Here is a 144,179-nt window from a genome sequence, read left to right as displayed (position 1 = left end):
TAAATATAACAGGCTGACATATCCTTAGAATGCATCTAAGGTTCATGCACCACATGCTAAGATATGCTCTCTTTCTGATTGCCCAACCTGTCCTTCTCTTATTCTTGTCCTGCTCTGTTGTGTCTCCCGCCCAGTTTATTGGGAAAAAAGATATCTTGATTATGATAATGCTTGTCAGGAACACGTTTACGTACACAGGCACTTAGAATTTGATCTTTTTTCCTTTTGCGTTCACTGTTCTTTTTATCTGCAGAATGAAAATCCATATGTTGATAATGGAGGAATAGAACATAGGGAAAGAAACGTCTATAGAAACGATGTTGCTTTTACAAATGCTTAACATTTTTTCTGTATCCTCTTCAGAAGAAATCCATTGTATAAGCACTACACTCAATGAAGCAAATGTAAGGCTGTGGTTCATTTATACATGTCTGTTTTTGCCTCTCTATTCATCTTCCTGCAGACACGATTACATGCAAGCAAACCATTTGCACATTTGGATAGTGTGTTAAATTAATGTAGTCAAATAGAAACAATTACACAATTCACAGATCGAGACAGTGCTCTAACGCTGATATAATACAAAACAACGTTATGTCAGTGGAAAACAATGAGTTACGGTTTCCTGCAGGATTATCCTCAGCTGGTATAAAGAATAGAGAGTGTTAAGTCATCTTGGCAACATGATCAGCGTCACAGCTTGTGATGTCAGCAAGGATATTATTGGCAACATGGAGTTTCTTGTAGGCAGCGAGGGAGCTAAAATACCATAATTATGCTGCAGTAAAAACTGTTTTCACCGCTAGAGAGATGTGCTAGATGCAATATATCATTATGTCCTTCATTAGTATAATAGGAGAATAATTTATTTCTCTCTGTATAGATCTCTTTCTTGGCTTGTCAATGGGGATGTAGGAACACATTATTTATATGCTACATGTACGTTCAGGTATAGACACATCCTCAGGCTTTGATTAGCCCTAGTTCCATTATACATTCATATTGTTAACTGTACAGGGCAATATTGAGATTCAAAGCAGGTTTTCATTTTGGCATCTTGATCATCATCTTAACTGCCATCTATTAGAGTGAGTTTACACACACCAACACAAACCTACCTACACAAAGACCCGTACACTCTATAGCTGCCCTGCTGAAGTTAAAAACAAACAGTGTATCACAGTACAAATAAGCTCGTATTTGGTACATGCGGTAATAGCAGAAACAGTATTTGAGCCTGCAATTAGCCAAATCTAACTAACCTAATCCAGCAACAATTTTGGAAGTAATGTAAATCATGTGAGTCAGAAATGTGAAGAATGGCACATGTGAAACCAACATTGCATAACGTTCTCCTGGCATCCACCAAATCTAGATTTGTCCGTCAGAATGCCGGATGGTGAAGTGGGATTCGTCACTACAGAGAGCGCTCCTATTATAACAGCTGCTTTTCTGATTGAATATTTAGCGCCATTTGGCTTTTCCTCTTTGTACAGTGCAGGGCTAGTTTGTAGATGAGCATTTTTTTAAACAACATTTAGTTTAGTTTTTCACCTAATTCTATATAAGTATCCTACCATAATATTATCTGGTCAAAACATTAAACCCTACCTGTATTATTGATGTTACCTCAAAATGTAGGGCTTGATATAGAACTGGATGTAAAATGTACTGCAGCATGTAAAAATGCGCTTTGCCACATTTGTCCTTACAGCTCCTTGGAGAGGCGGACTGGAGGTGTAGAGGTGTAGCACACTTTCTGGAGATGCAGCCTAGTTACCATAACCATGGTTATAACCCCTATCATAAAGTGAACCAGTCCCAAAACAGGGCTAGAATTCCTAGGGGAATCGGACCTCCTGGGACAACGAGCCCCATACTGAACAGCCCTGGGGTTCTTCGGTTGCCAGAGTATTAGTGATATGTGAGCATAGAGTACATAGATCTCAGCAAACCCTGGTAGCCATTTACTGCTTTAGAATGCTGGCGCTTGTGGAACTACAAGCACCAGCATGCCATGGCAGCCAGGGAATACTGGAGCATGTAGTTCCATAATATCACTCCTTAGTGTTCACTATCAGTACAACTATATACAGTAAGCAAACATCCATATTTATACAATGCTCCCTGTTAGCACCTTGGATGTCCCTATAATATTTTACACTCTACCATAACTGAAACTATCACTCCTGGTAAGAGGAGAGGGGTGTAGGTTGAACACCTGCTAGTGAACTGTATAACTTAAGGAGAGTAGCTGGAGCATTTAGTTGAGATACCAATTGAGTAGCAACAGCAGGAGGGAACAAGGGAAAATTTACAAAACAAATATTAGAAGCCATTTGAAAAATATATAGTCTTCAATGTTGTGGAATGTATCAAAAAATATTTTGACTTTAATTTGCCTTTTATATTTAGGTGACACCTTATGCAGATATGCGCTTGACAAAGAGGAGTTAATTTTTGTTTCTGTGACTCAATCTTCCTACAATGCAGTCTGCCACAGTACATTAACTCAGTTCATAGTTTACATTAGAGAAAAGTTCTGCTTACTCATCTTCCATATGATTGTTCTGTGTGCTATTCTAGTCTCTTACGTCAATGTAAAGAGTAATCAGTGACTCACAAAGTCCGGACAATTATTTCAGACCTCCCCAACATCATTATTTATCAGACCTTTTAATGTACTTTTGGAAACATCTTGTGAAACATTTTGTCCAGTAATTGGTAATTCATTGTATTCTGACTAGTTGCCAATGTCATATTATACCCAATTACCAGACAAAAATGACTGATTGATTGACTATCACACTTCTCTTAAGGTTAAACATTGGTAAGTACATTGCTTTTTCTGCACCATACAGAGCAGAAACATGTAAGTGTTGTTTTTGTTTCTTTGCTTTTTAGCACCTATTAAGAAAATTGTAAATTAGACAAGTTAGAAGTAGTTAAAATCCTTGTTTTACCTCAATCCCAACACTTCTTTATATAATTCCACTTCCATTATGTCTTCCCATTGTGACTAAATACAAACAAAGGAATGTATGTAATACTCTTGTCATTCTAACATATTAGGAGTCCAGGGGGTATATTTACTAATCTGCAGGCTTGGAAAGGTGGAGACTTTGCCTATAGCAACCAATCAGATTCTAGATATCATTTACTTAGTACATTCTACAAAATGACAGCAAGAATCTGATTGGTTGCTTTATGCAACATCTCCACTTTTTCAAACCCGCAGTTTAGTAAATATACCCCCATATGTGCACAGACATGACGTGTGCCAGCTATGAAACCACTTCTAGGCCTCTAAGTAGTTTATTCATTATTCTTTTCGAAACAATATTTGATATACATTTTGTTTTTGTAACTGGAATTTTATTACTCACATAGACAAATTGAATTGGAGGTCCATTTTTCATCAATTAACTCCTTTTTAATATATTGTGCTGTGGATGATATCCTAGAAACATAACTCAACTTGAAGAGTTGTGTACTATCGTCACATAAATATGTCCTCACAGTGTTGTATTGGGGTCCTTTGTAGCTGACTAAACAGGCATTGTGTGTTCATTGTCATTCAGTGGTACCTATTATGATGACTTTAAAGTTGTTTACACATCTGTGTAAAAAACCATGCAATTTCTAGCATGTTGTAATATAAATAAAAGCATGCAAGTTGGTATGGAAAAGAAACTTCCTGGTTTTGGTGCTCGCAGTGCAGCTGAGTTTTTAGGTGAAGCCTGTTCTATTTACTTGCAGTGAAATTGTTGGGGTCAGTGGTATGTGTTAGAGTCATATTGTTTTTTCTAGATCTGCATTTTGACAGGTCTGTATGAAGGTAACTTTTTTCGTGGCATATATGACATATTAAGTGTAAACATCCCATGCTCCTGAAAAATATCAACAGATTTTGGAAAGTCTGCTAGACTTATGCTCCGTGCCTGTAAATGGTCATTTGAAATGAGCGTCACAGTCCCCAGCCCACTGGAAAGCCAGCACCAACAACTAATTTAGGATGCCCAAGTCATTAAAACATGAAGTATCATAGCAGGAGGGGAACTCTGTATTATGGCTTATTTTCTCAGGTTTATTGTCACCACAGAAATAACTTTTTTTAGAATGTTTTGTGAATCCCAGAAGCAGTTTTCCTGCAGTTATATCACAGCTCTACATGCAATGATTGTGCCAATAAACTACACTTCCCACAATCCATTGCAACTTTACAAGTAACAAAGCAGCACTCAACATTTTGTCTTAACCCTGTGATTTTATCACCAAGCTGACTTCAGTATGGTTCTATCAGCTAGTGTTTGCATCCTGAGACCTAACACCTTCAGAAAAGGTAACACAAAATGGATATTGAAGTGGGAGAAGGTAAGCCAGACAGTCCCAATGCATAGCAGATACTATTATCTCTAGCACCCTAACAAAACAAAACAATAGTACTTCACAGGAGGCCATGCATTGTTGAATCTTTTACAATAAAGCTCACATGTACCATGTTGTATTGGCAAATATATATTTGGACTTCATATATTAACTGTAAGCTACTTATTTGAAAGTATAATTATTAATTAAGAAGTGATCATCAGAAAATAAGCCTTTGGGCATTACTAATTTTGGTGCTGTATAGACATGTTGAAAAACTTAAATAAATAGAAAGTATTACAGAGTCAGTGTAAACGTTTAAACGCTCATAAAAATTAACTTGATTAAAGAAAATCACAGTAGAACGTTTTTGCCTATGGAAAGGATAACAGGGCTATTGTAGTCTATAGCAAAACGTTGCAGCATATTTGTAGGTCTGAAACTATAGATTCATTGAAGTAGCAGAAATGCTTGTAAATAACATCTTTCTGACTGTGACACTAGGGCTTAACTTCAAAGGACTCACTTGTTTATTTGTATATGACATTTTAATGGTGTCTTGAATGCGCTAACCCTTCCATAAGAAAATTCATCTTTAAACATCATATTCATTATATAAACTTACAATGTAAGACAACCATTCTACATATACCGCACCAATATATATTTTCACAATAATCTCTTATTATTGCAACCCACTATAATGCATAATATAGACGACAATAGATTTCTGTTCATTGTTTTAGAAGGAGCATATGTTACTGTAAGATTCATATATGCATTATAGGCCCTGACTCTTTGAGGAGACGTCATCTACTTTGACTCTATTACTTGTGTCCAGAAGCTGCACTGGCGAGCTGTGGGCTCCGGTGCAGGCAAGCGGGAAGGAGGTAACAGTTACACACAGCTCGCTAGTTCCCTGTGTAGTGGGCCCCATTTTCTCCATGGGCCCCGATGCACCGCACTTGCTGCACCGATAGTAGTTCCGCCACTGCTTGTGTCACTCATGTTGTGAGAAGTCTTCCAGAATATACTAACTGCTCTAATTTCAAATATGTTCTTCCCTTTATTTATTCCCTAGAACAAGGGAACAGAACTGTTTTTAAACATAGTGCTTCTGAATAAAAAAAATTAGAGAATCTTTTGGTGCACTTTGCATTTGCTTATTTCTGTGTTGAAGTGTGACTTTACAAAATAGTGAATGTGATTAGATAAAAGCTTTTAGCCAGTAAGGACACCATAAACTGACTATATGTTGTCTGTTCTGTGAACAGTTATTGCTGTGTCTATTATTAATCATTAATGCTTAGTATATAATAATAAAATAATTCAACTTACAATATCGTCCCATTGCCCAGCATATTATACACCCCAAATTGTCCAGCATCTAATGTAGCACTAAGTAATATGTTGGATATAAATAAAGGCTAATATATAATGAGGCAGCCAAAACAATCATGTAAAAGTTGCATTAGGACATAGACAAGTCACCAAATTAAAATCTTCCGATGGTGTAAACATCATTTTTAACTGTGCAATACATGTTATTTTACATTACATTTTAAATGTTAAGTAGGCTGTTATTTATCAAAGCAAATCAAGTACAGTCAGCTCTATATGTTTGTTGATGAATTTTCTTGTTCAACTTCAAATATTTTCACCTGACTTGTAATTTTCAAGCTGTCATCACCCTTACTAACAAAAGCACAGATAGTTCCATGCTTATATGGCTACAAGTGGCCTGTTTCATTGCCTCTGTAAACCTGTGATGTTTTAGTCTAAACACTGAATCAGCTGATGGTTTAAAAATAGTCTTTAAAGGAGTTCTTAATTCGCTACTGTATTAGTAAATATAGTGCTATTTAATACTCTGACTGTAATTATAATATTTATACCAGTTTTGTGCTAAACTCATTAATTTCTGTGTTCTTTTGCAGAAATGGATTCTGTCTGACTACAATGGCTGTTCTCTGTGTCTGGTCAGGACTGAGGACTGTCTCTTTTATTCCATCTGCCCTCCATCTCTGCTTGACTGAATGGTACAATGTAATTCAAACAACCATCATCTCCAGACAGAGCAGGCTTCATGGTCAGCAGTTGCCAATATTTTTCTCAAGAGCACCACACTGGATGCTTCAGGTACACAGCTTCAATTTTAGACTCGTGAGGGCATATTTTAGTGTGGCCTATCAACATAAAAAGGATAAAACATGCACTCTATGGGGTACGAGGACAAATCTGTGATGTTAAATGGCAGCGGAATGCCTTTGCGACCGTTCCGGAGGCTCTCCACAGCTAATTGAATACCCCTTCCCCTCCCAGAGTGTTGGGGTTGCACAAATTATACCCCTCCTATCCCTAGGACCCCGGTACACTGCAAATATAATAATGACAACATTAAAGTTCGGAAAATAAATAAACCTTCCTTCAGTGTGCAGTCAGGCCCCAACACTCCGATAGAAAATATCGAAACCTGAAAGGTGGGGAGTTAGAGCTTCGGTGCCGGCACCACCACTTGGTAGATGCAGGTTTAAAGATTAACGAGGTTTTCCCACCAAGTCAAAGCCATGTACATGGGACAGGACATCAAATGGGATTTCATGCTGAAGCTTGTTGTACTTGCTTGCACGCAACATACTGTGAGTAGATAGCTGCAAGAACTGAAGTGTGCTCTTTTTCTCACAGGATTGAGAGGGCAGCAGTGAGACCTACTATTTCACTGCAGAAAAGCAAACCGCTGCATAGGGTCTATTTTGCTCATAATTCATAATGTAGCATTCCACACTTTCACTATTTCAAAATGTTCATCAATGCAGCTCTATTGAACCCAATCTCCCCGGGAAAATAGATATCTGAAAAGTCAAACGGTCGGGGGGGTTCTATAGTGTATCATACAATAAAAAGGTTTTATTTGTTAAAAGAGCCATAATACATGTTTAATTTATAAGGCGCCACAAAGGGTCCGCAGCGCTGTACATGACATACAGAAAACAGTGAGCCATGACATAACATGATACAGAAAGAACAAAACAAGAACAAAAATATATACACAGACACAGGTAACATGGTAATGCAAATCAAATTATTACTGGGACAATGAGTGAAAATGATGGTAGAAATCAGCGAGAAGTAGGCCAAAGCTTAAGAAAACAGGGCTAGGGAAGCAGGCCAAGAGGTACAGAGGGTGATGGAATAGTAGAAGGAGCACACAAGGAAAGAGGGCCCTGCTCCTGAGAGCTTACATCCTAAAGGAAAGGGGGAGACACAAATAGGGTGGTACAAACTGGGGGAGAGAGCCGGGACATGGGAGTTAGGAGGAGGACTGATAGACTTTAATAAAGAAATGAGTCTTAAGGGCACGATTGAAGCCTTTGAGAGTAGATGCTAACCTGATGCAACTTGGAAGATCGTTTCACAGCTGGGGAGCAGCCCGGGCAAAGTCCTGGAGACAGGAGTGAGAAGAGGTGATCAGTGAAGCAGTGAGGCGGCGGCAGAGCCGTAACTTAGAATTCTAGCGCCCGGGGCGAGAAAGACAAATGTCGCCCCCCCTAGCCTTCAATTTTAACCAAATTAACCTAAAATATTCCTAAATTGCGCCCCCTTCAGCATTGCGCCCTGGGCGGTCGCCCCTGTCGCACAGCCCTAGTTACAGCCCTGGGCGGTGGTCACAGGCAGAGCGGAGGAGGCGGGTAGGAGTGTAGGTAGAGATGAGATTGGCGATGTAGGGAGGGGGGGATTGATTAAGAGCTTTAAAGGTGAGGATGAGGAGTTTAAATTTAATTCTGTAGGCCATGGGGAGCCAATGTAGTGACTGTTGGAGGGAAATGCAGAGGTAGAGCGGCGGGAGACAAAAATGAGGCGGACAGCAGCATTGAAGATAGACGTAAGAGGGTCAAGGTGAGAATCAGGTAGGCCACAGAGAAGGGGGTACTGTTGGCAAATAAAGTTGTGCGTGTGGTGAACATTTTTGCTCAGATTTAGCAGGCTTTGTATTATTTTTAAAACCTATTAAAACACTCTTTTTGTCTGAAATAGCAGATGACAGAGAACAACACCTTACTCTCCGCTGTATAGCTAAGTATAATAAATACTATATCAGAAATCTCTCTTGTTCTGTCAAGGAATTGCAACTTTACATATATTTGTGAATGTTCTAATTTATACTTTTATTTTTCGAGCTTTATTGACATGTCATGTTTGTATATAGCATTCACGTCATTATCGGTGGTAGTCACTTTAACGGTGCTGATAACACCGACAGTGAGTACCACGAAGAGAGGAAAACGAAAATGATTTACCCGACTTACAAGAAACAAGGACTGACCTTAAGAATGACAGATGAAGTGCCCGGCAGTCTGCTAACAAATCACGATGCTCACTAACAACGGCATGTTGGTAATTTGGTACCCCACCCGTCATTATACAGTATTAAGCCTTTATTTATTTATTCAACTCAACGAAAAGCCCAATTAAATTTCTTAAATTTTTTTGTCTGTTTTTTTTTTGTTTTTAGCTTTTTCTTTTTTAGAAGGTTATCAAGGGGAATAATTTTGCAATAAGTGCATTAGCATTGAACACATAATTTTTAGGGCTCTCCTAATTTCTTCTCTGCATTATTTATCAGTCAAGCACTGAGATTTCAGGCAGTACAATGGAAGGCAAACTTGGACAGAGTAGATTGGCGAAAATAATATTTTTTATTTATTTTTGCCTATTCATGCGTACACTCTATTCAAGTGCGGGGGATAGAACACTTTATAAACAATCAGATCATCAGAATGCTCCCAGCAGCACAGTATATTTATGGAGATGAGAGTGCAGATATTATGGAAGGCAGTGATCCGAGATTTGAGGAGGTAAAGGGTTGTAAGGTTAACAATTTGACAGTGGTGCAGGGTCCCGTAATGGTGCAAAGTAGTAATGTGAGGATTCTGTCCAACTAAATGAAACAAGGTTCATACATACATTTTATGCTTACAATAAAAACTGTTTATTTACAGTAATTTCAAAGAAAATCTTCCATCTTTGTCTATGGTTATGCACTCATCTGCCTCATTTACTTTTTCTGTTTCAAAGGTGCTTCCTTATCTAAATATGTCCCCTGGGTCTGCGTGGCTGATGCTGTCTACCTGCTCACACAGGTTTGCACTATGACTTATACTGAAACCAGTTTGTCATATGAATCATATTCTTGTTCTAGAATGAGTTTAGGTGACTATCTTTTACTATTATTCTGAATAGCTGTTGATGACCTAAACTTTTCATCTTGTCTACACCACTTTTTGTCTACAATCACTTCTTTGATTACGTACCTTGGGCCTGAGTCATTAAGGAGAGCAAAGCATAAAAAAGAAGTAACTTTGCTTCTGGGCAAAACCATGTTGCATTGAAGGGGGTGGTAAATTTAAAATATGGGGACAGATTTATACTTGGGGTAGGGCATGTCTTAGATCAACTTTAAATATCATGGTAAAAATAAAACTATCAAGTATTTGAGTGCTGCATGAAAAAACAGCCAGTATTTACCTTATATGCAAAATAATAAACTAATTTGCACCCCTTCCATTGTAACATGGTGTGTCCCGAAGAACATTTACTCCTTTTTTTTAACCTTACTTTCCTTAATGACTCAGGCCATTGTGTCTGCTTATCCATTTTGTACATTGCTGCCTATTTGTCATGACCTGACAAACCTGTGATATTTCCTGCACCTTTAGTTTCCCTATCGTAGCGACTGTGTACCTCTCAGAGTTGCTGCAGAAGTCCTGGTGATCCTGGTGATCTGAATATCTGAAATCCTATCTGCAGGAAGCAAGATGGTTGCTATGGGCGGAAAACCCAGTAAAGCATCTCTTGGAAAATGGAAATTATATTTTTTATTATACCCTCTTGTGAAAAAGTTCTCAGTATCTACTGGTTACAGTATCTGGTTTATTTTTTCTATTATCATATATTTCATGTTGCCATCATTGCCTAGCACATCACAGCCATCAGTTAAGCTCTTTCAATGCTGAACCCTGTAGTCAAATGCTGATAGTGTCGAAATAGTGATGAACATTTTTGCTTAAAAAATAGCCATTATTGTAATTGATCATTGCTGTAATTGTGTTTGAAATTACATCAGTGTTTTCAGTAATGTGATTTTATTAAGTCATATGGAAATCCTTGGGGGCAGGGACATTAGGTGAACACACCTCCTTACCAGCACATTTGCTTATGATTTTCTTTAGTCTAGGTTTGAACCTCAACTAATATATTTCACAACCAGATTCACCACTTGTGTATGTCCACAGCATGTCATGTTTTAATGGAAGGGCTAGATAAACATGCAGTCAAATGTGCATCTAAATGTTACTATTAGCACAAAGTAACAATGTGAAGCTCCTGATAATCTAATGCTGGGAAATTTTGGTGTCTGTCGCACCTCTATATGTAAGTATACCTTCATACATTTAACTGGTTCCCTGTTAAAGCTAATGTTCCCTGTTAAAGACTGTGGGCCCTTATTTAGTGTTATGAGCAAATCCACCTAAATTGTGTGTATTTACACCTGAACAAATCATGTTGCAAGGCGAGGGGTGGAAATGCAATGCAATTTGATTTGAGCTGGGATGTGTCCTTCCCAATTCTAACTATGTCTACACATTTAAAATTTGCCACCGCTCCAGCTGCTCAACATGGTTTTGACAGGGTGCAAAATTCAGCTGGAATTACTCATAGCCCTAAATGCAGCTCAATTTACCAACACAAACACTGACCCCGATCAGATTTTGGTCAGAACTGGCAGAAAATGAAGTCTGACTGTTTGTGTGTTGTCATTCTCCCACTGCACTAATTGTGGCCCAAAGGATCTGGGATCTGTCCACTTTGGTTATAGAACATGTGTGGCCATATTGGTAACAGACCTGGCAGCTCTGTTTTTTTTTGCCAAAGAGGTGGAGGCTTGTAATTTATATAATGACATTACTGACAAAGAGTTGGCCATGTGGAGCCTGACTGCTCTCAATGAGTAGATGGAAAGAAGCATAAGGATGACATCATGGATGTCTAACGATATTTTGAATCTGCATAAAATATGCTCCATGTGAAAGTTTAATTAAAAGCAGTTTATTTCTGCTACTAGACAAAATGGTTACTTTCTTACTTTATAAAATGTCCAAACAATATAATGTATCATTCACTTGATACATGTGTCAGATTTGAACAATGACACAGGTTCAAATAGCATTTTGCCTAATCTTAGGGCCCTTATTTACCAATGTAATTTTGTGGTTTGTGTTTACTTCCTTGTTGCAAAGCTGGTTTAATATTTTCCAGGAGCTAAAAATAACTATATAAACAAAACCGACCTATTACTTGCATTTTCAAAGTAATTTGAGAACTGAACTGTATTTGTGCAGAGATTCTGACTTACAGATGTGTAGAGGTGACTAAGAAGACTATTTATGTGTGCACCAGAGATTTGCTTTTTGTCCTACAGTCATATGACACGATTCGTCATGATCAGTATTGTTTGGTGCGGTGTTGGGATCCTGCTATTCCACTGTAGCTGTACTTGGGCTTTAAGCTGGCACAGTCTGTCTCCTGCTGATGCTTTTTCCGTGATGCTTCTATTTGTGCTGCGTCACAACCTCTCACAAGTTTACTCTGTCTGCACTGACCTTGACTCAACTGGGATTAGAGATTTCCTTCTGTTTTGCTTTCATATAGTCAACCGGTTCAACTTAGGAAGGTTTATTTGGAGGCTGTGGTCATCGTTTAGATAGATAGATGTATATACACAGTCACAAGTTTGAATTATATTTGAGCAGAAGCTCCTTTAATTTCAAGGTTTCAGATTACAATTTTACTGTATGGGAATGTAATATTAATCTTCACATATCATTAATATAATGTGACAAATCTGCCTTCTTTCCACAACTGGGGTGTAATTCATTAAGGAATGCAAAGTGAATGCAGTTTTTTAAATCAGACAGAAATTGCAGGTATGCCCGTATTCAAGTACAAGCGGATCTGCAGAAACCTTTCCATTTGAATATGGGTATAAGTACACTCTGGGCCTGAGTCATTAAGGAAAGTAAGGCAAAAAGAGGAGCAAATGTTCTCCGGGACAAACCATGTTACAATGCAAGGGGTGGAAATTAGTTTATTATTTTGCACATAAATTAAATACTGGCTGTTTTTTTTTATCTAGCACACAAATACTTGATAGCTTTATTTTCACACTGAAATTTAAAGTTGATCTAGGACATGCCCTACACCAACTATAATCTGTCCCCACTTTTTAAATTTACCTTCCCCTCCAATGCAATATGGTTTTGCCCAGGTTCAAAGTTACTTCTTTTTTATGCATTGCTCTCATTAATGACTCAGGCTCTCTGTCTTTACTTTCCATATGGAGACGGACAGAACACAGTGCAGGATACGCACAATACATAAGTGCAATATAAAGTCCTATAAGAACGCATGGAAAGAAACATATTAAATATATTAACACCTGTTAATACTATAATCATTAATTAAAAAAACATTTAAAAGAACATTTTTGTATTTATAAACATTTTTTTTTTAACATCAAATATATATATATATATATATAAGGATGTTTTTAATGGACTTTCTCGTTGCCAATTTCTAATTAATTTGTTCTTTTCAGTGTATTGAAATATATATAAAATATATCTAGCATATTTTGCAGTTTACATTTGTAAACAAACAAATTAATAAAACAAGACTGGATATTAACAGTCAGAGGTAAAAAGTCAGTGCTCACAATCTTATAATTTATGGTGGTCAGTACAAATGCCTCTCTAAATTTGTATTCCTTTCTGGTTATAGGTAATTGTCATTGATGTTTCATGTTCTATTGCAAGTAAAGAAGATTGAAATCATGATGCTGACACTGACAACTTAAACCTTGCGTCACAAAACACAGGTTACTTCCCCTACAGGTATGTAAACAAGGTTTTGATAATCTCGGGTTAAATATAATCTGTAAACTGTGTAGGAAGACAAGAGAATTTCTAGCCCTGCTTTATTCATCTTGGATCCCATTGCTTTCAGTTCTGGAGAGCTAATTTTTCAAAGGCTACTGATATATTTAAAAGGGTATAAAATAAATCTGGTGTATTGCTAGGTTCCCAACAGCCCTGGGGCTGGCCCACAACCAGATTCACCACATTCATAGTTGCTCCCACAATGCATATGTTACAAAGTGACACTAATAAAATACATTTTGTTTTATTATATCTATACTGAATCTATAGGAATCATGCAACATTTTAATGTAAGTGAATACCAATAATAAAAAAATATTATGACTGGGTACAGTAAGAATTGTAGCCTTAGACCCCTAGTGCCAGTGCCTTACAATGTCCCGGTTATCCAATTTGACTATATATATATATATATATATATATATATAGTACTCACAAATATATATGTCAACATACCCATGCTATAATATGAAGCTTAGAGTATGTAACTTGTTCTCTATCACATGTTGTTCTCCTCTGTTATGAATGATGGGGCCTAATTTAACTGATCTTACAGACAAGAAGTTTGGTATGCCTAGAAAACTGTACCTCACCTATGATAAATAACTTTAAGTTCCAATAATTCCTCAAAGATACACTATATAGACAAAAGTATTTGGCCACACCTGTTCATTATTGAATTAAGGTGTTTCAGACCCATAGCCAGAGGTATATGAAATCAAGCATCTATCCATGTAATGTCAATTTGCAAACATTTGTGATACAAAATGGGTCGTTCTGAAGAACTCAGTGACTTCAAGCAATGTACTGTGATAGGATGCCACTTGCAATAAGACAGTTCATAAAATTTCACCCCTGCTGGATATTACACGGTCAACTGTAAGTGATATTATTAGAAAGTGGAAGCATTAAGGAACAACAGCAACCCAGCCACAAAGCGGAAGACCACGTAAAATCACAGAGCGAGGTCAACGACTACTAAGGCCCATGGTGCATAAAAGTCGCCAATGCTCTGCTGATTCCAAAGCTGAAGAGCTCCTAACTTCCACTGGCATTAACGTAAGCACAAAAACTGTGTGGCAGGAGCTTAATGTAATGGGTTTCCATGGCCGAGCAGCTGCATGCAAGCCTCACATCACCAAGAGCAATGCCAAGCGTCTGGTGGAGTGGTGTAAAGCACACAGACACTGGACTGTGGACAAATCACGCTTCTCTGTTTGGCAGTCAGATGGGCGAGTCTGGGTTTGGCCAATGCTGGGAGAACATTACCTGCCTGACTGATTTATGCCAACTGTGAAGTTTGGTGGAGGAGGGATAATGGTATGTGGCTGTTTGTCAGGGTTTGGGCTAGGCCCCTTATCTTCAGTGAAGGGCAATCTTAATGCTTCAGCATACCAAGTCATTTTGGACAATGCTATGCTTCCAACTTTGTGGCAACAAGTTGGGGAATGCCTTTTCTATTCCAACATGAATATGCCCCAGTGCACAAAGCAAGGACTACAGAGACATGGATTGATGAGTTTAGTGTGGAATTGTGGAAGAACTTGACTGGCCCGCACAGAGCCCTGACCTCAACCCCACCGAACACCTTTGGGATGAACTGGAATGGAGATTGCGAGCCAGGCTTTCTCGTCCAACATCAGTGCCAGGACCTCATAAATGCTCTACAGAATGAATGGGCACAAATTCCCACAGAAACACTCCAACATCTTGTGGAAAGCCTTCCAAGAAGAGTGGAAGCTGTTATCGCTGCAAAAGGGGACCAACACCATATTAAAGTATATGTATTTGAATACAATGTCATTACAGTCTCTGTTAATGTGATGGTCAAGTGTCCTAATACTTTTGTCCATATAGTGTATGTAGTTGCGAATGTTATTTATAACTCCTTTTTGATCAAACAGATTGCATTTTAGGACCGGTGGAGGTTCACAAAAACAATTTAGTAAATAAAATAAGATATTACCACAGTGAATGGGGACATTTATGAAATGTGGTGCATAAGAGAAAGATTCAGTACTAAGGAGTAAAGCGGACATCATCCTGTCTTAGCAGAGAGCGAGAATTAAGCAAATTTTCCCTTCAATATGTTCCATAAAGCTCTGTATTGACGTAAGTAAGCCTCTGCCTCGGGTAGTAGGGAGGGGTGCCAATAGCAAAGATTCAATTCTTAGGCTGGGTACACACTACGGGTTTTTCAGACGACTATTGGATCAAGCGAGCTATAAATGACCGTTCGGGCCAATATTGCATTATTGTGTATACTTACATGGTGAGCGATAGTCGTTCCAAGGTAACGTTCGTCGTTCCATTTGATTATTCAGCAGTACTATAAATCTCGTTCCAATCCTTCAGTGTGTATGCACTCATGATCTGGATCTCCATAGAGTTTACAGAGTCATAATCTTTTCAGCTGATAGTTATGACAGATGAAGAGCACCGATCTGAGGGTAAATCTTTTAAAACTTGCATAGTGTGTAAGCATGAATCGCCATACTGATCTGAACTTTTTTTTTTTTTCAGTCGTTGATACAATCGTTGTAGATAACACACTGGCTGGAAAATTATACAGTGTGTACCCAGCCTATGATAGAGACTGAATGTGTGTACAATGGCATGAGATAGACATTCCCACCCAAAAGTGGAAAAAGACCTGTTGGCCTGAGTGACGGCAGTTTAGCTTCTCTCTCTTTGCTGCTGCTGGTGTTTTTCAGACATGCAGTACGTGGTCCTCCAAGGCTGTAGGAGTAGTGGAGCAGTGGCAAGTGAATGCAGGACTTCAGGGGTCACAGAGCAGAGCCTGAACACTATACCTTAGGTAAGTAATCTTTAGACACCTGGACATTTCAGCCAAATCTGAATGTTCAAGTTTGGGTGAAATAATCCTTTAAACAGTGAGCCTCTCAGAAAGATATATTTACTTTATATGACGACATCATTGGAAGCAATCCATTATTCACTTTCATATGCACCACATTCTAACTATAATGTTTGCACCAGTAAATGTACTTTTTTTTATTGGTAGCGTTAGGTTGCAGTGGAACATACAATCTATTCCTTGTGGGACTAGTTCACTTAAATATTTAGAAGTTATCTTTCTGCGTTTGTGTTAACTCCAGTGATGGAGAGCAGCTGTGCACTAATATGCGTGGACACTGTAACTCAGCAACAGTGTTATTTGCTGTTATGGTATCTAAAGGATTAAGCTTCTTTTATTCTGTTTTTGCTTTGTGTACAAAGACTCAGACAACAGGTAAAGGTCATTTAGTTTTCATATCTCCTTTAATTGCTGTGAAGTAATTTTTATTAAGCCCTGGCACCCACACAGCAAATAGAGCTGAAGAACACAAGAGGGTGACATTGTGTACAGAGCAGGAGACGTGTGCCTGCCCAGTAGAAATGTGCCCACCTGCTTTGACCGAGTCATAAAGGACACACCTGCTTGACACAGTCTGCGTCACAGACTGCTGAGGAGGAACAGGAAGGGGAGCAAGCTTTCAGGTATGATAAATAGAAAACAATGCCTGCTAAAGGTTTTTTCAGTTTCACAACAGTAGTCTTAGTCCGTATAGTTATGCCTCGTGAGTGCCACACTGCCCTCTGTGTCATATCACATGTACATATGATTGTTTGTTTTGCATTAGCAATAGGAAAATTAGGTTACGGTACAAAATACAGGGGGTAGTGCAAAAGGGTTACATTAGAAACCACCACTCAGACTCTACTTAATGATTCGTGGGGGTTGCATGCTAAGAACATAAAGCAGTTTTTTCTTTAATAAAAACTGTTAATAGATATTAAAAAAAATAAATCACATACTCTGTAGAAGTGGATAGATACAGTCAGATCTATATGCCTTTGTCCTGCAGTGATAAAATTAGTCAATCAAGTATATCCTTTATCCACCACTGATAACTTGTGACAATAAGGTGAATATGGGAATTTTTAAGGCACTACTTACATCACAGAACATTAACTCCCAAAAACCACTGCACTTTGTGATGTAGCGATAAATATATTGCATGCCCACATATTTTGCTATTACATTTATTCTGTTGAGAGCACTAAACGAATGCTGTTTAAATTATAACTAGGGAACAAGTTTTTGTAGCCACTCTCTGTTAAATATAGCTATTTTTGTTAGTAGTTCCCTATAAATGTATTGTCACTTTGTAATGCTGTATGGAGTTTCTGTATAACTTCCCACACGCACCAGATGTTATTTTCTAGCTGTATGATTATAACATGTGCACCTCTATGTGGAAAGAAAGCGTACTGCATCTACAATCTCCTGTAGATACTGTACCATTGGGAGATATTAAATGTTGATTTTAAAATATTAATGAAATTTTTTTTTTATCCAGATCTTTAAGAGGGCCTGTTATCTACCTAAACACATCAGCTAATTAAACAGATATTTCTTTGATCTATATTTGCTTCTAAACTCTCAAATTTACATAAATAAAAAGGTTAGCCATGTGCTAGACAGGTATAATTATGTCTCCTATGGTGCACGATTCCTGTGCTCCTGAAACCATTTTCGTCATCCACAAATATATATGTATGTGTATATATATATATATATATATATATATATATATATATATATATATATATATATATATCATTTGATTTGACGCCTCCGCTGGTGAAGGTGTGACAGCCCAATTTGAAAGAGTGCTGCAGCTATCCAATCGAATGCCACCATTCCTTTGAATCAAGCTCTCCAGGATTGATATCTCATAATATTTTATACAAGTTTAGCAGGGCATATGGAGAAATATGACTGGAACATTCCCTTTAATACAAAGAGAAGTATGTCTGGCCAGGTGGATGCTAGGTAATATAGGCAGAGGATATGTGGCAGAAATAGTGTTGTTACTCTATAGGTCATTAATGTGACCTCACCAGGCCATTTCCCCAGAAGATCATAAATTGTGCAAGGAACGGCAACTAAAAAAGGTGCATTTTCCAATTAACAAAACTTGCCAGGAAAGACTTGCATATCTAACATGCACAACTTGGAGCAGAGGGAGGGGGGATATGTGATTGAAGCTTTCAAATATATTAAGAGTTTTAACAATGTACAGGAGGGAAATATTCTTTATCGGAGGAAACATCTTAGAACAAGAGGACAAACACTAAATCTGTAGGATAGTAGGTTTATGGGAAATGTGAGGAACAATTACTTCACTAATATGGTAGTGAAGGTGGAATAGCCTCCCATCATAACACCATAGGGGAATTAAAACATGCACGGGATTGACATAAGGCTATACTAAATGTGAAAAAGCTAAGAATCAAATACAGTCTGAAGTTATCAGGGATAGAAAAAAGGGCAGACTAGATTGGCCGTATGGTCCTTATCTGCTGTTAAATTCTATGCTTCTGTGTAGTTTGATAAAGTCATATGAAATAAGTGTTATGTATTTTTCTTTACTAAGTAGATATGTTTATAGCAGGGTAATGGGTCATTAATGTACGTTTACGTAAATGTCTATCAGTAGCCATAGTATAAGTGTCAAAGTGTCATTTACTCTTTAAATGCTTTGATTTTGTGTTTCTGCAGGATTATCAGATCATCCTCTCTATCCTAGAAGATGTGAGAATTAAGTCTATTCCTGGAAGCTGGTTTCTTGTGGTGACTTAGATTTAACCAACAATGTATCTAGCACCATTTGAAATCAGTGTTTTAGGAGTAAGAATCGCATCCACTACAAGCAAAGCCATTAAATGGTTTAAGATGGCAAGTAAGAAGAGTTTATATGTTTACATACAAATACATGCAACATGTGAATACATAACAGGAGCAACAAAGTATTTCAGTGAGCACGTTGGTCTTTTCTCATGTAGAAACAACATATTACCTATTTAATATATCCACAATATACTTGTAATATGCACACAGACTTTTATATATGAGGTGTAATTGGTCAGTATTTAGACCTGATATTTAACAGCCAGTACCCAATAAATATGCACAGTGACTGGGCTAAGCCTTAAAATGATTGTATGAAAGCTACTTCCTGTGTATAGATGGCTGGCCCACTTTAAAACAAACATATGTTATTATAAAGTTCTGTTACGTCTGTAAAGTTTTTATTGTCATCTAAATATACATTGTAATGTTAGACCAAACTGCCCTGCAATTGCTTTGTGTTTACTATTGTCCACATTGTTTAAAATCCAATTGGGCTGGATAGTATTTTGATCAGGCCAATGACTGTCTGAGTCTCTGTGTGTGGTCATCAGGTGAGAAAACACTTTGTGCTTCCTGCATATTTTGATAATTTAGTCTTTATGTGTAAACTAGCTTACATTTCTGGCAACCTTGTAAGCCCAGCTCTAGAAACAGCAGAGATCCCAGTATTGTCTTATTAATGTTTGTTCCCAATTGTAAAGCGCTACGGAATTTGCTGGCGCTATATAAATAAATGTTGATGATGATGATGATCTGCTTGTAGCTCATCTTGACCATATATTGGCCATCTTTTAACCTAAACGTGTTAGACATGATACTAAGAATGTATCCTAACAAACCCTTTAGTATTAAAAATAAATGTTCATTTGACATAATTTAACTTTACTATTAGCGGATATATTTTAAAGACTTACAATATTGTAAAGGACAGTGGATCCCACCAGGGGCAAGCTGGGCTCGGGGCAAGTTAGAATCTGCCCCCCGGGTCGGTACCAAATGGGCTACCATGGGCTGGGTCACTGGGCCACCTGCATTTTTTTTCCCCTTTAAAATAGACTGCTGAGTTGAGTCTTGCCCTCCCAGCGCCCCCCCCCCCCGGGCTATAATTTGCCAGCCCCCCGGATCTCAGCCTTTGTACTATTGTGACAAATCTGCCAACCCAGGTATCACCCGGCTCACTTGATTGTAACACCTATATTAATTGTAAAATATTAATGTAAATCAGTAACACAATCGCAACAAAAATATTTGTATCTTGAAATCCAAAGTGCATTATACAGCTCATTTGTGTAATTTACCATTAAAATATAACTCCTACATAATCCCCCATACATATTTTTAGTATATTTTAAGTTTGTTTTTTTTACCTCTGAACATGTGTGACACATCCAGAGGCTGGCAGAATAATATGTGTCCCGACACACTGGTTGGGAACCACTGATGTTGGTAAATTGTCTTGGTAAAATAGTCATTTTGATGCTGAAAACAGTTTCACTATACTATAAACAAAAAACAAATGTATAAGTTTGTAAAGAAAATGTTATGAAACAATTTATATATAATCAGTTTCTTTATTTTTATAATAGATCATTTTGTATTGTTCATACATTTTTGATATGACACTTACCCATTCCTACCTAGTGTACCCAGTGGACAAAGTGAGGCTGTATACAGTGGTATACGGTACCGCCACGCTCCTACTGCCTTCATTGTGAAACTATTCAATTCCATTCACTTACATTCCCACTACATTTTTCATACCGCCACTTCTAAATTTACACTTCAACTTCTTCTGCTCTTACCATAAAATAATGTAATGCTGTGGAGTACCGCTTACATGGCAATATGTACCCCCCCCCCCCCCCCCAGCTGTTGTTGAGATTTGCCTTTGTGGACACCAATAGTTTCCATATCTGGATTAATTGTCACTGAAAGTATGTTTATGATGCCATTTATCATTTAAACATGATGATTTTTTATGCACTTTTTACTTTCCCTTTACAAAAATGACAACATATGCTTTACAATTTTCACTACATTTCCATTGTAATGTATTTGTAAGACACAGCGAGCTATAGTTTGAATGCAAAGCTTTTAAACTAGAAAGTTGTTATTCAGAAGTAAATTCACAGCTTGCAGTTATGTATTAAGTTTAGTTATAGTATGCCTGTTCCTTCACGTGACTCAAGTGAAGTAGGTGATAGATATTTGGTATGAAGTTTTTTTTTTAGGGTTGAGGAGTTTTGGTTTTTTCGTCCACCAAACAGAATGCAGCAAGAAAAGATAAATGTGGCAGCTGCGTACCAATTTTATTTTAATTAAGCACAAGTAATTGTCTTGCCGAATTTGCACATAATTGTAGGCACACAGATATAAAGGATTCCAAAATTAGTGTAACAATTACATGGAACCCCACAGTGTAGGAAAACATACATGTGAAAAAAACAGAAAAGAAGCCTGTTATGATATAGTGTTATGTATCAAGTCATAATAAAAAGTGCAGGCATACTATAGACATTAGAAAGTACATCAGCCAATCATAATGTAAAGGAACAGTGGGGGAATGGCCTGGGTTATCCAACCAGTGCTGCCAATCACGCAGTGTTGGAGATCGGGGGAGATAGGCTTTTGACACCGGGGGGTAAATGTATGAATCTCCGGATTCTTCATCTCCGGCGTGTTCAGCCTCTTCAGCGCTTAAATTCAAAGCGGCGCTGCATTGTAAAGGGAAACTAATCCTGCAAAAGAAAAAAACCTGCAAAAAAAACCTTCAAGGGTCACTGAGCAAGTACATCTATCTATCTCTATATATCTATATATATATCTATATTTGTATCTGTATACATCTATATATATATATATATATATATATATATATATCTAGGGGCCCCGGTGCACTGCTTTGCCCGGGGGCCCATAATGTTGTTAAGATGGCCCTGGTTAAGCTTTGAAGGACTCCAGGATTTCTTCACAATCATAATCATCATTTAAGTTCACATGCCACAAGCTTTTGTTTTTATTGAAACAAAAGCTCATGGGTGTAGAAGGAAGAGTTAACTGAAGTAAAGATCCCTATCTCTTCCAGACATATCTGGAACATATTACGAAAGTTGACTATCTCACAGCAGCGTGAACCTGAACTCACAGCAATTAAACACTTCAATTATTCTTTACAGGGAGATTTGATAACTCAGACCTTGGAGGTGTTTTATATTCCACAGTCTACAAAAGACACTCACTTATTTATGCTAAATTGAAAGCAATATTTTGGGGAAAAAGAACCATAATTTTAAAACAGCAAAATTAAATAATTAGTGACATTGGTATCAGGAAGACATGTTGGCTGAAAATGGTTGTAGGCATATGATTACTATCTTCTCAAACTCCCCTAACAAATGTTGTCTGAAGTTTCTATTTCTCCAGCAGGAGGTTGGAAACACTAATATATGCTTATTGTACCACTGGTAAGCTGCACAATAGGACAGAGTAGCACAGATTGCAAAATTGTGCTGACACTACTAGCCAACAGTGGATTCAGAGAAGGTATTTGGAATGGATTGATTAAAAGTGAAAATCCATCTAACTATCCAGGGCTTTCCAGGTTAATAATAAATAAATCTAAAACATGCAAACAATTGTAACAATATTGTTCTCACAGCACATCGCCCCTTCACATTAAAGTACACTCATTTAGCATATCTAATATCCAGGCCCGGCGCTCCCATTAGGCAAGGTTAGGCACTTGCCTAGGGCGCCGGGCTCTGGAGGGCGCCACAGAATAATAAAATACTTTAAAACTGTGCGGCAACCGCTGACCATACCTGTCACGGCCGCCGCACAGCATCAGATGCACGGAGGAGGGGGGAAGAGGCTATTGCTCACCACCGCCGCCTCTCTGCTCCGTCTCCTCCCCTCCACTTACTAGTGTCAGTGAGTGGAGGGGAGGAGACGGAGCAGAGAGGCGGCGGTGGTGAGACAAGGTAAGGAGAGGAGGGAGGAGGGCGGCGATTTTTGTGGGGGGTGGCGATTTTTGCGGGGGGGAGACGCCGCTTTTTTAAAAATGCCTAGCACCGGCCCTGCTAATATCCATGACAATCAGAATAGAGACAAATGACATTGTAATAAATGTGGAATATTGACATATATAAAAAAGGCAACATTTCAATCAGAGATTAAAGTGGTAGTGCTAAATGTATAACTACTAAAAAAAATTCCCATAACTATATAAATACCCAAAATAATAGTGATGACATAAAGATAAAACAATTAAAATACCCTTATTGTCATGTAATGCTTTACACCTCGCAACTAAATAACAGCACAGTTAGTCCAAAATATCCATACAGATCTATATGTTAAAAAGACAATAATTATACACATGCTGTAATAGCAAGATCATACAGTAGTAATGCATAAATAGGAAAGATGGAAATAAGAAAGTCTGAGGAATTTTGCTAAACAATCTAAAAAATTGAGGTAAGTATGGGTAGTTTAGCAAAGGAGATATACGTATGTATTTATACATATGTATATATGTCATAATAAACATAAAAAAACTCTGAAACTTTGCTTGGCAGTGAAAGGGTGGAATCTCTCCAGTTGTTATGTAGCTGACAAAAATATATCATTGTTTTATTAATTGGAAGATATGGATTTCTGAAGAAAAATATTGTATTAAATTACTATTTAAGCTAAATAATAAATCTTCTGAGTGAGGGAAATAATGTCTCACCACCCATTAGAATAGGGTTTGGGGTTGTATGGTATACATGCCTTGCCCAAAGATTTCAAAGGATACCCAGCTCCTGTACTGTCAAGTTTTGTCATTAAATAAATATATCTATAACCAAGAGTGAATACCTCATCAGTGGTATTGATGACCTTTAATCTGTTGGCTGCCACATACACTTCAGCCTACATCACATAAGACACGAAGCATTCCCAATTTGCTTGTAGCATTTCATAAGCACAAGACTATTTTTATAAAAAGGGGCGGGGGGGAAGGAGTTTTGCAGATGGTGTTTTCTCATTGGGATTTTCATTAGATTCCGTGTCTATATGGTTCTCAGCAGTTCTTTGTGTTGTGAGGCAAATCGCAGCACATTGATCAGCAGAAGGCAAAACTATCTCCAGGAATTCCTCAACACCATCTGCCTGTGACTGCTGACTACTACTGTATACAAGTGGGAATCCATTTGCATATATGTATGCTTCCATCTTTATTTAACTACTGATTATGCAACTAACCTCTTTCTTAATATAAATAGAGCAAGTAAAGCACAACATAGCTCACGAACATGAAATCTGCATTTTTCTTTGCAGACCTGTGTGAGCTTTTTTGGGTGTGGTGAAAGCTAATCCCTGTCTGACATCATACCCGGATGTGTTAAACTGTTGTAGAGGAAAACATTTTCTGCAGCATTGCAATGAGAATTGTACAATTACCAGGGCTGTATTAAGGTGTGTGTGTATATATGTGTATATATATGTGTATATATATATATATATATATATATATATATATATATATATATATATATATATATATATATATATATATTGTGTGTGTGTGTATATTATATGTGACACATATATTATTCACAACCTCATACATCATATTGCATCGTCCCCGATAATTCCTCTCCAGTTGTATTGTCAGTAGAAATTACAAATATGCACAGTCTTCCACAAGTGGGCAGTAGTTAATAACAATAGATTTCAAGTAATCTAATTAGAATTTTATGTTACCATTGTTATTGGGTTTAACTGTGGTGAATCATTCAGTGGAGGTTTGGTACATGGAGAGGTTTAGAACAACTATGTTTAATTGATTCTTATGAACTTGGTTCTTATAAACCACCACAAATTGTATTGACAGTGGCTTTACATGGATTCATCTGAAATGGCATTTAGACAAATTGCATGAGGTTTACACAAGACATTGATGTTACCTTTTACATCTTCTACTATATCAAGAATATTTCATATAAACCCACAAAGCAAATCACTATTTTACTTAGGAAAATGGAGATATGCTTTTTCTGCATTTAACAAAATGATTGTTGTTATAAGACATCCAAGACAGGTTTGTTATAAGACATCCAAGACAGGTTTGTTATATGACATGGCAAACAGAAAACAATTAACTTTTCATCACCATGAAATGTAGGTCAGGTCTACTGGAACATTGGGATACATTTTGCTGGCCTTAAGTTCCAAGCAACAGATCAGTGTGCAGTTTGGCCAAACTGGAAGGCATCTGACCATTGGCCTTTGGGCTGAGTGCCCACATCCCTGGGGCCTATTCATGCCCAATAATAAATTTGAAATTGCTCGTTTGTAAATAAGTTTGAAATTGTCTGATCATTATCATGTAAGCTGCTAAGTTTGGTTCTTAGGTGATCACTCTTGACCTCTACGCGGTCCACTTCCGAGTGAACTAACTAGGCCATGGTTACAGCAGAAGAGATCTGGTGCTTGGTCCATGCACTGAATTGCCATATCATGGTCAGTCTACATGTGTGGCCAAATAGAACACGAATCCAGTTTTGTGGTATTTTGGCAAAATGGTATTATTGACCTATGCGCGATTAACGGTTTGCAATTGCTACATTTCTATGTTTTTATCATAAATCCCATTAATGTAGAAAATCTCTGGAAGGATTATTAAAGTAATTGTTCAGCCATGATGATCATTATTGTATCTACCTTGATCTGATCAATAGTTTTTCCTTAATAATACACAATAGGTTAAGAGGGATCCGTTGTTTTGGTGACCCACTGGTCAAGAACCCCTAAAATATGCTGTATTTTTTTTTATCAGTGTTAAAATTCTTTCATGTGACAGTATTCTTACAGTATAAATTATTTAAGAAAGCAAAATGGTTAAAATACAAGTTCTAAGACCTGTTTACTGAATTTAAGTCTGATGTACCATGGCCTGGAGGGGAACAACATGGTGCATAAAGGTTACTGTTAAATGAAGAGTTGTGTGTTATCCTATTTCTTTATTTGTGACGGTACTTCCTTCCTTCAGAGCAAAACAGTCCCTTACACAGAATGACCGATCTCTCTTGGTGTTCAGAGGCTGAAATTGTAATCTAGCACCATTTGAAATCGGTTATTGCGGAGGGCAAAAAGCATCTGCATGAATAAATTCAACATAAACAATGGCCATATGCAACTGTTACAAGCAAGAATAATATAATGAAGTAAACATTTCAATACATTTTACCTGCTGCATTTCATTGTATGATGGTATATTTATTGTATGCCTCTTGTACACAGAGTCAATTAAATAAAAGAAATAAAGCATATGATATGTTTATTTTTTATTGGTGATGCTAATTTATTGACATCTATAAATATTCAAAAGTTAATGAAATAGAGATTAGCAAACCATCCCAAGTTTTGGTTAAGTTTCCAAAACAATCCTCGTGTTTTGGTGGTGTTTATGGTATATCAAAGATGGCATAAAAAAAATAGTATTTATATAATTTACACATTTAGGGGCGGATTTAGTATTAGGTTCAAATTCAGATACAGAGTGCAAAATCTACACATTGAAAAACCATTTTGTGCTGCAGGGGGTAATATTTAAAGTGCACAGCCTGATTTAGAGTTATGAGTGTGTGTGTGTGGGGTGGGGGGGGGGGGGGGTGGTGTCTAGCAAGGCTCTAAAACGCAATGAAAATTAGAGCTGGAGAGAGTGTGCAGCATTTGCTCGGAATTCAAAAAATTCTGTTCCCACGAAAATTTGCATCTCTAAAACACTTTATTTTAAAATAATAACCTTCCAATTATCTACATTGTGAGCAACTGAAATGTTACCTATAGCTTATAGTAGTTGAGTTGACTATGGAGCCGCCCATAAACTCTTAGGTAATGATCTAAAACTTTTTGCTAAGATACTACCAAATAGACTAGGGGCTGTTCTCCCTTCACTGGTCCACCATTTGTTCCAGGAAGGCAAGCTTCAGATAACACAAGAAGAATAATAGACTTAATCCATATTGCTAATAGTGCATCTCTCCCTGCCTTGGTGGTCGCTCTAGATGCTGAGAAAGCTTTTGATAGAGTGGCTTGGCCATTTATTCAGCAGACTTTAGGAAGCATGGGGATCCAAGGTTCCTTTTGTAAGGGGATCTCGGCGCTGTATCATAACCCAACGGCTACAGTATTGGCGAACGGTCTCACATCCACACCCTTTAAAATAAGTAATGGCACTCGCCAGGGCTGCCCTCTATCACCCTTACTCTTTGCCCTTATTATGGAACCCATAGCAGCTAGAATTAGAAACAATATGAAATTATGGGTATTCCTTCGAGTTCTAGGGATAATAAGAGAGCCCTATATGCTGATGATGTTATACTTACATTAACTAGCCCGCACACTTCACTGCCTAACCTTTTTGAAGAAATATTGCTCTATAGCTCCCTATGGAACTACAAAATTAATGCGGACAAGTCTGAAATTTTAGATCTTAATATCCCTCAACACATCACCCAACCACTTAAAACCACTTATAACTTTCGGTGACAACACAATAAGATCAAATATTTGGGAATATACATAATTAAGAATTACTCCTCTCTATACGCAGACAATTTCCCTAGATTAATTAATGCAATTCGGAGTGACCTAACACAATGGAATAGATTTCATATTTCCTGGATTGACAGGATGGCTTCAATTAAAATGAATGTATTACCCAGATTACTTTACCTGTAGCAAACACTCCCAATTCAGGTTCCCTTACATGTCCTCCAGCATCTTCAGCAAATGGTATCTAAATTTGTATGGGCAGGGCGTAAGCCTAGAGTGCGAATGCGTATACTCTCCAAACATCAAACCTCTGGAGGTCTGGGCCTCCCAAACATAATAAAGTATTATAGAGCTACGCACATGGCGCAATGTATCTTATGGCATTCACCCCCTCATTATAGAGTGTGGACGCAGATTGAGGCAGATATATTACAATTATATTCTCCATACTCCCTTCTCTGGGTGCTATCCCAGCATAGGACTAGACGTTTAGCCCAGCTTCCGTCTGCTCATTTCTCGGTCTCAATTTGGGATCAACCAACCAGATTCTATAAATTGTGATCTGATTACCCATTGCTTGTCCCACTTTGGAGCAATAAAAACTTTGAACCAGGGGTAGATCATAAAATGTTTCATTACTGGTCCGCACATAACTTGCACTTTATCTGGGATCTGGTCCCAGCTGGGGTTTTCCCCACGTTTTCAGACTTATAGAGAAGATTTCATTTACCCCAAAAAATCTTCTATCAGTATCTTCAACTTAGGCACCTATATAGATCCTTAAAAGCACCTCTCCCCTCGGACCGATGCTCTGCTCTAGAATCTTTATGTCGCTGTTCCCCAACAACTAGAGGCTTAATATCCACCTTGTATCAATTGATTAACAATTTTGGCCAGCCCGAAAAAGACCCTCATCAGCTTGCCTGGGAGAGGGACACCGGGGAGACCTTGACTACCAAAGAATGGTCAAAGGTGAGAGCTAATATAGCTAAGTTATCCATATCAGTTAGGATAAAAGAAAACTCTTACAAGATTTTCTACAGGTGGTATTTAGTCCCCTCTCGTCTCCACACTATCTTCCCGGTGTCTAGCGACCGATGTTGGAGAGGGTGCGGTCTGCAGGGTACCCTGTTGCACGTTTGGTGGTGTTGCCCTAAATAACGACCCTATTGGCAACAAATTCATAATCTCATTAAGGATATTACACAGGTTGAAATGCTCGAGTGCCCCCTATACTCACTTCTTCCTAGACGGCTCCCGGGCACTAGTCACTCCACGCAAAAAATTATCAATCATATATTAAACGCCTCTAAATGTTTAATTGCCGCCCTATGAAAAAATACCTCTCCCCCCTCGCTCTCAGCCACTATAAATAAAATATGGTCAAGCTATAGGATGGAAAGCATCACAGCTTTTCTCAAAGACAAAGCAGAAAACTTCCAAAAAAACATGGTCTTCCTGGATGAACTACTATGATGCTGAGCCACCCTTGACAACCGTTTGAGAAGTTTCTGTCGTTTTGATATATATCCCCGCTGGGTTTAAAAAGAATTATTATGCATATAAGTTGTGGAAAAACCTAACTTAATTTGCCCTTCATATAACCAAAAGGGTTAACGCTCCTCTCCCCTGTAATCTAATGCATAAAACAATGAGTAGAACATTCTCCTTCGCCCCTTCCCACCCCTAAAACCTCTCTCTCCCCCATTGTTTTTCTCCCCCCTCCCTCTAAAAAATATAAACAAACAACATTTTTCCTTCTTAGGTATAACATACCTGATCACAGATAGTTACTCCGAGCCTTTTTTTTATGTTGAAGAGCAAACATTTTGGCGTTTCATATGTATACATCATGTTTATACTTTCTCTTGGTATGTGTCAAATTTGCTGTTTGTTTTGAAAAAACCCTAATAAAATTACTTTAAAAAAACAAACAAAAAAAAAAAAAAACCTCTTAGGTTATACATAGTATAATAAACCAGAAACTTCAGCCACAAGAATATCACTTTTGTGGTTGTAATACTTATTTTGTTTTGGCCCCTGGAAAAAAAAAATGTCCACCAGCATCACCACCATGACAACTCCACAAGACATGTGTATGTGTGTCTGGCACTCAATTAGCAAAAAGGATTATGGATTAGGGTCTGGGCTCAGAGTGAGCATCTTTCTAAATTTACCTATCTGGGTCTTGTTCCCACTAGTACTGGGGGACCCCCACTCTGCAGGTTTCCCTCTTATAATTTGACCAAGCCAGCCTGTTGCTGGTTACCACTTTAGCGTCAGACCACATGCTCATTGTCATTAAGTGGGGAACAGCAGAGGCTGTCTAATGCTGGAAATGGATGAGGAATGTGGTGGTGAGGGGAGGGGCCTGATTTTTAGGTTATGTATGCACTAAGTGGCCACTTTGTTAGGTACACCTTTCTGGTACTACGTATGACCCCCTTGTGTCCACAGAACAACATGAATTCTTTGTGGCATGGATTCAACAAGGTGTTGGAAACATTCCTCAGAGTTTCGTCTATGATGACATGATAGTATCACATAGTTGCTGCAGACTTGACGGTACTTTATTGGATTGAGATCTGATGACTGTGGATGCCATTGGAGTGCACTGAAATCATTTGCATATGTGTGGAACCAGCTTGGCATGATGTGCTTTGTGTCATGGCACATTATCCTGCAGGTAATCCTGTGACATTTAAACACTACTTCACTGGTATTAAGGGGCCTAATGTGTGCAAAGTAAAACATTCCCTATACCATTACACCACCAGTCTACACCATTGACACAAGGTAGGATGGATTTGTGGATTTATGTTGTTTATATAAAAATTTGACCCTACCATCAACATTTTGCAGCAGAAATTGAGCTATATCAGACCAGGCAACATCTTTCCCATCATCAACTGTTTTGTTTGTGCTAATTGTTGCCTCCATTCTATGTTCTTCTCAGACAAGAGTGGAATCTACTATGGTCTTCTGCTGCTGTAGCCCATCCACATTAAAGTTTGATGCTTTTCTGCATTATTATTATTATCTTTTCTTTATAAGGCACCACAAAAATGGTCTGCAGTGCAGTACAGGACATACAGAATACAATGATCCAAAACACATTACATGATGCATGAAAAGCAAAATACAAAGACCAGACACACTGAATAAAATAATAAACAGATACCATGGTAATGCAGATCAATATATTTGTGGGACAGTGAGGGAGTGATAGTAATGATAATCATGAAGTAGGTCAGAGCTCAAGAAAACAGGGCTAGGGCAGCAGGCCAGGAGGTACAGAGGGTGAAGTTTTAGTAGAAGGGTTGATGGGCTTGTATAAAGAAATGAGTCTTAAGGGCACGCTTGAAGCCTTTGACAGTAGAAGCTAATCTGAGAGGACGTGGAAGATCGTTTCACAGCTGGGGAGCAGCTTGGGTAAAGTCCTGGAGGCGGAAGTGGGAAGAGGTAATCATTGGCAGAGCAGAGGGGGTGGCAAGGTGTGTAGGTAGAGATGGCTGGAGAAGTAGAGGTGGTGAGGACTGATTAAGAGCTTTGAGGGTGAGGAGTTTAAATTTAATTCTGTAAGCTACAGGTATCCAATGTAGTGACTCGATAGAGCGGTGGAAGAGAAAAATAAGGCAGGCTGCAGCATTGAGGATAGAATGAAGAGAGGCAAGGTGGGAGTTAGGTTACAGTAATCAAGGGGATATATTACAAGTAGAGATGCTCAGGCTTGGTTTTCAGAAAACCGAGTCCACCCGAACATCGCAGATCCAAGTGCCAAGCCGAGCAGGCTCAGTACTTTTGCGCGCTCTCGGAACTGAAAATGAGGCAAAACGTCATTGTTGCATCGTCGTATGATCTTGCAAGTTTTGGATTTTATAAGTACCACCCTCCACGGAGATCCGGCGCCATTTCACAGAGAGACACAGAAGGGTAGCATGGTTCTTGGCAGTCTCCAGTGCAGTGCTATATAGGTCTGTAGATACACTAGTAACAAATCACAGTTAGGGGGCCAGGTTAGGACAAAAAACCACACCACATGCTAAACTCCCCAAAGTGGCTAACACAGACTCTATCTATTGATTAAGTAGGGTCGCATAGTCATGTGATCACGTTCAGAGCAAACAAATAGTTAGAGGAGTAAGCACACCATATATCTAAATAGCAAAACATGGATGTTATCTTATCCCACATTGGAATAGCTGGTTGCAGCCACTGTGGGCCAGGTGAGAAGTGACAAAAAAAAAAACAAAATGGAAAAAAGTACAATTGTGTTTTGGTGCACAGTACCTAAGTGCTAGGTACCAGTGTAAAAGTAAAATAATTGGGACCCGGGCCGTTATACTAAAATAGTATTAAACAAAATAACAAAAACACACAAATAATAATACCCTTGTTTAAAAACAAAAAATCATTTTTATTGAAATAAAAAGAAATACTAAAAACCCTTGTTAACCACTTAGTATAAAATAAAATCTTTCTACTGTGTTATTCCATTGGAAACAAAATAAAAAACAATGTACAATGAGGCTCCTGGCTTGGAAGACATGGTAGTACATGACAGTGACCTGATTTCACCCGAACAAGCATTTGCCGCTACAAGTAGCTTCCCAGTTTCACAGTGTGGAAAACCCCTTGTGATCAGCTGTGGGGCAAAGGCTTGTTGGTGTCAATTAAGTTCACTCTCATTGTATGGTCGGGCTCTGAAATGCTAAAAAAAACTACAACTCCCATTTGACCTTGTGTCAGTTATTTACCTATTAATAAAATATTAGTATAAAGGGAAGGGTCTTAAGGACCCCGTTCTCTTTATATTGGGACCACTGTGATGGCAAAGATCTACCACTAAAGGTGTTTTTTTTCATATTACCCTGGCACTCAGAGTTCAGGGGTGTAGGGGAGAGCCCTAGCATTGCTAACTTTTGGGAGGTGCTGGCCCCCATAGAATTTCCAGCTGGTGCTAGTTCAGACTATGACAGGGCATTCACTGTTATAATGTTACTGGCCCAGTCTAACTAGCCAAGTGCTGTTCTCCACTTTAGCATAGAAACCCCATACTCATTTTCTCCCGGTTTTAATGGAAAACAGCCCAGGTTGTGTAGCATAAATTGATTACTTAAGTAGGACATCTGGTGGTAGAAAAAAGGTACTGCATGTAAAAAAAAGCCAAGTTAATAGAGACTTTTATGGAAACATCACAACTCATGTTTTTTTAAATTTTACAACGCATTACAGGAACAGCAGCGTGACATGCCTGATGTCTCTATAACTCTTGCTATATTTGTACATGACTAACATTTATAATGTTACCAAATATGTATACTTGTTAGAGGTTTGGTCTGGTATACTGGGTATAATCCATTTTATATGTTAAAAAATTTCTGTACTTATGCAGTCTTTTCTTTTTTTAAAAAAAAAAACACATTATCCTTAGTTTTTTTTATAGAGATTTCCCAGCCCGTGTGAGCAGGAATAGATTTCATGGTCATTAAACCATAAAACTCCAAATATACCCCCTTCCTCGACCCTCCCCCCCAGCTTCCCTCCAACAGCCCGGGTTCCACCTTTCATCTCCCCACCTTCACCCTTTCCCAGACCCTTTATCCTCTTTCACCCTGTCATTCCTCTCATCTTCAACCCCTCTCTGCCTCCCTGTCAGTATAATGAAATCCCATATTCTCTATAGCCGAAATTGTCTTGGGAATCCTATAAAGACTAACAAGAAAGAAAAGATAAAAAAATATTAGTAATGAGTAACTAAACATACGAACAATTAGATATTTTAACATGATATGGTGCTATTGTTATGCTACAATACTTGGCAATTGATTCTACAAGTACACATAATGCAAAGAGTGTTAATATTTTGCAAAGGTGCTCGACCTACCATTTATGACAACAGTCTATAGTTACCAATGTATTTAGGACAACAAAGGGTTACTTTGAAATAATGATGTGATAGAAAATAGTACCTAATAGCCACATGGCCTTGCACCTCCTTACTATCTCCTCCACATGCCTGTCAGATCTTGTGCTCTCCTTGTACATTATACAGTATAGTGATACAACTAGCATAGATCTATTAATACTAATCCACAAGTATGATCTGTAGTTTAAGAAACATGATAATTTCACTAAATTATCAAAAAAAAAAAAATTACAAATGTTTGGTACTACATAGGCATACATAGTAGATGGCAGGGCCGGATTTCCCGCTAGGCAACCTTGGCACATGCCTAGGGCCTAGCGGCTCTCTGGGGGCCCAGATGGGGGGGACAAAACATAAAAAAAAAAAAAAAAAAAAGATGCAGGGTTCCCAGTTACGATGAACAGCGCTAATCGCGCTCACGAAGCAGGTCCTCAGTGATGGTACAATGCCGATTCGCGGGAGAGAGACGGCGTGCGTTCCACAGTGGGATTAGCGCTGTTCATCGTAACTGTGATCCCTGCATCTTGTCATCGCCATAGGACTCCTTGGACTCTATTTGACTGCTGGACTGTATGAGGTTGGTCTATGACTGTTCTCTAATTGGACCTCATTGCCCCATACTATGTTCCCTTGACCTGGTTGGACTGTAATAAGGATATACCATCTTTCCAACAGAGCTCTCTCTAACAGCCTCCACTGTTCCCCTTTACTTGGAACTCGCAGACCATGGCTGTTTGACCAATTACTATTGTAACAATTGCAGTGTCAGACTGCCATTCATATGGCAATTGTGGACATTCATTTGTATTATTTGTATGTAAACATTAAATGTTTTTTGTTTTAACCCCCATGCTGTCATTCCAACGTTATCACCCATCTTCTCTACATATTCTTACCTAATTGCATTACAACTAATTATTTTCGTTATAAGACAGTTTTGAGCGCTAATACTCTACCATATTACTACAGGGGGCATGTATTATGATGGAAGATGCAGGGCACAGGGGGCATGTGTGATGGAAGATGCAGGGCACAAGGGGCATGTGTGATGGAAGATGCAGGGCACAGGGGGCATGTGTGATGGAAGATGCAGGGCACAGGGGGCATGTGTGATGGAAGATGCAGGGCACAGGGGGCATGTGTGATGGAAGATGCAGGGCACAGGGGGCATGTGTGATGAGAGGGACAGTAATGAGGGGCCAGATGGTGATGTAGGAGGAGCAGCGTGATGTGCGGCGGCACATAGCTTACCCTTCTACTTAACTATAGGAGTATATGCTGTGTTAAAAAAATATAGTGCTATGGATTGTTTCAGGGAGGCAGGGGGGGCATGGGGGGAGCTGGGGGGGGCGTGTGTGTGGGGCTGGGGGGCGCGTGTGCGGGGCTGGGGGGGCCCAAACCAATATCTTGCCTAGGGCCCCATGAGGTGTAAATCCGGCTCTGGTAGATGGCACTAAATTTTTGAAAGCATGCTAACACAATGCACATGTATGCGTAAGTATGTAAGTGTGTAGTAACTATACAATACACACATAACATTTAAAAACATTCAAGCATTGGTAATGTTCACAGTTGTGTTAAAAATATATGAAAATAATTTGAAAAGCAGATACAATTTCATTTTCGCACAAGTATGCAGTGCTTGTAAAATATATAAGAACGCACCTACCTCTTTGGAATCTTACAATCCTATAATCCTCAGCAAACACTACTTTAAACAATCCTTTTGACAAAATAGCACCTCAATCATCTCCCTCTGCACAATTCACATGCACACACTCATCTTCTTATACAAAAAGAAAGCCATTCTCCCATTAGTTGATGAGGATGTAAATACTGTTTGGTCATCGCTATCATCTGAGAGTTAGACATGAGCTTGAGCAGGTGCAAACATTGCATCTGAAAAATGGTGTTCTTCTGCGTGCGTTGGAGTTTGAATTAAACGTATCTGCAGGGGAACACCTTTACTGTAAATTGACTATATGCATCCGCCCCTTCCCCAACCCTGAAATCGAAATCAGTCTTAAGTGTCCTTTGTGCTTGAAGATGAATTGGAAGTAGCCGAGTTCTGTAGCGTATGGTCCGATTCTGGGCATGCGCAGAGTAATTGTGCACATTATATGTAAAGTTTCGCCATTCACGCTCCTTAATGAATCAGACACATTATGACTATTTGGATTCAGTATGTTTTTATCATTCCCCATGGCATGACTCACCCCCATACAGTGATTATCAGCCTTAATATTGGTAATATATGTGATTGTGTTGTTATCACAATGTAGGTGAGGTATACAGAGCCTTAGAGCTTCCTATTGTTTAATTATGCTAAAAGGAGTAAGGCTAGATACACACTGAAGAATTTTCCGACCAATGTATAATCTACAACGATTGTACCTACGATCGATGGCCCCAACGGTCAGTCGTTTTATGCATACACATACACATTTTAAACTGTTTTTGCACGATCGTCTGACTGTGTAGCTATTGCTCTAATTTCTTAGTAAAGGTAGTCACATGGGTTAACTATTGTTTTTTCACTGTAAATGTAATATAATATATATTTTTAGATTATAATTTTAGTGAACAGTCTTCACTGTAAAAAATTATAGATTTTTTCATAGTAAAAGGATCAGTTTGCAAATTTGAAATGTGAATTACTGTTAAAAATATAGGCGCCGATTTAAGGTTAGGTGCAAATTTGGTAGCCAAGCAAATCATATAGCACTGCAAGGGGTGCACCACCGACATTTCTCTCACAGAATTGCCTTTCTCCAACCTCCCTCTCTGAGGAGTTCTCTCTATTGGTACACCCTAATTAATAAACTCTCAGTCCTAGTTACACTCTTTTGAAGGACATGTTGGAAGAGTGAATTAGTCTTAACTATTAAAAAGGAGGAGTTGTTCTCCACTTTTGCCAATACATGGGTTCCTTGTAAATGACCTAATCACAAGGAGTCGCAATACAACACACTTTAAATATGGTGCCTCACCTCTATTAAACTACATTAAATATTTCCATTCTCCCCTCCCGGAGGAATTGTTGATGGAGCTGGTCTTGTTCATATCTTCTGCCAATATCCCCAAACTCTAGCCTGCTGTTTTCCAGCTACCAGCTGATCTTTACTGGGACAGAGGTGTTCACACCCAAGAGCTACCCAGAGCCCTCCATGCCTTTGTTTCAGTTTATACTTAAAGGTCTTCACCTTTTATTAATGTGTACAGTGCCCCATAAAATGCTGGTGCGTAATAAATATGCCCCATTTTATATATGACAGCACATAATATATAACGATATACAACAAGACAAACAATGAAAGTAAACATCTCTTCAACGGCAATCTCCTGGACAGCAGAACCATCCACTCTCTTTCAAAGACGTAACAGCAGTTCTATTATGAATACATGTTCTTGTTACGCTCGGATTGGCTGCCAGAAGTCCGTGCAGGACAGAAAACTGATAGCAACTGTAAACAGGACTCAGCTTGAGTAAAGAAGTGGTTCACAGTAGCCAGGAGGATATGGACCTTTGTGGGTCCATAAGTACATATTCTTGGGTCTGCATATTAGGCTTAACAAGTGATATGAAACAGCAGGGTTTCTCAAGTTGTGGCACGAGTATCTCAGTGGCTACATCTGACAGATTAAACATCAACCAGTTAAATTACAAGTTGAGAACACACACACATACAAAAAAAAGAGAATAGGCAAATAATAGTGTAAACATTTAAATACACTTACAAGAAAATATTTCCACACATGTGGGTGTCCAATACATTTGTCTTCTGTAGCAAACTTTTTCCAAAAGTATATAAATGTTGCCATGAATCAATAACATTAGTAGCAGTATGTCAGATATGAATAAGGTAAATTTAAGAAGTGGAGCTTAAGTTAGACACATTAGTGTATCAAGAATTTGGCCAATATGGATTGTAATTTACTGCAAATATATTTTAGTGTTAGGCAACGATGTCACACAAGATCGATCAATACAATCATAATACTAAAAAAAAACATCTACCACAAAAGCCATCAGTTTGTATATGGTAAATCTGTCAGATCTGTAGACTAAGGATACATTTTTGCCACTTGCCTCAATTATTGGATCCCATTGCAAATCTGTCAGATTAAATCATTCATTGCAGAAATCACACAAGTCTTATTGTAGAGGAACCTAAACAATAGCTCACTAAAATGATGTCTGAAAATCCCATGTACCATACCTTCTTTGGAAATCTTTGATAGAAATATATGGATGACATTTATTACAAATATTTTTCTGGTCTGGCAAAAAAAAAGTGAGCTTTAAAAGTACAAATATGTATAGCACTCACATATGGCGACAGCTGCTCACATAGTAGTGTCGTACAGCTCAATCTGAGCGGAACATGGAAGTCACACGTGTTGATCAGAGGAACTGTTGATGTTGTCCTGACCTGAAGTCTCCAAACGTCACAGCTTGGTAGAGAAAGATATAAGATGCACAATGCAAAAGACCCCAATAGTTTTGTAGATGTAATATCTTTTTCCAGGAGTATGTGTTCTTCTATGATGGCAATACTAGGACTAAAGCTAGGTATTGGCGGTATCTTTAGGTCTGGCAATTAAGTTAAGTGAACAATAAGACACTATCTGGCATTTACATTATATTATAGGAAGAGCTAAATATGGGAAAATAAATCTTTGCATTTAAAGCGATTTGAGGTGTACATGTCTAAGGTAAGGTTACAACATTACATTTTTTATTTGGTAATAATCTGTCTTGCAGTTATTTTCAAAAGAAAAGAGGATTTATATACTTACGTTAAATCCGTTTCTCTGATTCCGTCTGGGGGACACTCCTTACCATGGGGTTGTGGAGGGGAGCATGGGAGTTTGCACCTAGCTAGTTAATTTCTAGCACTGCTGACAGATCCCTCCCCTCTATAACTTTCCCCCTGCCTCTGCCGCCTCAGTTAATTTAAAAAGCCCCAAGGAGAAAAGGTCAATCAAACAAGAACACACAGAGGAAAAGCAGAAGGGAGGGATCGTAGTTTCCCCCAGACGGAATCAGAGAACCGGATTTAACGTAAGTATATAAATCCTCTTTTCTCTTTCATCCATCTGGGGGACACGCCTTACAATGGGGACTTTCTAAAGCAGCCCCCTAAGGGTGGGACCGCTCTGAAAACCCCGCTCGTAGAGCACTACGAGCGAAATCTGCATCCGCAGATGCGAATACATTAAATTGATAGAATTTGATAAATGTGTGGACAGAAGACCAGGTGGCTGCCCTGCAAAGCTGGTCAGCAGAAGCCCCATTTCTTGCTGCCCATGACGCCCCTACCGATCTGGTGGAATGGGCCGTAAGTCTCTCCGGCACAGGTAGGTTAGCTGTTATGTAAGCCTGCCTAATAGTTGCCGTAATCCATCTTGCAATGGACTGTTTAGAGGCTGGCCAGCCTCTTGTTAGAATCATATAGGACAAACAGAGAATCGGTTCGTCTAATTTGAGATGTTCTTTTGACATAAATACGGAGAGCCCTGACCAAATCTAACTTTTTCATAGACTGCCGATCAGAGTGAGAAGTAGATGAAAAAACTGGAACTACAATTTCCTGGTTCAAATGGAAGGAGGACACCACTTTTGGAACAAAAGAGGGGAGTGTTCTCAAAACCGCTCTGTCCTCATGAAAAAACAGATATGGTTCCCCGCAAGACAGAGCTCCCAATTCCGATACTCTACGTGCCGATGCAATTGCCAAAAGAAAAACAACCTGCCAGGTCAAATACCTAAAATCTGCTTTAGGTAAAGGTTCAAAGGGAGGACCTTTAAGCATGTCCAGTACCAGGTTAAGATCCCATGGTGCTGTAGGTGGAACATACGGAGGTTGAATATGTAAGACTCCCCGAAGAAAAGTCTTGATATCTGGTAAATCCGCTAATTTCCGATGAAAAAAGACTGACAGTGCCGATACCTGAACCTTTAGGTAACCTAAACGAAGACCTGCTTCCAGCCCATGCTGAAGAAAAGCCAATAAGCGAGGGAGACGGAAGGAAGACGTGTGATATGACCTATTTTCACACCATCTAATATAGGCTCTCCAAATCCGCAGATAGATGCGAGCCGAAACTGCTTTTTGAGCCTGCATCATAGTGTTAACTACACTGGGGGAAAAACCCCTAGCCCTCCAGAGGCTGGCTACAACAGCCATGTCGTTAAACTGAGCTGAGGTAAATTCTGGTGACGGAAGGGACCTTGAAGAAGGAGGTCTTCTCGTGAAGGAAGACGAAATCCTTATCCTATCGCCATAGAGATTATGTCTGCGTACCACACACGGCATGGCCATGAGGGAGCTATTAGCATTATCGGAAGACCCCCTTGCCTTAATCGTCTGAGCACGCGAGGAAGCGTGGGAATCGGAGGAAACAGGTATCCCAACCTGAGCTCCCATGACCTCATTACGTCCACCGCCACCGCTAAGGGATCTCTTGCCCCTGCGCAAAACCTGTGAACCTTCTTGTTGTGTCTGGAGGCCCCGAGATCCATATCCGGAAGACCCCACCTCTAAACTAGAGACTGAAATACTTCCGGATGGAGTGACCACTCCCCCGGCATCATTTGATTTCGACTTAGGTAGTCGGCCTCCCAATTCCTTATTCTTGGAATGAATACTGCTGAAATTGCCGGAATATACTGTTCTGTCCAACAAAAAATCTGAGCTGCAATTCTCATTGTGGCTGCACTCCTGGTTCCTCCCTGCCTGTTGACATATGCCACAGCCGTGGCATTGTCGGACTGAATTCTGACAGGGTGGCCCTAAAGGAGGGACTGGGCCCCCCGAAGGGCTAACATTTATTGGTAAGGCTGATTCCTGAACCGACCAAGGTCTCCGGAGCCGGAGGTACAAGATTACCGCCCCCCAACCTCTCTGGTAATGGGAGGACCCCACTGTGAATCTTAGGCTGCAGATGACTCTTTGTGAAAGAAGAGAGGCGACACAAACCTGTATTGCCTGACTTCCTGATCGCTCTCGGGGTAGTGGTGTTACAAAGAAACAATGTGGTACCGGACCCAGCAGGTCTATCCTGTACCCCCTTGCTAGAATACTGCGAATCCAAGTGTCTTGGGATGACGCTGCCCCCTGTTCTCGAACAGAGACAGACCTCTCCCCCCCCCGCCACCTCTGGCAGAGTAGAGTGGTCGTCAGGACGCAGGCTTCTCCTGTGTCCTAGAGGCCTGGCGCCTAGCCGCAAACGAGGATCTACCCCTGACAGAGGAGCCTCGAGCATTTGGTTGTCTACCTCTAAATGACTGTCCTCTAGGCCAGGAGTTCCCTCTAAAGGGCTGACGAAAGGAGCTGACCCGAGGAGTCCTGCCCCTACCTGAGAATACCGGCAAAGAAGTTCTTTTGCCCCCTGACGCCTGGGAAATCATAGTATCCAATTCCGGCCCGAACAAACCTGCTGCTGAAAAGGGAATGGATCCAACGGACTTTTTTGATTCCGAGTCTCCTTCCCAGGATTTCAGCCATAACGTTCTTCTTGCTGAAATGGATGCAGCCTGAATAGAGGAGGACACAGACGCTGTGTTCTGAGCCGCCTCCTAAAGGTACCCCGATGCCTCTTTCAGATGCAAAGCCAGGGGAAGTAAATCCGAGTCCTGTAAGGCCTCTGCCAGTTGCTAGAGCCATGGAAACATGGGCAGACCAACCCAAGCTGAAGCAAATGTGGGTCTAAAGGAAGAACCCGCATCTACAAATATAGATTTTAGCTGGGATTCCACCCTGCGATCATTGACATCCTGCAGAACCTGGAACTGGTAGTAAAGTGTGTCTGACCAAATGGGCTACTGGAATATCTACCTTAGGAATACTCTCCCAGCGGGCCACGTCTTCCTCCTGTAATGGATACAGGGAAGGGAACCTTCTGGGAACAGAGAACCTTTTATCAGGTTGTTTCCAGGCTCCCTCTGCAATATCTCTGAGTTCTACAGAAGGGGGAAAACGGATAGCCTTCCTTATGGCCTTCTTAAAGAGACTTCTGTCTCTAGGAGTAGGATCCTCCGGTTCTGGGAGGTCCAACGCCTCTCTAACCGCTAAAACGAAATCATTAATAAAATGGCTTTTACGGTCTTCTTCCTGTTCCAAAGGTTGCACTTGGTCAGGATCAGAATATATTTCCCCCCTCCTCCTCTGAAACCCCCTCCGGGTCTGAAAGGACCATATGGGTATTAGTGGATCTAGGCCTCTTCCTTTTAGCAGGCGGGATGTTTGGAGATTCAAGTAACTGTTTTAGTTTATCCAAACCCTTTATAAATGCTGCGGACCATGCCGATTCTGTGGGAACAGGGACCTGGTCTGTAAGCAATGAGGAAGGTCCTGGCATAGATGCTTCAATAGAACCTGTGGCAGCAGGGAGGCCCAAAGGCGTACTAGCATTATTAGCCACCGCGGCTGCCACAGTAGACATCAACTGATTGGACTGTGACACCATCTGTGCTAAAGAGAAAACGACTGTGTCAGGGAGGCCACCCAGGCCGGTTCCTCCGTCAGTGGGGCTGTAACAAGCTGGGATTGCCCCCTGCATCGCAGACAGAACATAGTGCCAACGGGTACTTTTGCCAACTAGGTTATTTTGCATTACATTTTGAACATGTGAAACACTTTACTTTAGGGCCCTTTCCTTTATCTGTCATTTTATAAAGGAAGGCACACCAAACTCACAGACTTAAATTTAGCTGTTAGAGAGCGAGAGACAGCAGAGAAAATATGAAAAAGAAAAAAGAAACAAGTAATCAACTAATCTGACATAAAAGTTGTACTTGTAATTTATTAAACCACAATAAAATAACTTGGCAAGTGGGAGAACTAAAATATAACTCCCACTAGCCCACTTTGCAGTCAGCAATACAATAATATATGTTTAAATAAATCAGATACTTAGCCACCGGCCAAACAGGGGAGAAGTCCAACAACCGTGCCTGGTGCCTGCTCCCTCTGCTTTGCGTCCTTTCCCGGGCTTCTATTTGGCGCCAAAAGGCCGGGCTAGTCCAATTTTCCCTGGAGAGCAGGGGAGCTCTATATCTTAGTTCCCCTACCTCTGATAATGCTGTCTCTCTGTAGTGCTTTTCCTGCCCCATTAGCGGGGAGGAGAAAAAAAAACAAATAATATATGGCAGAGTAGTGGAGACCTCAATTGGGGTCTCCACAGCGGATTTTCACTCCGATGCCCCCTCCTATGTATGAGGGGGGATCTTGGTATGGCCCCTTCCTTTTTCTCTTCTCCGCGGACTTTAAAATGGCCGCCGGCATTCTTTTCATTCCGATAACCGGCACTCCATGCCCGCAGTTATCGGCGAGACCCCAAGAGTGACAGCGGTCCGGAGAGACCGCTTGTCACTCTGTATTCAAGCACCCTATTTGCTCTGCCAGTGAGAGCCTCTGGCTCTCAGCTGACAGAGTAGTGCCTGCGCTGCTGTTCTGGGAGTGTGCTCTCTATAATAGAACACACTCCCAAGTCTGCCCAAGATATTCTCCTAAAAAAAAAGAAAATAGATTTTAGCAGCAAATTAAACAGTGCCTAGCTCCATGGCACCTAGAAAAAAAACTGAGGGGGAAGAAGCAGGGGAGGGGGGGAGTTATAGAGGGGAGGGGTCTGTCAGCAGAGCTAGAAATTAACTAGCTAGGTGCCAACTCCCATGCACCCCTCCACAACCCCATGGTAAGGAGTTTCCCCCAGATGGATGAAAGAGAAATAATTGAGTGTTTAACTCCTATGTACTTTGACAAATATTACAGCAAATACATTCTGGCAATCAACCAGTATATTAAAAATGACTAATGAAAGAGGCTAAATGACTCTGTGTTTAGACCAATGTTTTGATGCAGTGCAGCCCAACATTGCTAAAGTTTATAGTGAGATAAGCTACCAACGGTTGAAAAATAAAGTCAACTCTGTGGGAAGAGGAGGGTTAAATGTATAAGAAACCTAATAAATCTAGTTAGGACAGTACAAAGGCTCTTGCCTTTATGGGTAAGCATGTGGACTTTTGGACCAAGATGACAGCATCTTGAACATTCCAATGCACAATGCTGCTTTGCGCAGTCTGATAACAAGCGCTGGGCTGATTGGCGTGTGTGTGGATTAGAAAATACCAATGGAAACAATAGAAATCCTTACAAAAGGACCTCTACCACAATAATTGCATCATGAAAGCAGACAATTGCTGCTTTCAATATGCAATTATTGTGGTAGAGGTTTCCATTGGTATTTTCTATTGCTCCCATTTATGATTGGCGCCTGTCAGCATAGCTACCTTAGATTGCTATATATGTTTTTTCAGGTTATAGGACCTGTTATGCTATAGGCTGCCTTTCGGATTGTGCCATAGTTGCACCCGTTTGACTTTAGTGCCTATTTGTTTTCTGTGTGTGAGGAGTAGCTGCATTTTTTTCACCTTGTTCTAAACTTGTTTACATTAGATTTTGTTTTGAGATTATTTGAATTTGCTGTTTTAAAATGAATATTAATGCTTCTGTTTTGCAAATATAACTACAATAGATGTACCGTTGGTTAGATAGTTAGAACAGCAGACTGGAAGTTTTAAAAGGAGGGTGGTGCGTGAAATAATTGATCTTCCTCTGTTAACCATGGTTATCTGCAAGGAAACACATGCAGTCATCATTGCACAAAAAGGACTTCACAGGGAAAGATATTACAGCTAGAAAGATTGCACCTAAATCAACCATTTATCGGATCATCAAGACCTTCAACGAGAGAGGTACAATAGTTGTGAAGAAGGCTTCAGGGTACCCAAGAATGTCCAGCAAGCACCAGGAAAGTCTCCTAAAGTTGATTCAGCTGCAGGATCGGGGCACCACCAGTGCAGAGCTTGCTCAGGAATGCCAGCAGGTAGGTGTGAGTGCATCTGCACGCACAGTGAGGTGAAGACTTTTGGGAGGATGGCTTGGCGTCAGAAAGGCCAGCAAAGAAGCCACTCCTCTCCAGGAAAAACATCAAGGTCAGGCTGATATTCTGCAAAAGGTACATGGATTGGTCTGCTGAGGACTTGGGTAAAGTGATTTTCCCTGATGAATCCCTTTTCAGATTTGGGGCATCTGGAAAAAACGCTTGTACGGAGAAGGAAAGATGAGCGCTACCATCAGTCCTGTGTCATGCCAACAGTAAAGCATCCCGAAACCATTCATGTGTGGGGTTGCTTCTCAGCCAAGGGTGTGGGCTCACTCACAATTTTGCCTAAGAACACAGTAATTAATAAAGAATGGTAATAAAACATCCTACACGAGCAACTTCTCCCAACCATCCAAGAACAGTTTGGTGACGAACAATGCCTTTTCCAGCATGATGGAGCACCTTGTCATAAGGCAAAAGTGATAACTAAGTGGCTCGGGGATCTAAACATCAAAATTTTGGGTCCATGGCCAGGGACTCCCAACTCCCCAGACCTTAATCCCATTGAGAACTTGTGGCCAATCCTCAAGAGGCAGGTGGACAAACAAAAACCCACAAATTCAGACAAACTCCAAGCATTGATTAGGCAAGGATGGGTGGTCATCAGTCAGTATGTGCCTCAGATGTTGATTGATAGCATGCCAGGGCAAATTGCAGAGGTCTTCAAAAAGAAGAGTCAACACTGCAAATATTGACTCTGCATAAACTTAATGTAATTGTCAATAAAAGCCATTGACATTTATGAAATGCTTTTTATTTTACTTCAGTATATCATAGCAACACCTGACAAAAAGGTCTAAAAAGCACTGAACCAGCAAACTTTGTGAAAACAAATACTTGTGTCATTCTCAAAACTTTTGGCCATAACTGTACTTCTTCAGAGAGAAGTAAAACATGAAGAAAGCTTTTTTTTTTATAAAATATTTCTTAGTAAGAGGAAGCACAACGATGTACAATATCAAAAAAACATTGTAAATATACTTCTTCAGAGCGAAGTAAAACAAAGAAGCTTTTTGGTTTTTTTTTTTATAAAATATTTATTAGTAAGAGGAAGCACAACGATGTACAAGATCAAAGAAACAGTGTAAATATACATAGAGTTGTATATAACACAATGATATAGTGTCTGAGAAAAATATGCAAGATCTATATAATAGATGTCTATCCATCGGTAATTACAATAAAGCAAATAAACAAGCTCACCGTTTCCTCTTTTTTTTTTTATAACATCTAAATAAACACAACTTGACACTGGTAAAGAGACAAAAAAAAAGGGGGGGGGGCAGACAAAAGACTGTGATAGGGATAAAACATAGGGTAAAGAAGGTGAGGGACAGGGAAAGGGGACGAGTGTGAGACACTCTTCAGACTATCTTATGATAATCCCACGAGGGATATTAGCAACTGTCACATCGTAAAACTAGTCAGACAAAGTACATTATATAGGAATTAAAAGAGTAATTTTTAAATGTGTAGCCCTCAATCGATCATAGCGGGAGTGCAGAGAAGAGTCTTAAATTCTTCTGTTTCCTTAAACTCCAACCAACTAAACCAAATGGTTGTGAAGTCTGAGTATTTGTCATTTACAGAAAAGATAATATCGTCCATTGACATGTAAAACTCCACTCTGGCAAACCAATCCTTGACTGAAGAGGGGGATCGAGATCTCCAATGCATTGAGATAACTGCTCAAGCTGCATTGTTTAAATGTTTTAAAAGTGATTTCTTGTATTTAGATGAGGGCGTATTAGAAAGACTTAGTAGCCAAAAACCCGGGTCTTCAGGGACCTCGTGACCAACAATAATCTTAGAGAGCCTGATAACTTCATCCCAAAAGGGAGTTATTCGTGGACATTCCCACCCAGAGCCGTAACTAGGCAGGTGCGGGCGGTGCCATCGCCCAGGGCGCAAGCCCAAGGGGGCGCAGCAGCCGCCCGCTACCTGTCTCTGTGCCCTGGCTCAATACTGTACACATCGCCCTACTTGAACTTTCAGCCAGCTTCCCCCACATCGGCATCAGAACCATTGGAACGCATATGCGTTCCACTGGCAGGAAGTACGGCATTTGGAACGCAAACTTGCGTTCCAAATGCCAAACTTCCTGCCCGTGGAACGCATATGCGTTCCAATGGGACATTACCTGATTCAGCGGTCCAAAGGTGGTTCCAATTTGCTGCTGGTGTAACTTCACTGGAGAGGCGCCAGCCGGCTCTGTACTCTCCTGCATGCTCCTTCACTTACAGCTGCTTCTAGACTGTTGCGCATGCGCACCCCTCCGTCCTTATGGATATTGGTGAAAAAGTTTCCAGTCTCCATGTCAGCATGAATAAATCATTCCCGGACATATTATTCAATTGAGGTACTATTTTTTGGACTGTGTTTTTTCATCATTTTTACATCTTTTCAAATGTTATTTTGTATATTTGTCTGCAGACATATATTTTATATATTTTTTTTATCATAGGGTATGTGTTTATTTATAGATTATATTGGTATTTAGTCCTTTGTAATATTTTGTTTCATCGCTCTCTCATTCACTCATTAGATATAAATCTGTTTAGCCTTATCCCTCTTTACCTAGCATTCTTTCTTTTGAGTGTCGGGGAGTATATTTTGTTATAATTTCTATTCACTTAGAGAGGATTAGGTCTTTCCTCTCAATCTCCCCACAGTTTTGTCAGCCTTCATAGATACATACGGAGAGCGCTGGTATTCTCCATTTTCTTTTATATATAGTATAATAGTCAGAAAGTCATATTTTATATATATATATATATATATATATATAATGAGCGAGAGAGATGGCTATATGTACATAGATATATATATCATGCATTTGCAAAGATGTGTAACAGAATTCTCTCAGTAAAGTGCTAGCCACACCTCCACATTAGGTTAGCCACACCCACTTGTCAAATGTCACTCCCACTTCAATGGGGGGCGCCGGTGCCCTGTCTCGCCCAGGGCACTAAAACGTCTAGTTACGGCACTGTTCCCACCATATATGCACCAAAGAGCCAAAAGCTCCATTACATCTTCAGCATAATGATGACATCTGAGGGTGAAATTTATGCAGGTTTGTGATATATAAGGTGCTAGATCACGCTCCCAGGGGCCTGTATAAGATGGAGCAGCTTGAAATATATCATTCATTAGGATTTTGTAGATCCCTGATATGGTATGAGAGGGTGTATTTTTAGATAAACACAAAGCCTCAAAAGGAGAAGGTTCCCTAGCCAGAGATCCACAACCTCCCTCTGACTTGATATAGTGGATCACCTGAAAATATCTCCAGTACTCGTTTGAGGGTAGTGTGTATGTAGACTGGAGTTTCCCAAAGGAGCAGAGTTTCCCATTGACCACCAGCTGGCCGAGGCTGACCATCCCAGCTTTAGACCATTTGTCAAATGAAGATCTGGACAAGCCAGGAGGAAAATCTGAATTATATAGGATAGGGGTCAGAGGGGAGGGGAATGCTGCCACACAACTCCAGGTGCGAAGTTTATTCCACACCGACATGGTGGGCCCGACCGTAGGGTGATTTATCTTAGGGATCTTGGAAAACATTTGAATGCTCTAGGGTGGTTATCTACTTGAATCACTCTCCAATTCTACCCATTGCTTATCAACCCCCCCTCTGGTCCACTCCAGGATTCTATTCAAATATACTGCCTGGAGATAACTTTGAAACATAAGCAACTGAACTCCTCTTTGGTGCTTTCGTCTGTATAAAATAGAGTGTTTGAATCTGGGTTTCCTCCCCCCTCAGACAAATCTACTAATTACTTTTTGGAGATTGTCAATAAATACTTTCGGGATCTGAATCGGTAATGCTTGCATAAAATATAATACCTTGGGTAATATGTTCATTTTTACGATACTCATTCTGCCAAACCAAGAAAACTTCGGAAGGGACCATGATAGCAGCACGATGGCTAAGTTTTTAGCACTTCTGCCTCACAGCACTGGGGTCATGAGTTCGATTCCCGACTATGGCCTATTCTGTGTGGAGTTTGTATGTTCTCCCTGTGTTTGCGTGGGTTTCCTCCGGGTGCTCCGGTTTCCTCCCACACTCCAAAAACATACTTGTAGGTTAATTGGCTGCTATCAAACTTCACCCTAGTCTCTCCCTCTCTGTCTGTCTATGTCTGTGCTTAAGTGTGTGTCTATATTAGGGAATTTAGACTGTAAGCTCCAATGGGGCAGGGACTGATGTGAATGAGTTCTCTGTACAGTGCTGCGGAATTAGTGGCGCTATATAAATAAATGATGATGATCCTAGTTTTTTTTTAACTTTAGACAATAATGGAGAGTAATTCAGGCGGAAAAGATGTTTGTTCTTTTTTGCAATGGAAACTCCTAGGTAGCGTATATGTGATGCTTGCCATTTAAATGGAAATGCCCCCTTGAGACCAGCAATCATTTGCTCCAGAGTGGAAATGTTGAGTGCGTTTGATTTGGAATAATTCATTTTAAAGTTAGAAAGATGGCCAAACCTTAAAAATTCAGACATCAAATTAGGGAGAGAAATAACTGGGTTGGTGACTATTGCTAATAAATCATCAGCAAATAGGAAAAAAGGAATATCGTTTAGCTCTATCTGCAAGCCCGAAATATCAGGGTTACACCTAATAGCCAGAGCCTCCATACATAAAACAAAGATTAAAGGTGATAATGTGCAGCCCTGACGATTTTCATTAGATATAGAAAAGGAGTCCGATAAAATACCATTTATTCTGACTTTAGCTGAGTGAGAGCTGTATAAAGCTAAAATTCTATTTAGACAGGAGGGACCCATTCCCATATGTTCTAGAATCCCCCTCATGAAACACCAATCCACCCTGTCAAATGCTTTTTCGGCATCTGTTGACAGGAGGACCGTGGGAACTGAGGAGATGGAGACTGCATGTATAAGATCAATAATTTTGGTTGTATTATCTCTCGCCTCTCTTCCAGGAATAAATCCCACCTGGTCGTTGGAAATCAGATTAAGTCGGCAGTTCCCAAATTGTGCGCCGCGGCACCCGCTGTCTCAGGGGTGCCGCGGGCCAGCCATAAAGAAAACCAAACAGAAACACTTACCAATCCGCGCGGCGCCGGGACCCAGCATCCTCCTCTCTCACGCAGCTGTCATATCAGTGACAGCTGCTGCGTGAGAGAGGAGGATGCTGGGTCCCGGCGCCGCGCGGATTGGTAAGCGTTTCTGTTTGTTTTATAGCTGGCGCACGGCAGAGGGGGCAAAGTGAGAGTGTGCAGAGGACCGTGACAGGAGGGGACAGAGCAGAGTGACAGCATGGCAGGAGGGGACAGGGCAGAGTGACAGCATGGCAGGAGGGGACAGGGCAGAGTGACAGCATGGCAGGAGGGGACAGGGCAGAGTGACAGCATGGCAGGAGGGGACAGGGCAGAGTGACAGCATGGCAGGAGGGGACAGGGCAGAGTGACAGCATGGCAGGAGGGGACAGAGCAGCGTGACAGGAGGGGACAGAGCAGCGTGACAGGAGGGGACAGAGCAGCGTGGCAGGAGGGGACAGAGCAGCGTGACAGCGTTACAGGAGGGGACAGAGCAGAGTGGCAGGAGGGGACAGAGCAGAGTGACAGGAGGGGACAGAGCAGAGTGACAGGAGGGGACAGAGCAGAGTGACAGGAGGGGACAGAGCAGAGTGACAGGAGGGGACAGAGCAGAGTGACAGGAGGGGACAGAGCAGAGTGACAGGAGGGGACAGAGCAGAGTGACAGGAGGGGACAGAGCAGAGTGACAGGAGGGGACAGAGCAGAGTGACAGGAGGGGACAGAGCAGAGTGACAGGAGGGGACAGAGCAGAGTGGTAGAGTGACAGCGTGACAGGAGGGGACAGAGCAGAGTGACAGCGTGACAGGAGGGGACAGAGCAGAGTGACAGCGTGACAGGAGGGGACAGAGCAGAGTGACAGCGTGACAGGAGGGGACAGAGCAGAGTGACAGCGTGACAGGAGGGGACAGAGCAGAGTGACAGCGTGACAGGAGGGGACAGAGCAGAGTGACAGCGTGACAGGAGGGGACAGAGCAGAGTGACAGCGTGACAGGAGGGGACAGAGCAGAGTGACAGCGTGACAGGAGGGGACAGAGCAGAGTGACAGCGTGACAGGAGGGGACAGAGCAGAGTGACAGCGTGACAGGAGGGGACAGAGCAGAGTGACAGCGTGACAGGAGGGGACAGAGCAGAGTGACAGCGTGACAGGAGGGGACAGAGCAGAGTGACAGCAGGGGACAGAGCAGAGTGACAGCAGGGGACAGAGCAGAGTGACAGCGTGACAGGAGGGGACAGAGCAGAGTGACAGCGTGACAGGAGGGGACAGAGCAGAGTGACAGCGTGACAGGAGGGGACAGAGCAGAGTGACAGCGTGACAGGAGGGGACAGAGCAGAGTGACAGCGTGACAGGAGGGGACAGAGCAGAGTGACAGCGTGACAGGAGGGGACAGAGCAGAGTGACAGGAGGGGACAGAGCAGAGTGACAGGAGGGGACAGAGCAGAGTGACAGGAGGGGACAGAGCAGAGTGACAGGAGGGGACAGAGCAGAGTGACAGGAGGGGACAGAGCAGAGTGACAGGAGGGGACAGAGCAGAGTGACAGGAGGGGACAGAGCAGAGTGACAGGAGGGGACAGAGCAGAGTGGTAGAGTGACAGCGTGACAGGAGGGGACAGAGCAGAGTGACAGCGTGACAGGAGGGGACAGAGCAGAGTGACAGCGTGACAGGAGGGGACAGAGCAGAGTGACAGCGTGACAGGAGGGGACAGAGCAGAGTGACAGCGTGACAGGAGGGGACAGAGCAGAGTGACAGCGTGACAGGAGGGGACAGAGCAGAGTGACAGCGTGACAGGAGGGGGACAGAGCAGAGTGACAGCGTGACAGGAGGGGGACAGAGCAGAGTGACAGCGTGACAGGAAGGAGACAGAGCAGAGTGACAGCGTGACAGGAGGGAGACAGAGCAGAGTGACAGGAGGGGGACAGAGCAGAGTGACAGGAGGGGGACAGAGCAGAGTGACAGGAGGGGGACAGAGCAGAGTGACAGGAGGGGGACAGAGGAGAGTGACAGCGTGACAGGAGGGGGACAGAGGAGAGTGACAGGAGGGGGACAGAGGAGAGTGACAGAGAGTGACAGGAGGGGGACAGAGGAGAGGGACAGCGTGACAGGAGGGGGACAGAGGAGAGTGACAGCGTGACAGGAGAGGGACAGAGGAGAGTGACAGGAGGGGGACAGAGGAGAGGGACAGCGTGACAGGAGGGGGACAGCGTGGCAGAGGAGCTGTGACAGAGGGCAGAGGAGCTGGGACAGAGGGCAGAGGGGCAGTGGAGGGGGACAGCGTGACAGAGGGCAGAGGAGGAGGACAGCGTGAGAGGGGCAGTGGAGGGGGACATCGTGACAGGAGGGAGACAGCGTGACAGAGGGCAGAGGAGGGGGGACAGCGTGACAGAGGGCAGAGGAGGGGGGACAGCGTGACAGAGGGCAGAGGAGGGGGGACAGCGTGACAGAGGGCAGAGGAGGGGGGACAGCGTGATAGAGGGCAGAGTGTCTGGATGCAGAGGGGGCATTTTTGCATACAACTAAATAAGCATTTCTGTCCTGACCTAAATACTTCCTACAATTTTTTGACCCAACTACTTCTAAAACAGGACTGCTCGGTAATTATTTTGGAGGGGTGCCTTAAAAAAATTATGGAGACTCTAAGGGTGCCGCGAACTGCAAAAGTTTGGGAACCACTGGATTAAGTAGTAGTGTTTTTAACCAATTAGAGATTAATTTGGCAAACAGTTTGACATCTATGTTTAATAAAGAAATCGGGCGATAACTGGGGCATAAAACGGGATCTTTCCCTTCCTTAGGGATGACCGTGATGTGAGCTTCTAAAGACTGGGGCGAAAAGCCATTTACATTAGATACATCATTAAAAGCATTTAGAAGAATGGGGCCAAGTTTTTCCATAAAAGCTTTATAATATGAAATTGAAAAGCCATCTGGGCCAGGACATTTCCCTAATGGGAAAGATTTAATGGCTTCTGAGAGTTCTGCAAGTGTGAAGGGAGAGTCGAGCATGTCACTAGTTTCTTGTGAGATAATAGGGAAACTAATATCCCTTAAATATTTATTTCTTCTAACCTAGAGTCTTCAGCATTATCTTAAGAGGAGGTCCTAATGTTATATATATGAGAATAGTTTTCCAGAAAGGCTCCCGCTATATTTTTGTCTGTGTGTTTCAGGGCTCCCTTAGTATCTTGGATCGAATGAATGTAAGTAAGATATCTTTGGGCTCGTAGAGCTCTTGCCAAAAGACGTCCCGGTTTATCACCCCATTGAAAATATTTATTTCTGCATTTTCTCCAGGCCAATTTCATTTGATCGTTCAGCAATTTATTTAGAGTAGATCGTTTATTTTGTAGCTCAACCAAAGTCTCCGGGGAAAAAAAGACTGCTTGTGATCGGTCTCCAATTTTTTTAAATGTCTAAAAGCAGAGCGTCCCTGACCGCCGCTTTGTTTTTTGAGAAAAGTACCTAGCTGTATACATTTACCCTGAATGAAACATTTGTGAGCCTCCCACACCGCCAATTTAGAGGTCTCGCCGTTATCATTTATAGAAATAAATTCATCAAGGGAAGACTCTAATTGGGCTTTACAATAATGATCTGTAAAAGTAATTTGTTAAACTTCCACATCCATTGTCTGGGAGGGGGAACAGCCATATTGATCGTCTTGGATAGGGCAAGTGACAGACTCTGATCACGCTCCGGTATATAAGAGTCATCCCCCCAGTCAAGAAACTTGTGACTAATAAAAAGATAATCAATCTGAGAGTAAGAGGAGTGGGGATGTGAGAAAAATGTATAGTCCCTATCGGAAGGGTGGAAAATACGCCAAGCGTCAGCCAGCTGGTGGTCATGACACTCCTTTCTGACCCTACGAGCATCCTTCAGGGACGTCCTAGGGGCACCAGTGGAAGAGTCTATTTGAGGAATCAAAGCCCAGTTCAAGTCTCCACCCAACACCACCACACCCTCAAGTTGATCCCCAATTCGAGAAAAGGAAGGAAAAATGGGAACTATTTGGTGCATACATGTTGACAAAGGTAAATAATTGGTTGGATATCTTAACTTTAACCAGTAGGACTCTACCTTCTTCTAAAATGGTCTTAAGAGAGTTCTGTTAATCGGAGGCGTTTAGCAAATAGAATCACTACTCCTCTCGTCTTACTGGAAGAATAGTTATTAAAAACACCTGTTGGATATTGGTGGTTATAAAATTTAGGAGCTATACCTTTCTTAAAATGGGTTTCTTGTATAAAAGCTACATCCACTCTGTCTATATGAAGTGTGTGTAAGAGGCTAGATCTCTTTTGCGGGACATTTAAACCCCTGACATTCGTGGAAATTATTTTTGCATTTTTCCATTGTCAAATCTTTTTCCGAGAGAGCAGCATTAGTTCAGGCTTTTCAGGAATCTGGTAGAAGAATTCACATGGTGACAACCATTCTTCTTCAGAGTGTATCTGAAATAGAGCTTTGATGGGTTGAGAAGGGAGGGAGGAGGGAAAGGAAAGGGGGGTAAAGGAGGGGTAAAGACAGACAGAAGAGACATAAAAAAAAATAAGAAAATCATTACAATTACAATTAAGTAAGGAGGATCTGTAACAATTGAAATTGGAGACAACCGTCATATATACCAGAGGAGTAGGAAATCACACTCCCTGGACGAATTTTACAGGACGGAGTTAAGTGGGGTAAGGGGAGGGTGTCGGGGCAACGCCTGCCAGGCATTAGTGTGCTTAGGAGAGCAGAGAAAAAAAAATATAAACTCTGCTTGTATAATACGTATGGAGCAACTGAATATTTTTAAGCTAAAATGTAACAAGTACATAAAATATGTGCATATGGGAATGTGAAAAGAAAGGGTAAACCATTTTCTCTATTAAATTGTGACCTAGATCTATAACCATTTCGAGGCAACAAAAAAAAAAGAAAAAGGGGGGGGGGGGGGGGGATGTTAACCTAACATTTCTAGGTACAATTTAAACAGCGTAAATATGTAATGTCAGGTGAGCACTTAACCTGTACCAGGAAGGAAAAAACTTCCAGGAATAGACTCAAGGTCGCCTATTTAGTGGTCTAGAAAAAATACCTGTGACCTATGTAACATATAGTCTAGGTCAACACATATAAAGCAACATGGGATAAAGGAGCAAATATGAACTGTAGATAGTGGCATTATCACCACAGTCCCTCATTTCAAGTCCCCTCCTGTTCCTCAGGGTTGTCTGATGGGCGGGATCTCCTATTTCTCGAAATCTTGTGCCAGGTTTTTTGATTTGCTGAAGGGAGTGATGTCAGCAAAGATGTTGGATTCTGCCAATCCGGAATGGATAGCTTGGGAAGGTTAAAACTTTCACAAAATGAATCAATTTCCGAATGGTTGTGCAGAGCGAAAACTTTACCCTCTAGATTCACTTGGATACTCAAGGGAAACCCCCAGCGAAATCTTATGGAGTATTTCTTATGTTCATCAGTGAGGGGTTTCAATAGCCTCCTTTGTTGAAGGGTGGACCACGACAGGTCTTGAAATGTCTGAATCTCATGACCATTGAATATTAGACTTGAAAGGCTTCGAGCTTTTCTTAATATTGCTTCCTTCACTGTGTAGTAGTGGAGTCTACAAATGATGTCGCGGGGCTTGTCAGACTGTGCACCTCTTGGCCGCAAGGCTCTATGGGCACTATCAAATATAATTTGCTCATTTGGATCTGCTTCCAAGAGTTCATTGAAAATCTTAGTGAGGTCAGCTTTGAATGAGGCCAACTGAGATTGAAGGGTCTCCTGTATTTTAGTTTCAAGTGCCTGGAAATCTGATTTAGTGGGTAAAGTTTTTAAATGTGCTAAGATTTCCTCCAGGTCACTTTTGTCACGTATGGTTGAGACCGTTCTAGAGGGCGACTCTTGTTATGACCCCCGCATATTGGAACCGGTTAGTTGAGACGAATCTGGAGTAGTAGCTAAAGAAGCTTTACTAGAAAAGAGCTGGTGAAAAGCTACTTGTGTTGTGAATTCTTTCACTTTCTTTTTGAGTTTTCTTTAAAGGAGTTTTCTTATCCTTCCCCATTTAATCCCCTTGCATAATCATTAATTCACAATATGCGTTCAGAAGTTGCTTTACATAGGAAGCCTGGTCCTGCGGCACCCCGAACCCCCTTCCCCCAGGGGGGACGTGTTATTCAGCCATATCTAAAAAGGTGGATCCGTTGTTACTGGATGGCACAAATAATGCATCAACTGCCCACTTGGAAGAATATCACAGTTTATCTATATGTCAGTCACATAAATTTCAGGTGCTATCCAGTATGCTTGAGTTTTACTGTGGAGTGCAATATGAAAATCGGCCACTAGATGGAGATAGAGAGCAGATCTCTTCTGGCATGGAGCTACATAAAGAATTTGGGTTTCTTGCTGGATTTAACCTTATTGTCTAGGGTTATTTTGCCTATGCAGGCTGCAATCAGATTAAGCAAAAAAGCCACCAGAACTCTGTATATAATTTAAGTACTGATTGCAAGTGGACACTTGCGTGCACTGCCTTATTGAGCAATGTGTTCTGACGGGGATGTTTCAAGCCACTTGGAGGATCAAAGCTCCGTGTGAAATGACTCTGGAGCAGAGGTAACAGCAAGAGGAATTTTTATAGCCTCCGTTACACCTCACTCTGTTCTCTCAGATTCTTCCTTAGCAGAAAAGAGGTCTAACGGGTAGAGGTATAGCTAAATTAAAATAAACAGCCCAGGGCTAGTGTAATGTAATGTAGTTTAGTTTTCTCCCAAGTTCGGCCGGGACTTTAGCGCCAAAACTGTTAGGCGATCAGATAAATGGTATTGCAGACCAGGATCCAGATATAAAATGGTCTGGTGAGACTTTGGTACTACAGCTATCCGATGGTATTAATTAGGATCTTGTACTGGTGCCTAAGATCCAGGTGGGAGCAAAGTGAAGTTGTTCAGCGACAGAACACTTAGAAAGCTCAACCGTCCAGCTTGGCTGCCAGGCCACGCCCCGAAAGCTTTTTGGTTTTAACAATTTCTCATAATGTAATCATTTAAACTGTGGACGAAGGTCTTATCCATGATTATCTATTGTAAATTAAGCAATGCAATTTATTAAATGTATTGGAGTAAATATTTTTTTAAACATAGTCATTTTATTATTGCTATGTGATATACACAGATCACTGCATTTTTTAGGCCTCCAAAACACCATGAACTCACCAGATATCTGCATAAAACACCGTTGTATTTAAATGGTGGAGGGGCAGGATTAGGTTTAAATTTCATGCTGTGACATTTCATTTATGCTTTTCAACAAAGCCAGTTCTACTTCACCGGTACAGCATTCTGAGTATTCTGTTGTTTATCTGTCAGGTCACCAAAGTTGTACTGGTGAAGCTACCCAAATGTGGAGATTTTTATTTCGATGTTGACTTTTATCCTTAATATATTTTTCATCCATAGTCTCATACTCAGCTACACAAATGAAGGAATTAGTTGAACACAAATCTTAAAGTACTTAAATTTTTATTTAGGAATCATAACATCTTAAAGACAACAGGTTAACAATTATACACATTTACACTACAATTTTAACCATTTTCCCAAAAATGTATGTTTTCTAAATTTACTAGAATGCTTTCCTCCAAAATTCCACAAATAAAATACTGAACTAGGAATTAGCAATAAAACTGGAAACCAATTTTTTTTTTAAAATTGTTGTGATTATTGAGCCATTAAAGCTAGTCACCATACAACACCACCACAGAAGGTAAACTTCCCAACACCCTATGAAATGACATTGAAAAAATTAAACAAAAAAATATGAAAAACATTCGGGTATTTCTCCAACACATAGGATTCTAAGGGGCCAATTCAATTGGGCCGCGTTATCCTACGAATAACGTGGCCTGCGTAGTATTACCGTTAGTGCGTTAATTTTATCGCTGATTTTTGCTCGCACCTCTCGGGGCTGCAAGTAAAAATATAGGTTCAAATTACCGTATTAAAGTTAATAGTATTATTGCCGTGTTAATCTTAGACTAACGTGGCCGAATTGAGTCGGCCCCTAAGAGGGAAAATGAGTATGCTATTGTCTGCCTAACTAGTATTATCTTGAGCTCATACAACAAATATAATCATGTAAGTATATGAAGACAAAGTTGCTTTGAGCTTATATTAAAAAAAAAAAAAAGTTCCTTCCTACGCTTTAGTGCCCCGGTCCTTGGTAAACTTTACTTTGTTACTTGGTTACATTTCCAAGGCATGGAAAAAGACTGGTAATTCTAATACACAAAGAGGTGACATATGCAGTAAAAGAGATCGATCTGTAGTTTAAAATAATGCTTCTATTACCCAAATTCATGGATGAATGTATTTATTCCCAGATCAGCAGCTTTTCAAAATAAAAAAAAACCATTTAACATTAACTATTAAAAATCTGTAGTGAAATAGAACACGGACATTTGACTGGTGCAACATTCTGTATATCAGCTTTTATGCACATGTACACAGATGATACTGTTGTGAATTCACACAGATCAAAATATCTACTCTTAAAGATTTACTGCAATTTGCTTTCCCCCAGGTGGAACAATGGATAACTCAAAATAACCTGTTTTAAACTCCAATAAGAAAAAAGTATACATGTTATTTGGGACAAAGGTGAATATTGCAAAATGTATTATAACCTGATCTACTGATTATTGCAAAGTTCAACACAAATCAGTGCCAATATTTGGGTTTATGGCTTGGTCCTAGCCTTGTGTTTGGGTTATATTTTACATATTTATCCCTTGAGTTTTCTGGACAAATAACCCAAATATCTGAAAAACTTCTTAGCCCTGCACTTTACAGCACTTATGAATGAAGATGTACATCCAAACACCAGTTAATGGTTTCTAAACTCAATAAGAAATGTGGCTGCTCTGCCTTCTCCTATCGATCTCCCTATTTCTGGCACAACCTATTGGAGTCATTTCAAAGTGCTGCCTGTAAGATCTGTCAAAACTTCGGTCATCCTGTTCTATAAGCATGTTAAAGGTTGTAACGCCTTCTGTTTGCAACAAGGCCCCGATTGTATTTGATGCATCTAGGACATACTTAAATCGGGAGAAGAGTCTCAATGATTTCTTCCTTGTAAAATATTAATAAATAATACATTAAAGGTAATTCCACTCAATTCTAAAAACTCAGAAAATATTTTAACTTACTGTAATAATTACATATACTTCAAAATATGACTTCTACCCTAAATCAGCAGTTGGAACACTCCTTAGCAACATATAAACATGGAAACAAACTGTGGACTGTGACAACTGTTTTAAGAGTTACATAGTCATCCAACTGCGATTTTGGTAGAAGTCCCAAACTATAAAATTTAAATTTTTAAAAAAAAACTCCTTCTAAAATAGTTAACCTTGAGAGAAAGTTAAGATTTTACTGGGATGGAGGCCCACCGATTCCTCTCTACTTAGCTGAGGCCAACCGGTTTATCCCTGCAAAATACTTCACATGTACATGCTCTTGTGGCTGAAGGAGATCAAGCATTGGCCTATGGGACGTCCTTGGCACCTTCCAGGCACACTTTATATGGAAAAGTGCATTTGTAAGAATATTTTGGCCAAAGTCATAAGAACATTCAAAATGTACAATAGTGAAACATGTAATAAAGACAGACTACATATGCCTGGTTTACTAAAGTTAAATATCTGGCAAGAAAAGGCACCAGATAGACTCTGCTAGGAAACACTGCTAGGGAGGGCACTTACAAATGATTACAGTTGGGGTAGATGTCATAATTGAAAAATAGGTCTATTTGGTTCCAAAAATGCATTTAACTAAATATTGTAATAATTAAAACAGCTCATTCATATTATGCAACAAAATAAGTGATTGCATCAACTCTTACACTTCGAAAAAAATAATAATTTACTTGCAATAATCAACACTTGCATCACATCACCAACAAGTCAGAAATGCAATATTTGCTTTCAGAAGGGAAATAAACCTGACAGTGGAGATATACAACTAAACAAAATTGAATTAGTAATTTCCTTCATTTGTACACAATCTACATTATATAAAGATTTATAGCATCATTTCTAAACAACTCAATTGGAAAAGCCAAACCAGACTGAAGTGACTAATTGCTTGTCATATTTACAATACCTGGATACAAAGACATGCATTTGGTATGTTTATAATTACATCCATAAGGTCTGATTCATTAAGAAAAGGCAAAAAAATTAGTAAGTTTTCTCCTCAACAAAACCGTGTTACAATGCAAGGGGTGCATATTAGTTTATTATTTTGCACATAAGATAAATACTGCCTGTTTTTTCATTAAGCACACAAATACACTGACATTAAAAGTTGCTTTAGAACATGCCCTTCACCAACTATAAATCTCCCATCACCTTTTAATTTTGCCTCTCCCTCCAATGCAACATGGGTTTTGCCAAGGTAAAAAAAGTTACTCATTTATTTTGCTTTACTTTCCTTAATGAATTAGACCCGTGTTTTTCAGTTGATCCTTAAATAAACTAGCAATCTATTTTCCTTACAATGGGCAATAAATACCATTATTGGCACACCCCCTCCATTGACAGATCTTGACGAAATACTGTTCACACTTTCCCACAGGCATAGTTCTATAGACTTTGGGATATATGGAGTGCTTATAAGTAGGGGGGGAGAGTTCAGAAATGGAAAAACATGGCAAAAGGTCAGGAGAACTGCAACAAACCAATGCAGAAGAAACTGCATGTAATATGAAATCTGAACCCTGACCTAACCGCCTTCAGTCCCCCACATAGGCCAGCACTGTCGGATCACATGCTACAGTTAGAGTAAGATCACACATGATCCGGATGTGTCAATCTGATGCTTTTCACCTTTCATGACTTTCTGATGGAATTAACCTGGACTCAAGAGCCCAGGTTATTTAATCAGAAAGTCACATTCGTTGTAGACGGATATCTATAATATGAAATGAGTTGTGATGATGCTTGTGATGTATCTGCATGATCTAATAACAAGGAGTCTTTATTACCCCATTAGTCTCTATCTTGGTTCTTTTCTAAGGAAAAAAAGGCAACAAACTTTAAAGCTATAGAATTTATCTAAAGTAGAATAGAAAGTACTCATGTGGACACAAACCTGTCGGAAGAGCTAGCCAGCCCCTCAAAAACAAACTAATGTTAATCAAAAACAACAAAACCAAATAGCTTCCCTTGTCCTACAACAGACTTTACACAAAACTGGGGCAAAGGGGTCACACAGATGATTTTTGCTTAAAATAGCGATAGCCCCCAAGCTTCAAACTTCTATATAATATACTTCTATCTAAATGTATACAATGTACAGAAAGATATCCCATAAGAACCAGACTATGACATTCTCAGATTAGTTTGCTGTGTTTTAGGTTCTATCAGTGCACATGGCATCACTCCAAAGTAAAACAAAATGTCTATACCAAAAGTGGGCATAACAAGAAAATGTTAATAAGCCAAGAGACATGTTTGCCCCACTTCATGCAACGTCATTAGTTATTTGAGACCTTAGATATGGAACATTATTATTCACTAAATATGTATTAAAAAAGATTTGGAAATGGAACTGTGAGATTCTTATAAGCGAAAGATGACTATAGGCACACGTGTGATATCTGGTTGAGGCTGCCTGCAGCATTTAAACATAGCTCTATAAATAATATTGTTAAAGTAACAACACAGCAAAGGCCCTATTATACATTCCCCTCTGCATAGGCGGTTTTCTTCTTGCGGGGTACTTGCTAAAGGAGTTTGTCATGTTTTGCTTGCGGTGAATCCCAGTTGTCACCGATATGTCATGCCTGACAAGCGGGGAGGCGGAGAGAAGTCAGGGACTATCTGTCTGGGAGGAGAGAATTCTGCAAGCGATGTGCATCTCTCAGCTAGCAGGCTGCAAAACTTCTACTAGTAATGTCTGAAAACCAGCCAACCAACCAGCTTTGAGAGCTGAATCCAATATTATATATTGGGCCAATATTATAGTTTGAGCCTATAATACAAATTATATTTATATCCATGTTTCAGAAGAAGGGACTGACAATCAGGCTTAAGGAGGGAGATCTTGCTTAATGTTCAGATTCTTTTTTTGGTATATATCAGACATAAAAGGATGAGAAAGTCAGAAATTTGTATAAAGATCTTCAGTTCTTCAGATGTATTTATGCATCACAATTAGTATACCGCACATTAAGAGTATCTGGCTTGGGTTTCCTAAAAGAAAAGAAAATGAAAACCATTAACAAATATTTATACATAGAAAACAATAAAGTAAGTAATAGCTCCAAGACTCGAGGACCGTTCCTAAAAGGAGAATAGGAGATAAAGAGTGGAATTCCTACACCAAGACAAGGGTGGAGAAAAAGGTAAACAGTAAATACTCTAGTCCAGTGGATCCCAAACTTTCTCAGTTCGAGGTACCCTTAGGATCTCCATAATTTTTTCAAGGCACCCCTAAGCCAAAATATTTAGAAAAAAGTCCCCTGCCCTGCTTACAAATGGCCCTTGCCGAGGCACCCCTGTGAGATCGCCGTGGCATCCCAGGGTGCCACGACACACAGTTTGGGAACCACTGCTCTAGTCCAAGAGTAGGGAGCTCAAGTCCTCAAGAATCACTATCAAATCAGAGGCTATTGTACAGGAAAGAAGGAAAGAATATGATGAATACATGAACCATTTATTGCTGGATTATACCACATATTCTAAGATTTTCTCTTATAATACTATGTCCACTATTTATTTTTAACAGACAAATAGGGGGGTATTCAATTGTTAGCGAGATGCGTTAAAATTTCGCGCTCGGAAAAAGAAAAAAAAGCGCTTGTTTTTTCCTGTTCGAGCGCGCGTTTAAAAAAAAAAAAACCCTCCATTCAATTGTTTTTTTGCATTCACCCCCTCGCGCTCTATTATTGGTCCTAGCGAGTTTAAAATGGTTAAGGCACTCATTTTACTATAAAAAAATAAAAGTAAATTAATGCAATCAAGAATGGCCCCAGCACTGCAAAGGAGATTGGGCCCCTACACTGCAATCAAGGGCCCCCACACTGCAATGAAGAAGGGCCCCAGCACTGCAAGCAACAATGGCCGACCCTGTACAGCAGAATTAAAGATTTTACAAGGAGGTACATTTTTTGAAATTTACAGACATTTGAACACTGGCCAAGCATGGACATTTGTAAGGTACAAATATTTGTGGGACAGTGGGCAAGCCGGACCTTTCTTCGAAGGTAAAAATATTTGTTGGGACTTTGCGTAAATGAGTGTGTGTAAGTAAAGCATCATAAAACTGAGGATTTCGTCCATGGTGATTTTTTTTTTTTAATTAAAATCTATGGTGTACATGAGGGTGTTTACTGTATTTCTTGGGGTTTTATTATTTTTAATAAAGATTTGTGGTTGGAATGAGGGTGTTGTGCTTTTATTTAACATTTTGCTTTGTGGAACTACAGATCACAGCCAGCCGTGGGTGTAAGAGCATGTTGGCACTTGTGGTTCTACTACAAGTGCAAACATGCCCTGGGTGCTATGGGTACGCTGGTGCTTGTAGTTAGACAAGTAGCAGCATGCCCTACTATTTAGGACAACATGGCTGGCTGGGAAATGTAGTTCCACAAGTAAAAAAAAATTTTTTTGTTTTTTTTCATACAAAGTCCCCATTTATTACCCTACTACCCACAGCCCAGGGGTAGTAGGAAGAGCCCTAGTGCTATCGGCACTGGCCTGGGTGTCCCTAGGGGGGTGGCCCGCTTACATTTTTCAGCGGACCACAATCCCTAGGGAATCCAGGCCAGCACTGAGCAGTCTGTGGGTGTTTAGTCATTATGGCCGTGGGACCCAAACTGCGTCTCCCCCCCCCCCCCTTTATAGTGCCTATCACCCCGGCTGGTTTGCCTAGTGCTGGTTCAATTAAATTAGGGGGAACCCTACGTCAAATTTTTCACAGATCAATAGCCTGCCAGCACTAGGACGAAGACTAAATAGAGTGGGGAGCAATTAATTTTGCTTTTAATAAAAAAATAAAAAAACATGATACTTTTTGCCACAACCACCCCCTCCCCCCCTTAAAAACAAAAAAATAATATAAAAAAAGTTTGAAATACATGCACCACTATGGTTTTTTCTATAGGGGGAAATTTCCAAAAATTATTAATTATTATACACGGTTTTTTAGTACTTTTCTTTTTTTAGGTTACTTTTATGAACTTTTACACCTATTTTCTCAGTTTAATGTATATTTTTCTTAACTTAATAAAAAATGTTTTTCTTTGAGCAGACCAAGGAGGTGCGAGATAAAACAGCATATTTGCCTTTTTCACACTCGGCGTTAAAAAACAATTGAATAGCTTTTTCCGCTAAGGGTTCGCAGCCAGCCTATACTTTAACATTGACAAACGCTTGGAGCACGATAACACCGTTTCGGTAAAAAACAAACAAAAAAAAAGAATAGAATTGCGTGAGAAGTTTTCGCGCTCGAACATAAGGTAAAATAGCGAAAAAATGACTTTTCACACTCGAACTTCGAAACTCGCTAACAATTGAATACCCCCCATAGAGTGAAATGTTATTTTCCATTTTTATTTTAGATCAAATATTGAAAGATTTTACAATTTCATAAACAAACATACCAACCATTTAACTTACAAACAAGTAGCACCGAAGTTCACATGCACAGAACTCCAAAGCAGTAGACTTAAAATCATTCAATGGAAATTAAGATTTAGTTAATCAGTCACAGAAGAGATAACCAGATGATATTTGCGTAGACAAATTTGATAGAAGTGAATGCTCCTTATTCCCATTTGAAGGTCATTAAGCTGAATGGTCCAGTACGAGACAACCTTTTTACTATATAAATATAGGGTTAAGACAGTGACTGACAAGCAACAAGTCCACCCATTTGTGGAAGCAGAGGGATTCATCCGCCATCCATGTCCTTAGCCAATGTCAAACAGGTTGCTCTTGCAATCACAATAACAAATTATTGTTGGTTTTATATGAACCACTACAGTAACAGAGGAATGTTTATGCATTGTGAACACGTTTTAGTTAGCAAACAGGTCACAATAAGGAGGGCACTTTGGTGGGTGGAATCCCTAAGGCCTAGGGCGCTGGGGGTGTTGGCCTCCACCCAAATGGTTATCGTTACTGTCAGGGCTGGGAGCTAGCATTTACAGAGGCTTCTTTGCTACAACTTAGATTTCTGCATTTTTATGTACAATATAGAAATTGCAGCTCCTTTGCTAGTTATAGAAGTATACTGGGGGATTTTTCTCTGTGTTTCAGGATAACCCCACCCTTTCCAGCACCTGCTATGAATCTATAAATTGACTGAGCAACTTCCACTTCTGTTGTTTCTTTGCTAAAATTTATTAAATAAAGCAGTATCCTCTTTTTCACCACATGTCTTTATTTGGTTTAAGGTTGTGAGTAGGTATAACTTGACTAGAAACTGGAGAGCAGGACATCATCTGCTAGCCAAATTATGCACATAAGCACAAAAAAAAAACAAAGACAAACAAAAAAAAACAAAAAAAAAAAACACACACACACACGAGAATGAGGTCAGATACACCATTATAGCAATATTTGTCACTGAAACAAGACAGGTGGTGATTCAGCTGTTCGCATTATGTGGGATGGATAATCTAATCAATGCCGTGGGCCCAAGAGGACTCTAGGTTTTAACAAAAGCAAAGCACTACAAAAAAAGATTTATAGTATAAGGAATTATCAAGAAAATAACTGGTTTTTGTATACGACGGCCATGAAATGGCATTCAAATATGAAAATTATTTACAATAATAATTCAGTAGTTATTAATTCAAGAGATTTCAGACTGGCCTTTCTAGATGCCGCCTTACTCAGCAAAAGGCTTTCTCAACAGGTTGTTTTTTATGTTTAAACTCTGTAATCTTTCCAGAAGCCATGAAAAGAAATCAGAGCAACCATACCAAGTCTACAGAAAAAAAATCTACTCCAATGAACACGCTACTGTATATATATATATATATATATATATATATATATATATATATATATATATATATATATATATATATATATATATATATATATATATATATATATATCACAGGAATCAGTCCTTATGTTTAAAAACAATAATATAAATACAATACTATATTAAAATGTAGGTCTAATTTCTGTAGAGTTCTGGATAAGTTAGGTATGAGTCCTTTAAGAAAACACCAAACCGTTCGTCAGGCACAAAGTAATAGGCATTTCTTCTGTTGCTTCCGGTAGAGAAAATTCAAACTATACATTTATTAGAATTTGCATAGTGCCACCAAAAATACACATCAAACCCTGCTCAATGGAGCTTACAGTCTAGTAGTCTAAAATCCCTAACACACAGAGACAAACTCACGTGGTAGGTTAATTGGCTTCTGACAAAAATGGACTCTACCAGTATGTTTTTGGACTCTGGGAGGAAACCGGAGGAAATCCATGCAAAACGTCAAAATATTTTACAAACTCCACTACTATTAAGTTTACATCAAAGGGTTTCAGATATCTCCCTCTAAAAGTTCAATTCAAGTGTTGAACAAACTTATTCTAAAGAGGTATTTAACACATACACACACATACATACACACACAATATATATTGAAGTGTTCCGCAAAATATAACAACAAAAACTAACTTTTCACAGACCTCACTTATCTGCCATCTCCAGACTAATGGAAAATAACCTTATAAATGCCACAAATGTGAAATTCGATTAACATTTCATGCAATCATGCAAAAAGGAGGCATTGCTAAAGAGCATACTAGAATGAAAGAATGTTCTGAAGACAGAAACTAATGCAGACCTGCAATAGCTTTCAGAACATGCACAGAAAAATAAAAAGATAGAGATATAGCTATATATTGAATAAGTGGTCTCACCCGCTTTTTTTATGTTTTTTACAATACCAAATCAGCAGACCAATACAGCATACAGCAGCAATAGCAATGGTTACTCCTTAAAAGAAGGTAAAAAAAATTAATTGAATTTTAAATAAAAGGAACATGTTACTGATAACAATGTCTGGATCATAAAATACCCTTATTAGGATTTTTCTTTCCTTATTAATACTTTCCAGCATCTCTTACGTTTAACCACACATTTTGCATCAAATACTGTAAGATGTGTAAGTAACTGGACAAATATCCTCTTTTAATTTCTATGGAAGATGTAGACGTATGAGATCCATTATCTAGTAAGTTCGAAAAGCCAGAAAGACAAAAATGGTATTTTTGTACTTGTGTTAAATCCTTTTCTCTGAATCCAATGGTGGACACTGGGGTATAGAGTGTGGTGATGGGACTTAATTACATAGCTGAAAAGGCAGTGACATCCCTCCCACTAAATATGCATCCTTGAAGTCCATGGGCACCATGAACTCATCCCGCTCCCTGCTGTTGGAATACTGACCTCAACGACTAAATCTTGAACCTGTCTACCTGCAACTGAACATTTAAGGATGATGGGTTCAGTATAAGTAGAATGGATATGTTTGGTTTCTGGGTAAGGAAGAAATTTTAGCTTAAACCAAATCCTTTCTCTTGTTTTGGAACATGAATAACTACTCCCACAGAAATAAGTGATTGGATGGCTTCTCTTAGGGCAAAATCAATTTACCCTGTTTCCAGGAAGACCACTGTGAAAAAGTGTCTGGGCAAGGATTTCAGGAGATCTATTATGTATCCCTGACTTTCAATGACTCTCACCCAGGCATCTGTGGTGGAACTGAACCACTAGTCCCAGATAAGAAACAGATAGCACCCCCACCACCACAGGAGTTCCTGGATGGGCAGCCTGTCCAACATGCTGAGGGCTTGGGAGCTGGGCATCTACGCCCAAGCCAGTCTCTCTCTCTGCAACCCTCCCGGGGAACAGAGAACTGACCCCTTGCCTTCTTTCAGGGACAAAAATAAGTGAACCCTTAGGCCTAGTAGCATTAACACGAAGAAAGACTGTTCTTCTCTGTAGCCTGGGCAAAGATCTTGTATAGTTTGGGACTGAACAGGACCTTCCTACAACAAACACACCAAGGTCCTCTTGGACACTACATCTGCCTCCAAAGACAAGAGTGCAGGATGTGCAGAGACTGCAGAGGGTAAAATTCTAGCCCCAATGAGTCCCATATCAATGGCGGCTTCCCTTAGATACTGCGAGGCATCATGGATATGCTCCTCCAGAGTAAGCAAGTCTGAGTTTGGTTTGTCAGACTCCACAACCTCTGCCAGTTGCTCCAACAACCTCTCTACCGTGTTATTCACCAAAACTGAAGGTAAGCTTTGTCTATGGGAGGCCCCTGCATTTATAGAATTTTAAGAGTGGCTTCAATTTTCCGATCCATGCTATCCCGTAAGTAATTCAGAATCAGAATGGTGGTGGTTTTGAATAGGCGAGCTATGGGAGCATCGCTTTTAGGTGGGGATTCACATTTCCCCTTATCCTCACTAGGAAGAAGATAACAGGACTGCAATCTGCATGAGAAACAAAATATATGGTTAGGTCTGACCCACACTTCACAAAGTAGGTACTACAACTGAGAGGATGAGGGAAAGAACAGTGAGCAGTCCGGAATATCCCATTGCTCACTGTCATTCATTTCTAGTGTCCGTCTGACGGCTCATCATTCCAGGAGGAGCAGTGAGCCGCTTACCTGAATGTCATGCACCTCCATTGCATGGTGCCGTTGTTGGTTCTGGCCCAATGGCACTGAAAAGGACTGAAGTCAGCCAATGGGAGTAAAGATGAGGAGGAGTTTAAGCATTTGCCGGTAAATTTAAAGTGCCCAGGCCTCTGTTACTGCACTCTATACCCCAGTGTTGAAGTGTCCACCATGGAGGATTGACAAAAAGTTAAACAGCTGCAGCTATCAGGTGATGATTTATCACTGAGCATTTTCCCTTACAACTATTGTAAGGAGAACTACTAAATGGGGAAGGGGGGAGGATACCTGGATCAGTGTGAGGAAAATACAGGGGGAACATAATTTAGTATTTTTTTGCATTTTTAGGTACGGTACTCCAAATTACACAGTGCCCCAAACCTTCCGAATAAGAGTCCATATCCGCACAGAGAAACTAGGTACAGTACAGTTTGTGGACAGCTCAAAACACATCCTTTATCTTGCATTGCTCTCACAGCTGAGCCCTGTTAATCTAAATCGCCTTGCTTACACAGAAATATCATGCTGCTGGAAATAATATTGTATAATAATCCCTTCATTTAATAAAGACATTTTATTAAACATACAGTACTATGCATATTACAATCATATTCTTATACAGCAAAGCAAAAGGTTTTAAAAAAAAACAAAACAAAAAAACAAACACATAACATGAGCGAACACTAACAGATGAGCTGTGACTCTACTCTATCAGTGAGGCGAGCTCTCCACATTACCCACAGACAGTTTCTGCTACAACTATAATGAATCTCCCCTATGTGAATATGACCCACATTTCATTATTATTGTATCATTAAATAGTTTTACATTATATACCGCTCTCCTCACCTCTTGAGCCTTTTGTGTTACTTAATTTAATATTAAAAACCTGCAGCAAAAAAATACTGCCTCCAACCTCTGGAAATACCAAGGGGAGGACAGATTGAAACAGCACTCAGTACTCCGAGCAGCCTCTGTACATCCCCTACACCAAGCCACCCCTTTTTAGTAGCCTAGAGCGGCGGTTCCCAAACTGTGCGCCGCGGCTCCCAGGGGTGCCGCGCGCCAGCCATAGAAAAAAAGAAAGAGCACAGAAACTTACTAATCCGCCGGGACCCAGCAGCCTCCTCTCTCCCGCAGCTGTCACTGAATATCTACGTCAGTAACAAGCTGCTGCGGGAGAGAGGAGGCTGTTGGGTCCCGGCGCTCGGCGGATTGGTAAGTTTCTGTGCTCTCTTTTTTTTCTATGGCTGGCGCGCGGCAGAGGAGTGAGAGGGAGCGTGACAGCTGGGGCAGAGAGGGCGACAGCTGGGGCAGAGAGGGCGACAGCTGGGGCAGAGGAGTGTAACAGGGGGCAGAGGAGTGTAACAGGGGGCAGAGGAGTGTAACAGGGGGCAGAGGAGTGTAACAGGGGGCAGAGGAGTGTAACAGGGGGCAGAGGAGTGTAACAGGGGGCAGAGGAGGGGGGACATTGTGAGAGAGGGCAGTGTGAGAGAGGGCAGTGTGTCTTGATGCAGAGGGGGCAGAGTGCCTGGATGCAGAGGGGGCATTTTTGCATACAACTAAATAAGTATTTCTGTCCTGACCTAAATACTTATTACAATTTTTTTACCCAACTACTTCTAAAACAGGACTGCTCAGTAATTATTTTGGAGGGGTGCCTTGAAAAAATTTGGAGACTCTAAGGGTGCCGCGAACTGCAAAAGTTTGGGAACCACTGGCCTAGAGCACTTACATGAAGAAGGAAGACAGCAGTGGCAGAGAGAATGATTAGCATGCTGGCCTGGCTATTTAGTATGCCAAGTAACACACTAATCGCTGGAACCACATAGGATTTCTGCAGCGATCAGAGGGGGTTATTCAAACTCTGTATAGAACATGTATTCACTTTTAGTCTGTGAAAGCATTTTAATTCATGTATACAAAACAATTTAACATGTGTACTAACAGTCTTTTATTAATCAGGAAATATATTAACCAATAACCAAAGAGTAAACTTGCACAGCTAAATAATATTCTGAATAACTAATTAAAACACAACAAAGCCCATTCAAATAATTTGCCAAGCACAATGTTGTTCACTTACCTATGATGATGGGGGCATTGCTTTCTAAAAGACATAAGAGGTACAATTTATTTAGAATATCATCATTACTATGGGCTACAACTCAAATATGTGAATGGACTTATCAGGGGCGATTTAAGGAACCCAAGAACCTGTGCTTTAATCATCTAACTGTCAAAATGATGCTTACACAGTTAAGAAGGGTGTGTAAAGTACTGTAATCTGCAAGGAACCCCCCCCCCTAAAGTTCAGAAGATGAGGTATAATACATTCGCATTGTCGCTATAGACTCTTATGCTCCACGACTTCTCTCAACCAGCTTGCAAAATGAAATATGAAACATTAGTATTCATTTTGTGATAACCTATGCTTATACTTTGAAATTGGGTGCAAATAATAGAAATGGTTATAAATACTATACAATTAACAAGCTAACTTCACAAGAAATTAAAGAACTTTCAGGTTAATTATAATCTAATATGCAATTATAGACACCTCTCTATCAGCAACAAGGATTTCTTAATGTGACCGAGATGGTGAAAACTATTTATTCAAAAATATGCACTTATTTAACATGTACTGTAATCAAAGGAATGCGATTCAGTAATGGCCCAGAATATATGTTGTCCCAATAGTGACAAGCAGACCAACAAAAGGATTTGTCTCGCTAACATTCAGTAACCAAGGGGATATTGTAACAATATATTAAGGAAGGATATCAGAGGGCTTTCGATAGCCTGTGAAAAAGACAGGTATACAAATTAAATTATTTACTTATAGTAGTATGTTATTTTTCTATTTTACATAATGTGCAATGATGTAAAGTTGACAAAGATAGACAAAGGAAGGCATAGAGATCCTATGATTAGCAGATAACAGATGTCAAAATGTTGTTTGAAATTTGAAAAGTGGATACAGTCTAGGAAGACAGTGCCTCAGAGGATCATTTCTGAAACAATCAGGCCTTGCAGGACCCATTATCTAAGGATTGGTAATCACATTGGTCGTTCCTTATTTTTGCTTCATAACATAGTTCTATGGTATTCCTTATATCAGGTCTGATCTTGTGACAGGAAATTTAGTTGATTAATTAGGTGTTTCTGTGAATTGTTGTTGTTCCATTATGTGCTCAAGATTATTTTCTTTTTTGTGGTTATTTCTTTTGTATGCTCGATTGCTAAGTGGATACCGCTAATTAACTGCCTTTTTATATAGGTAGGTAATGATTGTAAGAATGTGTTTGAATTTTGTGCGCAATACATTTATACATCGTTATTTGTGTCTTCTTTGCTCACACCTGAACACTTTGAGGTGTAAAGATATTGTTGAGCATATTTACACAACTAAATTGTATTTATGTTTTCAACAATTTCTAAACCTTGGCAGAGAAAAAAAATGTCTGAAAAGCCGAATTTCCTGTAATTCTATCCAATAAACTGAGATCATAGCAATTAGATCTTCATCACAAAGACCATCTGAAACGGAGGCTACATTGGGCTCGCCGAAACAAAACGGTTGAAAATTGGAAAAACTTAGCATGGTCTGATGAATCTCGATTTCTGCTGCAGCATTCAAGTAGTAGAGTCAGATTTTGGTGTAACCTGAATCCTATAGCTTTGTATCAACAGTGCAGACTGGTGGTGGTGTAATGGTGTGGGGAATGTTTTCTTCTCATACATTAGGTGCCATAAAACAAATTGATCATTGTTTTATGGTGCCCAATGTATATGTTTATCAGCATACATGAGTATTGTTGCTGATGAGTGCAGAGTAATATCAGGGGGACCCCACAATTTCACGGAAACCAGCAGTAGGCTGGCAGCGCTAGAGTTAATAGTGTTTATAGGGGGGGGGGCATCCCACACTTTCTTTTTTTATAAATTAAATTCATCTATTTTTTTTTAATAGTATACAGCTCGCAGGTCCGGTGGCTCTATAGCCGCAAAACCTGCTTGCACTCACTCAATGCCGTGTGATTGTCACCATTTTCACGGTCGGCAATCACACCGTCGGTATTTTATGTGTTGGATTTCTTACATGTAGGCATTTAGGCTGTCTGTATTTTTTGCATGCCAGTGTTTTGACATTAAGTATTTCCTACTTGTCATTATTTAAAGTATCAGCATTTAAGGGTCAGTATTCTTTGTGTCAGTATTATTTGCGTCTGAAATTAGTACCACACCCGCTACCCAGTACAAGAAAGGTGTAACTAATAAAATGTCCACTTAGAATATGTACACATACATATTTTTAGGTGAACAAACACATACCTTAGCTTTAGCAATTGGAGGAACAAAAAGTACTTACTTGTTGTACAGAACTGCTCAAGTGTGGACCAGCTTTTGCCTGAGCAAGTTATGGTATTTTCTTTATTAGGATCACGTTGGTAACCGTGTTTGCAGTTGTACTGCACCGTCGTACCATCGAAGTAGTTAGGTAGTTTGGCAGATTTTTCATCAAGCTCCGCATTAGGAAATGTGGGAGGAGGATTACACACAACTGAGGAAAAAAACAGCAGTTCATTCAGCAAGCTACACAGTAATTAAAATACTATTAATAAAAATAAGAAATGCAATGGAGAGAATTCAGACATTATTAATGACAGATTTATTAATAAAAACAGATGGTTTCAATATTGCAATATAGTATATTTTCCCATAATCACTAAGCTAAGCATGTCTTAGTGGTATACACAACATGTACAAGTCAAGAGAACAATGTAGTCCCTATTGTAAAACAGAAGGATGTTAGAAGACATTTAGAAGGTTCAGTCCTGTCATAAACTATCCAAAACTGCATTCTGGTCAGAAACTCCACACACACACACTTTGCTATATTGTGATTAAAAATTAAATTTTTGTAAATATAATAACAGATCATTGGAAAAGTGAAGTTTCATATCCAAACAGGACACTATATTTATACACAAACACACACCACATCTTATCGAGAAGTTGTTAAATAGAAAGTTACAGAAAGTAGTATTTTTTTTTCCCTGCTGTGGAAAAAAATTCAAATCAAATTAAAAAGATAGTGATGAAAGTTAAAAACTGAAAAAAAAAAAAAAAGGAACCCTTATATTCATCTTGAAACTAACATGAAATAAATTCTAAGCTACACTAAGCTCCGAGTTGATGCTATTAAACAGATTAGATAAATGGAAAACCATTCGAATTAATGCCTTCATTTTAATATATTGGACAGTGATCTGGTTAAACTTTTGTTCAATATACAAGGAACTTCATCACCTCTTCAGTACGGCCTAATAATTGTTACTTTGGCACAATAAGGCCCAAAGAATTTGTTTGCACCGCTGTCGGTCTAATGAATTCTTGTGAGCACACTTGCATAAGAGAGGAAAGAGTCTCATATGCTATGAGAACTCTATAACAAATTCTGCATAATGTATAAGAAAGAATTTTTATGTTATTGGACTTGTGTATATTTGCATTGAAATAATTTAATTTCATTTAAATACATGTTTGTATAATAAGAGCACTGGCCCTTTCAGGGTTTTTATTGTGGTTCATACAAGTAGTTGGTTTTGTGATGTATGTGTGCAGGATCCACCAACAGGTGCGCCAATTAGGTATGTCCGGTTTCTTTATTACTACATTTAAAATGAGGACCAATCGCTTGTTCAATCCTTCTATTGATAGTACTTTGCAAAACCAACAGCGCTAACTGTTGCACTCCTGGTACCAAGGACGCAGCTATAAAATAAGATTATCCATATACAAAGGATATAAAAAAATCTACACAGCCTTATTGAAATTGAAGGTGATAAAAAGCCTGAAATAAAGAGAAATCACGCCAGACCCTTTCCCACTTTAACATAATCTGGCCACCAATAATTTTCAATTGAAAAATAAAAACATTTTTTTTTATTTATTTTTTTAGGAAAAAGTGAACATTAAAAGACCTACAATACTCGGGTTGCATGTGTGTATGACCTTTCAAAATGGAACTCAGGCGGCGTTCCAAGTAAATCAATCATGTTCAAATGTAATTACCATACACTGTCAGCGTTGAAAGGCATTGTGATTAAACCCAAATGACTTCAAACATGTCTAAATTTTACAATAAATAAAAATACATTTAATCACCTCAAACCATGTGGGAAAATGTCTACTGGTCTGAGGAGACCAAGGATGAACATTTGGCTTTAAATCTAAAAGATATGTTTGGCACAAACACAATACCTATGAAGCATGAGGGTGGCTGGACCACACTATAAAGCTGGGACAGGGGCTCTAGTCAGGATATCTCCAAATATCAAGATACTATTGCACTAAACCTGTTGGCCTGTCAAAAAACTGAAAATGAAGAGGAACCTCACTTTCCAACATGATCATAATCCAAAGCACACATCCAAGGATTGGCTTCAGAAAGGGAAGATCAAAACACCTGCAATTTCATAGGGGTGTGTAGACGCTGCATGTTGTACACCTGTTTGTATAACAAGCTAACTGATGAGACATTTTTTTATGTCTTTTGATATTTTAATAAAAATTATATAGAGCAAGCTTTTTATTACAATCTTTTATGTTTGAATATGATGCTGGACATTACAGCTTAGTCAACAGGATTTAGGGCTAGATTTACTAAAAACTGTGTTGCCCAATCAATTAGAGCTCCAAACCATCACATTTACTATAGGGCTGTTTGATGCTGGAAAATTGTTTAGTGTAAACCACCAGAAAAAAAGGCAGGTTTTATTTATATTTATACCTGCTTCTTATAGGCTAGATGGTTCAAACTGCTATCTTGCCTTTCAGAACATAAGAGCAGGCACCACTGATTTGTGAATTATGGGGGCAACCAATAGTTATTGTATAACGTGGTAACATTTGTATTTAAACTTATGGAGAAAAATTTACGTTTTCATTATATAAAAGGGCAAAATTATTTTTCACTATATAAAAGGGCGCAATACTATTAGATCACTAATAGTGACAATATTTATTTATTTTGGGGGCAACATATTGCGCCCTTAATATATGGAACATTCATTTTGTAGCTTTATATAATGAAACATTAAATTTGCCTCCATAAACAATTCTACATTACTTTTGCCACCTTAATCAATACATAAGGATTGCTGCCATAATTCTTAAGTCAATGTTGCCTCCTTTAATGTCCCAAATCACAAGATAACTGAACCAGCATCTCACCTGTCACAACCACCTCTTTTTTCTTGAAGTTTCTCAAACCACAGCTTAGTAAATCTGACTGTTCATACTTTTATCATGTTAGAAATCAGGATGGCGATCTGTAATGAGGCGCTATCTTAAACTATGGTTTTCAAGCGGTTTGGCCTCTAGTAAATCTGAGTTTCAAATCACCGTAAAAAAGCAAACCGCCCTTTAGTAGATATAGTCCATAGTATCCTTTTGCTTTATCTGTAAGCTATGGTAAAAATTCCAGGTTCTCAAAAGAGGGACAGAAAATACATTCTTTGAGATTTATACACTGACCACTAATGCAAATGTACACAGTATTAATCTCAGAATAACTGAACTATTTCCGCAATTACATTTAAAGTTTGTCGTCACAGGAACACATGTATCGTTCGTTACATGTATTAATACATATGTACTGCATCGGTCTAGAACATGACTTGAGTCCTGACCTACAAGCTTTAGATCAGGCCTGTCCAACCTGCGGCCCTCCAGGTGTTTGTGAAACTACAAGCCCCAGCATGCTTTGCTAGTAGACAACCAGTTGATAGCTGGAAGGGCATGCTGGGGCTTGTAGTTTCACAACATCTGGAGGGCGGCAGGTTGATAGGCCTGCTTTAGATTGTCAAATACAGAAATAAAAATGGTTACCAATGAACCCAATCTAATGAACTTCAAGTAACTGCAATGTGTGGGAGTATATTAGCTAGAGTCATTTAGTGACAATGCACTTACATTTCAGTCCTGCCAATCACCATCATCTGAAACTTTAAGTAAGGCTGGGTACACACTACAGGTTTTTCAGACGATTATTGGGCCAATTACATGATAAACGACCGTTTGGCCCGACATCGCATTAGTGTGTACCCTGCAACGATGAACGATTATCGTTCCAAATGACATCGTATCGCTTCACTTGATTTGTAAACCAGACTAAAAATCTCATTCAATGATGGAACAACGTCATTCCAATTCTGCAGTGTGTATGTACTCACGACCGACAGTGTCCATAGATCTCTATGGAGTATGCAGAGTCATGATCTTCTCAGCCGATAGTTACGTCAGATGAAGAGCACAGATCTGAAGGTAAATTTTGTAAAATGTATTTAGTGTGTACACATGAATCGGCATGCTGATTGGGATTTTTTTTTCCCCCTCAGTCGTTGGTAAAATCGTTATCGATATCGGATCGGGAGAAATTTTCTGTAGTGTGTACCCAGCCTAAGGCAATGAAAAGCTTTCCATAAGCATCAGAATGCTCATTTTGTGTATAACTTTATGTGATGCATCTCTGTCCACATAGCATTAAAGTATATACTAGCAAAGTGACCGGATCCCTGCCCATCACTGCCATGACACAAAGATAACTTTGGCAGCCATATGCACAGATCCCTAAACCATCCTCCTAAACAAAGTCTCCTTAACTGTTGCTACAGTTTAGTGGAGTTCCTACTCTTTCTGCAATAGGGACCCAGGTCGCCAAATGAAAGCTTGGTCACAAGCTACATTCTGCCCAGCTCCATGCATATTATCCGTTTGTCTGCAGTACATCCTACCTGCTGTGCCGATTGCCTTTCTTACATGAGTGTGATACATAGAGATGCCGCACATAGAAGTAATCATGAACAAACTGGTGGGGTACAAAGTGGTTCGACAATGAAAATGCTGACATTAAAAATGATGATACCATAATTTTGACAGTAAGAATGTCAGCACGTTCATTGGGTGGACAGGGTTAAAATGTCAACATCGTGATATTGACAGGTTGTAAAGTTGACAGTCACAATATCAACATAAAGCACTACATTTAAAAAGGCAATATTCCCCCCCTCCCCCCACCAAATAGCTGAATCAGCCCTAGTGCTGCCAATCTAAGCTAGTACTAGCAGAATCGGAGAGACAAAAAGCTTAAAGTTCCCCTAATTTCACTATTACCAACACTACACTTTGCCAGTCAGGGCTGGTGGCACTATGCGAGGTCCCCCTGCGATACTGTCAAACCAGCCCCAGGCAGGTCAGCACGGGGCTGAATGCTCTGGTGATATTGGGTCCAACTCCAAAAAAGTGTGGATCCCCCTCCCTAGGTGTACCCAGCCCTGTGCTGATAGCACTAGGGCTCTTCCCACACCCCTGGGTGGTGGGTGTGGGGTAACAGTAATTTAATTAATGTAAAACAAAAAAAAAATTGTCCCTGGTACACTACAGGTCCCAGCCATGGCCAGGCTGCCATTAACTGTATGGGCCTACTGGGGCTTGTAGTATTACAAACAGCAGCATAACCATAGCTGCTAGGGGGTGCTGGCATTTGGGGAACCACAAGTGTCAACATGCCCTGGAACCCAGGGCCTGCTGGGACCTGTAGTCACCCAAAGAAATGTAAATAAAACACACAAAAGATAAAGATTAAAGAGATTACTTTAATTGAAATAAAAACCATCACAGAACATTCCTTATTCAGCAGTTTCAATGGTTTAATAATACAAAGAAGAATAATAATAAAAAAACAACCTGCACAAACAAGATCTGCTCTGCTCCAAGTTCTATCTGCTTGACATACTCTGTAGTTTATGTTAGACTTCATCACATACCTGCAATGAAACAGCATAAATAACATTTTAAAATATTATAAATGTTTACAGCAGTGCTCATTTTGAAAATATTTATTACTGTCACAATGAATACTCAAGGGTATATTTACTAAACTGCAGGTTTGAAAAAGTGGAGACATTGCCTATAGCAGCCAATCAGATTCTAGTTATTTATTAAGTACATTCTACAAAATGACAGCTAGAATCTGATTAGTTGCTATAGGCAACATCTCCGTTTTTTCAAACCCGCATTTAGTAAATATCCTCTTCAGTCTTTACATGTTTATTCTGAAACATATTTTACAGAGAAAGTAATTTCATTTTAACAGTGGTATTCGATTTTTACATATACTCTTACACATGGGCGTCCAATAACAAAGCATGTTAAAAGCATAGACAAAAAGTGTTATAAGGGTTTTCTCAAAGCTTTCCAGCAGCATAGAAACTATGTAATGAGCACTCCCATACAACTCCATTATACAGTATTTTACCAAGCTTTAATGCTTGTCAATGGTTCAGATGAAGACACCAAGCGAAGTATACGTTGGTCAAAAAGTGTGTATAGGGCTAGACACATTATTTTTGGAAATATAAAAGAACACTTAACAGGCTTTAAGAACCGGTCCGAAAACAAAGTTAAACCAGTAGTCTACAAAGTTAGCTTAACTCCAATCTTTGAAAAATTTTGCACGCTTTAATAAATAATTCTAAAATTAGAATTGCTTCTGTAGTTTATAATATCTAAGTTCCAGTAGTTCTATGTAAAGGTTTTAAGGGTGAATTTGGATTAACCAGATTTAAGGCGAAACCCATTCTACAGTTGATGTCACCAGGATTCAGAGAAAATGTCAATTCTCAGAATAAATAGCTATTCTATATACAAGGTCAACAGCAATGTGTTAATTCCACAATGGATACAGCTTACCCATCTTCACATGTATAGATTGCGCTGGTGCCAAAGAGGAAGTTTGTAGCAGACATGCGAGCATTCGTTACTTCCCCTGGATTTCCACACGATACAGCTGTAAGTAACACGTGCTTAATGATTAATCATGAACATTATTTCTTCTACATATTACACTGTATACTACAATTTGGTGTTTTTACATTCACACATACCTGTGTAATGAAGGGGGGGGGGGGGAGGGGAGATAAGAAGTACTTACGTGTACAGAACTGGTCAGGCTTGGACCAGCTTCTGCCTGAGCATGTTATAGTATTGTCTTTATTAAGATCACGTTCGTAACCTGGTTCGCAGTTGTACCGCACCGTCGTACCACTGAAGTAGTTGGGTAGGTGGGCATCAGGCTTCATATAAGAAAATGTGGGAGGAGGATTACACACAGCTGAAAGAGAAACAGTAGTTCAGCAATAAATACACATTGGGGGGGAGCGGGGGGATTCAATTTCCCATGTGGGGTACGCAACATTACTGTAACTACGGTAATCGATGCGCATTATTACCGTTAGTACGGTAACTTTAACGCATATCCTTGTTTGCAATTGTACTGCCCCTTCGTACCACTGAAGTAGTTAGGTAGGTTGGCAGAGCTTTTATCAAGCTCCGCATAGGTAAATGTGGGAGGGGAACCGCACACAGCTGAGAAAGAAACAATTCAGCAATTTGTACAGTATAGGAACAGATATACTAGTAATAACAAAAAGAGAGATGTAATGCAGTGAATTTCAGAGTTTTAAATAGCAGAAATAAGTAACACAAGATAGCTGGAGCAAATATTACATTTAAAATATCCAATTGAAATGTGTTAATTGGACAGAAATATCATTCAATAATATAAGAATGGATCACATAAGTTAGAACATTTTTAAAAAGAGAAACATTTGTGCTGCAATTTTACACAATTTTGAGATTAATATATAATTAATCAATGCAAATATTGCTGAATATATTTAACAGCATTAAGACACACTGTGACAAAGGTGCTTCACAATATTTTACCATTTGACCTTGCGTCTTCTGTGAGCTATGGAAAAAATTCTGTGTTTTCAATAGCGGGATAACCTATCAAAGTGACCTGATCATAGCCAGGCTCATGGCACACCAGCTGCGACCAGAGACTGCACAGAGACACCAGCGGCGACCAGAGACTGCACAGAGACACCAGCGGCGACCAGAGACTGCACAGAGACACCAGCGGCGACCAGAGACTGCACAGAGACACCAGCGGCGACCAGAGACTGCACAGAGACACCAGCGGCGACCAGAGACTGCACAGAGACACCAGCGGCGACCAGAGACTGCACAGAGACACCAGCGGCGACCAGAGACTGCACAGAGACACCAGCGGCGACCAGAGACTGCACAGAGACACCAGCGGCGACCAGAGACTGCACAAATCCCAGACCTCACAAACACAGCCTCAACTGTTGCTACATTTTGGTTATGTACACTCTGCACAGAGCCATGCATAGTAGACATGTTTGTCTGCCCTTCATCTACTGTGCTGACTGCCAATCTTATCTGTAGTTGTGTGCTGCATAGAAATGCCACATTGTCAAACAAGTCTACAATGGGACTGTGAGAGTGAAGAGACCGAGCACTAACTGGCTGTAGTGTGGGGAAAGGATATAAAAAAGCAACAGTTTAGCTGGTTTAATAATAAAAACACAAAACATATAACAACCTGTACAAACAATATCTGATGTGCTCCAAGTTCCATCTTCTTGACATTCTCTGTAGCTTATTTCTGAACTCTTGGCATACCTGAAATAAAGCCGCATACATAATATTTTGAAAAGTTATAAGTATTTCCAGCAATACTCGCTACAATTTATTGGTGTCACAATGAAAAATATCTTACAGAGAAAATAATTTTATTTTAACTGTGGTATTCAGATTTAAGGGGAAACACATTTCGAACGCTGGTGTGTGGAACTCTTTCTCTGGTGACCATTCAGTTTACATCATCAAGATTCAGAGCAAAGTCTCAATCCTCAGAGCAAAGAGCTATTCCACAGACAATGCAGGAGGTGTCAAATTTAAAGAGAGTTTAAGTACCAAGTCTATTAAACCAATTAAAGTTATTGAACAACGACATTGGCATTTAATAAGGCAGTCCAACTGTTGCACAAGTCTACTTTCAATAATAAGTTTAAATTCTGGAAATATAACCAGAGCAGAACAGAATATTTCCATCCGTATAAAGAAAATATCACTACCTGAATGACACGGAATCTGGGATCCCGTAACAAAAATATAACTACCATGAACGTGGCACTCACTGCTCAACAATCAAGCTTCCTAAACACTACACTACTATAGACTATGAATAAAAACTTATACATGTGCTTGGTTACACTTAAACATTCCAGGGGCCAATGTGGTTGTGTCCCTGTCATCTCTCCTCTTAGGTATGGAGACTGCAGTGTACGTCACTGGCAATGTGTTGCCAGCTCAGCAGTTATGTTACATGAGTATTGGCAGTAAATTCTGCAATACAGTTTTGGAAGGGGACAGACCAGCTCATAGTGCTGGTTATCAGGGACAGTTTAGGGGACCCTGCAGAGGAGAGATGTAGACAGTACTGGATCTTATACAGTACATAGCAGCTTTTCATTTAAACAGTATATATATATATATATATATATCTATATCTCTCAACAAAAAAAATCTTTATTATTCAATAATTTTGCTAATAATTTTCTTGCTCAATTTATAAGAATCTGCCTACATAATAAAAATAAAAAAAAGTTTAAAAATCTAAAAATAAATTAAAACAAAATGAAAAATAAATCAGGTAGCATTAATATACTGCTACGTTTTAACTCCACAATGGACACCGCTTACCCTTCTAAACATGTATAGGTTGCTTTGGAGCCAAACAGGAAGTCTGGAGCAGACCTTTCAGCATTCATTATGTCCCCTGGATCTCCACACGATATACCTGTAAGTAAGGTGTAACTTAAGGTTTTATCTTTTGACACCATGTCTTAATCATGCACCCACATTACATAATATGCTTATGTACGTTATATAAACTCATACCTTAGCTTTAGTATAGGAAAAGAAAAAAGTACTTACGTGTACAGAACTGGTCAGGCTTGGACCAGCTTCTGCCTGAGCAAGTTATAGTAATGACTTTATTAGGATCACGTTCGTAACCTGGTTCGCAGTTGTACTGCACCGTCGTACCACTGAAGTAGTTGGGAAGGTGGGCAAATGTTTCATCAGGCTTCATATAAGGAAATGTGGGAGGAGGATTACACACAGCTGAAAGAGAAACAGCATTTCTACAATAAATACACTATGGGGGGTGGGATTCAATTCCCGGCGTGGGGTGCGCAACATTACTGTTACTAGGGTAACTGATGAGCATTATTACCGTTAGTACGGTAATTTCAACGCTGATTTTTGCTCACAACTCCCTGAGCAGAATCCACGTTAAAATTACCGTACCAACGGTAATTTAATTCCCTCCATGGGATTAAAATACTAATAAGGAGAGATTCAATGAAGCAAATTCAGACATTATAAACTTAATACAAGTATTTAATTTTAAAATATTCCCTCAACAGTGGTATACATAACTATTTTACATCATACTTCATCACAGACATGCAATTATTATGGGAACAATGTAGTCCCTACTGAAAAGCAAAATAATACACTGAGGGGCTTGGTCCCTTCTAATACCATTATATTACACAGTACATAGTACACAAATAAAAGATCTATTTTGAAGATGTTCCTCCCACTTCCAAACTTACCTGGCAATAATATAAAAAAAAATGGCATTTTACCAATGTCCCAGCTGGTCTACTTGCAGTACACTGGTCACAAGATCTTCGTCTGGATTTTTTGCATCTCTAAATTGGTCATTTACTTTCTCCACTGTGCCTATGGCTTGTGTTACGTAGGCAAGACCACCGCTCCTTTTCATGGGCGCTTGAGTAACAGTAGGTACTTCCTCAGACTTGCTTACGAACGAGACTCTTCAAATAAACATTTGGTCTGATACTTTGAAGGTTTTCTAAATAATGCTGGAGATGTGCACTGTTGACCGCGCACCACATCACCCGCGAGGTGGAGAAAGACGCAAAAGACAGCTATGAGAAGTGCCAACTGCTTCCTGATAAGAAACCCTGTTGATGTTCAGGAAGCTACCCACCAAGATGTTTTGCTTGTTAAAATGAGCAATAAGCTCTTAGCGCACAGCATCTGCTGGCAATTTTAAAACACACACTTTGAAAAAAAGGATAACAGATCCTTTTTAGGTGCTTTATTAGTGATAGAGCCAACATCAGCTGTTGTAAGGAGACTGTTAGCTCCTAAATACATATATAAAACCAACAGTGTTGATTGCTGCACTCCCACTGATATTAAGATATTAATAGATCAATATAAAATGGGCAGATAATACAATTCTTAAGTATAAAAATTTCATAGACATGGGCTTGTCAATTTAATATAGAAACAAATTTACGGAATGTGAACAAGTTTAAAAAAAACAAAACAAAAAAAAAAAAAACAGGAAAAAAAAAACCCTATCACAAAATGACTGGATACATAACCAGGTCTAAACCATTTCAATTACATAAAAAAAACAGGTAGCTCATAACACTATCATGCATATATATCAAGTTTAAAAAAAATAAATTAGATTCATCAATATTGTTCTCACACAGTAATAACATAAACAAAGCTCTTCGTAATAATAAGCAAATTTGTATTCTGCAAAAGCTGCATTAGTGGGCTTTATATTCAATTAGCCTCCTGTATCCAACATGACTATATAAATCAGGGCTTTATAGTCACTGGGACAATGCAAATGATTCTAACTAGAGGGTAACAAAGTACTTTAAGGGGCTAAACAAATTCATGAACAAGGACCTATGGAGCGGATTAAGTGATGCACAAAAGGGCGTATTCAATTGTTCCTCCGGCCGCCGGAAAAACGACCGCGTTAAAACTATTACCGTTTATACAGTAATACTGCGCGTAAAAAACGTTAATACGGTAGTTTACGCGCTGAATTTCATCTCGCAGCTCAGGGAGCTGCGAGATGAAATTCAGCGAGTAATTACTGTATTAACGGTAATAGTTTTAGAGCGCTCGTTTTTCCGGCGGCCGGAGGAACAATTGAATACGCCCCAAAGAGTGGTTTGAATTTGAAAATTCATAATGTTATTACAATTAGGCCCACCTCACTCGTTCCATTCTTGTATTCGCAGTGCTTCTCTTCCAGCTGACTGGCCAGTAGATCACAAGATTAGGGCAGGACCTTTACAATTCTACTTTATGTCTTAATTATGTTAATTGGCTCAGAACAAAGACTAGTAAAGAAATATAGAAGGGACAGGTAAGCTAAATTAAGTCTTTGGGTTTCCTATTGCAGTAGAACTAAGCCTCCTGCAACAGGGCGTTTATTTCAGAGCTGCTTGACTGCTATTCCCAATTCTATCAGACATCAACGTTTAATCAAAGGGGCTTAGTTATTGGATATTACTGCGGTAGGTTTCCCTTTTGACACACAATGGTGGAATTTCTCTTTATTAAGAGAAAACATTGCCTTTTGTTCTTCTACTACTACTTCAGGAATTACAGAAATAGTGAGTAATTACTTTTAATTATACCTACCTGTGTTTACCGAGAAGTGCCTACATTATAAAACATGGTCTTAAATGAATTCAGCTGGTAGTATAGTATGTTGCAATTCAGTTCTCGCCATAAAACTTCCCCCCGCCCAGTGCCAGATTAAGGTCCACATGGGCCTGGAGCTGAAATTTACAAAGGGCCTAAACCCCATACTGTCTAAAGGAACATTGTGCACACACACACACACACACACACCACAACTATAGCTACAAGGTGAGCACATTCCGATGTTATCTCTGTGAATGGGATAGCAGAGCTAAAAATTTACATTGGCAAAAAAAAACCAACAATTGGCCAGCTTGAAAAAGTTTAGGAATTGGAAAAAATTATGTCACAAAATCCAGTTTAGTAGATCCAAATAAAGTTTTACTTCCACCTCTACATATAAAATTAGGAATGATGAAACAATTTGTAAAAGCACTGTCTAAAGATGGAGAAACTTTCAAATATCTTTGCATCAAATTCCCTAACATATCCGATGCTATTAGAAAGTTAACACAAAAATGAACATTTCGGGCGAGTAATAATTATTGTGGAACTTTGGGTGTGGACTTCGTTCAAACAAGTGATTTCAAAATTTTTAGGCAATGTCAAGGATCCGAACTACAAAGAAATTGTCAAGGAAATGCTTAATAGTTACAGAAACCTTGGCTGCAATATGAGTTTAAAGGTACATTTTTTGAATTCTCATATTGAGCATTTCCAGAATAATCTCGGAGACTACAGTGAAGAACAGGGTGAACGGTTCCACCAAGACGTTAAAGATGTAGAAAGAAGATACCAGGGTCGTTGGGACATCAGCATGACGGCTGACTACTGCTGGATGATACACACAGATAACACAGAAAAGACTTGTAAGCAAAAAGCGACAAACGAAGTTTCAAGAGAAAAAAAAACCAAGATATTAACAAATTTTTTCAATAATTATAGTTTTGTTTCTATTATTGTTTGATTTTATTGTTAATTTATTATTCAATGAAGACAAAAACACAGTGATATTATCTACACTTCTTCATATTTCCAAATTACGTATGTCAAGAACAATTAAACTTCTTGTTTTTTCTTAAAAATGTATGTAACCCCTTTATAGGTAAATGTGGTCATTTTTTTTTTTTATATACTATTTCTTGATGTACACAGGAGTATAATTAAGAATATAAAAGTATTATTAAAAAAGCTTTTAATACCTTAAATTTCGCAGATCTGTGTAATCATTGATCGTGGGAGCGTGCACGTTAATGCAACATTGGGCCAAACGTTGATTTATTGTGTGATAGGCCCGATAATCTGGTGAAAAAGCTGTAGTGTGTATCCAGCCTGTTTATTTAAAGAACCACGATCATAAAAAAAAAAGACAAAAAAAACAAAAACCCCTTTCACACGTGTAAAAAATGGCTTCTGTGTGTGCTGAAATAGCAGAACTGTGGCCACTGTCAAGAAATTGTCCCAATGTGTAGGGCTCATTTATTAACATAGCATTTAGGTGCAAAATATGTACTAAATCCTAGCAATTATAGCCTTGAATTCACTGTCTGATTTCTACTAGACAGATAAAAGTCAACTGCCGATTGGTTGCTGTGGTCCAGTGCAACTTCTGCAATGTTAATTAATAAGCCCTTGTTTACGTGCAAAAAGGATTATGGTGGTTATATAGAGCTAAATTTCTGCCTATGTGTACTTTATTACAATTTATTTGTTCTTTCAAAATACTTATAATTTTTTTTAAAGAGGCGTTTGTGTGCATTTGATCAAAATAAAAAAAAAATATTTTTCATTAAAGAAAATGTGTTCTTGAATCACTGCCACTTTAAATCAAATATACTAAACATTAAAATATGTTGGTGACAGATAAAGTGAAAATATTGCTGGTAAGCATTCAGGGTACAACGTACCAGTAATAGCAATAGAAGGTCCCCCCTTTTTTTTTTTTTTTTTTAAATAAACCTTCCCATTAAGTACTTAAACAAGTTGGCTGTATGAACTGTTTTATACACAGGTGTGCTTGATACCACAATCTTCCTGGATCAGTGTGACAGGAGCCTACTACTGTATCTCTACTCTGCTCCCGGGCACCCTGCTTTGTCCACTGTCTAAATCTCAGCCTGTGCATCATGCTTGTCTCCATTCCCCTCCTCACAAAAGGACACTGATCCTCTCACAAGCAGACCCGTCCACAATAAACAGTCACACAACACTCATCTCTGCTGCTGCTGTGCACACACCGATGATCTCAATGAGTAATAAACATGGTACAGACGGATGAGTAGAAACCAAGTTTGAATGCAGTACGGTGGTCAGACCCGTTTCACGGCATACCTCTACTGCCCCTTATATCTCTAACCTCCTCTCCATTCACACTCCCGCCCGCTCCCTGCGCTCGGCCAACGATCGCCGCCTCTCCTCCACTCTGATCACCTCTTCCCACTCTAGAATACAAGACTTCTCCCGAGCTGCCCCCCTTCACTGGAATGACCTCCCTCGCTCCATCCGTCTCTCACCCAATCTGTGCTCCTTCAAGCGGGCACTTAAAACTCACTTGTTCCTTAAGGCCTACCAACCATCCACTTAACCTCCCACCTCTTCTGATTCTCCCCTGGCTCCTTTTCTCTCCCCTTTGCTTCACTCCTCTTGTGCCTGATTTTGTTTACCCTCCCTTAGGATGTAAGTTTGTATGAGCAGGGCCCCTCTCCCCTCCTGTCTCCACACTTGTTCTTCCGCTCCGTCTTTACAGTATTTGCCTGCCTGGAGTTTCTGAAGTTCTGGTACTTTGTGTTTATTGTTCTGTATTGTTTTACCCTGTATAGTATACTGTTTGTGCCGTGTACGGCGCTGCGGAATCCTTGTGGAGCCGAACAATAAACGATAATAATAATAATAATAATAATAATAATAATAACCTCTAAAAGGATGTCTGTATTTATACTTTTTCCCAGATGCAGTGATGGGTGGTACCATCCTGATAATATCCATTCAGAGTGGGAGACAGAAGACCACTCCAAGAAGGAGCTGGAGAGTCATTTTATAATATAGTCTCCACAAGAGGGAGAATAAAAACCCAGAATTATTTAATGACTGCTTGAATGCATTATTATTTAAATAAAAAGTGATAGGAGGTAAATGTTCCCACTGTCAGTAAGTAAGCTGCTTTAGATCTCTCCATTTCCTTCAAAATCTTCTGTTCTCATGCTCTGGGATCATGGATAGCTTTTGATAACATCCATAACTTGTGTTATTAGCATGATTCAACAAAGTAACACAAAAGGGGGGTATTAAATTCTTCCGAAATCTCGCCGCGTAAAACTACTACCGTTATTACGGCTCAAGGAGCTGCGAGCTGAAATCCAGCGAGAAAATTACCATAGTAACGGTTTTTCTGCGCACTATTACCGTAATAACGGTAATAGTGCGCGGACCGCGAGATTTTCGGCATTTCCGCCGACAACTGAATACCCCCCTATGAACAATAAGGAAAACTTACTCAGACACTTTGGAACTTCAGGCTCCCACTGACTGTTAATCCTGCAAGTGATGGAACTGGACCCATTCATGACGTAACCGGCCAAACACTCAAATCTCACAGCATAATTTAGATTGTATGGACCACCAAATCCTGACAACCTAGTTGAATGTGGAACAACTGGATCAGAGCATTCAACAGCTATGAAAGAGGTGGAGGAAAAAAAAAGAAAGACCATCATAAATCAAAAAATACAATTACGATTGGTTAACATAGCAGGTGTGTTTCCTGTCCACTTAACACATAGCGTATAAAAATGGAATTGAATATAAATATAATATAGATCATTTATTACTAAATACATAGAAAAATATGATGATGACAAATAGTCCAGTTTTACTTATTAAAAGGTGCACTACCACCTAAGAAAATATTTATGAAGTAGCTAGAGCCTCGAGAGCTGCTGTTTCTTCTGGGCCTCCTCTGACTGTCTCACACCACCAACTGAAAAGCAAGTGGGTTGGGGCTTGTGATTGGTCATTCTGTTTACACCCCCTCCAAAGCCATTAAAGATGGTGAGCTTTACGTATTTGCCGGTTCTGCATTACAGAAATCAGCAGAGCCCCAGAGAAAATTACTGCTTGTAGCAGCCTTGGGGCTCCATCTCAAGAAAGGGGGCTCATTACTACAGTATTTTAATAGGTCACAATGGAGCTTTAATTCTTGAATCTCAGTACAGATATGTATTAATCACAGCCATGCTTAAAGAAAATTAAGTAAAAGGTCAGGGTCCAAAGTGGACCAGAGTAATGCATTTGGCTAGAAACCAATCCTCTATGACCACAATAGAATTGTTGAATACATATAAAAAAAACAAGCAGCATGGATTATAAAATAAACGGACATAGTATTAAAGAAGTTTATTGAGTGCCTTTAAAGGATATGTCCACTTGACCTACTTCGTCATATTTCTTAATACGATAATTTTCAAACACCCTTAGTATTTATGGTGCTCATGGAAGAAAAGCAATATTTAATCATAAAAGCAAGATGTATCCTTTACAAATGCAACTAACATATGTCCATAAAATCCAAACCTGCAAAAACTCTAATATGTGCCACAATAGTGGTAGCAGAATTGTTATCCAAAGCTGGACAAAAGGTGCATTAGCCAGAAATTCACAGGAAGTTGAAACACATATCAGATTAAGAGCTGCAGTTGCCTTTATAGAAATTAAAAATGAAAACACACAGTATGTAATCTCTCTCTCGATATCTCTATTTTAGAAGAAATGAGCCAAGGCTCAGTTAATCCCATATTATACATACTAGCTGTATATATACAAAAGAAAAAAAGACAGTTGTTGTCAGCGCTCATCCTTAACACTATATTTATTCATTAAGTCCTGTAAATTGTGAGGTGGGGCCTCCATTGATCAGACTTGTTTTCCCAGCACATCCCACAGATGCTCAATCGGATTGAGATTTGGAGAATTCAGAAGCCAAGTCCACACCTTGAACTCTGTCATATTCCTCAAACCATTCCTGAACAATTGTTGCAGTGTGGCAGGGCATATGGTATGTGTAAAGTAACATCCACATGAATATCAGTACAACATTGCTCAGAGCATCACACTACCTCTGCCGGCTTGTCTTCTTCCCATAATCCATCCTGGTTCCATCTCTTCTCCAGGTAAACAACACACAGTCACCTGCTCGTCCATATGTTGTAATAGAAAATGTGATTCATCAGACCAGGCCACCTTCTTCCATTGCTCCATGGTTTTAATGTTGTGGCTTACTTGCTTCAATTGGAACTTAAATTAATCTATCAACTATGAACATTGGCCCCTGGGGTTAGTCACGGGATGCTTTATATGGTTCTTGTTCTTTTCATGTAGCACTTCTATGCCTCATCTGTATTACATTCTTGTTATGACTGGTTGAGCTCTTACATGTTTTTACTTACTAAGTTAATTAATGTTTCATGTTTTGATGAGGACACAAATCTATTAACTAGGTGCATGTCATACTCTCAGATGTTTGCACTCCTTTGGGAAATAGAATATTCAAGTAATAAGCTGTTTCTACCTAGCAAATTCTAGAGAAAGAAGGCCTGGGAAAAATAGATGGTTCAGCCCAAGTTAGCAGAAGTTTACCAAACATTAAGAGATGCAAAAAAAATTATACATATATTTATTCTAACTGTACCTTGCCTAAAACTTGGTTAAATTCAGGTATTTTGTATCATGTTTTAGTACATAAAATAAAAGTTTTCTATGATGAATACAGTTAAACATTTAGAAAATAGAAAAAAAAACAAATTGCTAACCTACGCATGTAGGGGAACCAGAACTCCACGTCCCATCGGCTGTGCAGGATACAGATGTTGCACCAGAAATGACTAAACCCCTGTTACACGAAAATGTTACAGCATCTAAATAACTGTACTCATCCTTGCTGGGGTCAAATGATCCATTAGGAGGTGTATCTGGTGCAGGACAAATAACAGCTGTAAGAAAGATAATAGTATGTTTAAAAAGGTGTCTGGGACACTCAGAAGCAGAGCTTTATGTGCCTGTAATGGAGCAGCTCTTTATATAGCAAATTGTTACTTTTCGCTAAGATGTAGGACAGGGTAACCACGGAAAGCGAGCATTTCGGGTGTGAATAAAAAGGAAAATAGACCAGCCAAAAAGTAATCTTATATTCTTAGAAAAAAATATATAATTCTCGGAGGCAGAATTGTTATGCAAACCCATGGAACTGGTTAAAAAAAAAAATACTACATTTTTATATTTAAAAATATATTTGTTTTACCATATCCATATGATTGCATAGCAATTCTGCCTCCGAGAATCAGAGATTGTTTCTAAGAATATAAAAGAATACTTTTAGCATGTTTCTATTTTCCTTTCAATTTGCTTGCTTTGTTTCAAAGAGCTCATAGCAGCCCTTTATTAAACAGCAGTTGTTTTGTAGTCAGAGACCATCATTTATAACTTATTTGAGAGCATCAAAAGAGCTTGTTTCCATTAGTTCTCGTGTGAACAAACTCTGGGAAGCGACATGAAACAAAAGATCTGCCCAAAACCTACAAGGTCAAGGCACTCAGCAGGATGTGTGCTGGTTGCTGAGACTAGTTATACATGCGTCTCACCAGCCTGCTACTAGATAAGCTGCTTGTACAATTGCCCATCAGATCTCCTGATCAGCCACAAAGCCAGCGTAGCCTACTGGAGGGAGCCTATCAGTAACAGTGGAGTCCCATGTGGCCTGACTGTGCAGGGTAACCGTAGGCCAGCATCCTCCCTGCTGTAGACTTTGGAAAGAAAGAGTACTTGGTCTGTGTGGATTAAATATATCAACTGGATTCCACCACCTAGACAGGCTCTCCTTATCCCTGACTGTCAAATTCCTCAGCTTTCTCTATACATCAAATGGACCTAATACCAACCCATCTGCCCTTTAGTGTACCCTCTACTTTATGTACGTTGACTCATTTCTTACTTTGTGATGTCTGGCAGTACATGCAAAAGTTCACAAAATTCCCGTACCTCCTTTTACTGCACGTTGTGTGCAACCTGTGGAATTTAATAAAATATGTATTTTGCCCTGGGTGTCATTCCTTATAAATCAATAATAATATCCCCCATTTTCTATTAATAAAGTATCTTCCATTCATTCACGCCTAGACGATAGGAGCAGTTTTGCAGTGTTATTTGTCCTGCATGATATATAAATTAATACAACCAACTTAAATAGCAGTGATCACTGACTCTTGGCAGTTGTAGCTGGCCTATTCATGATTTCTGAACAAAAAAAGAGAAAATCTATATCAGGGGATTGTCTTCTGTGCAGCCATCTTCCTCCCAAGGATACAACAGGCCAACACTGAACACTTTTCTCTGCTACAAAGAGGAACTGATTCAAACACTCAGTGTGGCTGTCAATGCCATTCCCATGGGATCAACCATCCCTTGTATGTATGGGAGGCGGTGCTTTTACAACACTGACCGTGAAACAGGCAAGTCTTAATAGGAGAGAAAAGGGCAACACTAGTGGCTTTAGGGGCATCTGCAGGATTGGGCGGTGAGGAACCACACGAAAGGTTAAGCATAATATTGTTGTTGTTTTTTTAAATATCTTAATATAGTTTTAAAGCTTTGCATTGCTTTGATCTTTAACCTATTTGGACCCAAAACATAGGTTGCAATGGTCATTTTAAAGGACCTTTAAACAAAATTAATCTCAGCACTATATAACTATTTGATAGCCCCAGATATTTTTTATGACTTTCCTATAATGCTTATTCTTTATTTGTAGGAGACAATACAGAGACCAGGATAATTCCTTTTCACAACTTAGTTTACCTTCACATTGAGGGAGAACATTGCTCCATTGTCCATCAGCTTGGCATTCTCTATAATTTCGTTTGCTTGTTAAACGGTAACTAATAGAGGAGATAATATAGAACACATTTTAGTGTATCTTGAGAAGCGGCTCTCTAATAACTCATTTCTATTTCTATAAAAATCACTTCATTTGAACATTCTGTAGATATTTTTTGAGTCAAGCAACAGTACACCCAAATCCGCAATATGTTTTGTTCAAATGCTCAGGTAACTGCATGCAAGTATTGAGCAACCTTGTATTGTAAGATGCTTGCTACACGGAACTGATCTACGAAATCTGTGGTTAATCTAGACTAATACCATTAGAACAATTAAATATGCTAACTTCTGATGAACACAAGACCTTTCTTAGATAAGTGAATGTGTTTTGTGTAGCATGTATCACATGCAATCAATAAGAGAGATTAAAAGAGGCGATATAAAAAGGTGTTCTAAAAAGTCAGCACTACCAACAATAAAGAATTGTCCAACATAGTCCAGTAAAAGGTTCCATCAATCAACTAGTAGAAACTCAATTCCAGCGACTCTGCCCCAACTAGAAACAATGATCAACACCACATGGTTAAATATGTCTTCGTCTCAAAATGGAGGGATGGGCGCTAGGAGAAAATCATCAAAGAAAGCCACAAAAGATCAAATGCAAGTAGCTATTAGAGATATAAAAATCACGAAAAATATGCACTTACAATAGTGTTAATCAAGCAGACTTTGGAAGTCCCCTCACCTCATTTGGTAGCTTGCCCCTTTATCCTGGATGTAGAGCAGAATTGTGCAGAAGCAAGCAGAACCTGGGCATTTGGCAGTCCTCTCACCTCTTTAGGTAATTTCTCTCCCAATCCTGGATGCAGAATAGTTGGAAGAAATCACCAAGGCCAGCAACAGATCAAGTGGGAAACCAATTTATTTTAGAAAAGGATTAGATCCCATAATGTTTTTATTAACTACTTTTGTTCTTAACTAAATAATGACTTAATCAATTTACTTAACTTTAATTACTAGGTGTGACAAATCTCTGCGCATAAGGTCTAGACATGATTTACAGCACAACAACTGAGATGCTCAGTATATAAGGTTCGATGCCTGTCGCAGGGTGCATACTTGGGATACTGGTTACCCATTTTTCTACATGGGCCAGGGCTACCATAATCTCCAAAGTGCTCTCTCTCGAAACTGTAATACATTTGTACTTTTATATATAATTCAGTGTTTCCCACTTATATATTTTTTCTTCCCTCCCTTCTAGCTAATTTGCCTCCAGGACAAGGGGACACATTACATAAAGAGGTTAGAACACTGCCAAAGTCTGCTTGTAAGTGAATTTATTTTGTCATTTTAGAATTCCAAAACCTTCTTGTGCCTTTCTTTGATGTATTTTTCCTAAAAAGGGATTAGAATGTCCCTAATTTGCTTAAACACAATCCATACCAATGATAAACTCTCCAAACCACCAAAGGATCAGTCCTAAACATCCTTCTCTTAACACAACCCCTAGACATGGTACCGAACCCCCAACACATATACTAACATAGCTACCACACATTTACCTGAAATGAATAGCCTGCTGTTGATATTTGCATATAAATTGTAAGACATTAACAGAATTTACAATAAATGACCACTAAACTCCCCCCCACCAAGAAAAAAAACCAAACACATTTTCACATACGATGCACACACTGTGCATTACTTTCCACTGCAGCTTTGCTGAAAAGTAGAAATTAAGTAATGGACCACTAAGGCCACAACATAAATATTTAGGACCGTGTCCTAAAGGTATAGGGTACAGGAAAACAAAAGAACATTACAGTCAGCTAAACTGCTTGCGGCCTGCAGTAAAGGGGTGAAAGAGCACAATGGAAGTATCTAGTAAGCTAAAAGCATTCTATTTATTAAAGATTATTCACCTCGTTAGTATAAGGCTGTTGACATATAGAAATGTCAAATGGTACGGTTAGTCAAGTTCTTTAGTTTTGTTATTACCACAATAGCAAAATAGTGTCAAATATCACGTTATTTATTTAAGTTTTATATATGTTCCTGGAGCTTACTCCTGCTACCTTAATCATGTATATACTGTCCATTCCATACCCCATTGCTACAATTGTCACCGCAGCAGAAGCAAGAAGACAGACATCATGATGTACTCCACCATACTGGGAGTGCTGCAGTAAGTGGCAATAAAGGTTTTCTGTGCTATGAAATCCTGTAGTGAATATCTGTATACATGACCATAAGCCAGTGGTTCCCAAACTTTTTCAGTTCGCGGCACCCTTAGAGTCTCCAAATTTTTTCAAGGCACCCCTCCAAAATAATTACTGAGCAGTCCTGTTTTAGAAGTAGTTGGGTCAAAAAATTGTAATAAGTATTTAGGTCACGACAGAAATACTTATTTAGTTGTATGCAAAAATGCCCCTCTGCATCCAGGCACACTGCCCTCTCTCACGCTGTCCCCCTCCTATGCCATCTCTCACGCTGTCCTCCTCCTCTGCCCTCTGTCCCCCTCCTCTGCCCTCTGTCCCCCTCCTCCTCTGCCATCATTCTGTCCCCCTCCTCCTCTGCCATCATTCTGTCCCCCTCCTCCTCTGCCATCATTCTGTCCCCCTCCTCCTCTGCCATCATTCTGTCCCCCTCCTCCTCTGCCATCATTCTGTCCCCCTCCTCCTCTGCCATCATTCTGTCCCCCTCCTCTGCTACGATCCCTCTCACACTCTTCCCCGCGCCAGCCACAGAAAGAAGAAAGAAAACAGGAACTTACCAATCCGCCGGGCGCCGGGACCCAGCAGCCTACTCTCTCCCACAGCTGTCACTGACGTTGATATTCAGTGACAGCTGCGGGAGAGAGGAGGCTGCTGGGTCCCGGCACCCGGCGGATTGGTAAGTTCCCGTTTTCTTTCTTCTTTATAGGTCTGGCCCGCGGCACCCCAGTGACAGCGCCACGGCCCCCCTGGGAGCCGCGGCGCACAGTTTGGGAACCGCCGCCATAAGCCATATCCCCTAACTGGCAAGTACTTCACTTGGTGGAAAAGTAAAACATCAGTAACAACGTACAATTTGAGCATCCTGTCACTGGCACCGCGGAATTCTCTTTTAACTCTAGTTTTCATAGACTCTACTTTCATAAATCTCCCACAAAAGCGCAGCTCCAGTTTAATCTCCAAGCTATCTAAAATACTTTCTTACTAATTACCAAATTCAACACAGTTTACTAAAATAAACAAGTTGGGGAAAATGGAAGGTGGCCATCTTGCAACGGAGATCTCTGCATTTGTGTGACTGACATGTTTGCGACTCTCAGCACTTGACACCTGTGGTTTTCTTCCTAGGATCACTATCTCCCGTCCCTTGGTGTATTATATTTCTGTAATCATCCAGAATTCTACCACATTGTGCCAAGCTGCATTCAACTTACCCTTCATTACATTTATAGATCACTTTAGAGCCAAAATTAAAGTCTTCAGCTTCCATTTCTCCATTTAATAGATCTCCAGGATTCCCACATGATCTACCTGTCAGCAATGAAAGGAAAAAAAGTAAAAGATGCTTATATAATCCTCAGCTTAGGTATTGTAAATCAGTCAGCACTACATTTAAGTTCTCTCTCTCTCTCCATATATAGACCACGTAGGGAAACTCAATACTTACGCTGGCAGAATGTATCCGGCTGAGACCACGTATTATCATCTAAGCAGACTATTGAAGATTTAGTGCCAGGTACACGTGTATAACCAGGTCGGCACTCATACAACACTGTTGTTCCAGAAGGAAAGCTGTCCTTGTTAAGATTATCTTGTGTAATCTGTGCAAACGGGAGATTTTCAGGCCTATTGCACTGCCCTAATGGAAAAAAAGTAAATATTAAAGGTGATTTTATTTAAATGAAGAAGTGCTCTAATTTTGCAAGTGTACTTGCAGTTGTTTGCATATACTTTGGTTAAATTGCTACATTTGCTAAAGTGGATAAAATCACTGTCAGCAATAAACTACTTCAGGATTTTACTCCAAGGTTTGGAATATCTTTGACAATCAACTGGGACTAAGGCACTCACTTTACTGGCCAGGTAAGAAAATAGTATTATAGGCATTCGAGATGAAACAAAATTATATTCTACTTAGAATCCACAGGCTTCAGGTAAGGTAGAGTGACAAAATGGGTTCTTAGAAAGACAACAAGGTTGCTAAAACTCGTCAAGAAATAGGTTTAAATGGCACTCCCACTTGCACTTATAAGTATGAGAACCAGCACCAACAGAAATTGGGGAAGAGGAGTTTAGAGTAAGTAAGGGTGTTGCAAACACATGCTGATGATGACTGCCACCAACCGCTTCTGATTGGCTCATTACGAATCCAACTCTAAAGCAGAGCTGCTTTCTTCATTGCTCGTGCCAGTATTGTATGATTTTGTGTGAATATTTTAGAATTACACCTTTTTACTTACTTCCATTTGTCAAGAAGAAGACTATAAACTGCTGTATTATAGATTTTATTTAATGTCAAATCCTAAGAGCAAATTCATTTTTGCTATCAAAACAAATGTTAACCAGGTCTTGTACTTAAGACCTAGTTAAGTGTAAGTATGCCTCACGTAAACTTGAGGCATATGCAACTAGTGCAGAGCTGGATGCTTCTTAAGAAGCATCCAAATCTGCATGAGCCCCATAGTGTTTTGTGCAGTAGGTCCCACATTTCACAGGGAACACAGAAAAGTTCCCAGCCTCGCTCTACCAAAGACAATGTGGTCTTAGATACCACGGTAATGAGCTACAAAATACCACAATACAAATAATGGCCAGCAATTTAATTGTAGAGGTAGATACTCTTGCTTGTATGCTTAGAATCTAACTATTAAACCGCTAGATATGTGTTAATGTGCCATACCATTTCAAGGAAGGTATATCAATGATGCCTGTCCTGATCACTTGGATAGACTTTTACCAGTACTCTTCCAGGGGAAGCCACTCAACACTTGCGGTAATCAAAGAAAAAGAATAGGTAGGCTGCAAAAGCAACCATGCGCTAGAGCCAGAAAACTGCACATCTACAATTTATACACTTCTTTTGTTTCTAGATTCGTGTGTTTTATAAGCAAAAGAACTCATCCACTAGGAATACAGTCAATCTAATATCAAAATAATAAGAGAAAAAAAGAAAAAAAAAGGAATTTGTGAATGGCTTCATGAGTATTTTCTTTAATGATGAAGTTGAACTGCAAAAAGCTGAAAAGGCGAGGAAGTAGGTAGAACTTATTTCTTTAACTGGTGAAGGTCTGAATATTTTCTGTATATGACTTACAAAGGTGGGAAGGGAAAATAAATAATAACAGGATTGTAAGTGTGATTACAACATGAGTACTTTGTTCCTGTAAGAAATTATGTAGTTGTCTAAGATTGTTAATTAGATACATGGTCTTCTGTGTAGAAAACAGAAAATAGCCCTCAATATTTAAGATGGTTAAGATTTGATTCCTCATATATGAGATAACCAAGAATTTGGAATCTACATAGATAAAATAGCTTTTTTGTCAGCCAATTTGTATTATCTTACATCCATTAATTTCTAAATCCCTCAACCTCCTTTCCATTACAGAAACTTGGTTCACCACCTCTGACACTACACCCCCTGCCGCTCTCTCCTGTGGGGGACTCCCTTAGCCACACTCCCAGACCCGGAAACAAACAAGGTGGTGGAGTAGGCATTCTATTTTCTCCAAGCTGCACCTTCCAAGTCACATCCTCTGAACCTTCCTCTCATTCTCTTCTTTTGAAATCCACACTATCCATCTATTTTATCCTCTACACCTTTGTGTTGCAGTCATTTATCACCCCCCAGGTCGAGTTTCTCAATTCCTTGACAACTTTGTGGGCTGGCTCACTTATTTCCTATAATTTGACGTGCCTACACTCATACTAGGTGATTTCAACATTCCCATTTATAATCCCACTGTCTCTTTTGCCATTAAACTTCTTTCACTTACTTCCTCCTTTGGACTCCCCCAATGGACCTCATCCCTACCCACTGTGATGAGCACTCCCATGACCTGGTCTTCCGCTACTGCTCCATCTCTAGGTTCTCCAATTTATAGCCTTCCCACTTTCTGACCACAACCTCCTTTCCTTCACCCACACCTTACCTCATGCCCTTTCCACTGCACCCAAATACACATGAACATAACAAAACTTAAGTACTCTTAACCCATTCCACTTCTCATTTTCACTAAAATTACTATTTTCTCCACTGATTGCATTGTCCTGTCCTAATCAGGTCGTCTCTTTCTATTACAAAACACTCACTTCAGTCCTAGACAATGCAGCTCCAGCTACTACATATAGTCTCTGACGATCCAAACCCCAGCCATGGCACAACAAACAGACCCACTACCTGCAAAGCGCCACTGGTGGAAATCTCGTTCCTATCTCGATTTCCTCCACTATAAATTCATCCTCTCATATTACAGCACTGCCCTTTCTATTGCCAAAGAATCATTCTTCAAATCTATATCCACCAAGTCTTCTAACCCACGTTGCTTCTTTGCCACCTTCAACTCACTTCTTTACCCACCTGCACCTCCTCCTTCCTCCCTCACTGCCCATGATTTTGCCACCTATTTTCAAAGACAAAATTGACACTATTTGACAAGATATTTCCTCATGCCAAATTCCACTCACCCCACTCACACTACCCATACACTCCACAATCTACCCTGAATTCATTCTCTCCAGTAACTGAAAAAAAATTATCTGCACTTATCTTATCTCACCCTACATGTCCACTTGACCCTATTCCCTCCCAACTTCTCAGCTCCCTCTCCTCCACTGCATGCCCACCTCTAACTCACCTTTTCAATCTGGCACATTCCATCCTCCTTTAAACATGCGCTTATTTCACCTATTCTAAGGAAACCATCTCTTAATCCAGCCTCTCTCTCCAACTACCGCTCTATTTCTCTCCTCCCCTTTGCCTCCAAACTACTTGGGCGATTAGTGTACTAATGCCTGTCTCACTTTCTCTCCTCTCATTCCATTCTCGACTCTCTGCAATCAGGCTTCCACCCCTAACATCCCACTGAAACTGCTCTCACAAAAGTGACCAATGATCTACTTACTTCAAAATCAAAGGGAAATTTCTCCATACTCATTCTCCTGGACCTCTCTGCTGCTTTTGATACGGTTGGATCACACTCTTCTCCTACACATCCTTCACTCCATTGACCTTCCTTACACAGTTCTTTCCTGGTTCACTTCCTACCTATTGAACCGCTCCATTAGTGTTTCTACCTCTGGCACATCCTCCCCTCCACTCCCACTATCTGTTGGGGTCCCACAAAGCTCTGTTCTTGGCCCTTTACTTTTTTCATTGTACACCTCTTCCCTTGGGGCACTAATTCGCTCATTCAGCATCCAAAACCACCTCTATGATGAAGAAACCCAAATCTATAGCTCTTCCCCTAACCTCTGTACTATCTCGTGTTATCAACTCTCTTTCTGCTATCTCCACATCGATGTCACAATGCTACCTAAAGCTCAACATGTCCAAAACTGAGCTTATTATCTTCCCTCTTGCCAGAGTCACCACCTGCTCTCAAATCTCCCTCACTGTCAATAACACCACAATTTCCTCAGTCTCCCAAGTCCGCTGCCTTGGCGTCACACTTGACCTCTCCCTCTGCTTTATTCCTCACATCCATCTCTCCCAGTCCTGTCGACTCCACCTTAAAAACACTGCCAGAATACGCCCTTTTCTTACTCAACATGTTACCCAAACTCTTATCCATTCTCTCATCATCCCCCGTCTTGACTATTGCAACCTCCTGCTATCTGGCATTCCTGACAACCATATATACACACTTCAATCCATCCTAAATGCTGCTGCAAGACTGATCTTCCTTTCTCACCGCTCCACTTTGCAAATCCCTACATTGGCCCCCTGTGTCCTCCAGAATCAAATTCAAATTACTCACCCTTACATACAAAACCCTCAACACTACTCATGCATACATCTCAAATCTCATATCAAAATACTCTCCCTCCCGCCCTCTTAGAGCTACCTCTGACATGCGCCTTGTCTCTTCTCTGGTAACCACCTCTCATTCCCGCCTACAAGACTTCTCCCATGCTGCTCCCAACTTATGGAATTCTCTACCACGCTCAATCAAACTTTCCCACAGCCTTCAAATTATTAAATGCTCTTTGAAAACCCATCTCTTTTTTAGAGGTGACCCTATCCTTAATTAACACTATTCACACTAATGCACTCTCACAACTATCCCAATCTCCACTCTGAGCCACATTTGCTCTTCTTGTTTCCGCTGTGCCCTCTTCCACTTACAATGTAATCTCTCTAATGAGCAGGGTCCTTCATATTCTTTCTTTTCATGTCTGCATTTGTGTTGTCTGCCTTGCATGTCCCCGTTTTATGTATGTACTGTTTTTATTATGGTACGGCGCTGCGAAGTACTGTGGCGCGTTACAAATCGACGATAACAACATTATCTACTGCATATATACCACAGACTATACTAAAAAGGTTTCCTCTTTCTGCTGTTTCACGCTATAAATACCAGTTTAAACAACTCGCATGATGAACTATGCTAATGTGAATACTCTCAGCTTTGTATCCGGTTACTAAATAAACTTGACTTAGGCGAGTCTCACTTAATGGAATAAATCAAGATCAGCTGCTTCTGTAAACTACTGACCAGTTTAAAAATACGTATACAGAAATGCACACAAATATAGAGGTCACAATTAGTTAAATAATGCACTCCCTAACATAAATTCTAGAGATCTCAAATAAGAACCAAGTCCTAAGTTTCATAAAATCTAATCTCAAGTACCAAATAACCCGTCACAGATTTTACTGTATCATTATTTATTCAATAAAAAAAAACACAACCTCCAGCTGGTGTTGTGTCCTGTCAGTCACATTTGTGGACCATTAAGATCAAGTATTTAGGCATATTGGTGACGGCCTGGGCTTCTAAATGCGTTGCACTTAATATTGACCTAATTACTGAATATTTAAAGACCAAGTACCACACATGGCAGAAACTTCCTCTTACAGTCACTGGTAGAATAAATCTTATAAAAATGGTGGTTCAGCCTAAGTACTTATACCCCCCTCCAGCATTCCCCGGTGTACCTACCTTTGTATGACTTCCAAAACAGTAATACACATCTTATTTCACTGGTCTGAGGCGGTAGGAGAGCAAGGGTGCACTTTAACACACTGTGTAGAACCAAAAATTCAGGGGGACTAGCCCTGCCCAATCTTCAAATTTATTACCTTGCTTCCCAGCTTACACATTTGGTCTCATGGTTGGGCGCTATGCAGAACAGCACCCTCAGGCACTTTCTTGGTGAGCAGATGGACCCCTCCCTTGGAGTTTTGCAGGTTTTGCTATCCAGGCCCAGGTCTAGAGAGGTGGTCTCTATAATACAACAGGACTCAATGATCTGGGCAATATCACATGCTCTCCTGAGAGGTGAAGGGCTGGACTCGGACACTCCCTTGTGGTCAAATCCAGGTCTCAAAGAGCTGGTGGGGTTGGAGGGTTCAGTGCTGTGGCAAGGGGTCGGCGTTCATACAATTGTGCAAATATAGACAGTTATTTACTAACATATGAACAATTGAGAGCGATCTTCCCGTTACCCAACACTCGGTACTTCCAGTATTTACAGCTGAGACACGCCCTAAATGCCCAGTTTACTAGGGGTATACCTAAAATAGTAGATTCTCCAGTTAAAAATGTATTATGGTCTGTTGCTGCCTCAGGTGTCTCCGTGAGGACTGGATACTCTCAGAGTAAAGTGGGAGGCCGATCTGGGGGTGCTTTTCGATGAGGAGTGGAGTCTGGTGGGGGGGAGGTACTAGAAATGTCACCTCTTATCTTAGATTCAAGCAGGTCCACTTCTACATGCTACACAGAATATATCTGACCCTGGCCAGGCTGCATGGAATGGGACGACGCGTATCCCAAGTGCAGTGTCATTATGGTCACTTTTTCGCATTTTTTATGGGCATGCCCAGTTGTCCAGTCCTTTTGGGGCGGAATATGGGGCCGTATCTACTACACGCTGCCTGTGACCCCTCTGTTATGCCCCAAGATCTGTCTGTTTGGCACTACACTGGAAGAGGAACTGGGTAACCCAATCTACAAATACATACTTACCTTGGCCTCCCTAGCGAAGTCTGTTATTGCGAGGGGGTGGATGGAGGTTGAGCCACCAAGTGTGCCCCAGTGGACCGCTTTAGTTACTGAAGTCCGGAGACATGAGTGGTTTATGTATGAAAGTAGGAAGTCTATGCATAAATATTACAAGGTATGACACCACTAGTGATTTGTTATCCACCCTCATCAGGATGATATGATGGGTTTAGGGAACTACCGGGTTGGTAGTTAGCTTGCAGACTTCCTCAGTCTCATTGGCTCTGACCTGGAGTGCAATTGCTCACTATATATGGTTTGAGACAATTTATTGGAATAATGTAATTTAACTCACAATTACATGACTGACTGAAAGTGTTTGTATCCTTGTCTTGAGAGTTCACAAGATATCATTGTAAAATGTTTATAGCGACATAGTTAGGGAACGGGATTATTTAGATAGGGTGTTTAATTTGGTATTTGTGTGCTGTAACCAAAAAAAATCAATCAATAAAAATTCTTTATTTTAAAACACAAACACACAAAAAAAACAAAAAAACACGAAGAAACAATGTATGAAAAGTCTGTGCACACATACGCATTCCAAATGGAGATGAGAAGGGTAGAGGAAGCGAGTAGAAAGCATAGGTGCAGTCAGAGGAGGGAGATGTATGGTTTTGGAATGGCCAAGTCAAAGCACTTAATTAAATCCCAATGAGATGCTGTGGTGAGACCTTAACAAAAGTGTACATAAACAAATTATTTCAAACATCAATTGACTGAAACAGTGTTTGTAAGGAGGGAGGCAAAAGTCCTCTTACTAATGTAAGAGACTGATAAACTCATAGGGGGTATTCAATTGTCAGCGAGTTTTTTTTTTACCACGTTAAGTCATTTTAACACTGTTTTTTATAATCTTCGAGCGGGTTAACTTTACCCGTGATTCAATTCCATTTTTAACGCTCAGTTTTTTTTTCATGAAACAGTGTTCTCACGCTCCAGTAAAGGTCTATTGAAAGTATAGGGTGTGCGAGAGGCATCCGCATTAAAATCTATTCAATTGTTTTTAACGCGGCGAATAAAACAGGAAAATATGCTGTTTTATCTCGCACCTGTTTGGGGTGTGTTAAAAATAAAAAACCTCTGAAAAGTATTTGAGATCATGTAATAATGTGGAAAAAAGTTAAACTTATGTTTATCACTAATGCCTAATTTGTGTAAGTTGATTTCCTGAATGAAATAAATAATGAAATAAAATAAATATAATTAATTAGTGATTTTTTTTTTTTTTATATTTTTATGTTTCTGTATGTTTTTGGTACAAATATGAATGTAGTAATGTGTTTTGAAATGGTATAGATGATTGTATGGTAAAAAATAGTTCAATTAAAAAATATGCTAAAGAATGTACTGTGATGTAGATATTATCAATGTGTAATGCAATCTAATGTATGGAAATACAAAAGTGGAAGCTGCTCAAATCAATTTATAGGCCATAACAGGTGCTTGAAAGGGTGGGGTTATCCTGCAAGGAACATACACACAACATTTTTTCCCCCAGCACACTGCTATAGCCAGCAACAGATCTGCCATTTCTACTGTAGATAAAAATGCAAAAGTCTTTGTTGCACACATTTGCAAATGTATGTTTAAGCCATCCGCCACGCCAAGGCGCTTTTGCTAATAGGATGGTCCTACTCTAAACAATGAGAGTCCCATATATTTGGGCCATACATATGTGTTTTTAAATTGAGAGACAACTTACCAAAGAGGTACCCCAAGAGGTATGGAAATGTATGCAAAAACCTTTTTTTTGTGTTATAGATGACCGCGTTAAGGACGCCCCTTCACTTCACTAAAATCGCACAAACACAATGTGGGGGCAGCTTTCCCTCTTTTTCAATTGAATTGCACGAGTTTTCACGCTGCACTAACTCAAAACGGTCGCTATTGCCGTAAAAAAGCAGTGGGAGATTTCATTTTTACGCTGCGGGGAAGAAAAAAAATAAAATCCTAGCTGACAATTGAATACCCGTCCATAATACACCAAAATTCAAGTTATTGCTGCTAAAGGAGGACAATCGAATGATTATTACTTATATTTCGTTATGTAAAAACTCTACAGTGCCCTCACTAGTGCATTATAAGTAATTTTATTGCTTACCCTGTATTCTTGTAGTGGAGGATTCTATATAGTTTATAATTATTTATGTTTCAGTAAATATTTTGTGTTAATATATCATATCTTGTATGTGCACTTTCAGAGGGAATTATACTTTTATTTATTTTAATACATTACTCTTACTAGCAACACTAATCAATCTGTTTGCTGTCAGTGATGCCTTCTGCAAAAGTCACTTGGTAATCCTACACATGTGCTTAAGGTTTTTTTTTACACTGTTTAACACGAACATATGTATAAAATGTAATGCTTAATTTAAATCTAGAATCCCATATACTTTTTAAAAAAAACAAAAAAGTTTTGTACCATTGTAACATGAAAATCATTTTTCCAGGAGGATGGGGGATAATGCTAAGAATGTGCATGCTGAGAAGAGGGGGGGGGGGGCATTCCAAAAAGACTCTGCTCACTACATCATGTCATTTGACTGTGGTCACCATGGTAATCACATGACACTTAGGAAACTTTTAACTCAAGCCCTCGTTAACACCCAGCAGCTCATGTTTTGAAACAGGTATGATAATTACTGACCCAGTCAACTACAATAAGTCACCTGGGAATTATTCAAAGAAACCCTTAACATATGAGTTCTTGAGCTTGTGTTAAAAAAAACACTGCAGTGTATATCATTACAGAAGTTTCAATGACAACAAGTCCATGTGTTTTCTTACAGGTAACAACTAATAAAGCATTTTACAGGGGATTGCACCTTTAACCTGTTTTATCTGTCAATAAATGAAAAATTATAAATTATCTCTCATATTGACTTACATGAGTCCTACAGTCTCAGCCATTTTTGACTGGGAGCTGCAATGATCAGCTCACAAAATAAGGACATAAGCTATGCAAACCACTGCTACTTGAATATTTATATAAGCATGTCCTAACATTTATTTTATTTTACAGACCAGACAATTACAAAGGCAGTTTGTGCCCTTATTGTGAGACTATACAATTGATTATGGTCTAAAATTACAATACAGTAACACACATAGCCTGACAAGTATAGTCCCCACAGACCTCTGCAGCAGCAGAGCTATTCACAAGGACACCTGGGAAAATGACGTGAGTGTAGATGGAAGTAAACAGACCATGTACCATGACAGCTGCCACAGCTCAAGAGCACTCATCAAATCCCAGATGTGCTGTGACCTCAATATAGAGGTTTCTCGGTATGTGGATTACGCTTTACCTATGTTCTCTAGCGGAACGGAGGTTCTTGCTGGTAATATTTAATAATGTGGGTGTTGGCAAATATGTATGCAAAGTATAGCTGTTAATTAACATGGGTTGGTGTTTGTAGCTGCAGGGTTTGGCATGCTGAAGAGTGGTCATGTGTGATTGGCTCTCCGCTCCATGAGGGGGCGATGCTTTCTCTGGTGTGTCAGCTGATGCAGCCTTACTTTGGAATCGGAAGTAAGGCAATATGGCATGTTAAAGTGCAGCTGTGCCTTCGAGACTTGTAATCAGGGCCGGACTGGGACTAAAAATCAGCCCTGGCATTTACCGCATACAGGCCCACCACTGTTGATGAGTAGGAAATAAACCTCGTGCTGCCGCTGCGCAGGGGCGCCGCCAAGGAGGCGTAGCTGCATTGCATTGGGTGCATGGTCCACACGGGGCATTGATACCTACATTATAATAAAACATTACATTTATCACGCCCTCCCCATCCACAACACGCCCCCCCCCAAACACATTATGACACAACCACTGTACTTATTTATGTTTCTGATGCTGCTGACATCCATCAGGGTGGGAACTTCCTGTAGAGTGAGCAGGGAAGCTCTTAGTCTCACAAGATTAATAAATCTCATGAGACTTAGAGCTCCTCGGCTTGTTCTGCAGGCTGTGTCCTATCCAGGGACTGGGAGCAACTATCCGCTCCCTCCTGCTAACCAGAGTTGGATTAAGGCTCACGGCATTCAAGACAGGGTGCTCCTATGATGTAATATAGTTATTAGACAAATTTTAGATAAATACATAGGCAATACTGTGTGCATTACTGTTAGGTGCACGCAGTTCTGCCTTCACAAGCAGTACAGTGTGAAGCAGGATATACCTCCCAACTGTCCTTGCAGTCAAATCCTGACTAAGCGGGACAGTCTCCACCAGATACAGGACAGTTGGCAGACTGTCCTGCTCTCTCCTACCAGTTCTTGTCACCACCTGTGGCTGCTGGTTTCTTTAGCTCAGTTGCTGCTTTTCTGTATCCTGGAATGCTGAGAGCCCTATTCGAAAATAAAATGGTCAAATAGCACCCACATTACATATAATTAGGCCTCCCTCCAGCCCGCCCCAACATTAAAATAATAGTATTCACATTTGATAAATATATCTATTTCCCTCAAACCAGCCCTGACATTAAATATCCTTAAACCACCCCAGCATTAAATTGAAGGTCCCATCACTTCACCTTAAATAAATAGGTCCTGTTGCTGCGAAACTAATAAACACTCTACTCCCCCCAACCAGCTCCAAAATTAAACCAATAGCATTCACATGTAACAAATAGGACTATTTCTCCTAATGACCACCAACATTACATTGTTAGCACCTCCATTACAACAATAAATACTATGTCAATATATTATTAGTACCCAAATTACAACAATAAATACCCCCCCCCGACACACACACACTTATACTACATCAATATCCACCCACATTACAGCAATCAGCAATACCCCCACATTACAGCAATATCCTCTCCCACTTATTAACAATACTAAACCCCCAAAACACTACAACATTACCACTGCCACACTGCAGCACTACCACCAATTTTACGGTCACGACTGTAGGGAACCAATGTTCTGCTTTTTTCAAATCTCCCACAAAATATCAAGAACAGAGTAGTTAGACACACATAATTAACAAGTACCATTTTCTCTCAAATAATAAGAGAATTGGATAGATAGAGATATATATATATATATATATATATATATATATATATATATATATATATATATATATATATATATATATATATATATATATATATAGCGCTCAAAGGGAAAATTCTTTTAAAAAGCTAATAAACAATTTATTCCTAAAATAATAATCTAATAAAACCATATATCAGTTTTCTAAAATCCATATAATTTTGACTGCATGTACAATATTAAACCAAAATCAAAATGAGAAAGTCTCTTAGTCCATCTATATTGTATTATCAAACGTCCAAAAAATGCCCAAAAATAATTCAAGTGCTGGGTACCAGATTTTGTGGTCCACACGAGTCCTTATAGCTGTATAGAAAGGACACACTTCTGCGCTACTATACAAGGCTATAATACACAATATAACAAAAAATAATAAAAAATATATATTAGAATTATAAATAAGAGCCAACATGGATCTGATAAATACCCCAGATAAATATTAACACTGCTGCTATTCTCGGGCCTGTTGCATGGCCCTATACATTAAAACCAAACACAAACAAAAAGCAGAAGAAAGCACTGTTGAAATAAAATTCTCCCTTAAGGATAACATCTAAATAGCTGAATGATGTAACCATAAGAATAATAATGACATAAAAATGTATTAAACACAATAAAATATTAACACATAAAATTAAGCGAATATAAATAAAAGCATAAACACCACCTCACTGAAGTACAAAATCTTTATATCATAAACAGAAAGCTTCAAAATGATGCAGCAACATTAAGATTAATATATACAGGATAAAAACTCTGAATCCATTTGGGTGGAACAAATCCTGATGAAAAATAAAGCCACAAGTATTTAAGTAGTCTGAATGTCCCATAGCAGTCCCAGGAGAGATGGAATAATTTTTTTTATGCTGGTATAATATTTCCACCCTCTGGAGGGGATAAAATCACATATAGACTCACTCCAGATTGCTGCCGGCAAACAGCTCCAGCAGTTTCCCTCATTATTCGGCTGTGTATGACAGGTGTATCCTTAATTGTGGTCTGGAGGGAAACAGTAGTAGGAAATTTTGGTTCCATCTGAACTAGGTGCCGTTGTTGCCCAGTGTAGAAGCCTGCCGTTATACAGCTATCCTTAAGGGGGAATTTTATTTACACAGCACTTGCTTCTGGCTTTTTTTGTTTGGTATTCTTGTAGCTGAGAAATGTGAAACGATCAGAGCTCTGACATGCGTTCCACAGTGGAACGCACAAACAGTTTCCTGTTCCTGTTTGACGTCTGTTGTGAGGGGGCGTGCCCTAACTTGGAAGCGGTCGGGATCTGGAAGAAAGTAGTGGCCAATCTACCCTTGCTTCAGCTGCTCCCTGCACCGGCCCATTCAGCCATCGGCCCTTCTGGCATTTGCCAGAAATGCCAGTCCGGCCCTGCTTGTAATATAACAAAAGAGACCTCAAGCTATGATGCCAATCTATAGATTTATACTTTAGACTTAGGCAAGTCACAGCTTATCTCTTTAGAGCCCACCCTACAAAATCAGTAAGAGGAGGTCCTGTTTTAGATGGTGCAGGACTGTATTTAGCAAACAACTTACGGCACTGTAAGGGGCGTATTCAATTGTCAGCATTAATGCTGCAAAACGAGCGCTCGAAAAATATTACCGTTTATACGGTAATTACTCGCTCAATTTCAGCTCGCAGCTCCCTGAGCAGCGAGCTGAAATTGAGCGAGTAAATTACCGTATGAACGGTAATTACGCGCAATATTACCGTATAACTGGTAATATTTTTCGAGCGCTCGTTTTGCAGCGTTAACGCTGACAATTGAATACGCCCCATAAAGTATACAAGTACCTCGTAACACCAATTACCTGGGGCTTTATCAATTCTATAGCATAACACATGCAAATTGCATTGGTATATAGTCATGGTCAAATATATTAGCATCTCTGCAGTTTTTTTCTAACAATGCACCATTTGTGCCATACAATAATTGAAATTAACATTTATTTTGGTATTCACATATGTATTTCATTGGTTTGCAGAAAAACGTAGCTTATTTCACACCGAAATCCATTAATGGCCCAGACAAAATGATTGACAACTTTTAGAAGTAAGAAACAAACTAGGATTTCACAGCAGCAACAAAAACATGCAGAAAACACAGGACTTACCCCAAGCACCAGTGATGAGTAATACAAAGTATAGGAAAATCATACAAGGTCTTTTAATGTTGTATGACGTAGAGGACATGCTGATAGAGCCTGCAAAGGGAGAAACAAGTTAAATGTAAATATCTGTTGTTTACATATTCCTCTAATACAATTGTTGTGACTGCTATTTGCAGTAATTTAAAAGGTTACAAAATGGAATTCAAAAGGCAGCTAAGACACTGCTTAATAATATGAATATTCCAAATTCTCCACATCAGTGACATCAATATTATAGCGAAGTGTTTGTATAACAGAACTAATATACATAATGGGCCAGATTCATCTTGGAACACGTATGTGAACGCAACTTGCATTTAAAAAACATCTGAAGTAACTTGCAAGCACATAAGTCTGAGAAGATTTTAAATGCACTAACGGGGGGAGGGAGGGGGTCGATAGGGCCTTTTCTTATTTCACAGGGTTACTGCTGGCTCTAACGCTGCCATTTCCAGCATTAACCCCACCTGGCAGAATGACTGAGCTTGCATGGGGAGGCCTATTTGACAAGTATGCATGTACCGCCGCAATACCTGTTCTGTTATTGCCATCTCAGGTGTTGTTCCGGCTTACCACCGTTGCAGCTATGGCTAAACGTGTAATAACCACGCCTGGTGAGGTGGATGCCATTGTTCACCTAGGGACAAACAACCTGACTAATGCTGAAGTCATGGCAGTAAAAGATGAATTTAGAAAGTTAGGGACTGCTCTAAACAGGTGGCAACCACTGTAACTGTTTCAGCAGTACTGCCAGTGCAGAGAGGTGAAGACTGAACTCACTGCATTAGAAACTTCAGTGTGTGGCTATGGAAGTGGTGTTATGAGGAGAGATTTGGATTAATAAACCAGTCATCTGGCAAGATAGAGGCCTATACAATAGTGACGGCCTGCACCCATCTTCAAGGGGAACCAGAATACTAAGTGAGCAGTTTGGAAGCTTCATCAGGAACTATTTAAACTAGCAGTGGGGGGGTAGTGAACCTAACAGGAAAAATATCTGTTCCCCGAACCAAGAGGTATCTTTTCAGCAGGCTAATAGTACAGGAGACACATACACAGCAACAGAACACAATGCAGATCAAAATAAAATAAACTTAGAGAGAGATAAACTTAAAAGATAGGAACAGAAGATGCACAAATAAAACTCTTAGAGCTATGTGTGCTAATGCTAGAAGCTTAGGAAATAAAATTCCTGAACTAATTGCTTTAATGACAAAGGATGATCTGGATATTGTAGCTATTACAGAGTCATGGTGCAATGAAAATCATGAATGGGTTATAGCTATACTGGGATATACTTTATTTAGGAAGGACAGAGTGGGAAGAATCGATGGAGGGGTAGCAATGTATGTGTAAAAAAAAAAAAAAAAGCATAAATATTACTTTAATACAAAGCATTGAAGAAAAAACTGAGGCCCTTTGGGTGACCATAGAAACGGGGGACAAGGCTATTCTTCGTTGTGGGGTGATCTATAGACCACCAGGTCTGGAAGAGGAACTAGAAAGGAACTTATTGCAGGACATCAATAAAATTACATTAAAAAAAGAGAGGTAATAATCACGGGAGACTTTAATCTACCTGATGTGAACTGGGAGGGGTCTTCTGAATTCCTTTCAGGGAGCAGTCCTCAAGCAAATGGCAAGAGAGCCCACTCGCAAAGATGCAATATTAGACTTAATTCTTACAAATGGTGACATAATATCCGATGTATGTGTGGGTGAAATCCTAGGTTCCAGTGACCACCAAGCAGTATGTCTTTATACTAAACCAGAGACCGACTCATACCACACAAAAACAAAGGTGTTATATTGTCGGAAGGCTGACTTTGTAATAACGTGCATTTACTTAGCAACACCTGGCTTTAAATGAACTTCTTTACCAATATGGAAGCAGTAGGGATGTACATACTTTTTCACACACTGATTTTGCAAGCTTTTTTTAATCGACTAAAAAATGACAACATAATAAAAATGATAACATAATAATAAAATTAAAACCAGACACACATACATGCTAGTGAAAACCCACAAGAATGCCCAATCCAGCACAACAGTGAAAGCCTTCTCCAGAACCAGTAGAAGGAGGCTCAGTGGTGAACAACAATGGTGAACAACAATGGTGAACAACAATGGTGAACAACAATGGTGAACAACAATGGTGAACAACAATGGTGAACAACAATGGTGAACAACAGTTATGGTTGCCAACAGTTGACGGTCTTAATATTTCTACAAAAAGACAAGTTCATCTTTCAGCTCTCTACTATTCATGGTCTCTCCACATTCCAATAAAACCACACCACTCTAAGCTGCACAGAAATGCCAGTCACAAACGCATTATATTGGTTGCGGGTAAAGTTGCTACTTTACGGTAGCCACAAATACCTTCTGCACCATCATCAGTTACCATTGTCATTCTGCTGCCTTATCTATCTAGCGCAGCTTGTGATCTTTGTCAGCAGCACTGTATCTAACAATGACATTAGGGTGGAGTGCCATAATCAGATAAACATACTGTAATTAGATTCACATCCTGTGGTCACCACTTTTATTTGCAGTTACATTCTTCAGTATGTTATGCTCTCTCTAAAATGTCTTTGTTCCTTTTAATATTAGAATAAAATAATAACAATAAATTGTAGAATAAAATAAATAACAAAGAGAAGTCAGTTGTTGAAAATCTATTGAAGGTGTATTGAGAGCAATTAGGGTTATAAGTTTTGTTTGAGAAAACATAGCCAGACACGTTTAGTTTAATTTCTAGTAACATAGTATAACATGGTTTGAGGTCTTTTGAAATGTTTTTTACTCGGAGGGTGTAGCTGCAGGGAGGTAGCGCTGCAGAATAGGCAGATCACATTAACGGACAAGTTTATAAATAAGCTATTATGCTGTAACAGGTTGGATTTCAACTAAACACCACTTATCTTATCAATACCAGACACTTCTGTAATATGTTAAAGCTGCATCATCACCTAAGATAATATCTGCTCCATGCAGCCATTTTTCCGAAAGGAAGGGGATTGAGTGGCTTAATAGGTCCTCCCATTTGCACCAACCCCCCTCCACCGCCTTTTATATATTCTGGTCTTTATTCATTTGAAATACACAACCATCAGGGCCCAAGGAAAAATGGCCTTGGGGCTCCAGCTGAGGGGAGCAGCAGCTTTAGGAAACAGCTGATGCTGCTTTAATGTCACTTTGCCCCAAAACATAATCAAAACGGTTTAATGATACCATTATTTTGCATAGCAACTATTTTCAAAATGTATTATAATTTCATACTTGAACACTGGTTTCCGCCCCACACATTATTTCAGAGAGCATTTCCTTTTAACAGGAACAGTTTAGCTAGCTGTGCAAGAAATTTATAAACATAAATTCCATCAAAATGTCAATACTACATTGTGGAAAATTACAATGTTCAGAATACAGTCAATAAAGCACATGTTTAACTGACATATTTGCAGTTTTATGTGCACAATAATAATTCATTTACCTTTACTGGATTATCCACTGGCGTTGAAGACCGTGTATGACTTGCGCTTTTAACTTACATGTTAGGCATGCATATGAATCTAAAATTAAAAGCCATTCTATGTGTCCAGTTCCATTGGCTTTAATACTTGCGCTTGCATACATTTGTGTTGCAGCAATGTTATTTGGACCCTGTGTGTTCTATTTCAGTGTTTTCAAAGCATGTCACCACACTTGAAAAATTTTGGGGATCTCAATGGAGCTCCCTTTACTGCCAGCCAATGACATCATAGTTAGTGTGGGTAAACAGCTTTTGATTGGCTGAGAGCCAAGTGGAACTTGCCACTCATTTGTTTAATAGTTTTTGCAGGCCAGAAGATTCACTGACAAGAATGGGACATTGAAATGAATGGAAAAGTCTATGTTGCTTGCCTCTAGGCACATTCACAAACACTTGCCAACGGGTTCATCATATATGTATATTCAAATTTGGGTTTGACTTGCAGTTTTTGACACAAACACAACGCCAGTGGATAATTGGAAACACTGGACAGAAGATAGAAGCTATAGACCTGCTATATGTAATAAACACAGAATATGCACAGGTCTTCTACATTATTAAACTAATATTTTATCCACTAAATCCAGAACAAAATTTGAACATTAAAAGATTTAAATGAAAGTTAATAATCACAAGGGAAACCCTAAAAGAGCTGTAGAATCATGAGGAAGAAACATCAGAATAGAGAAAACGAAAATAAAGCATTGGTGTAGGTGACTGATGTCATCTAGCTCTCAAATCCTGGCAAGGCAATATATACCACAACATTGTATATGAGCAGCTAAGGAATGAAGAAGAACCAAGCTGTCCGGTTGGTATAGGCAAAATCTCCACTTTTTCAAATCCGCAATTTAGTAAATATACTCCTTGGTGTTCAATTTGTCTTGAAGTAAACAGTTTAAATAGCACCCAGACTCACTAAGTACTTGCAGAACATAAACAGCGGATGCATAGGTAATGGTGGCAACTTGGAAACAAAACATCTTCAGTAGGCAGCTACCAACATATGAATTTCTATCATGATCTAAGACAATAAATGGTGCTGCTTATTTTTCTTTCATATAAAATTAAAATTTGAGGTATTTCCTAACAAAATAATTTAAAATTGAACCTTGATAATGATTTAAAAAAAACAATGGTCAGGTTCATCTTCTCATGGAATGAATACCCTGTAACCACATACATTAATAGAGGACCTGACACTAAAACCTACAAGACAATCCAGGGAACTAGTTCTCACTGGGGTATCTTTCAAAGGGCCATTTAGCTTCAGGTAACTGTGCCTAGATTTCTGCCAAAGCACATAGGCGACATTTGCAGAAAAGCAGACATTTGCACAGGTCAAGCGGATGAGTCTATTCCCCATCAAGTATGGCACCAGTCCCCTTAGCTTTGCAGAGTAGTGCAAAAATAAGATTTCATTTCAGGGAGCAATTTATTGAAACTAGATCAAGCAGAGGAGTGTGCTGACTAATCTTTTACTCCACAAAAAGACACCACTTTTGCATCAGCTTGTAGCAGGCAGTCTTTGGGGAGATTCAACTGCCGGCGATGCTCACAGACATCAGGGCGATGTCCGCTGCGCACATTGCCAGCCATTACAGCAGGAATCTCCGATCATTTTTCTGCGCACTTCTATAGGGTGTGATGTGAAGGAAAAAAAAAAAAAGGAGTGGAGATTCCTGTAACATCTCCGACGTGAAGTACCACCATGGCGGTTCCAGACACCTCACGCCACATCGCCGGCAATTGAATCTCCCCATTTGTGATTCAGCTCATACTTTTAATTGGAACCATATTGAACCTTCATGAAGTGCATTTCAAGCTGCACTCTGATTTCATACACACGTAAGCGACACATGTAATAAAAATATTCCCATTGCCCACCCACTCTCAAAAAGAAGGCTAAATCAAGTCGTATTTTACATGGAAAACAAAAATGATTAATATGGTAGTTCTGAAGTGGTAGGAGGTTGGACTTTTATGTAACATGTAGACTTTTGTATATAGTGCTTCAATATTTGTCTGCCTCTCTGCACACTTCCAGTTTGCAGAGGCATCTCCTAAGTGCAGGGAGTAGGCATGCACGCACCCCGATATGTGCTGGGAGGACTATCCAGATGCACTAGTGTAAAACGAAGGACTTGTGAGTTGCCGTCCATAAGCGAGGCCCATAGACAATGGGCGCTTTCTGAAACATTTAGGTAAAAGATTTACCAGCTAGGTTCATATACAAAAATTACAAAACTGCAGTGCAAATACTGTTTTGTGACATCACACGCCGACTTTTGTACAAATGCACACATGGATCTTTGGGCCAAGAGTGCAATATCTCCAGTAGTACAAAATGCTTGGAGAGGCATTAGGTGGATCAAGGGCTTGCCTTGCTGAGTTTTTCACTAAAGTATAAAATAGGCAAACTATGTTTACTGTTCATTGTGTGTCCTTGAAGACTCTATGGCAGCCTTACAATGCATTAACTCGGTCAACTGAACATAGACAAGAAAAGGAAAACAGCTCCAGAGGTTATATAATGCAACTCCTCCTTCCCATAGGTGTTTGAATAAATTCCAAAGTTGTCCATGAAAAAAAAATATATATATATCGGGGCTGCCACTGAGTCTTCTAGAAATTAAATCAACTGTAAACATTTGCTTACTTCCACTTCAGACTAAATGGCATCCCTTACAATGGGATATACCCAAACAGGAACAACATAGGATGGGTTCATAAATAAACCAACTGAACTTGTAATGTAAGTAGAAAAAAAAAAAAAATGCATGGATTCACTGTCTGAAGGATCATCCTTCCTAACTAGCATCAGCACAGGACACTACATCCAGATGATGTCTAGTGATGGTATAGAATGACAACCACCCCACTGCTCTTCGGAGATCTGCATGCCCAAGGAGGACACTGTGGCCCTTGTGGAGTGTGCCCTTAGGTTTCCAGGCACCTTAAATCCTTTCTACCTATAGGCCTGTGCAATAACTTCTCTGATCCATCTTAGAAGTGAATCTTTGGATGGTGCATGTGCTTGTCTTAGTCCTGTAGGAATGACAAATATCTGGTTTGCCTTTCTAAATGCCTTAGCATCACTACTTTATTGGAAAGGATGATCAGAAATGGCTCTTTGTGACACAAAGCAAGTAGTTCTCCTACTATATTGGCTGATGTGATTCTTTCAACAATACTTTGAGTGTGAGAAAATATATTGTAAAGGTTCAAAGGGACTTGACACCAATGCTTTCAGGGCGGGAATAAGGTCCCACTGCACGGCACATAGCGTAGAATTGAAATCCCCCCTAATTGTGGTATGCAAAATTCAGAAGCTACTTAAACTGACGCTTTTTGCAGACAGGCCCTCTCTTAATAATTTCATTGCACCTCCTACTGAAGCATGTACTGCGCCTACCTCAATAGGGTTTTTTTTTTACCCTTGACTTTCTTGAAGAAGAGATAAAAAAAAAAAAAAAAAAGGAAGATTCTTAAGTGTTTTATTTACTATTAGTTTTTTTAAATTATATATTTATTTTTAACACTCTTTAAACATCAGTCATTATCATTGTATTGATGACAACTATTGTATTTATTACCAGTTATATTCTTACACTGTATTAGAAACTACATGTATTTAAGATGCGTGCAACTCAAAATACTCAGATTAGAATGCAATTTTGCAGCTGACCGGTTGAGTTCAGGTCGAAAAATTGAGTTCAACTCTAAATGAAGCCCTTAGTGCTTTGTCTCCCTCCTGTACACTGAGAGGGGTTGTAGTCAAGTTCAAAGTGGGACCGGAGATACCATATTAGGGGCTAATAGCAAATCCAGCTGAAGAGTGCAAATGTGCATCTGGACAACATATGATGCAATGCCAAGAGTACAATTGCAATTTTTTTCTGTATGCAGGGGAATTACCTGCTTTTTCACGTTCTACAAAACAACTTATTTTAATGCTGCGATTTAAAGCCGAGCAGGGACACATCCCTCTCCGCTCTACAACTGTCCACAAATTGCAAGTTTGCCCCCTGCTGCAGTGCAACATGGTTTTGCCAAGTGGCAAAATTACACCTTTTAGCTGGATTTACTCAACTCTAAGAGGACCATTAGTGCTTATAGTCCCTGTCATTTATCTGAGTTTTTATATTCCTTTTTTCTACTGTCACAATTTAGGTTTTATGAATAGAAAAGTAAAATATATGTCCACAAAATGTTTTATTGTAAAGTTATTCTATCTATCTGTATGTCAGTCCTATAAGAATACATTGTAAATATTTGCTTGAAATGGGTGTAGTAGAATTTTCTATCCTTTATATGCAGTTTCATGACTTTGGGACAAATTTATCAAAGAGAGTAGAACCCTAGAGCCGTCTAATACAGGTGTTTGTCACCGGTGACGGGACTCCTTTTCACTTTGCCCTATAAAATAAAGAGGTTATCACCAGCGTTAAAAGTGCAGGCAGTACGTTTTACAGGTTTTCGCCAGTGAAGACTTCCCTATACCTTTGTGGAGGCTATTTAGCAAGAACTGCAGTGGTACTGCTGTGATACAATGCCTATTTTATCATCTTCTCAGGATAGAGATAACAGAACAAACGTATTTTAAAAAAAAAAAAAAATTTCCCCTTCAGAATAAAGCAGGTTTTTAATCCATTTGATGATTTAAGATATTTTTACATTTTTTTTTCAACCAAAAATATAAATCTATGTTCCCATAGATTGCAAGCTTGGGGGCAGAGCCTTATTATATATGTGTTTGCATTACCCAGTATTGTTTAATTACTGTAATTGTTCCCAACTGTAAAGCACTAGAAAATTTGCTGGCGCTATGTAAATAAATGTTGATGAATTTTAGAATTTTTTTTTATACCACTTCAGCAAAGACGGACCCATCAGAGCGGTAAGTAAACACTTAATGCTCTGGGTCACTTTTTATAGACATAAAAAAAACAAAAAAACTAATTGCTCTGATTGGTTCTTATGATAAACAGACATTTTTTTTTAATAAACAAAACAAACCTTGTCTGTAATAAACATGATATTTATAAATGATGCGTGTACTAAGTTTTGGGCTCTGCAACTAAGGCACCTTGTATCATTCTGGAATTTCACTGGGCCTGCCTTTTCAGTCTGACATTACCAGTAACTTCCTTTCCTGTGACAGGTGAAAGCTCTTGTGGAAATAATGTAAGGTTAGGGAAAATATTTAAGAATTGACAATTTGTAATAAAAATGTGCATTTTACAAATAAAAAAAATAAAACACAAAACATGACTATTTGGTTTTATTTTTACATAAATGATCTTCACGTAGTTTGAGAAAAATATAAGACAATAATAAAGCCATGCACACTTTTATATATTTTAAATGAAAAACCATTACGTTTTGAGTCATAAAACATTCCATCAACATGGACACCGATGAGAATATAAATCATGTTCTATGATGACCAAGGTGTTAGAAAAATTATAACTCTCAAATTCATGATTAAGTATATATTTCCTACCAAGTAACAAAAGATAATACTTTCATGTACAAATAGTGACCTATAAAAAACAATGTATAAAAATGCGCTGGTAATAAGATAAACACGTTATCATCACATACTCAAAATCCGATGAAAAAAACATGTACAATGTCCACTTCAGAGTCACTTCCTTTTGTGGCTCATACATATAGTCATGAGCAATTTGAGCAATGTACAACATATAGTTATTTTTCTCTATAAGTCATTTGAGGATTCCTCCTGAGGTAGATTATATATATATATATATATATATATAAAATCAAATATATATCTATCAATCAAAAAGATCTCTCACGATATCTCTCAGCAGTAGTACCAGGGAAGGATGAAATTAGGTTGGGAACAGAAAGACATACCGGTATCTGGTTACTAAATAAATCACCAATTATAAGCTTCTGAATACCCAGAGACACCGTCAAAGAAAGCTGTGTTGTTGGTTAAACAGCAAGGCACCATCACACATGTACGAAGATATCTATCAAAATGGTATAGATATAAACCATCAAATAAACTTACATAATGTTCCGAGACGCTGCTGTGACAGGAAATGCTGTGTCGCATTTCCTGTCACAGCAGCGTTTTGGAACACGGAGCAGTTCTTTTTGCCCAGCTGAATATGCCCGGGACTTAACATCATATTGCTGGCTTATGTTTACTATCCGGTAAGAATGCATTAACTGTCTGATGACAGGATTCGTTTTATTTGATTTATTTTTGTATATTATTGTTTTTATTTACTTATGTTTTTTAAAAAATAAATCCTGAGGTAATGCACTAGATGTCTTTTCCACTTTCTTCTTTTTTACCTTTGATTAGGTTATGAGTGGCATATGGACAAAAGTCTTATCGTGGAAGCAGATTCATCTATGAACAATTATGTAAGTTTATTTGATGGTTTATATCTATACCATTTTGATAGATATCTTCGTACATGTGTGATGGTGCCTTGCTGTTTAACCAACAACACAGCTTTCTTTGACAGAGTCTCTGGGTATTCAGAAGCTTATAATTGGTGATTTATTCACTAACCAGATACCAGTATGTCTTTCTGTTCCCAACCTATTTTCATCCTTCCCTAGTACTACAGCTGAGAGATATTGTGAGAGATCATTGTGATATATATAAGAACCTCAGGAGGAACCCTCAGATGACTTATAGAGAAAAATAACTATATGTTGGACATTGCTCAAATTGCTTATGACTATATGAGCCACAAAAGGAAGTGACTCTGAAATGGACATTGTACATATTTTTTCATCGGATTTTGAGTATGTGATGATAACGCGTTTATTTTATTACCAGCGCCTTTTTATACATTGTTTTTTATATGTATTATTGAATGTTGGTGGCATCTACTTGTGTATTCAGGCAGACAGGTAATAGGGAGCGCAATTTTTGGGAGACTCATCCTTCTATATACAAATAGTGACCTGTCCTCTCTGAGCAGGGGCGGCTCTAGATTATTATTTTTTTTTTTACTGGGGGGCGATTTAGGGGGAGTGATTTAGTCCCTGCGCCCTGTTTGACACCTAAGGCTGCCGGGTGGCTGCACACTATGTGCAGGTCCGTTTGGCAGAGACAAGCAGGGAGAGTGTGCTGGCCAGCTGCTCACTCTCCTGGCCTGGCTCTGCCGAATGGACTTGCACATAGTGTGCAGCAGCTGGCAGCAAGCCCCTGGATCCGCCACTGTCTCTGAGACAAATCCTCTTCTAAAAATTAGAATCTATTAAAAAGCCAAGATGAAAACAATCTCCTACCCAGTTCCCCCAACAGAGTAATGGCTAAAGCTGGGTACACAACCAATAAATGACCGTTTGGTCAGATGTTGCAAGAGTGTGTACACTTACGATCATGTTTTATCCTACCAAACCACATTGCATTTGTTGATTTGGTTTTATAAACTTCTTAAACATCACAATCAATGATGGAACGATATCAGGCAAATGTGGAAGTGTGTTTGCACTCACAACCAGCAGTGTTAGTAGATCTCTATAGAATGTGCAACCACTATTCAGCAGATGGTTATGACAGATAATCAGCACAGATCTGAGGGTAAATTTTGTAAATGTAAATGTATATGTATATATATATATATATATATATATATATATATATATATATATATATATATATATATATGAAATTTCATCATATTTGCCATGTGGAAAACAACTTGATTCTGACACTAATACCATAGTCTATGGTAATGTATACTCTATAAATATAAACAAAACATTAGTACACACATTATTTTGCACTAACAAGCTTACGAAGGCCTCTACCTGCGCATTACATATAATAAGGAGGTGTGCTCCCAAGGGTGCGGCACTCATGGCGACTGGCACAGCAAGTCACGATTGTCTAGACTCTTAAAGGAGACGATCACAAATCAGACACTGCTGATAACAATCGTTCTGCCGGTTTGTCGTACCTGGAAGTAGCGCAGTCAGCTCCATTCCGACCGGCGTGTGTCTCACCTAACAAGTGCAAGTACTGTGTTCTGCTGCTCCCTCCCTGCCAGTGCTGAGTCCCTCCCCTTCCTGCTGTCACACTCATGATTGACAGTGCGCCCCGCCTCCTTCCCGCTGTCACTCACTATTGACGGAGCGCCCCGCCTCCTTCCCACTGTCACACACATGATTGACAGTGCGCCCCGCCTCCTCCCCGCTGTCACACACATGAGTGACAGTGCGCCCCGCCTCCTCCCCGCTGTCACACACATGAGTGACAGTGCGCCCCGCCTCCTCCCCGCTGTCACACACATGAGTGACAGTGCGCCCCGCCTCCTCCCCGCTGTCACACACATGAGTGACAGTGCGCCCCGCCTCCTTCCCGCCGTCACACACATGATTACCCCGCCCCCCGAGTACTGCCTGGAAATAGACAAAATCTTAAACGGTAAAAAGCCAAAACAAAGGGATCACCAGGGGACTCAAATCTTCAACGGTGCTGATAGTAAAATTCCCTCACTCACTGGGGACTGCACAAAAAACTGCTATAATCCAAAGCATCCAACCAGAGTATGTCATTTTGAACTGCACTGTACAAACTGAAAGCTGACATTTAATTGGTTGATTGTAACGCTTTATTACCCCTCAATAGTTTTAACCTGCTCCTTCGACTGTGTGGGTGCCATGTTTTGCTCCTTAGTTGATTAGGGAGAAGAAAAAGCAGCTTGGTACAATTATAGGACAATAGTGCACTTAAATATGCTGAAAATGGGTGTAATTAGAGATGCTCAAACTTGGAAAAAGATTTTCATTTTACTGGTAGATGGCCATGAATGTGGTACAGTCGTCAGTAGACACCCAATTCTTAAATTTAGCCTCATTCTTTAAACAATCGGATATTTCAGAAATTATGTCACATTTTAAATCCAGTTCACCTTAAGGGGCATATTCAATTGACAGCGGGATCGCAGAAAATCCTGCTCTCCAAAAATATTACCGTTAATACGGTAATATCTCGCTAGATTTCAGCTCGCAGCTCCCTGAGCTGAAATCCAGCGAGTAAATTACCGTATTAACAGTAATATTTTTGGAGCGCGGGATTTTCGGCGATCCCGCCTTCAATTGAATATGCCCCTAAAAGTACTATACAATGGTGTTAAAATGCTGCATTCAAGACACATTTTGAATGCAACTTAAGAGAAACTCCGGCTGGTTTTGTAAGCCCCTGGACGTTTTATATCAGGGGCAAACGCAAGATTTGTAGAGGGGGGTTTCCACACCACGCTGCCATTGGGCGTGACCAGCATGCATGGGGTGTGACTATAATTTTAGACAGTGCTTGGCTGCTCTCCAACTCTTCCTATCCCCATAATATACATGGGCTATGCTTCGTGCACTACTGTTAGGTGCACGCAGCTCTCCCTTTTCAAGCAGAGCTGTGTGTAGCGGGAGCAATTCCAGCCACCTCAATTATACAGTGCCCCAGGGATGGAGGGGGGTTTCCAGGCACTGGAAAACCCCCTCGGTTTGCCTATGCATAGCCCTTAAATCGGGACAGTTGGGAGGTATGTAAATGCAATAAGAAGTAGTTTAGAAATGTTTACTTGTATGTTTGGTTTGATCAAGATAAATTCCTGTTTTGTAACTGGTGTCTACATTGGTGGCTAGTAGGCATCAGTAAGTATTGTGACGAAATGAGTGTGATATCCCTGTGACCATTCGGTTTCTCATTTCTCACATAATGTGGATTATAACTAGTACTTTTTATAGCCCATGCTTTTGTTCCCCAGCTCACCAGACTACAACTGCATTATCCAATTACATGTGGTTAAGGGGACATTGTAGTTCAATGTAAATATGTATATTGTGTATTATATATTGATGATTTGCAGTAATGTTATTCATTGTCCTTAAACTGAAGCCAGGAGGGTTATGGGTAAAGATCAGGTGGTGTCCAAAATACATTCATTCTCCCCCCTCCTTCCTCTACAGGAAGCATGGAACAGCTGGGGACCCTGTGACATCACAAAGTAGTGTTAGGGGTTGATTTTAGGAGGGGCTCACTGCTACCTTATCCTTGGAAGTAGGGGAAGCCAATTAGCATCAATTGTTCTCCTTAGGACTAGTCTAGACGTTCTGTCTGCATCCCAACATGGGGCTTCTATGAAAGGACAGCTCATCCTCACTGCCCTGTCCAAACCCCCTAGTCCTGCACTGGCCAATGGTTAAGAAGAATAGAGCCAGGGGTTTGCCCAGGGAGGGGAAAGACTGTGGAAATTTGACCTGAGATATAAGGAACGACTCCAGGGGGGAAGGGTGTTCATTCTGGGATTTCATTCATGAAGGTGCAAGATCTAGGTTTTGAGTTGTCGTTCTCTAACTAGAGTCTATATATGCAGCTGAGAGGGATCCATGGGTCGTGAAGTCTGGACAGCCAGGTGACTATATCTCCTTAAGCTATTGGGGTAAGGTAGAGATGATGTGGTAAATCTGCCTGCCATTTATTTACTGTGTGTACATAATATTCTAGTGTTTGTATGATAATAAATATACTGTTGTATTTTTATAACTGCATTTTGCCTGAGAGACCATACGAATCCTAGAAGGTACTGGGTAGACTTCCCTGGCATAGGAAGGCACCCATGGATGGGCAGCCAGCGTGAAGTGGGTAGCATTGGGCCACAAGTATCATTATGTATATTGCAGTGATATAGAATGTACTGCATGCTTGTATTTACCAAGCCAGGGCTCATTGGCGAGCTCTGGCGAAAGCATCCAAAACTACCGAAAAACTCCATAACCAGCAGCCTAATTCTGCCGACGAATGGAGGATCTGACCCCTGTGTGGCTATTGCACATGAAGTCTAATGTTGTGCATATTGTCGGTCCCCAGTGATGGTTCAACGGCATCTTCTCTGGCAGCGATGGAGTCCTTAGGGCTCCATTGTAAAAGTAAGCTAACGCCATATTGTGATGGCGTTGGTTTTTAAAAGCTGACGTGTGTGTTGGGGGGGGGGGCTATTCACTACTTGTTAAATTGGGTCACATCGCAGTCCCTATAGAAGTCTTCATAAATTAAAATAACAGCTGCCATGGCCATTCTCATCTCCAGGTTTTTGGTTGTTTGTAGCTTAGTCAATACACCCCTGAAGCATGTTTAAAATATGCAGATTGAATGCATTTGTATACGCCTCTAAATGCATAATAAACGAATATAAGATGCTTAAATAAATGCAGGTATTTAATCTGCATTTTAACGTGTTTTACACCTGCAAACAAACACATTGAAACACCAGTGTGAATTTCACTTAAACATGCTTTTTCCTATAAAAAACTTAGAGAGTGTACTCTCATATTCAGCGCTTATTTGAATAAATGTCAGGGTGATAGGAAAAAAATGTCAGGGTGATAGGAAAAAATAAAAGACTAAATAAACTTGAAAATGTTTATACTCTTTTGTTTGGTAAGTAGGCAGGTGGAACCGGAGCCGTAACTAGGGAGGTGCGGGCGGTGCCTTCTAACGTGCCCACTACCTTCCCCTCTGTGGCACGTAAGAAAAAAATATAAAAGAAATTGTGGCCCCTCCCCCGACTAGCGGGAGGGGGGTGCCGCGAGTCTGGGGAGTGGGGGAGTGGCGGGTCGGGTGTCGCGAGAGGGGGGAGGGGCCAGTGTGGTGGCTGGTCTTCTCCCTCCCTCCTCTGTGTAGCCTGCTCTGTGTGAAGGAGATGAAGACTGCACAGCTCGTGGATGCAAAAAGGTAAGTTTGGGGAGGTTGTAATATATTGCTTGTGTGTGTGTATATATATATATATATATAGCAGCAGATAGATTAAAACGTGGCGCTCAAACACAGAATATGTGAGTAGAAATTAATAAATATCCAATATAGGAAAACACTTTCTTCATAAGATAAGGCAGCCTCCCTCCCAGATTACGGATGGTACTCCGATAATGAATAAATCAATATATACACAGATAGGAGGATGAAATGGCGCCAATATAGGTAGTGTTAGCTGGTAACAATCACCCAGACAGTCAATAATTGCTGATATGCAGAGTATGAATCTTAGCAAGCTGGTACAGTCATTATTCAACAGCTTCCAGATACTCCAACTATATACCGAAATGCAGACAGAGAAAAACAAAAGATGTAGTTGCAAAGGCACCCGTGATGTACAGTAAATAATAGGTGGCAGCGTACCAAGTAGATATAAATAAACAGCTTATCTGTGTCAGAATAATCTGAACGTAGTCTCCAAACAGCCAAGTGAGTCAGGAACCGATGTGTAAACTGCTTGTGAAGATATATTATATCTGGATCATCAACCCCAGCAAATTCACTGCTTGCAAACTCCACTCAGCCGATATTTTAAAAAGAAAAGAGCCATATAGTGTAGTACTTTTAAACTATTTAATCGGCATGTATCATAATAAAATCAAACTCACAATATATATTATAAAAGCTTATCTGTAATCCTGTAGTACAAGGGATACTGCTACACAGTGTGGATATCTGGACACTCCATGAAGTGAACACCGATGGACTCCATACAAAAGTACTCAAAGGGAAAACTCTCACAGACCAGGTGGGCAGCAGAGCCTTCAATATACCAGGAATAGATAGTGGGAAACAACCTCAACGCGTTTCGTCATGTAAAGACTTCATCAGGAGGAGTATTTTAGACCCGCACTCAGTGCTGTCTTATATAGCGATGGCGGGCGCCATTTTGCGCATGCGCAGTGCAGCGCTTTTTCGCGCATGCGCAGATTGGACCTTTGAATCGGCGCTTGCACTGTATGTGCAAGGGGGTACTGTACAAGCCTGAAAAAGTCAGGTATTAGGCCAGGGGGAGTGGAGAGAAAGGATTATAAGGTTTCCTATAGTCAGGGCTTATATATTACTAGAGTATAGGAAGGGCAGATAATTATACTGCAGTGGATAGCGGTGGCCATCTTTAGCAAGGGCAAAAGAGCTGAGGATAATGAGTCCTGCTAGTATGTAGCCCATAAGTGCACACATGGGGATGTGTCCTAAAGACTACAAAGCCCACACACGAGCCAATCTACAAAATCTGTAGTATATATAATATAAATGCACAGTAAAAATAAAAATGCACAATGAAATTAAAATAAACACCAGAATAATTGCTACTAAATATTGCAGAGTATATATATATATCACACTAAAATAAAGGCAATCAATGGACAGATTATAAAAGATAAATAATTATATGCTGCATAAGAGGTTAATCTATGTAAGCAAGTAGTATATAAACATATAGAAGTAGATAAAGTTGCAACGATAATCCATATAACACATAATAAAAATGTGTAATAAAAAATAATAAATAAAATATAAATCAATAAAATGAGATATAATTAAGGGAATAACAGTATATCAGTAGATGAATACATATAGGGAATATAAATAATATGTCAATGTAGTGACAATGCTTAATACACAAATATTTAATACCACAGTTATTGTTATATATGTAAAACCTCTAAAAACCTAGAGGTAGAGAGTAATAGATCTGGGACAAGGGGATATTAGAGAAAGGGTGCAATCTCATAACCTTCATTAAGCCCATAAGGGCTCAGTGTGTTTAGCTGAAAAATCCAGAAAATTTCTCTCTGGGATAGTTTGCCTTGAATGTCACCTCCTCTAGGTCCTAATTGGACGTGTTCAATGGCTTTAAAAGAAATAAACCGTGGGTCCGAGTTATGTTTGGTGAGAAAGTGTCTGGAAACTGAATGACTCTCAACTTTGTTCTTTATATTACGTATATGTTCTTGTATTCTCAATTTGAGTGGGCGTTTAGTTTTGCCCACATATTTTAGTCCACACGTACATTCTAATAAATAGATTACGGAAGTTGTAGTACAATTAATAAAGTATTTGATATTAAATTTGTTGCTATTATCATGGTCATAGAACACCTTACGGTCTTTATGTGCAAATTGGCAAACATTGCAATGATTGCATTTGTTGAACCCACTAGGGGCAGGAAGTATCGTTCTAATGGTATCTTTATTGTCCTTCAGCATACTGGGGGCTAAAATATCTTTAAGGTTCCTATTTTTTCTAAAGATAATTTTGGGTTTATCAGGTAAAATATTTTTCAATACCGGGTCCATTCTAAGGATGCCCCAGTGTTTAGTGATGGAAGTTCTAAATCTTTTTTCACCGCAGTTGTAATTGGTAATGAAAGGGATTTTATCAATCTTATCAGGCTTATTTTTGTATTGTAATAGGCTGTCTCTTTCTACCTGCTGAATTTTGATATTTGCTTCACTGATGAGTGAGTCGGGATAACCCCGATTTTTGAATCTTTCGGCATAGATGGATAGTTGTTCTTGACATTGCGATTCATTGCTGCAGTTTCTTTTGATCCTGTAGAATTGCGAATAAGGGATATTGTTTTTCCATCCTTTGACATGACCACTATTGTAATGAAGATAGCTGTTTGTATCAACAGTTTTAATGTAGTTCTTGGTTTCAACTCTGGTATCTAAACCTGATAGTACTAGATCTAGGAACTCGATGGTTTGAGTGTTATAGTTGGCAGTGAATTTTAGATTATAGTTGTTGGAGCTGATATATGATAAAAAGTTTTTGATGGAGAGCTCATCACCTTCCCATACTATTAAGATATCATCGATGTATCTTTTGTAAATCTTAATGTGTTTGGAATAGGGATTCGGGTTCAGGACACATTCTTCCTCCCAGCATCCCATCACTAGATTTGCAAAACTTGGAGCAAAAATCGTGCCCATAGCGGTCCCACAGGTTTGGAGGTAGTAATTGTTCAAAAATTTAAAGTAATTATGGGTTAGAGTGAATAAAATGAGGTCACAGATGAAGTTTCTGTGTTCTGGAGTAAGTGTAAAGTCTTGATCTAAAAATCCCTATTCCAAACACATTAAGATTTAGAAAAGATACATCGATGATATCGAGTTCCTAGATCTAGTACTATCAGGTTTAGATACCAGAGTTGAAACCAAGAACTACATTAAAACTGTTGATACAAACAGCTATCTTCATTACAATAGTGGTCATGTCAAAGGATGGAAAAACAATATCCCTTATTCGCAATTCTACAGGATCAAAAGAAACTGCAGCAATGAATCGCAATGTCAAGAACAACTATCCATCTATGCCGAAAGATTCAAAAATCGGGGTTATCCCGACTCACTCATCAGTGAAGCAAATATCAAAATTCAGCAGGTAGAAAGAGACAGCCTATTACAATACAAAAATAAGCCTGATAAGATTGATAAAATCCCTTTCATTACCAATTACAACTGCGGTGAAAAAAGATTTAGAACTTCCATCACTAAACACTGGGGCATCCTTAGAATGGACCCGGTATTGAAAAATATTTTACCTGATAAACCCAAAATTATCTTTAGAAAAAATAGGAACCTTAAAGATATTTTAGCCCCCAGTATGCTGAAGGACAATAAAGATACCATTAGAACGATACTTCCTGCCCCTAGTGGGTTCAACAAATGCAATCATTGCAATGTTTGCCAATTTGCACATAAAGACCGTAAGGTGTTCTATGACCATGATAATAGCAACAAATTTAATATCAAATACTTTATTAATTGTACTACAACTTCCGTAATCTATTTATTAGAATGTACGTGTGGACTAAAATATGTGGGCAAAACTAAACGCCCACTCAAATTGAGAATACAAGAACATATACGTAATATAAAGAACAAAGTTGAGAGTCGTTCAGTTTCCAGACACTTTCTCACCAAACATAACTCGGACCCACGGTTTATTTCTTTTAAAGCCATTGAACACGTCCAATTAGGACCTAGAGGAGGTGACATTCAAGGCAAACTATCCCAGAGAGAAATGTTCTGGATTTTTCAGCTAAACACACTGAGCCCTTATGGGCTTAATGAAGGTTATGAGATTGCACCCTTTCTCTAATATCCCCTTGTCCCAGATCTATTACTCTCTACCTCTAGGTTTTTAGAGGTTTTACATATATAACAATAACTGTGGTATTAAATATTTGTGTATTAAGCATTGTCACTACATTGACATATTATTTATATTCCCTATATGTATTCATCTACTGATATACTGTTATTCCCTTAATTATATCTCATTTTATTGATTTATATTTTATTTATTTATTATTTTTTATTACACATTTTTATTATGTGTTATATGGATTATCGTTGCAACTTTATCTACTTCTATATGTTTATATACTACTTGCTTACATAGATTAACCTCTTATGCAGCATATAATTATTTATCTTTTATAATCTGTCCATTGATTGCCTTTATTTTAGTGTGATATATATATATACTCTGCAATATTTAGTAGCAATTATTCTGGTGTTTATTTTAATTTCATTGTGCATTTTTATTTTTACTGTGCATTTATATTATTTATACTACAGATTTTGTAGATTGGCTCGTGTGTGGGCTTTGTAGTCTTTAGGACACATCCCCATGTGTGCACTTATGGGCTACATACTAGCAGGACTCATTATCCTCAGCTCTTTTGCCCTTGCTAAAGATGGCCACCGCTATCCACTGCAGTATAATTATCTGCCCTTCCTATACTCTAGTAATATATAAGCCCTGACTATAGGAAACCTTATAATCCTTTCTCTCCACTCCCCCTGGCCTAATACCTGACTTTTTCAGGCTTGTACAGTACCCCCTTGCACATACAGTGCAAGCGCCGATTCAAAGGTCCAATCTGCGCATGCGCGAAAAAGCGCTGCACTGCGCATGCGCAAAATGGCGCCCGCCATCGCTATATAAGACAGCACTGAGTGCTGGTCTAAAATACTCCTCCTGATGAAGTCTTTACATGATGAAACGCGTTGAGGTTGTTTCCCACTATCTATTCCTGGTATATTGAAGGCTCTGCTGCCCACCTGGTCTGTGAGAGTTTTCCCTTTGAGTACTTTTGTATGGAGTCCATCGGTGTTCACTTCATGGAGTGTCCAGATATCCACACTGTGTAGCAGTATCCCTTGTACTACAGGATTACAGATAAGCTTTTATAATATATATATATTGTGAGTTTGATTTTATTATGATACATGCCGATTAAATAGTTTAAAAGTACTACACTATATGGCTCTTTTCTTTTTAAAATATCGGCTGAGTGGAGTTTGCAAGCAGTGAATTTGCTGGGGCTGATGATCCAGATATAATATATCTTCACAAGCAGTTTACACATCGGTTCCTGACTCACTTGGCTGTTTGGAGACTATGTTCAGATTATTCTGACACAGATAAGCTGTTTATTTATATCTACTTGGTACGCTGCCACCTATTATTTACTGTACATCACGGGTGCCTTTGCAACTACATCTTTTGTTTTTCTCTGTCTGCATTTCGGTATATAGTTGGAGTATCTGGAAGCTGTTGAATAATGACTGTACCAGCTTGCTAAGATTCATACTCTGCATATCAGCAATTATTGACTGTCTGGGTGATTGTTACCAGCTAACACTACCTATATTGGCGCCATTTCATCCTCCTATCTGTGTATATATTGATATATATATATATATTATGTGTATGTGAGGGGCCACTGTGTGAGTGTATTATGTGTGTGTGTGAGGGGCCACTGTGTGTGTGTATTATGTGTGTGTGTAAGTGGCCACTGTGTGTGTGTATTATGTGTGTGTGAGGGACCACTGTGTGAGTGTATTATGTGTGTGTGAGGGGCCACTGTGTGTGTATTATGTGTGTGTGAGGGGCCACTAAGTGTGTGTGTGTGTGTGTGTATTATGTGTGTGTGAGGGGCCACTGTGTGTGTATGTGTATTATGTGTGTGAGGGGCCACTGTGTGTGTCTATGATGTGTATGTGAGGGGCCACTGTGTGTGTGTGATGTGTATGTGAGGGGCCACTGTGTGTGTCTATGATGTGTGTGAGGGGCCACTGTGTGTGTCTATGATGTGTGTGTGAGGGGCCACTGTGTGTGTGTGAAGGGGGGGCCCAAACCAATATCTTACCTAGGGTCCCATGAGGTGTAAATCCGGCTCTGATATATATATATATATATATATATATATATATATATATATATCATGCATTTACAAATATGTGTAGCAGAATTCTTTCAGTAAAGTGCTAGCCACACCCCCACATTAGGTTGGCCACACCCACTTGGCAAATGTCACTCCCACTTCGATGGGGGGCGCCGGTGCCCTGTCTCGCCCAGGGCACTGAAATGTCTAGTTACGGCACTGGGTGGAACCAAGCACAATACATACGGAGGTAAGTCTTACCCTAATCTTTCCCTGTGCAATCTGGCATGTCCACTCCTCAGTGTCCCCCGAGTCCTCAGAGTCCCGAAGTAGCGAGTTGCCAGCAAGTTGTCAGTAGATCCCTCCTTGGCATATCTCCTGAAGTGCTTTTTCTGTCTTTCGTTCTGTCAGAGTCCTTCTTCTGTATCCGGCAGTCAGTGGAACGCAGATGAACTGCAGCATTCTTCCTGGTTACGGAAAGCCAGTGGTGTCAAAAAAGGTCTATTACCAACGCGTTTCATCTTTATAAGACCTTCTCAAGGATAGATGTGAACTCACTCATGCCTCCCTATATAGCCACCTTCTTCAACAAACGTTATTAAATATACCAAAAGGGGACAGAGTTTCATAAAAGTTTTAAAAATTGGAATTATTTAAAAATATGTATAGCTTGTTAAAAAGACTTCAAATATTAGAATAATACTTATACTTGTATTCCTTAAAAATGAGAGAATTGTGATATATACAAATAGATGCATAAATTTATAAAAATATCAGTATGTAAAAAGTAATAAATAATGAACAAGATAGATTAATCCTAATAATTACAATAAAAATGGCCACAGATCAAATTCTAAGTTGAGTGGGATCAAAACATTGAAATTTTGGGTCCATGGCCAGGAAACTCCCCAGACCTTAATCCCGTTGAGAACTTGTGGTCAGCCCTCAAGAGGAGGTGGACAAACAAAAACCCACAAATTCTGACAAACTCCAAGCATTGATTAGGGAAGAATGGGCGGCCATCAGTCAGTATGTGGCACAGAAGTTGATTGACAGCATGCCAGGGCGAATTGCTGAGGTCTTCAAAAAGAAGGGCCAACGCTGCAAATATTGACTCTTTGCATCAACTTAATGTAATTGTCAATAGAAGCCTTTGACACTTATGAAATGCTTGTAATTTTACTTCAATATACCATAGCAACATCTGACAAAAAGGTCTAAAAACATTGAAGCAGCAAACTTTGTGAAAACCAATACTTGTGTCATTCTCAAAACTTTTGGCCATGAATGTACAACAGCAGGCAGAATGAAGAAGCAAACAAACAGCAACATTGGTAAGCTGGAACTAGGAAAGTGTTGCACTGGCAATTAGCTGAGTGTCGGAGGTGACTTTTATAGTCTGCAGAGGGAGCTAATTGATGGTTGTAGTCAGGTGCTCAGAATAGGCGCGATGTAGCTGAATGTCTCACCCAAGATGGCAGCCTACAGTGCAGCAGAGAGAAGTCCCAGGATTTAGAATGCTACATTCTGAGAGGAGGGAGATGCACAGTGATATAATACCGCCGAGTGGCGTAAACAGAGCTAAGACCCTGATTCATGACATTTGGATGATGTCCCAAACAAAGATATAGAGCGCTGGGACACACCTGATAGCTCAATTATCACAATCTAAATGGCACTGACTCGTAAAAAAGTTCTTACGTGATAACATTTAATCCAATAAAAAAACAATAAATACAATTGGCTACAAATAGAGCATCACTCTGGAAAATGAATAAGGAGTGTTAAAAGATTGTGCGGCATATAGTATGCATACAGGGTAAGTATACCAACGTACAAGACCAAATACAGTAAATAATGCCCGGGCATCAAAGACAAAAACACAAAATATAAATGAAAACCTGTAAAAAATATATGTAAAATAAGTCCAGGCACATAAATGATAAAATAAAGGTTTGGAGTCCTTAGTACACCATTATGGATCACTTTCCCTAGGATCGGTTTTCCGAAGGACGATTAGAGGAGTACGTACCTAGTGTTGGGATATTTGTGACATCAAGGTAGTGGACTACAGCCGTTTTTTGCAATGAATACTTTTATTTTATCTATAGTGTGGAAAAGGAGGTAATTTACCACGGTCTGGTAACCAGAATACGACCCGTTCCTTAGGGACAGGTACGGACACAGTTAAGGATCCTGCTGTTACATTAAGGAAGGATGTTACTTACAGGGGCACGGCACGGGTGTGATTGCTATGTTTTTTTTTGCTGTGAATAAAAGGATTGTGGGATCTTGGGTGGGGCATCCAAGGCTGACTAGAAGCCGGAGGATAGCTAGGGCTGGTGGGTTTACATAGTGTTGTTGTCATGAAATATAACAGCATCTTGTTAAGAAGACCAGAGTAAGGAGTCACTTATTTCTATACTTGATTTCCAATCCCAGCAAGATAAAACCCTGCAGCTATTATCAACAGAGCATGGTAAACCTATTGTTTGGAGCATATTCCAAGCATAATCCATAACTCACCCAATAAATGTGCTTGTGTATCCAACTGTGCTTAACTATGCTTAAAATGAAGCATCAGTTCCTGGTATCTTAGTGTTACCTAATTTCTCATTAAATTAATTAAACAATGCCCTTACTCTGCTGAAATTCTAACATGTGATACAATTTTCTATTCTTTTCACCCCTCCCCCAATTATCCTTTTGAGAATTCAATAAAACTTTATTTCAATATAATTAAAACAACCCACTCCAAACAAGCAAAAACAAGTAAAAAGAACAAGAAGTAAGAACCCCTCTGGAATGTCACACCAGAATGTGCATGTTGGCTCCCAAATCTTCAAAGTTACTTTATCAGAAGAACTATAATATTTCTATGATCACTGTTAGGCCTGTTGCCTCCCATTTGCCTGGCCACAGTTGAGTGACTACTCACAGTCCAAATAGGCACCAAAACCTTATCCACCACTGTGTCAGTAAATAGCTGCAATGCATGATTAGGTTGTACTAGACTAGGCCATGAACACTTGGCTTTGAAATACTGGATGAAACATAGGTTTTCCATAAGCTTACTGGTAATGCAGATAAAATGGTGTCTCCTCCTTACGTCTGCCATCAATTTCTCCAAGTGGCTGCTAAAGATTTGCTCCATGGGACTTACTCTGTAGTCAAAATGTGAAATCCAGCCTGCAATTCTCTGGGCATAAAGGCAAGAGGCAGAAGACTGACTTTTTTCCATAAGGATTCTATTCCCTTGATGCCTAATCATCCTGATTGCTGTACCAAATGACTGGTACTTGACCTAACATCACTCCCTATCCAGTAAATTGTTCACTGCCCGCCATTCTGGGAAGGACAGATGCTGAATAAACCTATACATACCTGCAGCCTTTTTAGACACTTGGCCTAGTGGTGAGATTACTATGCCCTGGATGTGGGCCTCAGTATATGTGCAGGCAACTGGATCCAGCATCAGCTACTTAATCATATTTTTACATAACAATGATGATGCATTATAAAGTAAATAAGGTAACCTTTTCCTCAAAGGTCTCTCACAAAGTCACTCGCTCCTCTTATGGGGACGGCAATCTCCCTGCCATTTCATGAGGTAAGAAATGGTGAAGGAGGTGCCCAATGGTTATGTATCTTCTGATTAGGTTAGCTGTCTAGAGATAGGTATATGCACATTCAACACTGTCTTTGCTCAAATTTCTCCACTATTTCAATTGCTGTACTAGTTTTGCCTGGTGGCCTCTGACTGCTGTATCAGCCTTGACAAGTTCATAAGACTGAAAATGTTGCAATTGTCAATTATGTCTGGTTTAGTGGTTAACCATGTGAAAGAGATGGGTTCTGCTTCATTTGTTCAGCCCTTGCATACCTTTACAATGCTAACATTAAAAGCACTGCATTTTACATTTTAACTGCAAATAAACGACTCGGTTAAAGGAAGTAATGATCCTTTAAAAAGCCTAAGTACTTGCATGCTGAATCATATGTGTCACATTATTAGCATTTAATTTCTCAATTGATTGATTAATTCACAGCTGAAGAATTCTACCATAGAACTTCCCAATCATTCTAATATTGTTTTGTTCTTTGTTTATTTTCATCCTGTATCACAAGATACGCATTTTGCATACTATGCAAAGTCGCATGTATATTAAGATATGTGCAGCACTGCATCTTAAGTAAATTACATAGTTGAAATGAATGTAATCTACATACACTTTGGCTTCCTCCTGTGATTGCAAGGCATAGTTAAATTTTGTCCAATTGAGCCAAATTTTATTAAACTTTTTAAATGAATTTCTGCTAGTATAGGTAAAGTGCTCATGGCCTATAGATTTGTTAATCAAAGCCACTCTTTTATGAGGGCCCTAGGCGCATGGGCGCCATCAGGGGGGTATGACCAGTACTGCTGTGAGGGGCCCGGACAGACCAGGGGGTCCGGACAGACTTCTCCATCTGTCCAGACTCCCTGGACTATCCGGGCCCCGCAGTCACTGACTGTGCCTCCCATTTTTTTTTACTTACCTTCTCCGCGATGCTGCAGCTCTGCCTCCCAGACTCTGATTGGCTGGGAGCCTGGGGCGCGGTGACGTCATCACCATGTGCCACACTCCCAGTGTATCAGTGACTGGGAGACAGAGCTGCAGCATTGCGGAGAAGGTAAGTAACAAAGCTATTATTTTTTTTGAGGGGGGAGAGAGGGAGAGCCCGGGGACCTGGGGAACCATATCTGTGGAGGGAGGGGGGAGAGGGAGAGCCCAGGGGACCATTACTGCGGGATGGGAGAGCCTAGGGGACCATAACTGGAGGGTGGGGGGAGTGGGAGAGCCTGGGGGACCTGATCTGTGGAGAGAGAGGGGGGAAGAGGGGGACCTTAATTGTGGAAAAGGGGTTGAGGGGGGACCTTAATTGTTGGAGGGAGAGGGGGGACCTTAATTGTGGAAGGGGGGTTGAGGGGGACCTTAATTGTGGAAGGGGGGAGGGAGAAGGGGACCTTAATTGTGGAAGGGGGACCTTAATTGTGGAAGGGGTGTTGAGGGGGACCTTAATTGTGGAAGGGGAGTTGAGGGGGACCTTAATTGTGGAAGGGAGGGACCTTAATTGTGGAAGGGGGAAGAGGGGGACCTTAACTGTGATTGGGGGGCAGAGGGGGACCTTAACTTTGGGGGGAGGGAGAGGGGGGACCTTAATTGTGGAAGGGGGGTTGAGGGGGACCTTAATTGTGGAAGGGGGGAGGGAGAAGGGGACCTTAATTGTGGAAGGGGGACCTTAATTGTGGAAGGGGTGTTGAGGGGGACCTTAATTGTGGAAGGGGAGTTGAGGGGGACCTTAATTGTGGAAGGGAGGGACCTTAATTGTGGAAGGGGGAAGAGGGGGACCTTAACTGTGATTGGGGGGCAGAGGGGGACCTTAACTTTGGGGGGGGACGGGGACCTTAACTGGGCGGGGGGTGGAGGGGGACATTAACCATGGGGGGGAGAGGGGGACATTAACTGTGGGGGGGTGGGGAGAGGGGGATATTAACTGTGGGGGGGGGGAAGAGGGGGACATTTACTGTGATTGTGGGGAGGGGAGAGGGGGACATTTACTGTGATGAGGGAGAGATGGGGGGAACGTACTGTGATGAGGGATAGGGGGCGCATGTATGGCAAAGATGAAGGGGTGCATATTAATGGGGAGGGGGGCACATGTATGGGGAGGGGAGGCCCCGCCAGATTAATTAGTACTGGACCAAGGGGGGGCTCCGTCTGATTAATCAGTACTGAGCCCCACAGTTTCTGATGGCAGCCCTGCCTGGACGGCCCCACTGCCCTGATGTGGAGGAAATAAAGATTCATTTCTTGGTTTAATACAGGTTTTACAAAATTAAATATTATACAACATAATTCAACATTAGTACATCCCAATATGAAGTCCAATTCCTCATCTGTTACTTGACCAACATAATTTTACCATTTCGTTCTCAAAGTAAGCAGTTCTAAAGTGGTATGTGGCAATAATGTGACATAAAGTGTTGAAGCTATTTTTTGTGACCCACATTTTGAAGAATACATTTAAGTGGAGCATCCCAAATACTCCCCAAAAACTCCAGTGATTTTTGCTGAAAGGAACATTTTTCTAAGTTAGCAAGGAGATTATGTTGACAAACACGTGCTCAATCAGTTTGGACATGTCATTTATATTCAATAAAAGTTTGAAAAGAGTTTGCAAATACACCAATACATCATCTAATAGACCACAACAAATTGATCAAGAAGAGCTCTAAAAACATTGTTTATAAAGTGTTGAAGTTATCCAGATCAGTAAATAGATCAAGAGACATGAATCAGTATTCAAAATGACCTCTTTAGGTATGAAAAGCTGTCTTCCATTCGTCAACAGGTTTAACATTAAACAAATTATAGGCCTCCCTAAACACTGACTGGATAAAAAGTTTGACTGCTTGTATATGTTCCAACAGCTCAGAAATGAGAGGAAGTATTTCCTACCATGATCGGATGCAAAGCACAGTAATCATTGCAAGGCCGTAAAGGTCCATCTTTTTTTTTTTCCAACAAAAAAGATTCCCTGCAAGGAAATCGAATGATGGGTGTAGCCTACTTCAGATTATCATCCAGATACACTCTTACAACCTTTAATTCTGGTTCTGATAATGCATAAAATTGACAAAAGGAATTGGAGAGCCAGATAAAAGCTCAAGGGGACAGTTATACGGCTTATGTGGCTGCAATTGTTCGGCCTGCCATTAATTGAAAATTTCTATAAATGAGTAAAAGGCTAGTGGGGGCTCTGGTGAAGCTGGGGTGATGGCAGCAAAAAGAGAGATGGATAGGGTTTCTGAAAGCATGTATTTCTTCTTATATTGTTGTGAAGAAATGTTTATGTCACGGGCACTAGGAGTCTTTACCCAGGGATCACCAGGTGGTAGGCTTACCAGAGCAATGTAGATGGTAATAGCGTACTCTGGTAGCAGGGTGATCACGGAACAGGCAATGGTAGATGATGAGATGCTCAGGAAAGTCTATGACTAGCAGCACTGGTAATATGGAGGTAATAATACACGAGGAACTGTATGGACAAGGGCATGTGAAGGTAGTCAGTGGTCTGCGATAGCAAGTTGTACCACTGCTATAGTGAGGAGGAATGTCCAACAGAAATGAGGAGGTGATGAGAGTCAGCGGTCTGCGGATAGCAAGTGGTACCGCTGTCTGAGTGAAGGAATGGAATCCAAGTGGAGGTATCCGGGTAGTCAGTGGTCTGCGATAGCAAGTTGTACCACTGCTATGTGAGAGGATACTGGAACAGGTGATACAGGAAACAGGGATCAGTGGTCTGCCTTCAGCAAGTTGTACCACTGAATATATATGTGAGGAGGTGTACGGGGAGAGACTGCAACACAGGATGTACACGGGCACATTAAACACGATCCACAGTAATATGCACAATATATATAAATGACTGAACAGGTCTGCAAATGTAGGAAGTCTCTGAAGTAGTCCAGCACAAGGTAACACAGTCAATGATGGCAAAAGACTCAGCGGATTGCAGACTCCAGAGGAGAACCAACACAGTCCAGCAAGATATGCAATACACCAGCACAGTCAATGAGAAGTATGCATACCGTGGTTCAGAAGGCAGTCAGACAGAAGTGCAGTGATACCTGGGCGGCAGGAGGCCGACAGGATGAGAAGTCCCTGGATGGAAGAAGCAGGAGTCTAGTAGGTGCAGCGCACAGGTAAGTAGACCAACAGGGACACAAATCCAATGCTGACAGGAGGGTAGCGACCAGGGGAACCAGGAAGGCGTGGAGAGCGGATCAGCAGTGGATGGACGATAGGACTGGCAGCGGCAGCAAGACTCTGCGGACCCACGGGAGAGATGAGATGAGGCTGAGGTGCACAGGAGCAGCGGATAGGAATCAGCTTGCAGTCACGATGATGAACACAGGCGAGTTGCCAGCTGGAGGCTGTAGTGCACGGAGGCAGCGGATAGGAATCAGCTCACGGTCACGATGATGAACACAGGCGAGTTGCCAGCTGGAGGCTGTAGTGCACGGAGGCAGCGGATAGGAATCAGCTCACAGTCACGATGATGAACACAGGCGAGTTGCCAGCTGGAGGCTGTAGTGCACGGAGGCAGCGGATAGGAATCAGCTCACAGTCACGATGATGAACACAGACGAGTTGCAAGCTGGAGACTGCAGTGCACGGAGGCAGCGGCTAGGAATCAGCTCACAGACTTGATGATGAACAGGTGAGTGGATAAGGAGAGAAGGCTGTAATGCCCGGAGGCAGCGGATAGGAATCAGCAAACAGTCACAATGGAATATAATAGCGTTGAAGTGGTATAGGAGACTGTAGTGCACGGGGGCAGCGGATAGGAATCAGCAAACAGTCACGATGATACAGTTGATGGTAGAGGTGGTATGGGAACCACAGTAGTAGAAGTGGTTTGGAAACCACAGAGGTAGAAGTGGTTTGGAAACCACAGGAATCAGCAGCGCTGAAATACACGAGGAAACACAGGAACACCTTCAGAGACTCATGGGGAATGAGACTCCAAGATCAGGCAACGTGGTGTTGACCACAGGTGCTTAATATAGGGAGTGTTGCCTGATCTGCCAATTAAGTTAAAGGGACATACACTGAAGGGTAGGAAAGGGCTGCGCATGCGCAGACCCTCAGGATGGAGGACGGCCACGGTTCCTAAATGTCCGGGAAGAGGCACTCACGGTCCGGTGAGTGACAGTACCCCCCCTTTTAAAGGTGGGCACAGAACGCCTGGAACCGGGCTTGTCCGGGTTTTTGGAATAAAACTTCTTCAAAAGGGCAGGGGCATTAAGATCTTCAGCTTTGATCCAAGAGCGCTCCTCAGGATCAAAGCCCTTCCAATGAACGAGGAAACGGAGGACTCCTCGCGAAATTTTTGCGTCTAGTACCTCAGTAATTTCGAAATCCTCCTCCTGATGAACTTGAACTGGCTGCGGAGCTGAGGGAGGATTTGAGAAACGGTTGATAATAAGAGGTTTGAGTAAAGACACATGGAAGGCATTAGAAATCCGAAGATTCTTAGGAAGAAGAAGTTTCACACATACTGGATTGATTACTTGAATGATCCTATATGGACCAATAAAACGAGGGGCGAATTTCATAGATGGAACCTTCAAACGAATGTTTTTAGTAGATAACCAGACACGATCTCCAATTTTTAGTGGTGGAATAGCCCGCCTCTTCTTATCTGCGAAAGATTTATATTTGATAGATGTCTTCTTTAAACAGGTTTTGACCTGAGACCAGATATTTTTAAAGGTCTGACAAGCAGTCTCCACCGCAGGAACTTGGGTGGGCGGGAGGGCAGGAAATTCCGGAAAAGACGGATGGTGACCGTAGACCACAAAAAATGGAGTTTTGGATGATGACTCATGGTACATGTTGTTATGGGCGAATTCAGCCCAAGGAAGCAACTCTACCCAGTTGTCTTGATTGGCTGATGAGAACATCCTTATAAAAGTCTCAAGATCTTGATTGACACGTTCAGTTTGTCCGTTAGATTGCGGATGGTAAGAAGATGAGAGTGCTAATCGTATGCCCAAGGTTTTACACAGGGCTCGCCAGAATCTGGAAACGAATTGTACTCCTCTATCTGACACAATCTCAGACGGACATCCATGGATGCGGAAGATCTCTTTAATGAAATGTTCAGCCAGGATAGACGAGGAAGGCAAACCAGACAGAGGGACGAAATGAGCCATCTTCGAAAATCTGTCCACCACCACCCAAATAGTGTTATGATTCTTACTAGGTGGTAAATCAGTAACGAAATCCATACTAATATGGGTCCACGGTTTGGACGGAATGGGTAGTGGTCGCAGCAACCCTGCTGGAGTTCTGCGGGAGGATTTGAACTGGGAACATAATTCACAGGAAGCAATGAACTCTTTAACGTCTCTCCTCATTGAAGGCCACCAGTAACTTCGAGAGAGAATCTCAAAGGTCTTGTGTTCGCCGGCGTGTCCAGAAAAACGAGAGGCATGGAACCACGAAAGGATTTTCCTCCTTAGAGTAGGAGGCACGAGGGTCTTCCCAAATGGTAGCGTTTTGGTGGATGAAGCAGCCAGTGAGATACATTTGGGGTCTAGAATGGTGTGGTTGGAAACCTCTTCTATATCAGAGGACGTCACAAAAGCTCTAGATAAAGCGTCAGCTTTTTTGTTCTTGGCAGCTGGTTTGAAGGTTATTATTAATTCAAAACGGGAAAAGAAAAGAGACCATCTTGCTTGATGAGGGTTCAAGCATTGGGCAGACTGAAGATATGACAAGTTCTTATGATCCGTGAAGATCGTCACCGGATGGCGAGCTCCTTCCAATAAGTATCTCCATTCCTCTAATGCAGCTTTGATAGCCAGTAACTCCTTGTCCCCGATAGTATAATTCTTCTCTGCGGGCAGAAGACCCCGAGAATAGAAGGCACAAGGATGGAATTTTTGCTGTTCAGAGCGTTGGGAGAGAATGGCTCCCAAGCCCACATTAGAGGGATCTACTTCTAGAAAGAAGGGGAGTGTCACATCAGGCTGTCGAAGGATTGGAGCCGAAGAGAAGGACTCTTTGAGTGTTTGAAAGGCTTGAAGAGCCTCAGGCGACCATTGCTTAGGATTAGCCCCTTTCCGAGTCAGGGCCACAATAGGAGATGCAATGGAAGAAAAGTCTTGAATGAAGCGTCTATAGTAATTGGCAAAACCTAAAAAACGCTGGATAGCACGAAGAGTAGTTGGCTGGGGCCAATGTAGTACAACATTCACCTTGTCTGGATCCATCTTCAGGCCAACTCCGGAAACTATATACCCCAAGAATGGAATCTGGGGCAATTCGAATGAACATTTTTCTAATTTACAGAACAATGAATTTTTTCGTAGCCTGGAGAGGACTTCTGCCACATGTTGGTGGTGAGAAGGCAGGTCCTGGGAAAAGATCAATATGTCGTCCAGGTAGACGACGACACATACATATAATAAGTCCCGAAAGATCTCATTGATGAAGCCTTGAAAAACAGCGGGGGCATTACACAGCCCGAAAGGCATTACCAGATATTCGTAATGCCCGTCTCTGGTGTTAAACGCTGTCTTCCATTCGTCACCGGAACGGATTCTGATTAAATTGTAGGCACCACGAAGATCCAACTTAGTAAAAATACGGGCTCCCTTAATGCGATCGAATAGCTCAGTGATCAGCGGAATGGGATACCGATTCTTGATAGTAATGGCATTGAGTCCACGAAAATCTATGCAAGGGCGTAATGATCCATCCTTCTTTTTGACGAAGAAGAACCCAGCTCCAGCGGGAGAGGTGGAAGGTCGAATAAACCCACGCTGGAGGTTCTCCTGTATGTACTCAGATGTGGCTTGAGTTTCAGGTAACGAGAGTGGATAGACCCGGCCCCTGGGGGGAGTCTTGCCAGGTAGAAGGTCGATCGGACAATCCCAAGAACGATGAGGAGGAAGACGTTCAGACTGAGCTTTATCAAACACATCAGTAAATGAAGCATATTGAGGAGGGAGTCCCGGTGAGGTAGATGAGATGGAAGATTGCTGTACTTTGAGAGGAATAACTTGGGAAAGGCAACGATGGTGACATTCAGGCCCCCAAGACGTGACTTGAGGGGTGCGCCAGTCAATCTGGGGAGAGTGACACTGAAGCCATGGAAGGCCTAAGACAATCGGACTTGTCGTAACAGGAAGGATTAAAAACGATATTTCTTCATGATGCAGGGCACCAATCTGAAGTGTTACTGGAGACGTACTCTGGGTGATGAGACCGTTGATGAGACGTGATCCATCTATAGCCGTCACAGTAATGGGTGTTTTTAAGGTGATCACTGGTAGAGACCATTGATTTACTAATGATTTGGAAATAAAATTTCCTGCTGCTCCGGAATCAATCAATGCCTGTGACTCAAAGGTTTTGGTAGCAAAGGAAATCGTAACATCAAAAGCGCAGACTTTAGATTTCATGGAAGATGGAGAGGACTCCAGGGACCCTAACTTCACCTCTCCAGAACTAGTTAGGGCCTGGCATTTCCCGATCTCTTAGGGCAAGAACTGAGAATATGAGTGGAATCAGCACAATAGATACAGAGTCTATTCTTTACTCTTCGTTTTCTCTCCTCGGAAGATAATTTGGAACGTCCTATCTCCATGGGAATCACAGAGGGTGAAACTGGACGAAATTGAGGGTTAGAACGAAGAGGTGCTTTAGCAGAAGTTGTTTTCTCAGCCTCTCTTTCACGAAATCTCATATCAACACGATGGCATAGAGAGATCAAATCTTCAAGTGACGAAGGAAGCTCTTGAGTAGTCAGTGCATCTTTAATTTTATCGGAGAGCCCCTGCCAGAAGGCGGCAACTAGGGCTTCAGTGTTCCACTGAAGTTCAGAGGCTAAGATCCTAAATTGAATGACGTACTGGCCTACTGTATGAGATCCTTGTCGCAGGCGGAGGATGCTGGAAGCAGCGGAGGTCACACGACCTGGTTCATCGAACACACTTCGGAATGTAGAAATGAATTTGGCACTATCTTGTAATATTGGATCATTTCTTTCCC

At 40.0% G+C, this 144,179-nt stretch overlaps 1 protein-coding gene across 2 annotated transcripts; it reads right to left on the bottom strand.

The window, feature by feature from the left end:
- Positions 1–57,059: 57,059 nt before the first annotated feature.
- Positions 57,060–121,639, bottom strand: LOC142138999 (C4b-binding protein alpha chain-like). 2 transcript variants are annotated; one of them, XM_075196213.1, is made up of 17 exons: positions 121,528–121,639; positions 109,996–110,085; positions 96,241–96,432; positions 96,008–96,104; positions 92,557–92,636; positions 90,516–90,695; positions 88,205–88,384; positions 82,153–82,341; positions 81,919–82,015; positions 80,756–80,835; positions 79,277–79,456; positions 79,036–79,132; positions 78,031–78,110; positions 72,650–72,841; positions 70,364–70,387; positions 66,503–66,578; positions 57,060–61,810 (listed from the first exon to the last, which is right to left on the bottom strand). In XM_075196213.1, the coding sequence occupies exons 1-17, from the start codon at positions 121,550–121,552 to the stop codon at positions 61,759–61,761; spliced, it is 1,911 nt and encodes a 636-aa protein (XP_075052314.1). In that variant the 5' UTR covers positions 121,553–121,639; the 3' UTR covers positions 57,060–61,758. The 2 variants fall into 2 exon arrangements, with proteins under 2 accessions (XP_075052314.1, XP_075052315.1); XM_075196214.1 differs by lacking the exon at positions 66,503–66,578.
- Positions 121,640–144,179: the final 22,540 nt, after the last annotated feature.

The sequence above is a fragment of the Mixophyes fleayi genome, chromosome 2, assembly GCF_038048845.1.
Source record: "Mixophyes fleayi isolate aMixFle1 chromosome 2, aMixFle1.hap1, whole genome shotgun sequence".
Classification (NCBI taxonomy): Eukaryota; Metazoa; Chordata; class Amphibia; order Anura; family Limnodynastidae; genus Mixophyes; species Mixophyes fleayi.
This window is presented reverse-complemented; position numbering and strand designations above follow the sequence as displayed.

What these genes read in the sequence shown, in the direction of transcription:
- LOC142138999 (XM_075196213.1), bottom strand. Translation starts at nt 121,552, where the DNA reads ATGGAGCTGACTGCGCTACTTCCAG. An exon ending in TGAAGTTCCAAAGTGTCTGA is followed by an intron (nt 82,342 to 88,204) that starts GTAAGTTTTCCT and finishes TTTCTCTTTCAG; the next exon opens with CTGTGTGTAATCCTCCTCCC. An exon ending in GCCTGACCAGTTCTGTACAC is followed by an intron (nt 82,016 to 82,152) that starts GTAAGTACTTTT and finishes CCTTACTTACAG; the next exon opens with GTATATCGTGTGGAGATCCA.